Here is a 144179-nt window from a genome sequence, read left to right on the forward strand (position 1 = left end):
ACTGAGACAGCTGGCACAGTATTTAAAGTTGCGTGACGTCAAAGGTGGATGAGCAATAAAAATGCATTTTAATATTGATTTTATCTCCTTAGATTTGCTGTGTGTTCAAAGACAGGTTCAGTGTCAGGCTATGTCTTCTGACAAATTTATCTGTGCCCCCCTCCCACCCCCCAAATGACTGAGGCAGCTGGCACAGTATTTAAAGTTGCATGACTTCAAAGGTGGATGAGCAATAAAAATGTATTTTAATATTGATTTTATCTCCTTAGATTTGCTGTGTGTTCAAAGACAGGTTCAGTGTCAGGCTATGTCTTCTGACAAATTGTGTGGAGATGTTGATTACTTTTCTTTTTTGACTGCAAAGTGAGAGGATCTCGTAATGTGAACCATGTATACAGAAAGCCACTGAACTATGCTACAGGGGAGGCATACATTTTTCGGCAATGTTGACTACATTATACGGGAAGAAAGCACAAATGATGTTGCTTAATGTGGCTGATTATGTGATAGTATCACTTCTTAATTTTACATGTTAGCACTGTCACAGCACGGCAAAGGTTTCACTTCACTAGTACCAGTTCCACATCCAAATATAGATAGCTATAAATAACTTAAAGGTGACTAGTCAACCTTTGCAAAAGACCTTCCACTGTGCGGCAGCACATGTTGCAGCATTTTTTGTAACATTTGATATGTTTGAGCTAGAAGCAAAATTTGTTTATTTGTTAAAGTCTGTCGATTATGCAGCAGATGATGGATTATGTGCTAAATACGAAAAATTCATAATTATGCAAAGAACACTGCAGCCGCAAAATCACATCATTCCAGTGGTTTTACATACAGGGAGAGCAAAAAGAAATACAGCAGGATGTCGATTTGTTTCTAATTCACAAAACATCTAAATACCTGTAAATGAACTGCACAAATATTGCAACATTTACCAGCAGTTACAAAAGAACAAATGAAGCACAATTTGTATTTTTTTAATTCTGAAGTCTAATGGAAAACAAGATTTGAATAGGATCAAAACAAATCTTGGTGATGAACAAATTATAAATATTGTATTGTATTGTATTGCACATTTGTATAGCACTTACTACCCCTTTGTTTGGCACAGAAGCATGGGCAGCAAGCTATGCCAATATAGGGTGATGTGTGGTTGGAAGGGTATTGTCTTTGTCTTGTGATCCTATGTGGGAATTGTTTCCATGTTGTGCATGATGACCACCGATGTGCGGCTATCATGTTACGAGATGCATTGCGTAGCAGCGAGGTGGATGATGAGCTGTGGGAGACACCGATGCGCAGTTTATGGCTTTTCAGTATGTTGGGAGCTTTGAACAGCTCTGCAGATGCCTTCATGGTGTTTCTAATGTTATAGTCTGCTTTGCTGGTTAGTGCACTGGCTTTTCCAATCAGAAATTTGGGGTGAAGGCCTGGGGCAGAGGTGGCATTGTTAGAGGGAGATAGAAGTGGAGAGATCTCCTGGCATGTGTATTGTTACATCTTCTCATATATGAAAGTTATTGTGAGACATTAAGTAGTGGCCATAGTGTATAGCTATTTGGCACCTGCAGTCATGGACTAGATTAAAGCATTCCGATTAACCAGCAGTTTTGACAGAGCTCCTCAGTTATTCAGTGCCTGTATAGTTGGTGATGGCTGGCTTATTGGCTGCACAGTACTTGTGATGGATAACCCTCGTAGCAGGTGTGTCTTATGTGAATGTAAGAGGTGTATGTTACAGTTGGCTGCCGACCCTTAAGTACAATGATATTAGTATTTGTGTGGGCCAGAAATGCTGTTCGTGACCCTACATACTACATAATACCCCAGCGAAGCATATGTCAGCCCTCCTTAACTTAACAGCCTATCGAAAGAAGTTTGCTGGTTGGGTTGTTTCCAATCTGTGGATTGTAAGCTAAAGATTGAGCATGAGGGTGTAACTGTCTTACCAGTTTCTGTTGCCAGGGTGTGTGGTGCTTTAGTTGTCTTGGAAATGTCCATGTTTTCAACATTCTTCTGCCATTTATGTGCTCCTGGATGCTTTGAATGGTGGCTGGTGGGGAATTCCAGAGCTTGGTGGCTTGTACTGAGAAAGCAGTGCCTCCTACGGATTTCTTATGGCAAGGTGGTATGATGATAAGTGGTGCAAGCCTGGAGTGTAGTGTCCTGATTTGTTTGTATTGCTTGAATTTAGCTGGTAAGATTAGCAGTCCTATTCTATAGGCTCTGTGAACAATGCAAAGTGTCTTAAACATTGTTTTTCTTACCATAGGTAGCTTGTGGAGTGATTGCAAGTCTGGAGTCATGTGCTCTGTTGGGCGAATGCCGAGAAGGAGTCTTGCAGCAGCATTTTGGATGAGTTGTATTTTATGTATGATGAATGTGGGTGCACCAAGGTATAGGCTGTTGGCATTGTCAAGCTTGGAGATTATCCAAGGTATGGGAGAATGCAATGTAGTGTAAGCACTCTGTTTTTTTTTCTCAACATGTCGTATCAAATATAAGTCTGAAATCATGGTTACCCCTATGTTTCTAACTTCTCTTGATATTTTTTGAGGGGCCTCATGTTGGCGGTAGGATGGGATTTTTTTCATTTTCCGCAGGTCATAAGATATGTTTTTGTGATATTTAGCTTGTGTTATTCGTCATCCATGTGTTTATGGCCCGAAGGCAGTCAAGTTGTAAATTTTAAAGGTCATCAAGACCATCTATTAAAAAAATTATTTGGGTGTCATCTGCATAGTTGTGACAGGTGGGGTGGAATGATGTAATCAGGTTTGGCAAGCGGGTTAGGTCGATGTTGAATAATAGAGGGGCTATGATTGACCCCCGTATGACGCTACCATGTTGTGTATGAGAAGCTGATATGAAAAGTGGCACCAACACTAGTTCAGTGTTACAGCTGAAAGGCCAAGAATTCAGTGGGCATTAGCTGAACTCCCTTCACGCCTTTTGTTGGAAAATCGGTTACTGGTTGATAGGGATGAGATCCTACTCAAGCAGCAAACCCCAAACTAACCTGGGCTTAATCCTTTGGTAGCTTGGCACAAAGCAGTCAGCTTAACTTAGAGGCAATTTAATGTATAAAGTCTTTATGCAGTACTTCGAAAACCAATAACACAAAGCATGGAAAATCCCAAACCAATTTAGAAAAATAGAGTCAAATTTCATAAATTATTTGAAACCAAAACAACAAAAATAGAATCAGTAGTAGCGGTGATTTGCAATTTTAAAGATTTAAGTAAAACAAGTGCATAAAAACACAAAGAGCAACTGTGGTTACCTGGTTGCGCAGGACCGGGACAAAGTCACAAGTTTAGGCTCACCACAATGGAGCTTGCGCCAGATACAGAGACCCAGTTAGGCCTGTTGAACAAGCTACCTTAAATCCTGGTTTGCGGAGCATTGCGAGATCCCGAATCAAGGATGCGTTGCGCAACAGCGGTTCTGAGGTAGATGCTGAGCTGTGATGTGGAGTCCTTCATTGTTGTCGAGGATGCTGTTGATGAGGTGCTTGCAATTCGAAGGCCTGCATTGAGGGTCGTCGCGCAGCGGCTGTACCCGAGGAGACTGCGCGCTGCAATGTGGAGTCTGGCAAAGGGTGCCAATGTGGCTGTGAGGAAATGTGTTATGCTGCATCGGTTCTGCTTACAGGACCACAGCTGGGCAGGCAGAGCACCTTCAGGCCCACTTCCAATGGCCAGGAGTGAGGTCGCACCTATTGGGGGGCAAGACTTACAGCAAGTAGAGTTTAAGTGCTGCCAGCCCACTAGACCCTGGAGTCACTCTGGTGGTCCTGTGATCAAGATGCAGGTCCAGTCCTTTTCCTAGGCAGCAGGGCAGAGGGTAGCAGGGCATCGGAGTGGCAGTCCTTCTGGCAGAGCAGCACAGAGCAGAGGTCCTTCTGAGTCTTCCAAAGGCCCAGAGGTCTACTGAAGAGTTGGGTCTGAGGGTTATTATATTTATATTATATTATTTATACCTGGTGACAGCTTTGTAGTAGGAGAAGTTTCTGGAAGTTCCACTCCCAGAGGTGTTTGGAATTGTCTGTCTTCCTACCTTGGCCCCAGCTTATCTGGGGTGAAAAAGAATAGTGTCAAACCCTTTGTGAGTGTGCCCAGGCAGGGCCTTTGTGATATGGAAGTGTGGTAGGTGACAGCCCCTCCCCCTCATCAAGTCAGAGGTGACCTATGCTGCCAGATCGAAAAGGCAGTTTTAAACTGCACACACAGGCCACAATGGCAGGCCTGAGAGATGTTTAGAAGGATACTTAAGTGGGTGACACAATAAGTGCTGCAGGCCCACTAGAAGCAATCAACTTACAGGCCTAGGTGCATGTAGTACCGCTTTACTAGGGACCTACAAAAAAATTAATTGGGCCAACTGGGTGCAAGTCAATTTTACCATGTTTAAAAGACAGAGCAAAAGCACTTTAACACTGATTAGCAGTGGTAAAGTGCACAGAGTCCTGAAAGGCAACACAATGGGCTCAGATGACAGAGGGTGAAGGCAAAATGTTTGGGGATGACCCTGCACAAAGGACCAAGACCAACAACTTTTCTATATGGTTTGCCAAACACAAAGTTGCTGTGTGAAAAGATTGTACAACTGTGCAGGTCATTGAGTCATGCTGTTCTTAAACCAGCCACTTTCATGACCTTTGCTATTCAAAATACATATGTGGTTGTCACTGCCTAAACTTACCCGTAATTCAGAAGCAATGTCTAACATTGAAACCCCATATTCCAATATGGCATAGTGCATTGATTAGCCTATTATGCTGGGGCAGAGTCATCACAAGTCAGGTACAACTTACATTTGATTATATTTTGTTTGCAGGAGACATATATATTTTGTTACGTTAATCTGCTTGCTACAGCAGGCTGCAAATACCCCAACCCGCAGTTCTGTGAATCTGAAATGATCCAATATAATCTGCCATATCACAGAGGGCTGCTACAACAGAATATTCCTCTTTCAAAAATGGTTTAATATCTAGATAACCTTGCCAGGGTCAACACGCTGAGAACCCTTCCCCTTGGGCAAAATATCGTGGAAACCATAGTCAGGGCATTTAGTTTCCATCCTTGCCGCAGCCGTAAAATGTTTAAAACACACAGGTTGCCACTAATTTCTCAAAATGTTCTTGATGGATGTGCTCAAAGCTCTCTCTCAAGAAGGGTTGAGGGCCCACCTGCACTGCAGGAGCTGCATGGGCCTGTGTTACACCCCTGGGATGTATGGTTAATAAAAGCAAATATCATAGTTCTACACCAAAGCACTAACCACAGTTTGAACTTAAGTGAAGGTTTGCCTATTTGTAAAGAATATTTCAAACACCTACTTAATCTTCAGCAAGTACTTTACAATATGCTTTTCAAATTACATTGTGATCAGGCCATCCTGTTGATAAACCTTGCATGAAAAATGTGTGGTGTATGCCTCACAGAGAATATAGAGATGGGAGATCTATTGCACACAGTTGTAATTTATCTACACTAATGCAGTGGTAAATATTTCTGGTTTGTAAGTCACATTCTCTCATTAGAGCGGTTGCCAAAGGGAACAGCTGATACCATTGACTTGCACTTTGCTACACCTGACACCGCCCTTTCTCCCTGGTCTCAGTAGTCTTGAAGGCACAGCGAAGAACAGAGGATTCACTAGACTCAACGGATCCTATTATAACCTGTCCCTGCACAAAACTGGGTTCCTGGTGTAGGGAGGGTTAGACCCTTCTCAAGCAGCAACCACAATTCTTCTCAGGGTGAAGTCACAAGTGAACCCTAAAATAACCTGTGCTCAACCCTCGGGTAGCTTGGCACTGAGCAGTCAGGCTTATCTCAGAGTTAATGTGTAAAGTATTTGTGAAACACTTCAAGCAGTAACATAGTGCAAACACACCATAAAAGTATCACACAACAGATTTAAATGAATACAACAAGACCAAAATGAAAAAAATCCAATCAGTAGAACCGGAGATATGCAGTTTTAAAGGTTCAGTGAAAATAGCGCTAAAAAGCACAAAACACCAACTGAGGACATCTGGTCGCACCGTACTGGGATGTCACATGTTTAGGACGACCGCGATAGAGCTCAGGCCAGTTACAGGGACCGACTTAGGCCCAGTGAGCAAAGTACATTAAATCCTTGTTTGTGGAGCGTTGCGAGGGCACGCGTCGAAGATGCGTTGCGCAGCTGAAGCGATGCGTCTGTTCCGAGAGGGTTGCAGCGAGGATGCGGTGCATGGTCCTGCATACCCATCGAGGATCCTGTTGTTGAGGGCTTGCGATGCGAAGTCTAGCGTCGAGGATGCATCAAACAGTCAGGGTGCTGAGTAGGTTTCGAGGAGCTGAGAGGCTACGCTGTGGAGTCTGGTGCTGTTGTTAAAGCTGCCATTGAGGAGGGATGCAAGAAGCCTGTGGCGAATAAGTGCCACACAGGGGATACTCCAATGGGGCAACGGGCTGCGATGCGATGCAGGTCTATGCAACGGAACCAATTTATGCAGCGGTGGTGATGCGTCAGTTCTGCTCAGGGATACGCCACGCAGCAGAGGAGATGTGTTGGTTCTTCTGGATCCACAGAGGCTAGCATTGCATCTTAGGTCCACTTCCAAGGATCCAGGACAGGGGTGGCACCACTTGGCAGGGTAGACTCACAGATGGTGCTGGCTTCAAGTTTGTTGGAGCCTTCTGAGACATGTCTGAAGGGCTACTTACGTGGATCGCATGATCAGTGCTGCACGCCCATAGTAGCATTTATTTTACAGGCCCTATACAAATTAAGTACCACTTTACTAGGGACTTATAAGTAAATTAAAAATGTCAGTTGGGGATAAGCCTATGTTACCATGTTTTTTTAGGAGTGAGCACATGCACTTTAGCACTGGTTAGCAGTGGTAAAGTGCACAGAGTCCTAGGGATAGCAAACACGAGATCAGTAAAAAAAAAGGTAAACCGTTTAGGGGAAGATCACCCTAAGGCTGACATGTGGAACAGTCCTTAATTGTGACTGGTAATGACACATCCATTAATATCAATACAGGAGGGTACTGTATTACTGTAGGATTCTGAATTCTATACCTCAGCATGGAAAATAAGTAGTACTTCGAACCCCATTCACAAAGGTAAATTTGATCATAATCATAATCTTATGGCTGAATTTACTATTAGACAGAACCGAGTTCTCCGCACCCGTAAATCAACTCAAGGGATAGAAACGTGGGCATTCCAAGACCTGGTTAGCCTTAGAAGTTTATGAATGGCTGCAAACTTGGGGGAATATTTACAATGAACCTAGGAAGCACAGGGTAGCTCTAAAATTGCAAATGCCGTGCTTTTTGCCAGTTCAAAAATGCTGGATGTGCCGTATTTACAATGATACGGCACACCCCTGTGTCTTCCCTAGCGCTAAATTAAGCTGCCTAGCGCCAACACAGGGAAACTTGCACCATAGTGCAAGGCTGCCTGCATTGGGGGGATGATTGTTCATGTGCAGGAAGTTGTCCCTTTCTGCACCTAAACAATCCAGATTGGCGATTTGTAACTCCTATATGTGCTCCATTGTGCAGCACACATAGAAGTTGCAAATTGTAAATTTTTTTAATGATTGTTTATGTGCAGGAAGACACACCTTCTCTGGATTCACAAAGTCCTCCCAACCTCCTTTCCAGCCTGGAAAGGATCTTACTTTTACTCCAGCCACGGTAAAACATAAATCCATTTCCAGGCTGAGAAGGGGAATGGATTACCTCCGTATTTGGTGGAAGTATAAAGGAAGAAGTTTCTCCATGAGGAAAAAATTATTTACATGTGGACAAAAAGAAATCTGCATTTGCACAAGGGATCAAATTGCCCCTCTACGAGGTTCTCCGCTAGGGAGAACTCCGCAAGCGGGAATAGGATCCCATTGGGAATGTCGCATGACCGTGGAAGAAGTATCAGCCAGATTCATCAAGGGAAATTGCGCTCACGAAGGGCCAGATTCTCAGAATCTGGCCCTTTGCGAGCGCAATTTTTGCATTTGGGATTCATCATCCCAAATGCAAAATTCGCTATTACAGAATTCGCATTTTAGCGAGGAATAGCATTTAAGGAATCTCTATTTGAGATTCCTTAAATGCAATTCATGAAACTTTTAAAATTTGCGAATTCGCAATTTCCGGCCGCTATTTACCGCGAAGTCTGACTTCGTGGTAAATAGCGAAAACTTTGAAAAATGCACATTAGTGCATTTTTCTAAGTGGTATGTTACACACACACACATGTCCTTTGGACATGTGTGTGCACAACATCAGGCTACATTTCCATTTATGGGGTGCTACAGTGTGTCCTTTGGACCTAGCGCCGCTTTCCAGGTATACTCATGGGAATGTTTGTGAATTCCAGAACGTGGGAAAAGTGTGTGCAGGAAGTGGTCATTCCGCCAGCACTTTTCCTATGTTCTTTGTGAATCAGCTCCACATGTGTTCTTGCCCCATTTGGATGAATTGATGACCTTGCACTCTGCTGGCAGAACATAAGGAACCAGCTTCTGAAATCAAACAAATTTAGAATTAAAGGAGGACTTAATGGGTGGCCAGGCTGTCCCTTCCCCATAGTTTATTTAGCTGGAGGATGGTAATATAAAATACGTAAACTATTCAAGCAATACCACAACGAGACATATCATTCATGTAAGATGTTAATTTCCATCTGCACTCTGCACGCCAAAGTCATGCACATCTGTAATAATACCACATAATTCAACTTAGGGGAACTCCAGCCCGATCTGTTTCAAATAAATAAAAGTTCTTCTCCGCGACCTATGTGGGAGGTCTTCTTTCATTTTATTTGTAGCACTAGTGAGGCTCAGGATGTTTTAGTGCTGGTTTGCACTTCCAGGGATGCTGAGGTGGTCAGGAGACCGTGCAGCCTCACAGGAAGTGACATGGCCGGGTGCACAGCCCAGGCTGAGGCAGTGTAAAAAAGAACTGCTGAGGCATAAAAAAGGCAATGCTCCAGTGACGTCCAACTTAAGGGATTTAAGTGGGCCACAGTTGGCCTTTTGATTCACATAAGTGTGGCTGTGTACTTTTTTTTACTGTTTAACACTTCTGTTCCTATCACACAAAAGAAACCGGACAAATTATGAGAAAGGTAAAACAGAGATTTTTATAAGAAAACACAAAACGGTATCGCCATTCTTGTTATTTCCTTTCTTTCCTGCATAAACCTTGAATCTGCAACTTTTCATGCACTAATATAAAGTTTTGGCCCAATGGCGAGTTCCAACTGAAAGGTACTTGGCCAGAAAGTAGGAATATTTTTCACAGATCATTTTTGAAGACTGATGTAAAGTACCAATAACTGTGGTGGTACATCAACATTGTTTTAAACTCACATTTTAATTATGCCAGTTTTCCAGCAAACGAATCACAGTTTTAGCAAAGATGCAAACAATCAATAACTCTTAAAATACACTAACTTCCGGTAACTTGAAGGAAGGACAAGGCTATGTTTTTTTTGCAGTTTTACACAGCGGAACTGGCACAAATGCATTAGAGCACTAGGTTATTTCTTTATTTTAGGCACGAGGGAATCTGGGGGCATATTATCAGGCGGCAGTGATAATTATCTTAGCGAGAACTTATTTATCGCCGGCTATCGCTGGCAATTATCGCCATGCTATCGCTGTATTACCAACGCATAGCCCAATGGCTATAATTTTCCATCCATAGCGGTGTTTTCCATGGAACATTGCTGGTTTTCCAGCGATGTTCCATGGAAAACGGTGATAACCTTGCTGATACGACCCTGTGGTCGTATCAGCATAATTCCCCCCCATTGTTAGGTATAGGTAAGTCAGCATTTTAGCAGACAGTTTTTGGCGAAAACTGTGGGTTTCGCGAAAACTAACGTCTGCTAAAATGTGTGGGCCACCTTGTAAATATCGCGATGTACATATAGCTATATTTTACAAAGGAGTCCGTCAGGGGTACGCTCAGTGACGCCCACTTTGTATCTCATTAGAGATGCAAAGTGAGGCGTCAGGAAAACGGGTGCTAACATGTGCTAATGCATGTTAGCACCACCTTGTAAATAGGGCGATGAAAATATCGCCGCTTTATCAGCAAAAAGTGCCGCTATAGCTGTGATACTGCTCTTGTTAATATGCACCTAAGTGATTTGACCAGCGGAAGACCTGGGTAAAGTCAGTGGTAGGGTAAAACAAATGTAGACTACAACAGCGTTGGTAAGCAGCAAGGGGACTCAACTCAAGAAGTGATGAGCCTGCATGGAAGTCAAGATTACTGGCCAGGGCCGGACTGACCATAGTGGGCACCGGGCATTTCCCCGGTGGGCCGGAGGGGTGGTGGCCGGTTTTCGAGCAGCCTCAGGATAGGAAATTCAGGATTCATTTGAAGAACATACTAATGGAGGTCCTAATAGACAAGGCTCAGGACTGGAGCATGGAACTGTCTGGGTTAGAATGGATAATGAAAACCAGAAAAAAAGAAGCCTCTATTCTTGGTGGAGAGAGAGTCCATAGCTCCAACACCCTCCGCCCAACACCCACACTCACCTGGGCACCACTACAGCCGTGATCTTCTACCTGTTCAACTACAGCAATAAAGATGCTCTCCATTAGATGGCTTCATCTAATTTGACACTGCTGACAAAGTACTATGTTTGGAGTGCACGTGACTGGTGCAACATGAGAGCTGCAGCTTTCATGTGGTGAAGAAACAGAGGCATATGGGTATCAAATATATGTTGCCACTCATGGTGTGACTCAGGGTGGTGGACGGTTGTTAGATCACTCTTCCTCAACATCCTGGAGCAAGTAGGGTCCCTGGGGCAGAGAAAGGATCAGCAGAGGCAGGGAAGAACCAAGCTCCCATAAGTGGTACTTCCTAACTTGCATCTCAAATGGACTTTGAAGGTGATTCAGAGACAGAATAATGGTGCTGGAAGAGAGTCCTCCAGGCATAGTCTCTGACTAACTTTGGCCCAAAAAACATACTGGGCCCGATTTACAGAACTAACTTAAGACAAAATCTTAAACTTACTACCATTTTGATATTCACAGAAGACACTTACTCATTTTGATATTCACAGAAGGCGCTTACTCATTTTGGTATTCACAGAAGGCACTTACTCATTGATGAGTAAGTGCCTTCTGTGAATACCAAATGAGGAACTTACTCATTTTGAGTAACTTACTCATTTTTGTATTCACAGAAGGCACTTACTCATTGATGAGTAAGTGCCTGCTGTGAATACCAAAATGAGTAAGTGCCTTCTATGAATACCAAAATGGTGGTAAGTTAAGGATTTTGTCTCAAGTTAGTTCTGTGAATCGGGCCCATTGGAATTATGACTGTAACATAGGTACATCGGATATTATGACAGATGATCTGGAAGATCAGGCAGCAAAGTGGGAGACAAGATTGGGGGGTGAACGTTCGAACATCAAAGGATCATCAGAGTTGGGAGAGGACACGCTACTAACTGCTGGACTCAGGAGTCAACATTTTAAATCTCTATTTAAACTATACTATACCCCGGCTAAGCTACACAGATGGGGCAGGAAAAATTATGCTAGCTGGCACTGCCGTGGAAGGGGCTCACAGGGATATAGGGCATATGTGTAGTACATGCCGAAGCCTAAGAGAGCTGATAGCAGGAGCAGGGGACTTAACTAGCATGGTACTGTGGAAGCAGGTTGAGATGTCGCCTCAGATGATGCTGTTCGGAATGGGTGATAAGGCTTGATGCACAAAGGAGCAAATGTATTTTATTTTTATAGTCACAACAGCTATATGTATGTGCATAGCAACAGCATGGTTCAGGGCCAATCCCCTACTCTGTCTGACTGGAGAGCAAGATTTTTAGCAATGTACAGAGCTTAGAAACAAGGTTATATGAGTGTACGGGTTGGAAAGCCAGGAAACACGGAACCTTGACCTGGGCACCACTGGCAGATTGGATACGGTCAACGGGAAGCGGAGAAGGCGGGAAGAGGTGGTCAGAATGAGGCCAATAGCCGCAAAGGCATAAGACAACCACTCTAATTATAAGCTGTCATCTATTTATATCATGACCTCAATATCTAATCAGGAAGGATCTAGGAATAAACTGCGATAAGTGAGCAATCTAAAGCAATGGAGGAGTTATTGATCAAGCTTCAATATGACAATGTGTGTGATGCTCCGGTGGCATAGAGACATTTCCCATATTTACAATGTGGTGCTAAGCCACCAAACATAGCTTAATGCCACCTTGTCAATATGCCCCTTTCCACCGAAGTCCTCTGCGGCAAAGGGGCTTGCAATGGGTATTGTAGTGGGCTTTCCACCGCAACACCCATTCTGCAGCACATACAGAAAGAGCAAATTAACAATATTGATTGTTTATGTGCAGTAAGGTGTCATATAAGCAATCGCCGCTGTGTCGCAGGCAACTTTGAAACACGGTGGCAGGGTGCCTCTACTGGCGCTAGGCAGCTTTTTTTTGCGTTAGCGCGAGGGGAAACACAGGGGTGCGCCGTATTCTTGTGAATATGGTGCATCCCTGCATTATAAAAATGTTGGCGCGCAGCATTGCCAAATCTGGCGTAGCCCCATTCTCCGACATCTATTAGTAAATATGCCCCATTGTTTTCAGCCAAAAGCTAGAATCTGTATGATCTACATAATGTAAACACAGTTCAGTTTCCTAAATAAGATTCTATGACATCTGTGTTGACCCCAACTAGAAATATCTAAAAAAGGTGCAGAATATTTGTATGTTTAAGAAAGGTGTACAGTTGGTGTAAAATGTTCCTGAAAATACTGCAATACACCCCACATCTATCTTAAACAAATGACACCTTTTAAAGAAATCTTAATATCTTTCATGTTTGTACATTCACAGATTTGTGAAATGTATACCCCTTGTTAAATATAAATTGTTCAAATAAGGGTCCACAAAATAGGTTCTTGCCCATGGCTCAATAATTCTAGATGGCACTACTTGCAAACTATCAAAAAAGGGTGTGAGCGAACTAAAATTGGATAATAATTCAGGTTTTTTCTGAACAGGGTCCCCAAAATACATTTGGCCCACGCCCCCAAAGTTCTTAGCTGTCCCAGGCTTTGCTAATGCTTGTTTCTACTTCAAGACTTGGCTCTTCAGCCTCCCTAAGCATATTAGGGTTTGGCTATTTCATCTCGTCCTCATGTTTCGCAGTTTCCGCAATTGCCGGGACACCCCCGTTGGGGGTAGCTGAGCCTATACAAGCCAAAAGAATAGAATAGAATAGAAATTATTTTATTATTATTATTATTAATAAATTTTATAAAGTGCGTAGTCACCCGTGAGTATCCCAGCGCTTTTGAGAATGATGAACATGTATAGCATCGTTTTTTAAGGTTTTGTAGAATAGAATTTGCATCAGAAAATGGGCGCCTGACCTTACACGCTTGATGCAGTGGAAGTGAACAAGAAAACCCCTTCACAGGTTGAATCGTGCTTGCCTTTTTAAGTCGGATGATAAAACTGGGGGGTCTCTCTATAGGGCATAACCGATGTAATTAGGGTGTGGCTTAAAACACATAAACTAAAAATCTGTGCTTAGCATAGTGTGCCATCTGACTGGTAATTTGCTGCTTTTGTCATTGCATCCAGATATATAATACAACAAGTAACATTACACCTACAACAAACCAGGACTATTGGCTTTGCCAATGGTTGTTAATTGCATAAGAAAAATAAGCAACAACTATGGCTTCGTTGTATAACATTGAAAACGCTTCAGTGCTGAAGTGATGAGAACTATAACGAGGCTCTTTGAAGTTACATCAAAGGCAGTGAAGGGTGGTGCTGCTGCAGAGTGAAGATTTTTTTCTTCCTGAGGGTGAGGGCACAAATTGAAAGCCCAATAGGGACCCATCTCAGCGAGCGCCTGCTTTTAAGAACTACCTGTACTGAGCACCAGCAGGACTCGGCACACTTAAAGTCCTGGTAATATGGCCAGGCAGCCTCTGCTTACTACACCATACGCAAAACTCACTGATGTACTTTTTGGCAGGGTCCTATTGAAAAGACTAACTTGCACAGCCAAAGAGAGAGGAAACCCTTTTCTACTAATGAAGACTCATTGGAGTTCCGCCTGGCTGTAGGTTTTCTGTAGGGTTTCATGCGAAGGTTGGAGGACATTTTTTTTAACGAAGCTAGAGGTCCTTTTAGGTCATCTGAATGATTTGCATACACACAAAAATACATGCAGGTAAATCTTTTTACAAATATAAAAAACATCTTTCATGATTTGCAAAATTTGTTTGCACTCGTGAATAGCCTAGTTGTGCGCGTGATCCAAGGTTACATAGGAATGTTTCTGTAATTGTTCAGATTTCAGGTAGGCTTAAAACTGTTATGCTTTTTAGCGGCCACCAGGTGGCAGCAGCAAATAATGATATATTGAGTGTCTGGCAGACCGAGAGCCACTTTTTTTCTTGGGGCGGAGTAAGTGTTTATTCAGCTTCAGAATGAACGTGGGTCTGATGCCAACTCTTCAAAGTTTGTGAATTATGGTACATGTGCTGGTTAGTGGTTGTAACGAACATGCAATACATTGTGTTGGCAAACTTTCGCTTTGTGAAAACTCCCCACAGACAAAATACTTTGGCAGAGTGTTGTGATTTCATAAAAGTTCTGCCTTTAAACTGGAACACTTTGGTGTTGAGTAACTGTCTCTGTGGGTGCAGAAAGAGGCAATTGTCTTTTATAGAGACTGAAAATAGATGTTTTACATTATAATACATGCCAACACTTTAGACGAGGAAAGAGGGAAATAAAAAAATATATATATCAGAAGAATGTATTTCTCCCATTGACTTCTATTGAAGCAGAGTCAATTTCAGGCGGCGCCAGCCAAAATAAAGTCTTTTTTTGCTTGAAAAATCGTGAGTCTCCCGCCATCGGGTTTATTGGCATGGACTGTAAACAGCATGCGCAGATTTGATGCAAACCACGTTCTTTATGGATTTCTATTTATGAAATACCTGCATTTACTGTTTGTAAGCAGCCAGGAAGGTGTCTTTAGATCTGCTCAGCCAATGTTAAGCATTAGACCAGTGGTTCTCAAACTTTTTCGACCTGTGACTTCCTTGACCTAATTGGCCGTTGGCCGCGGCTCCCATCATGTCACTTTTTATTCAGGTGTGTGGATGTAAACCTGACCTCGGGAGTACTTGCATTTTTCTCCCTGAAATTAATTGGGATAAAGCTGATAAAGGTATTATAACCAACTGTGTAACAAAAGAAAAATATAGCAGTCGTTTAATAAAATACTTTAATTGGTCCGGTTACTGTTTGCGACCTGCGTCTGTAGGTTACAAGTTCTTGTCCTAAGGTGTAGATCTCCTGCCTGAAACCTGCGCCTGGAGATTCTGAGTTACCTATAGAGAAGTACAGGAAAGATGCTCAATGTTGACAGTGCCAGCCGAGAAGTCCATGAGTGGATGGGCAGGAAATCTACTGCTGCCTTTCACATTTATAGCTGATTTGGCATGTACTGTATGGCGTCAGGGCTTGGACAGCACTATAGGACATTAATTAAGTGCCTGCACTATTTATGTGGAGCCCTTACGATATCCCCAACTTAAAAACCTTAATTACCCAGAGCTATTGCATTTGCCACAAATACAGATCAAAGAAGCATGCTCACTGCTGGTCAACATTCCATCCCCAAGGTAACTAAAAGGATTTGGAAGCTGTACCCTCCTGTTATTGTCAGTGCTTATAAATTACAGAAGCGCTGCTACACAAAAACAATTTAGGACTCCAATAATATTTATTATTATTGTCCTTAATATTCTTAACAGAGAAGGAGTGGAGACATGGTTAAGAAAAGACTCTTTTGAAGCGTGGCAACTTGGAACACGTCACTGTGACCCAAGACCACCCAACTTCTTCTCTACAATCCTCAAAGTGTCAGTAAATGCCCTTTAGGTGGTGGCCATGCATGCAAGAAAACAGAGGCCACTTACAGGAACGTACGGTTCTCTTTCCTCCGCCATGTTGTGCATGGTTCGGGAAATGGCTTCTGCGAGGGACTTCCAGCTTCAATGTGTCTGCACGCAGCCATCTCATTCTTCGTGGTATGCTCAGTGCAACACAGAATTTGTTACTACCAAGGGAAGAAGGTCCACAGAAGAAGAAGAAGAACCACAACCGGCCCTGTCAAAGTGCTTGGCTATGCTGCAAAAACGGCCCTGTAACAAAAACGGCCCCCAGGGGCCCAAAACCGGACCCCACCCGTGCGGCGCACCGGGGGATTGCCTGGTGCCCGCTATGGCCAGTCCGGCCCTGAAGAAGGTTAGACTGAGAGCTTTGGTTTGCTAATAATGAGAGACCACCTTGGTCACAAATGCCGACCAACTGCCTGAGATTAGAAAGTAAAAGACAGCAAGGGCCTGTCAAAAACGTCACACCCTCCGCTGTGTTTGTTTTTGAGGCGCACCGTCCCTGGTGCTTCTCTGTGAGTATGCATTTCTGGGAATATTTCAGGGGTTACTCGGGGCCACAAAAGATTCATAGTTTTTAAACTCTGCACATTATAAAATTCTTCTTCAGCAGAAATACCTTTCCCACGTTCCAAAGACGTGCACGGCGCCCCTGGCTAGTTGTAAAGGCGCTGCGCACAGTTTGGGAACCACTGCATTAGACAATGGGCAAATAATTCCCGTTATTTGCCCACGTTCTGCTGCTTCTGTGGCTGGCAGTCTTTGCTCATTTGCTGCCAGGTGAATCAGAAATAATGGACCTTGTGGGGCAAGAAGCACAGGGAGGGGAAGGGGCAGATGGCAGTGAGGCGGGGGGAAACGGTAAAGGTGGAAAAGGTAAAATATTAGTGACTAGCACATTTGGAGGAGCATCCCAGGACAAATCCAGAGAAGGGATTGGTAAGAATAGATTGAACTCGAGGGCATGAAGACAGGGAGCCAGGGCAAACTATGACAGCAGCGCTAACCGGGGCTATACCAAAAACCAAACAAAAGCACTGATTGCTCGGAAATTAAAGAGTCACTTAACCCTGCCCTCCTCCTTACAGGTGGTAAGACCAGTTGCCCAGATAAAGGCGCGCAGAAACATCCAAGATGGCAGGCAACACGTATTTACTAGAATGGATCGCTGATGGACCATCAGCCAATCAATCCACAGGACACATCCCGGAGGGAACATCTACACAGTTCTCATACTATGATTTGGTGAAAGGTCTAGCGATTCTTCATGCTCCCAATAAAGAAATAGGGCAGTCCATACACTCTCCAGATAGTGTCACAAGGGCCTCAGCATTCTCCGTCTGCTGCTCTTTGTTGTAATTTCCACTGGGGAAACCCACCAATTCCAGGAGTCCGATCCTCTGCAAGAACCTAAAAGCACCAAAATTCAGCGCTGTACAGAAACACCCAACATAACATGGATGGACATCTAGAAGGGTTCCATAACAGCCTTGGAGGACTCCAGACTCTGCTGCAAAGTAACTTTTTCCTTCACAAACATTGAGCTGTGCAAGTCGCAGGCACTGCGACCGCAGTTCGTAACCGCCTTTGCAAAGTGGAACTATTATAATGGACTTGGCCCTTGTAAGCGTGCGTCTCGGCATTCATGACTGTTGATAGTGAGTTGCAAAATAAATTCTGCTTTATGAATATTAATATTTATTATTATTATTGAGGCAAGATTTCTGGGATCTCTTGAAAGCAGGTGCTGTGCTGGATAAGTATATTAAGCCCCATGCAAAGAATCAGTGCTTAATTTGAGCCGGTGTTTGCAGGTGGAGCCTACTGGCACTTATTTTTGGGGACCGGCACTTGTTTTTCATAATCAAACTTTGACTCGAAGCAAAAGAGAGAAAAACACAAACTGGAGAAAGAAGGAGGAAGAGAAAGATGGAAAAACAGAGACAAAGAAAGAAAGCTGCAATGGAAAAGAACCTGCAAGAGTGAGATAAAGGGGTAAGGATACTGTGGGTGGACGTAAGAGGTGGACTAAAGACTATCATCCGTGGTTTATGGCACATCCCACATTTAATAGTGGCGGACACGGGCTTCTGAGTGAAACTCTGAGCACCAGCAATTATTCTTTTACAAATAAGGCACTGCTGCTGAGAAGCTGGGTAAACATTGTGCCTCACTGCCACCTAGCGTGAGAGAAAATCTAACACTGTATTTCCAATGCAAAAGGATACTCCGTTGTGGGTCCAGATATGAGACCCATCTTCTCCTCCGGTGGAGAAACTAGTCTTGAGGACATGTGTCACATTCCAACCTAATATCTATTAGATGATGATTCTGGTTAATGCATCCATCCGGTTTCTGGGGCACCCCCACATAGAGGCATTTAAAAAATTATATGCTGTTTGATTGGCAGCTGCTATGGCTTTCTCGGCCTGTTGATTCATGTACATAGCTTGACAGGAGAGCATAACATAAGTATTTGTAAGGCACACGTTCACCCAGAAGGGTACCTTTGCACGGAATAACAGATGTTTAATGTTATGCAACCTAATGATACTAATGTTATCAACTTCAGAAGGATGAAAGTCTGAGTGGGCCCACCAAGATTTGAATCTGTGACCATGAGGTCTAACACAAGCCCCTACAGTGGATGCAATAGTCCATTAAGCCACCAGCCCCTGCTTAGCAGACGGTGCAAGGAGCATATGGCTGTGTTGACACTTGAAAGATGTCTCCCAGACAGGCCTGCATGGAGAGCAGTGGTGTAACTAGACTGTGCATTGATTACTGCACCTATGTCGAAACTGGTAGCCCTTGAGAAAGGAAGGGAATCAAGTTTTCTTTATTGGACTGGTTAAGAACTTTTCAGCCGCCAATTCCGCTGTTCTGTACATGTACGGCCAGGGCACAAGTCAGGGGTACACGCGGGTGGACAGCGTCCACCCACTTTTTTCATAGGGTGGACGCTGTCTACCCTGCCAAGAAGTTGGGCCCCACTAAAAAAGATGCTGAATTCGTCCCAGTGTAACTTTAAAACACTGGGACACATTCAGCAGGGCCTGCACGTTATTATCTGCTTTCAATCTGCAACAACGTGAAGGCGGGGAGGGGGTGGGGCTCTTTTATTTCAGACTTCTGCTGGGCCCATAACAAAGGCCGAATCTGAGGGGTCATCAGGCCTCCTTTTGTTCGAGTCTCCTGGCTCGCAGCAGTCAGGAACCTCCCACCTGATGCAAATGCAGCAGAGGGGAAAGAAAGGCTCACACCTTGGTAGCACTTCATACTTACTTAAGAGAGGCAGCTTTTCACTTTGTTCAGGCTCTGTTTAGGAGATTTGCATGCACTGTAAGAACGTCAGATGTGTTGATCTTTCCCAGTATTTGCACAAAATAAATAGCATTTATATTCACTTACTGCCCTTGAGGAGGCGTTGTAATAATTTAAATATCACTATTTTTTCTTTTAAAGCACTATGGGTGGAGGAAGCTTTAGGCTAACAAAAGGCAACATTGGTTTACGTGAAGCTTACAAATGTGTGAATCTTCGGCCTAAATCAGGAGGATTTGCAAGTATACTCGAAATGTGCTCAAATGTACTTATGATAGACCTGCTAAACATATATGTGAGGGCTTAAGATCTGATGTCACTTCTTGTGATGTCACTTTCAGTGATGTCACGCTCCGTGATTTCACTTGCATACTGAATAATTAGGTTTGTCCCCCCACGTCTTTTTTAGGACTTGTGCCCTGAGTACGGCACTAACTAGGTACAAACACAGGGGCGCAGCAAAAGCCCCTGCAGGCCCTGTGGAGCGTGGGGGCCTAGCTCCAGTGGTCCTCTCTGGCAGCAGGGGGGCCCGAGCTCTGGGGTTCCCTCTGGCACTGGCAGGTCCCCGGCCTGAGAGCTCTGGACTAGGTCCGGAGCGTGGACGGGCCCCTGCATATATGTTGCAGGGGGCCTTTTCACGTATTGTCTCCTCACTGAGTACAAACCTATCAACTACTAAAGGGCCAGAGGCTTGCTCTATATGAGAAGGGTCACTCAAAAGATATTGTGAGAAAGAAACGTAGGGAATGCTAACTCAATCAGGTCATACCAGTAAGCAGTAACAAGGGGCTGCCAGAGTGCCCCTAGAAGCAAAATACACACAATTGATGGACATTGTTCAGCATTCTGTCCATCAACTGTTCTTTTTGCATTTGACACCCCGATTGGGACGGGTATGCCCAGACATGGTTCCTGTGCTCTCCATGCCACTGGAGTCAAGCTATCCTGGCTGATGAGGGGTGAAACCACAAAACCGGTCCTTGGATGCTTGTTTCCAGTCCAGGGACGACCTGGCCTGGCAGTTCGTGCTGAACTGTACCCATTGGATGCAGGGTCAAGACTGATTTGCATATGGCTGGGTCCAAACTGGAATGGCGTGGTGAGCAAAAAAACGATGGATTTAGGCCCAGATCTCTGTACTGGGGTGAATGTATGACATTGTTCTGCCTTCTGTCCATCAATTGTTCTTTGTGCAGCGTGCCCCTAGAAGCATCAGATTTGGCCACGATGCTAGCATGGGATAGCAGCAAATGCTCATATTACACAGGGTAGCAAAAGTGTCCACAATAGTCTTTATTTGTGTTTGTGCAGTTACTAACTATACCCGATTGGATGCTAACTTCTTCCAACAAGAGAGCTGCATTACCTTTAATCCACACTTCGAAGTTACTGAAAGCCAACGCGAAGCGCTATAAAAAAAGATACAAAAAACAAATCTACACTCTTCACCTCTGAAAGGGCGGCAGAAAATTATTTCAAGTTACATCTATTTATTCGTGAAATGTTAAGAATATGCAGGCCCAGCTCTCTGTTCGCAACAAGTATTCCTTTTTACCGTGTAATTAAAGTCCTTAATTAGTTCATGAAGAGCATGCTTGCAACTTCCTGTTTGTTCTTCTGTGCTGTCTTATCCACGGCCTCCCACACGTTCACTTCCCGTGACCGGGCTGACTTTGGCAGACATTAAATAAACTGCGACCACGGGCACTTCCGGACTCTGGAACTGCAGCATGGTAAACATTACCCAGCGCCCCCCGCGGGCAATTTACCCATTAAACAACACATAAGGATGTTTTCAGACTGTGCACCCTGACAGTGACAGCGTTTCACTGTGTACTTTGTACTCAGATGACTTCCGTTGACCGTTCAATTAAGAACATTGTTAATTTTTTATAAGAAGACAGATAACTTGTGATCCGCTTCCAAAGGGCGAGTCCTGGGGCATCGTGCCCAGCTACTAGGCCAGAGTTAGTGAGCATGCGCATAACAGACATGTTTTATGCTAATTTTAGACTGTTACATACATGCCAACATTTTAGGACAGGGACGTGGTAGATATAAAATAAAAAATTCGGGAGAATGAGAATTTCCCATTGACTTCTATTGTAAAAAATGCAATTTCAGGCGGGAGACAGCTAAAATAAAGCCATTTTTGCCTTGAAAAATCGGTGTTAATATATTATACTATTTCAGAATACATAGTCCCAGGATACTTGCAAGCATTTTCGCCGGGGCCAAAAGGTATGCTCTGTACCGATGCCGGCAGGGTGGGGCTGGGGAGATTGTAATGTGGGCGTAGGGGAAGCGAAGCTTGACAAGGTGTTAATAGGTGCCAAGGTTTCAGATTGCTATGTGTGACATTTTCATAATTTCAATGCAATTATGAGTGACATTTCAAAGAGCATGAGGACACTTTCTTGCGAGCAAAAAAAATGCAATGAAGACGTGGGAAACATATAAATATCAGAAATTGGACCGAGAAATTCTAAGATCTTAAAACTGGTGCAAACGACGGTGGCGACTGATTTATAATTCCAATGAAATTATGAAAATGTTGCATATAACAATTTGAAACCTGGGCATCTATGGGCAGGCCGGTCTGAACCCTCACCACAGAGAATGTCGGACCTAGGGTCAATGAACGCCTTTGCCACACTTATTAAAGTTTCAGTCCTTCTGAAACAGTCATCAGAATGGCGAATACTGGACTCAGTGTTCCAACCTCACCTGTCCCGAGTGCCATAGTCCAAGATGCTGATTGCAATGTGATGTTGTTGCAATCCCGTATCTGAAGAGGGCCCTGATGTGGGCGTATGAGGTTCCAATAGGTCATTTGTCTGTGTTAATCATCACATGCACATTCCTGTGGAGTGTACACAGGAAGTGACTAAGCATTGAATGCTCATTTAAACATACCCAGGGCTGGTTCCCATACCAGAAGTTAGGCAGTGTCCATCACTAATCCGCGCCACCTGATGGATTTTGACACTGACCTGGCCAGTGAGTGCCAGATTTTGATGATTGGAGTTCCCTTATCGGGCTCCCCTTTAGTGCACACCTTTTGTGCTAACGCTTGCTCTGGGCAGACCAAATACATAGAAATAGACACACACTTGCATGCGCATACTCACAAATTCTCCCACACACAAAACTATAGACAGACATGTACAAACATGGAGGGGGACGTGGACATGAGCGGATGGAGTGAGGAGCAGAAATCAAAGCTTCAAGCCGGCGGGTCCCATCCAGCACCATTCTGACTTAAAAGTGACTGAGGGGGTACCCATAAGTTAGGGATTGCTCCCCTAGGCCCCAGGAGGGAAGAAGTGTCAACAGAGAGGCCTTAGGCATCCTTGCTTGGCACACCCAAGCCCTGAGCCAGTAGTCACTCAACCACATGGCTAAAATGGCGACTGAGTGGAGCCTCTAAAGGGGAAACATCCTTTAATTCGTGGCTAGTACACTGCGATGCAGTTGCAACGCAGCCGTTAGAACACAAGTTGTTACATTGACTTGCACTGGATGGTGCTATTACCTAAGGAATAGTAAGATTTACTAACCAACACCTTCCCTACTGTAAGTAGACTGGTGTTAGAATAGTAAATTGTACTATTCCTAAGTCCAGCGCCCTCCAGTGGAAGTCGATGTAACGACTTACGTTGTAAAAACTGCGATGTAACATACCGCGGTCATTTTGATCGCGTTGTTACATCACATATTCCTCTAAAGACCACTTGCAGGCACAGAGCAGCAGTGAGAGTGGCACCCTTAACCGACACGCTGGGTGGTGCCCCCATTATGTGAGCAGACACAGGCGGGAGGCCACGATCTCTCTCTGGTACACCTGTAAGGATGGTGGTGCTCGCGAATGAGGGTCTGCCCCCACAAACAAAACCTAGATAACTCGGCTGGAGCCCTGCGATACCTTTGGGTTGAGTCAGCGCTATTAAACTTTTCAAGATGTAGTGGGCCCACGATGCGCATCAGGGTATTAACTGTGCTAGGGCAAAACAACTAAAGGCGCCGCCCAGGCCAAGATGCCTACTTGTCTGTAACTGTTAAAAGACCTTAAGGTACACTCACTCACAGAGGCGGGCTCGGCTTGATGTGAGTGATAATTAAGCATTGAGGGCCTGCCACGGCACGTATAATCTGTTCACGGACATGCATGTGAGACCTTTAAATCGTAAGTTCTAATCCAATCAAGACTGACTCAACCCTCCACTGATAGCAGAGTATTGCATTAATGTAACAAGCAGAAGGTAGAGTATTCTCTTTATATTCTGCTGCAGTGCCGGGATACTCTTTTTGAGTCGCCGTGCGCTATATAAAAAATTAAATAACATAACATAACATAACATAACATAACAAAATTAAATAACATAACTTTACTTGTGCGGCTGAATTCAACTTTGTGCAGAGTGACTGCATGTAGAGCTGCTGTCTGTAACTGTAGGCAGGCTCGGCAAGCACTCCTAAAATTATATTGCATTAGGAAGACAAGAAGAAACAGTGCATGACACTTCACTTGCGCTGTGTCAACTGCGAGTGCCATTGACGGTGCGGGCAGGCTGCGATAATTGCCCTGCCACACTCCTGGGCAGTGTCGTGGCCGTAGTCCAGATTGAACACTCCTTTCTGAACCAACTCACGTGGCATTGGCAGAACTGGCTGCACTGGACAGCAGATGGCAGCTAAGACAGTCATGCTGATGCACCACCACAGCCGAATCATTATGCCGGCCGAGCGGCGTGTTTAGAGAGCTGCAGCGGCAGAACCAAAGTGTGCTGGCTGCCAAACCACTGAAACTATGCCGCACAGCCACGCCCGCCAACAGCACCTATGGTGATTGGGCAAATTCAATCATGGGATGGACTCATGACGTCAATGAATGCACGGCACTGTTTGAAATGTTGTAGCTACCCGCAAGCTGAGCCAGCCCCTCAAGACTGTCGTGACAAGCTGAGCCAGTAGCCCCAACGCTAAGAGCTTTGGCAGTGGTTGGAGGTGCTAAATAGCAGGTTCCTGCAGACAGCTGAGGTGCTTTAAATGCATGACAATGTATTTCAGTGCAGTGATGCGGATCACCCCACTAAAATGAGTTAGTCTAACGTCTGATGTGTGGTACTTGGCAAGACTGGGTGTTAATAGTGAATCATAGAGGTATTTTCAGAATTTCGATCCATATTGACCTCTAAATCGGGCACGGTGTCTAGAAGAATCATAATACTTTGTTATGTTGTGTCTGAGCTGTTATCCCTCTCCTCAACCCTGGGGTATGCCTTCTCTGCTTGCCATCTCTACCTTTGGCGAGTCAAGCACACAGAAGAAGTAACTTGATTGTTGAATTGGAATGAAATAGACTCATTGGCTTCACATTCTCCTTATGCCTTCAGTTTCTTATCTGTTAACATCAGGAGTGCTTAGAAACAGGCTCTTTTAAGGCAGAAAGTGCTATAAATAAACACATGACAAAGACCCCCAACAAGGTGTGCAAATCACTGAGTTTGAAAAACTCAAACACCCACCCTCTACCACCAGACATCGGGCACTGGAAAAGTTGTAGCTCTGACACTGGAAGACCTGATGTTTTATATTGCTTTTGCCACTTTGGTAAAATATGCTGGGTGTGAACTCTATGTTTAAATTGTGGGCGGGTTATACAGCAAGGCATTTCTTTGTCGAAAGTAGTCTCAAATTCTCATCATCAAAATCCCTCACACCCCAGTTGTTGTTTAATGAGCAAAATGGAAACTACGGAGCAAGAAGGCATATTTTTATAAATCTCAGCCACCCCTTGTGACACACTATGTGATCTTGGTTAACTTTCTCAACTATTTCTCTGCTTCTTTTTAGAAAAGATGAGAAAGCTTAAATGAGACTTAACTCCTTCGCTGCGGGGTTTAATCCCCCGTTGTGCTGGAGGGGAGGGAGGCGAGCACCGGAGCGCCGTGGCTCATGACGAGCTCAGCTCGTCATGAGCCTCGAAGAGGTTAACACTGGTAGTAAGTATGAGGAAACAAGACTGAAACCCAACAATCATTTGATTTTACCCATGGAGGATAGAACACCCGGTGTCATAGCCTACTCACTAAAATATAGTGTCGGGGGAAAGGTATGAATGATGAAACAAGAAGTCCTTCACTGTGGTGTTGGTACTTCTGCTTCACGAAATTGTTTGATGGTAGTCAAATTCTATTCTTCATATGGCTTTATCGCAATATGTGGCGGTATGTGGTAGAAGGAGCCCAGTTTGAGGCAAATCCCTGGCTATGGCAATTCAATTTCAATTCTATGGCTCAGCTCGAGGTTCTCATATACCCTTGGGCCCAAAAGAAGCCTTAAACTATCTTCTGTCTGCTGCCCACACTCTAAACTCATGCGCCAAAAAATAATGACGATAAGACAAAGCATTACATTTTGATGTAAAAGGGGAGAGGGAAAGTGATACCCATCTATTGGCTGAATTGCACAAGGTGTAACTAGAAAACCTGGACGCAATCCCAGCTTCCCCACTTGACCAAACTGTGTGCTCTTAGGCAACTGTTTTATTTCACTTTTCCTCTTTTTAATTCATTCTCACTTAAGAAAGCACCTTAAAAAAACATGAATTGAAGATGTGCGCTGTACAAAACAGTCTCTTCTGTTTGATTTCCATAACTACAATGTGGTCCATGTATGATAACAACCAGAACACCGAGAGGATTCACAATAGAATTGACTTGCCTCTTGGTTCACCATCGGCGTTGGTATCATGGTGAGAGGGGGCATGAATAATTCTAAGTTCATGTTTGAAAACTATAATTTTTTTAAAATACTGACATAATCTGATGCACAGTGGTGAAACGCATCTGCACGTAATTCTCTCATATCTTTACATTTGGTGCAACATGACTTTAAACATGAAGGTGTTTACAAAGTCAAGTCATGCAGGATATCTTATTTGCTTCTATGATTCAACCTGTAAATACATGCTTGCCTGTTTCTTTAATCTCTTTCTGAATGCTAGCACCTAGTCAAATAAACACTAGCCCAGTGCTGCTGTTCACCAAATCCCTTTGATCTACGTTTATTTATGTAAATGTTTTCAATAATTATGCTGACGTAACTGAAAAAACTGAAGAAACAAATGTAAACTGTAGGCGCAGGCTTCTCATTGCTAAATGCCTCATTGAGTGAGAAAGTGGGTTCATTTGCTCCACAGTGGGTGCCTTGGTTCAGTCGTGGACCAATGCACATGGGTGCTGTAATGAGTACCATTTATTGGCATATAATTGAAAAGATATTCTACCCCTACATCACATGAAATCCCGATCCACAAAAAAATTGCATCCATAATATCGATCTTAATACTTGACGCAAGGTAAGTCGATATGGAGTTAAGAAGAATAAATACAAAGGTATAGTGTTTCAATATTTCTGTGGGTCGATATTTTGACATGTTGATGTAGTGACAAACTTTAAAGAGGATGAAAGCTTATCTTAAGGGCTTCACAGCACCACGTATCACTAAGGGAAAAAAGTCAAGCATGTTCAATGTTAATGTTAATGTTAATGTTAATGTTAGACATGTTCAAGAAAAAAAGTCAAGCATGTTCAATGTTAATGTTAATGTTAATGTTAATGTTAAGAATGTTTTTGTATAGCGCTCGGCTACTCCGAGGAGCGTCCCGGCGCTTTGACCTAACACGAACAAAAACATGTTCAAGACAATGAATTTCACAACTACTAGGCTGTGGAGCGAAGGGGCTCCAGCCATGTGTAGCAACTCCAGGTGCGGTCAGCAACCTACATTAGGGTGGCGATTAATCCTGCCAAGTTGCCATCACTTAAGTGATACTAATGTCCACTTTTCCCATCATCCATCTGCACAGGAAGAGACACCACTGCATTTCCCATCATACACCTGTATAGGAAGTGGCATCAGTGGATTTTCAAAATATGCAAAACAAAAGAAGGAGTATGCTCCGGCGTGTCAGGTGGGGGTCAACACTAGGAAAGGAGAAATGTTCCTTTTCTTTAATAAACCCCTCACTCACCACCTAGTGGTGACATGCTTCATCATCGGGGTCCACCCTGGTGGCCTAGCGTCACCAGGGTGTGCTTCGACACCTGAAATACAGTGGAGCGGGTTTGTGAAGTGTAAGTGCAAAAAAGGTGATGTTAAAAAATGTCCTGGTTTGTCTTTCAAAATTGAGTTTTATTAAAAAGCAACTGGACAATATTAAAACAAAATGCGAGATACTGGAAGGGGGAAGTTACGACCTACGTATCTCTCTATGTGTTGGTGGTGTTTTTAGGTCAACATGTTTCTACCATATGGGAAAGTTCCCGGTATTCTTCAGGACCAAAGGAGATGGACGGTATGAGCCTCCTAAAGGACTGGACTTGTTTTAATATTGTCCAGTTGCTTTTTAATAAAACTCAATTTTGAAAGACAAACCAGGACATTTCTTAACATCACCTTTTTTGCACTTACACTTCACAAACCCGCTCCACTGTATTTCAGGTGTCGAAGCACACCCTGGTGACGCTAGGCCACCAGGGTGGACCCCGATGATGAAGCATGTCACCACTAGGTGGTGAGTGAGGGGTTTATTAAAGAAAAGGAACATTTCTCCTTTCCTAGTGTTGACCCCCACCTGACACGCCGGAGCATACTCCTTCTTTTGTTTTGCATATCCTTGTCCAGGGGAACAGGAGTACCTTCTGCCCACTTGGAGTGGGCACCATCCCTTGCTCTCTCCTTTGTTTTTCCGATCAGTGGATTTTCCACATCCATCTGCACAGGAAGTGACATCACCGCATTTCACATAGTTCGTCTGCATGGGAAGTGATATCACTGGATTTCCAATCATTTATCTGCAGAAGAGGTGACATCACTGTTTCGCGCCAAAACCCTCTGTAAAAGAAGATATCAAGAAAGAGGACTTTGCTGCTCATCATCCATCTGTAGAGGAAGTGACATCACTGCATTTCTCATCCTCATCAATCTGCATAGGAACCAACCTCCCATGATTCATCTGCAGAAAAAGTGACATTCCTGGTTCCCCGCTAAAACCATCTTTAAAAGAAAATGCCAAACAAGTAAACTTTATTTCTTCTCATCCACTGCCAGCCGCGGCTGCTGCAGGTGAGAGCGGTGGGGTGGTGGGACCAAGTGAGGGGGGATTTTGAGAGACGACAACGAGGGAAAATTAAATAATTAATTAATTTCCCCTCGTGGTCATCTCTCGAAATCCCCCCGCACCTGGCCCCCCACCACTCTTACCTGCAGCGGCCACAGCTGTCCATCGTACACAGGAAACAACACCACTGTATTTGGACATCACTACATTTCCCACCATCCTTCTGTATAGAAAGTGACCAGCAGCGGCCAGTGCAGGTAAGTGCGATGGGACGGGGCACTGCGGGGGGATCTCGCCAGATGACGGAATAAGAGTTATGTATTTACTTATCCCTATTCCATTGTCTGTCGACATCCCCCCTGCAGCACCCTCCCCACCACTGCCCCCCCAACGCTTACCTGCACCCGCACTGCTGAAAGTGACATCTTTAATATAAAGGCACATTTCTTTATCTCAACCAGTTGTTCTTCTCACTACATGTCCTATTGTACATCCACTGTTACTACCACTAAGCAACATGTAAGCCTTGTACAATCTTTTCTTCTTTTGCTTAATATTTACAATTTTCAAAGAATCAATTTGCAATTTAAGTTATCCAAATAAGTGCACGTGCATACACCATAAATTATACATCGTTGTGGAAAATCATAGTCCATTGTGACCATTAAAACGGGGGTATTTGCATGTTTCTTTAGTGTCCATAAACACACACTGAGGTACTTCAGTTTAAAAGAATTCGAGCTTCTCTTCAATTTTTAGACCCAAAATGTATTTGATTATTCGAGTCAATCTCTGATCCGTGTGTATAGTTTTAAATGCGCATCTTGAAAGAAAAATCGTTGATTTTTTCGGCCTGTCGCTTTCCAGCCTCATCAGGATATAATTACACTGGACAATGCAAATTAAACCGGTTGTGTGAAAGAGGGGAATTTTTGGCATATATTTATTTTTAGAAAATTGTCTGATTTCACCAAGGATGATTCATTATGAGCAATGGCAGTCCCCTGTCCAATTCGAGTGGCGTGAGAGTTAGGTTAACTGCCTTCTATTTGGTTTAATAGGATAGCTTTCCTCTGGGTCGATGCAATTATTATTTGTTGATGTGCTCTTTGTATCTGCAGTAGGCCTGGGCAGTAATTTCTGTTCCGTTCGCATAATTTGGGTAATTTCGCGTTCCCCGGAGAACGCAGAATTGCCAAAAATTCCGCGATCCGCTGCTTCGCGGAATTTTTTTCAAATGCATGTTTGTGAGATATTTCTCCCCATGCTCGCAGAGATTTTTTACCGTTTCGTGGAGCTTTGCGTAGCGTGACAACGCAAATTCCGCCCACCCCTAAAGTTGCCTGTTCATCCAAAGTCAACTGGATTTTCCATCCCCAGTCCCTACAGAAAGTGACACCATTGCATTTCCCACTTGCACCCATCTGCCCAGAAAGTGACATAACTGTGTGCCTTCTGCCTATTTCACCCAAATCTTCAGGGTATTCCACCTTCCGGGAGTCCCCATCAAAGGGCAGACGCAAGCAAAGGAATTGCCTATTTGGGCTGTCCCACCAGAAAGCGCCTTGGACCAGAAACCCTGTTCCACTGAAACTCACAGGATAAGATAAAATCTTGTGCATTACCCAGCACCCCATACTGCCAATCCCCACAAACACCCAGGTGTAGATGTCCTAGACACTCACATAATATTCGCACAACACATAGATCCAACCTTGTGCACATCCAACTAAATACTAGAGACCCTCAAACTACAGAACACTCTTTAAAACATGCTCCACAGTACTCCACGCACCAAGCATCGCAGACCTGATGACCTATCACAAGGTTGACACCACCTTCATCACAGAAATATGGTTCATGCCCACATCTTCACACATCTTAGATGTCTTTCTCCGCACATAAGAAGAGAGTAGGTCTCACTGTCATCCATAAGTCTTCCTGTTCCTTCACCGAGGGCAAGCAAATAACACTCAACTCCATGGAGCTCCTGACATGCCATTTCACACTCTCTGGAACTCAGACTGCCATCTTCCATCACATTTAAAAGCCATTCGTGCTGAACAAGGATGTCATTGATGAATTCTCAGATCTCCACACCACTTTGTCCATCCAACATGCCCACACCATTCATTTAGGCAAATTCAATCATCCAGACAACAAATGCAGAAAAAAAGAAGACACCCTCTTCAACCTCATCAATACACTCAATGTGGTACAGCATGTCAGACAATCAACACACTCAAGAGACTACAGCCTGGACCTGTCCTCTCAATATCACTAGCAATCCAATGTAAACCACCCATACCCCTAACAAGGCTAACCACTTCACCTTCCCTATCTCCATGCTCTACCAAAAAACTAAGGTCAACACAAAAGAGAAGACCAACCATTCTGTTTGAGGTCATCCCCCACAACATTTACTCAATGTCGGGTGCTAGCATGCTTATAAACAACTTCAATAATGCTTTGGAAAACTATGTGAACTCCCGTGCCTCAATTATGACACGCAAGACAAAGCATTCAGCATCCTGATACTTGAAAGACCTTGCTGACAATAGACAGTGCATCTGCATACAGGAAAGAAAATACAAGAAAAACAGAACTCCAGAGGACCAATTGATACTAAAGTCGTTCCATGCAACCACACAGGCAAATCATCACATCAGTTGAAGTAAATTTCTATATTGACACTATCAATAATGCTACAAACAAAAACCGAACACTGTTCAAGACAATCAAGCATTGCATCAGCCGTCTGCCAGGCCCAACTATTACCCATTCTACAGAAAAGTGCAATGCCATCGACCTCTTCTTCAGTGAAAAAAAAGGAAATTCGACAGCACATTCATGACACCAAGCCTGCTTCAAATCGTACACCTATCCATTCTCATAGGATCCAGCAATGGGCAAACTTTAAAGCCCTATCCCTCCCAGATCTCTCTGACGCACTCAACTCCCTCAAATAACGTCTTATGAAGCTGCTGCCTTATCATTTCCCTACCTCAAAACTCTTTCTCAAGATTCTCCCTTACTACTACCTCCTACTTACCATTGTCAATGCCTCCCTCACTCGAGGCGTCTTTCCCAGAAGCTCACAAGACGGCCCAGATCATCCCACTTCTAAGCAAACTACATTAGACCCTTTTGACTGTACCAACTTCCGGCTCATCATTCACCTGACACGATCATTAAAAAAACAGTCGATGTTCAAATCTCAGATCACATCAACGCTGACCATTGGGTCACGCTACAGCAAAGAGACTGCTACCTTACACATCATAGACACTTCCCTCGACCGCAGATGAGGATGACCCCTTCCTCCTCAAATGGGGGACCTCTTAGCTGCCTTCGACACAGTGAACTATTCCACCCTCATACACACCCTGGAGTCTCAAATGGTATACACCGGCAATGTCCTTCACTGGTTCTCTTCCTCCCTTTCCAACTGGCACCACTGTGTTCACGTGGGTGCCTCCAGGTCACAAAATATCCCTATCATCTGTCCCCCAGGGTTCAATACTCTTTCCTGTTATCTTCAGCCTGTACATGGAATCGCTTTGGGCTCTACTCATGGATGACTTAAGTATACAACAAAGTGATGGATGGAATGAATTAATCTCAGCCTATACTAATCACTCCAGCCACATCCAACTCTATCCTTATTTTGCACACCATGCCACCTCGCCATTTGCAAATAATCCTTGACCCTGCTTCAATAGAAAAAGTCCAGCTGAAACTGCTGGGATGGGTCCTCCCTAAACTGGAACACAAGCAATCCAGGATCGGTTTTGCCCTCGTTAGGGCTCATCAGCCAGTTATAAATTGGTTCCTGTGCCACAGTGTGCATGGGACCCCCCTTCGGGGTGTACCCACCCCACTTAGGGTGACACGTTGAAGTAATCAAAAAAGTGATGGCTGGAATGCTTGAATTAATCTCGGCAACTGGTAATCACTTGGGCTGCGTCCCTATTCACTGTTTTTCTAGACATAATGCCAACTCAGTTTTGGACACTTCCCTATACAAATTTGCCGTAACCCTGCTCCAATGGGAACATTCCATCCTAAACTGCCAACTGAACCCAGGACCGTTCTTATCCTAGTTTGGCCTTAATAGCCAGGTAAAGCTTGATTTCAGTGTGCTCCGGAATCCATACTATACTTGTCCTACCTAGGGCAACACATTATTGAATACACAAAAGTGATGGATGGAATGCTTGAATTAATGTCAGCCACTGGTAACCACTAGGGGCTGCATCATAATCCTTAGTTCTTTTGCACACCATGCCACTTCAGTTTGGACCCAGCAATATGCAAATAAGACTTCACCCTGCTCCAATGGGAACAGTCCAGCCCGAATTGGCAGGCAAGGTGTCTTCTCTGAACTAGACCACAAGCAACCCAGGACCGGTTTCGCCTGACTTAGATCTCATCAACCAGGTATGGCTCGGTTCCATTGACACAGTATCAAATGGACCCCCCTTCTGGGCATACCCGTCCCACTTAGGGTGACACATTAAAGTATACAAAAAAGTGATGGGTGGAATGCTTGACTTAATCTCAGCAACTGGTAATCACTTGGACTGCATTTCAGTCCTTCGTTATTTTACACACCATGTCAGCTCAGTTTGGACCCAGCCATAAGCAAATCATTCTTTACTCTGTTCCAATGGGAGCATTCCAGCTCGATTTGCCAGGGCATGTCCTCCATAAACTAGAACATCAGCAACCCAGGACCGGTTTCACCCTAGTTAGGGCTAATTAGCCAGGTTTAGTTTGGTTCCTGTGACACAGTGTGCATGGAACCCACACCTGGGCATACCTGTTCCACTTAGGGTGACATATTAAAGTATACAAAAAAGTGATGTATGGGATGCTTGAATCACTCTCACTAGTAACCATGTCAGTCCATCGTTATTTTGCACATAATGCCATCTCACTTTGAACCCAGCAATATGCAAATCAGTTTTGACCGTGCAATCCAGGACGAGTTTTGTTCTAGTTGGGGCTCATCAGCCAAGTATAACTTTGTTCCTGTTATACAATGTGCCCAGGACCCATGTCTGGGTACACCTGTCCCACTTACTTACTACTCACAGATAAAGGCATAAGTATTCACCAATATGCCAAAATGGCTCTGCTTCAGTCATCCAATGATTCAAACACTGCTTGCACATCATCCATACCTTATTGTCCATCGTTTACCTGAAGCACATCCCAACCAAAACAGAATTCCTGTTATTTGCCAAGAATAACAAACAAGAAATAGTATAAACCTGGCTCAATGACATGAACCTTGACGGCTTTGAATCCCAACTTCCTCCGAATTCCAAGTCAATTGGATTCATCCTGGGCAGCACCTCATCCTCAAGAAACATGATGTCCAAAACAAAAAGAGAACCCACGTCCTAGCTCTCTCTTCTAAGTAAAGTGAAACCCTTTCTCCCAGACAGCAACTTCACAACTAGTGTCCATGCATCCATACTCTTGCATCTGGATGGTGGTAATGCCTGACTCCATGGCCTCCTAGACTCCACACTGGCACCTCTTAAGGGCATCCTACACCCAGCAACCAGTCTCATCCAGGGCATGAAAAAATATGACATCCTAAATAGCACCCCACTTAACTTGCAAATAAGCTCAACATCTTTGGTGGTTCTCATCACAACTGCAACAAGACATGATCAGACTGCAGACAAAGGAGTGTAAAAAAGAAAAACAAGACAGCAGGGCTTTCCCATCTATGTACCCAGGATCTGGAACAACATCCCTGTATCCATGAGGACCGCCCAAAGCTACTCCAATTTAGGAAAGAGTTGAAGTCTCGCCTCTATAAAGAATGGTAATTACAATGCATTAATCATCCACCACCCTGGTTTCTCTCCTATTACCAGTGACTTTGTGCTTGGGGAAACATCGTCTACAACAAATTTTTAACAACGACTTACTTTAACCACAAAGTCTTAACAATGAACCACGACACTTCCACGATGACCTAAACCACGAAGTACGGAACCACGACTCTTCACTGAGGACCAGAACTGGACCCACGTTGTTTTGAAGGCTGTCGTCTTGCTTTGGAGCAGTAAAGAATGTTATGCACTTCTCTTCTCTCCACCTAACTACACATTTTATGCTGTTTGATTTGCCAGTGTAGGAGCATGACATCACTTTTCTCCGCCCCCTCTCTTCTCTGAACTGAACAATATAGAAACTGATAATGCCTCACATTATTTGGACATGGCACTAATTATAAAATAAAAATTAATTTTCGTAATCCATGCCTTTTGAAAGGCATTCTTTCAAAACCCCAAGGACCTCAAGCACCTCAGGCCCATCTGCCTGCTCCCGTTCCCGGCAAAGGTCATCGAGAAAATCGTCAACATGCAACTGGCCCGCCACCTGGAAGACAACAACATCTTGGACCTGTCCCAGTCCGATTTCTGACGAAACCACAGCACCGAGACAGCCCTCATCACCGCCACAGACAACATCAGGCGCCAACTAGACAACAGCGAAACATCAGCCCTCATCCTCATGGACCTGTCAGCCGCCTTCGACTCGGTCTGCCATCGCACTCTTAAGACACGCCTCCTAGAAGCTGGAATCCAAGAGAAGGCTCTTGACTGGACCACGTCCTTCCTCTCCGACAGAACCCAGAGCGTTCGCCTCCCACCCTTCCGATCCGAAGCCACCGACATCATCTGCGGCGTCCCCCAGGGCTCATCCCTCAGCCCAACGCTGTTCAATGTCTGAGGGTTAACATTGCATTGAGCTGATTTAATGTATCTCGTATGAGCCTTGTTGCGTTTAAAATTTTTTTTTATAGACCATGTAAATTTGTATATTTTAAACATTAGAATGTAAGGAGTGTCAGACCGGGTTTTTCTATCCTCTTTACGGATTAAAATATTGTAGTTTTCACCTAGCACGTCTCACACACTTTTTTTTGTATCTTTATCATTATTTATGTTCGTCTTTCTGTACAGGTTTAATAAGTAGAACAGAGGCAAGATTTAGACTCCCTTGCCCATTCGGTTCAATACAGCCTCTGTTTTCCATATTCATTACGGAGGCGGCTTACTGAGTAGTCCTTTCTCAGTGTTTAGCCCTGAGAATGTATTTCCGCGTCACGTGATCGGCACCAGAAGCCGGTTCGCTTTGTGACGGTGCGCGAGCGAAAGGGAACAACTAAGTAGTTGGACTTCTCCCGGTGTAATCAAGTAAGTTCCCATGCCTTGTCCAGTTACGGGAGGATTAATGGAAAGCTTGTCTGGTTGTATATAATTGCTCGATAGTAGTTTACCGGCTTCCTCTTCTTCCCCTCCCCCTCCCCCCCACCCTTTTTACAGAGTGCTTGTCGAGAACAAGAGCCTCTAAAATATTGAACAGGATCACAGAATTGAGTGGCCTGCACGTGAGGGGTAAGTGCAACCTAAGGCATGGCCCTTCCGCGTGTGTTTATAGTATTGAGGGTGATAGCTTAGTCATCCCTCCTTCCATTTCAGATAGGAGAAGCAGTTATTTATGGATGGACGGTCGCTCATGGAATAGAAGTAGTGACCAGTGCTTGAACATGAGCTCCCCATGGTGAAAAACTAGTATTTTTCCGGAAACTTCAATTTAAGAAGATATATACATTTGTTGATGGCCATTGCCCACGGTAATCAGGTTTTTTGAGATAATTATAGGTTTGTGAAGGTGGCGTTTTTCTTGGTCTTTTCCTTTTAAGGACGATACACGGTGTCTGACGCTTTCACGGAAATAGTATACTTGTAAGGCTCACTTACAGGTAGAAATACACTGCGCACATGTGTTTAGAATAAATTCACTAAGGGTGTGATTTTATATCCAGTATGACCACTTCGAGCTAATTTAGTATTTGGATGTGTATATATGTAAATATTTAATACAGAACCCTGATCTCTGAACCTATTTAGTATCGGACATATATAGTTACATATGATTTTCTTGATTCCATAGACGGATTTTTTACTAGCCCGAGTCCTGATGAGGCCCGTACTCAGAGGGCTGAATTGTCAACATATTGTTTAAAGAAGACCCCAGCCAAAGTGATCCAGACCATTTACACTCCTTGTTTGAGGTCTGGGTGATCTTACTTTAGAGGAATGCTGAGCCTTTACATGTAGTGAGCATCCTTTTGAAAAAATTGGGCTACAATATTTGAAAACAAATACCAATGGATCAATGTATGTATATTTGTTTGTATATATTTGTGTAAAAAGTGATGTGTATATATATATGTTTGTTTTTTCACACCTTTGAGATGGGTTTAAAAATTATATAAACCTAAATATAATTCTGTTTTTTTAATTAAATTGAAAATAAATAAGGAAAATAGTACGGTGTGTACTCTGTTCGGAGGTGGGAAGTTAAAAAAAAACAAATATTTGAATGGATTCTGTTTAAGACAATATATTTATCTTAGGTGGAGACAATTGAGTTATCTCTCCTATTACTAAGATTATGCTAATTGTGTCCTAGGCATCATTTGCTTTATATGTGTTCAATGTCTACATGGCCCCCCTCGCACAAGTGGCCCGCCATCACGACCTCAACATCATCTCCTACGCTGACGACACTCAGCTCATCTTCTCCCTCACTAAGGACCCACACACCGCCAAAACCAACCTCCACGAGGGAATGAAGGCCGTCGCCGACTGGATGAGGAGCAGCCGTCTGAAGCTGAACTCGGACAAGATGGAGGTCCTCATCCTCGGACCCACCCCCTCAGCCTGGGACGACTCCTGGGGGCTGACCACACTGGGAACAGCACCAAACACCCACCGACCATGCACGCAATCTAGGATTCATCCTCGACTCCTCCCTCTCCATGTCTAAGCAGGTCAACGCCATCTCCTCCTCCTGCTACAACACCCTCCGCATGCTCCGCAGGATCTACAAGTGGATCCCGACCGAAACAAGAAGAATGGTGACACAGGCCCTCGTCAGCAGCAGACTGGACTACGGCAACACACTCTACGCAGGAATCCCAGCCAAACACCTACAACGACTACAACGCATCCAAAACGCCTCCGTCCGACTGATCGTCAATGTCCCCCGCCACAGCCACATCACCCCCCACCTGAGAGACCTACACTGGCTCCCCGTCGACAAGAGGATCACCTTCAAGCTCCTCACCCACGCACACAAAGCACTCCACAATGCCGGACCAGCCTACCTGAACAGCAGACTCAGCTTCCACACCCCCACCCGCCAGCTCCGCTCCGCCAGCCTCGCCCTTGCCGCTGTCCGCCGCATCCAGCGAACGACCTCCGGCGGCAGATCCTTCTCCTACCTCGCCACCAAGACCTGGAACACCCTCCCTACCCATATACAGCAGACCCAAGACCTACTCGCCTTCAGAAGACTCCTCAAGACCTGGCTCTTCGAGCAGTAGCAGCACCCCCCTCTCCCCTCAGCACCTTGGGACCCTCACGAGTAAGTAGCGCGCTTTACAAGTACTCTGATTAATTGAAACAATTTAAGTGGAGTTAAAAAGAGTGTTTGGATGAAGTTTGAATTTTTCTTGCTTGCACGACGTGGGAATTGATTATTTTGGAATTTACTTGCAATTTCAGGTAGGTCAATCTTTTTTTAAACATATATTATAACTAGACTTTCTCCGTACTTTTAAGTATGTCTTTAAAATGAAAAACATGTTTATTTACGCAATCCTCACTTTTAAATACAAAGATTTCATTGAGCTTCACTCTGCTTTATTGTGCTCCCCAAAGAACACAGCTGATTACGTGTTTATTGAAAAAAACATAATGGCATTAATTGGTAATGTACCAACAAAAGGAGAGGTAGGGAGAGGTATGCAACACTCTTATTCCCCGGTTATGTATATTTAAACAAGAAAAGAGTGTCATACGGTTTTACAAGACCCCACGAAGGAGCGAAAAGAAAATAAAACCGGTCTCACTCAGCTCAGTTAGGAAAGCCCTCACTCACCACCTGGTGATGACATGCTTCATCATCGGGCCCCACTAAAGAGGCCGAGTGCCTCTTTAGTGTGCTTCAACAAAAGGGGGTGGTAATGGACGGAGCATCTGAACCAATCAAACACTCACACCCAGTCAAAAGATCTGGGTTAAATCCATCACCGTTCTTTAGCCCACTCTGCCACCCCAGTTCAGACATGGCTATATGCAAATCAGTCTGACCCTGTGCCTCATGGGAACAGTCCAGCCCGAACTGCCAAGCCATGTCTTCCCTGGACCGGAAACAAGATTCCGAGGACCAGTTTCTGGCATTCCAGCCGTCTTCAGCCCGGCTTGCTTGAATCCAGTGGCAAAGTGAGCAAGGGACTCACGTCTGAGCATACCCTGCCACACTTATGGCGGCCAAAAGCGGTACAAAAAGGGGTGGTGATGGACGGAGCATCTGAACCAATCAAACACTCACACCCAGTCAAAAGATCTGGGTTAATCCATCACCGTTCTTTAGCCCACTCTGCCACCCCAGTTCAGACATGGCTATATGCAAATCAGTCTGACCCTGTGCCTCATGGGAACAGTCCAGTCCGAACTACCAAGCCATGTCTTCCCTGGACCGGAAACAAGATTCCGAGGACCAGTTTCTGGCATTCCAGCCGTCTTCAGCCCGGCTTGCTTGAATCCAGTGGCAAAGTGAGCAAGGGACTCACGTCTGAGCATACCCTGCCACACTTATGGCGGACAAAAGCGGAACAAAAAGGGGTGGTGATGAACGGAGCATCTGTATCAATCAAACACTCACACCCAGTCAAAAGATCTGGGTTTAATCCATCACCGTTCTTTAGCCCACTCTGCCACCCCAGTTCAGACATGGCTATATGCAAATCAGTCTGACCCTGTGCCTCATGAGAACAGTCCAGCCCGAACTGCCAAGCCATGCCTTCCCTGGACCGGAAACAATCTTCCGAGGACTGGTTTCTGGCATTACAGCCGTCTTCAGCCCGGCTTGCTTGAATCCAGTGGCAAAGTGAGCAAGGGACTCACGTCTGACCATACCCTACCACACTTATGGTGGCCAAAAGCGGTACAAAAGGGGGTGGTAATGGACGGAGCATCTGAACCAATCAAACACTCACACCCAGTCAAAAGATCTGGGTTAAATCCATCACCGTTCTTTAGCCCACTCTGCCACCCCAGTTCAGACATGGCTATATGCAAATCTGTCTGACCCTGTGCCTCATGAGAACAGTCCAGCCCGAACTGCCAAGCAATGCCTTCCCTGGACCGGAAACAAGCTTCCGAGGAATGGTTTCTGGCATTACAGCCGTCTTCAGCCCGGCTTGCTTGAATCCAGTGGCAAAGTGAGCAAGGGACTCACGTCTGAGCATACCCTGCCACACTTATGGTGGCCAAAAGTGGTACAAAAGGGGGTGGTAATGGACGGAGCATCTGAACCAATCAAACACTAAACAATCCTACCTTCTATGCACGTCCCTAAAAGACCTAATCTGCAATGGAGATGAAGACTCCTGCGGAACTGGCTTTCAGGAGCCTACCTGTAAAGACATCAGCAGTGCTCAATTTCTGCTGGTGGCTGCATGTGGGCCCACCAGCACTCGTGTTTGGTACCAGGAGTTTTGTCGGTAGTCTTTGACCAACAGCAAGAAAGAATCTAAGTTACTGAATCAAAATTCAGGGCTTCTGCCCTTGTTTTGTGCTCCTTTACATTTAGCAAGGTTCATGCTCTATGCATGCCTCTAAATACATAAATGCACTCAGAGATAGGAAAACAGTGACAAAGGTGAGAGCAGGTATGAAGACGACACTGGAAAGATAAAGAGAACTTGTAAGAGTAAGATCAACAGAAAGAAGTGGAAGGTGATGAAAGAAAGAAGCATGAAGTGCTATCATAACTAGGTGGGCTTTGTATTCAGTATTGGAATTCAGCACCACCAGAAGTGGACGTCTAAGAAAAACGTTTTTGCCAATGCACGTATTTTCTTTTTTGTATAAATTCAGCACTAAACATTGGACTACCTGGCTTAGGATGTCAGAAGGAAATGTAGAATTCTGTAGAAGTGGGTAGAATGTTTCATTCCACCGGCGGAACAGGTGGGTTTGGCAACTCTGCATTACTCTTGTAACATGTAGTTGCAACCAAATTCCACCAATTGCTGCGTGGTGGAATTTTTTCTCATGCACGCTCGCCAAAATGGTAAGTTGGTGAGCGAGATTTGGCATAGGCAAGCACGATTTATGGTCGCTAGGAGGACACCTGGCAAGATTTTTCCAATGCGGGCACTCTCGACCATTCGCAGTCAGAAGTTTGCGGCTCTACTGGAATATCTACTCGAGCGGCAGCAAAATCAACACGAGTAGCTGCACCCTCTGACACTCCATGTGGTGCCATTTGGGCTGATTTTGCTCTGAGGAACACACTCCAGTTGATAAATCACAGCGTGACGTGCCTATTTTCACCCATTGGCGGAAATCTGCGGAATCATGCAGAGTTTTTTTGTAACTGAAGGTGCTCAAATGGCTACCGTACGAGGCAAGAATTCAGCTAAAGATGGCATGTATTACACACAAAGCTCCTCACTATAAAACTCCACTTTGCCTTGCCCAGAAAATTATGATCTCAGAAGGGCTTAGATCTTCGAGGAGGGCCGCTGATTTCCTACTGAAACCTGCAATTTTCCGTAAGAAGAGAACTTACGACAGAGCATTCTCGGGAGCCGCTCCAAGAATTTGGAATGTGTTGCTACCGAAGATCAGAGGAATAACCTTGGTCTCGCGGTTCAAAAAAGAGGCCAAGTCCTTTCTCATGAGTAACTTACTCCCTTAACTAACTAGGGCCCTCTTGTGGCTTCTCTGAGACCTTTAGTCATTCCTGAAGTTTCTTTTTTCCTCAGATGTGCTAATAGGTGAAGATACAGGTTGATTATAATGCTATTATCAGAGTAACGACTCAGAGGATTGCACAAATCTGGGGGCTTTCATCGAGTCTCTCATATGTTCCTCAGTCAGACCTGTTGGGATACCCTAGTCCATATGCAAGATTCTCGGACGTTGGCTAATGAAGGTACCTCTACCAAGCCACATTGATAGTGATGTGGTCCTGCAACTGTCAGCCAGTTCTGACTCCACGTTTTCTTTAAAAATTATTTTTTTGCAAATATGTCATGTCATGTAGTACTATAACCCGAGAGGTCGCCTAGAAGAAGCAATATGTTTATTATTTGTAATTTGCAAACTATGAACAAAACTAATTGCTGTTGAGTTGTAAAGCGCTCTGACACCCAGGATTGGGTCATGTTCGCGCAATAGAAAACACTAAATCTATACTACTATTATAAAGAGAGAACTCTCACCTTTGAGCCAGGTAAACTCGGGAACCACAGCGCCAATCTACACACCCGATACATCCTTGAAAATGTCAGGGTGTGTAGATGGACATAGGCTACATAAAATAAAATAAAACGTAAATTTAAAAAATTAACTTTAAAAACAAAGTAGTCCCATGAAAGAAGCGCCGGCCGCGACGTAACGCTGGCCGCGACGCGCTGCCCGCGACGTGCGTGATGACGGGACATGGAGCGGCGGTGAAGTGAGGAGCAGCGGATCAGGCAAGGCATTTACAAACACCGAAAATGTTGGGGCGGGAGGGGGGCGGGAGGTGGTCCGTGTCCGTGTTCTGACGGCAATAAGGAGAAGGAGGAGTCCCGTCAGCTGCAGCACTTCGAGCGTAGGGGAGCGGAGCAGAGCTGACCGGCTGAGGGCTGAGGGCGGCGAGAACGGAGCGGAGCAGGGTGGAGGAGCAATCTGCCAGCGCAGGGGGTCGGGGCTGCGGGGGTCGTGAGGTACATCACACCTACCTCTGCTCGCTCCACCACATGCTGCCCCCAGCCCCCTTCTGCCCCAGGAAACGCTGGGGCGGGCTGCTAGTAAATCAATAAAACTCAGTGGAATTACGCTGAGTAAAATTCCGCGAGTTCTACCCATGCCTAGAATCCTGACAAAGCTGAAGTACTTGTACTGGGGAAAGGGGGAATCTTTGCCCCTCATGAGTGACTAGCTGGCAAGAGGTGCTGCTGCTCAATTTTTACTTTGCTTCACCAGCCTGTCTCTCACAGAAAGGTATCTCTGGAGTACTGTTTCCTATGGAGTTACAGCGGTATGGGATTAAATCGGATTGGCGGCCCTCCATCAAATTTAAAATGGGACCCAAAGTAGGATCTTCAGCTACTCCCAGGCGGAAGGACCTTCTAGAAGAGTTGGGTGGTCTTCTTCTGACTTTACTTTGTGCATAGTTAACTGTTTATGTCTTTGGCAGCCATATATTTTGCATTGCAACACAAAGTGTTTGAAAGTTGGCTCAGTTTCAACCCAGGCATATTTACATCATCTCTCACTTCCTGGATAAGGCCTACTTTTTCCATCTGGCTTTCTTCAGTTCTGTTGCAATTCAGGTGCTTCGCATGAACTCTGTTGAGTGCATTACATTTCACTTTCAAGGGAAGAAAGTTCAAAGTAAAAACTAATGACAATTAAGTTCTGCCATCTTTATAAGTGAACTATTTCTGAAGTTTAGTACTCTTAGCAGTACCAACTGGAATAAGTCACTTATAAACAAGTACAAACTAGCAGCAACTCTTTTGCACAATAAGAAACATGTAGACGCTGAAATAGATCTTGTTCCACCAGCAAAGTGGATGTAAACGTCAATGAAGAGACAGCATGTTCCTTATTTCAGATTAAACAAAAAAACTGGCTCTGCACCAAGTCGTTTCTTGGCTCTGAAAGAGTTCTTAGACAGCTGCAGTGAACATGTGCTGTCTGATATTTCTGAATACAAAATATCACGTCTATTATGAGGATCTGCATATTTTCATTGAGGGCTATGATTACGTTTCTAAAATCACCAACAACATGTATTTATATAAATAGTGATCAGAAGGTGGCAGAAGAAAAGTGCATTCCACAAATACCCTTACAAAGAGTGACTAATGCTGTCCTTATTAGTCCGAAAGTCAGAAACAAAAGATTGTTGTGGATGGATTAAAGGCCCATTAGTGTGTTCATTTCACAATATTGTTTCCATTCCTATAGATTCATAAAGCTTAGTCAGTCACTTTGGGGACAAATCATTTAGTCCTGTGATACAAGTATTCACTTGGGTTTCACTCTTTTTTGGAGTTATTCTTGCCTTGGTCTTTTCTAGGCTGGGTAATATTTGGGTAAAAATCAAAAACAGACACTCCCTGATGAACCAAATAAGGGTGCGGACCAGTGGAACAAAACTACTGTGAAAATTAACTGTACTCTGCTGACCGAGAAGATAAAATCAATTGCTCATAGGTCACTCGTCACTTTACCTGATTTAACATTGTTGAGCCACAAACAATACTTTATCAAATAAAAATCACCTTTCTCTGTACAGTAACGTATTTTATACAACATAATTAGAAACAACAAAATCAAAGTCAAAACATACTTTCGAGATCCCCTTCTTCCCTCCATCATACCTTCACCCATTTCCATAAAAGCATTTAGATAAATCAATTCACTAGCACAAACATTCATAGCAAATTCAACCACAGTTATTCGAAGTCTCTCATCCTGATGCATTCCAACCACAAGCAAATCAGGGGCATATTTACAAGGGCTTATCGCCATTAGAACGTCACTTTATTGACGTTCTGGTCACAATAAGACCATTGCCTTATTTACAAGGTGGCGTTACATTAAGCCATTTAAGGTGGCTTAACGCCGCCTTGTATATAATGGCCCTGCCACCCAGCACTTAGCTTGAAAGGGGTGGGCAATGGGTGTTGCAGTTGGCGTTCCACTGCAACACTCATTGCTTTTTGACGCTGCCCCTATTTACAAGGCTCTCATAAATACAGAGTAGCGCCAAAAATAAGACACCTTCCTGCACAGGAACAATTGATCCCTGCAAACCAGACAAACTTGCACTATGGTGCAAGGGTGTCTGCGTTGGAGCTAGGCTGCTAAATGTAGGTAAAGTTTGAGGGCGCAAAAGGTTTCTTAAAAATGGGGGTATTCTTTTCGTTGTTGTCTGCCTGGGGAAGCAATCAATGTAGTAACTTACTGATGAAGGAGCCTATTTACAAAGTTGTCACACAGCGCGGCAAGTCACCTTGCTGTACTGCACTGTGTGACAGGGAAAGGACAGGAATACACCGTCTTTAAGGCAATACAGCAAATTTCTGCCATTTGCCCAGCGCTATTAATTATAATGGGGTAACCCAGTAACTCTCAGAACCTGGGTATTGATGCTAAACAAAAACAATGGTTCTGTTGGGATTCACAAATACTTAGTTTCACTGTACCTAATATGTTTCACGAATATTACTTCAAACATCAAATGAAAGGCATAAAGAAACACACAAAACATAGATTAAAGTTCTGTCAATGAGCTGTTTTTGTATATATATATACGTTTTTCAAAAAGATCTCGGGCTGTCTGACACAAAAAACGAGGACTGTGAAACAATTAGTGACTGGTCGTCATTAGTGATATAGTGCTGTAGACAAATAACGGAAAAAACATATATTCATACATCTGGACAAAATTTAACACGAGTGTCCACTCTTAAATGCATAAGCCACAACAGGATACAATATTTCCTTATTCTAGTTGAGGAGTTGCGTGGACAAGTTGAGCTGACAACGTTGACGTTTCGACCCTAAGGAGTAGTGCAGATTCATGTGCATCTGTGTCGGGTCTTCATCAGGACTGGGAGGGGTAGGACTGCCTGTGAATTCAAAAATTGAATTAGAGCTGTGTGTGTGTAAAAGGGAATAAATAACCGTGATGTGGCCATTGATCGCTCACCTAAAAACACACGAGAAGTGTAATGATTGGCTTCCGTGAGTCCTGTTTGCAGGGATGTCAGCCGATACCCTTCAAATACTTTTGGAGAGGTCTGTTCTGTAGCAGAATTAAAAGGAACAAGGGACGAGTCATGCCACTAAACTAGAAAATATGTGCTATAATTAGGAGTGGAGAGAGGTCCTATTATACACATACCGTAACAAATACTAGGATTAGTCTTCACCAGCCGGTGGAATGATTATTTGGGGCGCCGCCGTAGCGATCACCAAGAACTGTAAAAGGAAAAGGGGGTTTTGGGGGGCAGACGAGCCTCGAGGTCTGCCCCCCGGGCAGATTGGGAGGCAGAGGGGGGCAAGGTGGCGGCAGACATCTTGCCGTTTTTGGGCTGCTTGGGGATAGCCCAAAAGCAGCCCAAATCTAAAAGGTAGCCCAAGGGATATAGGAGTTAACAGCGCCTGCCCAGCCACCATTTTAGGGTTTGGTAACCTGGTGGCTGGGAGCGCTGCAGGATAGGTTTTTGTCTGGCATTTTGGCTGGTTTTGTGGCGGTTTTCGGCTTACCTCATTGTTTGTTGCATCATGGCTGCAAGGATTTCCGTGTTCTGGAGGCCATCCGCCTTCTCAGTGAGGCAGAGGGGGTGTAGGGGGGGCGTTGGGGGACGGGGTAAAAGGGGAAGGGGCGACTGGGCCCGCTGGTGGGACGGGGCCAGCAGGTGCGGGAGCGGCGGGGGAGGACGTCGCGAAGCCGGAGAGTAAGGAGCTAAAGATTAAGAAGCTTCCGTACATGGGGGTCACAAAACCGCTGGGGGCGCACTTGATGCGTGCTACGAAGGAACGGATTTGGAAGGGGGAGTACGTTGAAATCCTTAAGTTACTCCATCGGGAAGTGCGGGCGGAGGAAGGCTCAAAGGAGGAGGAGTATGAGCTCCAGAAGAGGCCGATAGTGCCCCTCACAATAGAGAACTGGATGGCGGCATTCCTAATTTTTGCGAGCGTTGATTGCGAAAAGTTTCCGGAGCGGTCGGTGTCCTTGTTTAAATACATGGACGTCATTAGGAAGGCCCAGATCATGGGGGCGGCTTTGCCTGGGCTCAGTATGATGAGGAGTTTAGGGCCAGGATGGCCTGGGATTCAGAGACAAAATGGGGAGAGCTAGATACCGACCTTTGGCAACATACGATGGGGTTGGCAGGTTCAGGGAAGACCATTTTTACGGCAAATGGGCTTCCCGTCATCTATCAGCCCTTTCAAGGCCGCCCCACCCGAGGAGGGGTAGGGGCAGGGGCCAAGAACCAGTCCGGCACTGTGGGTCCCTATTGGGATTACAACAAGGGTTTGTGTACGCGAGAGCATTGCCGTTTCCGGCATGAATGTTCCGGCTGCTGGAAATATGGACACCCTCCGGTCAGTTGCTGGGACGCGGCGGGCACATCCAAAGGAGGTCAGCGAGGGGCAACAGGTGGTCAGCGGGCCAACTCCAATCAGGCAGCCGGGGCTGGCAGAGGTGATAAGGGTCCTGGGCCCAAGGGCTCATACGCCGGTTAAAGTGGACCGGCTAGTGGCTGCGCTGTGTTATTACCCGGACGCGGGGGCCGCTGAACGTCTGCGGGGGGTTCCAGGACGGGTTCAGACTAGGGTACGAAGGGCCCAGGCGGCGGAGGTGGGCCAACAATTTGAAGTCCGCCAAGGAGCACCCGGAGGTGGTGCGGAGCAAGCTGGAGAAGGAGGTGTGCGAGGGCCGCATGGCGGGTCCTTTTGAGGATTGGCCGTTGGAGGAGTTGATTGTCTCCCCGTTCGGGGTCGTGCCAAAGAAGGAGAAGGGCAGTTTCGGTTGATACAACACCTGTCTTGGCCCGAAGAGGGCTCGGTGAATGATTTCATTGATGAGCGGGAGACTACGGTCTCATATTCCTCCATTGATGCGGCAGTGGTCTTGGTAGTGTCGGCGGGCGCAACGGCAAGGATGGCAAAGTGTGACATCAAGTCAGGTTTCCGGCTGCTCCCAATCCATCCAGACGACTGGAGCCTACTGGGAATTCAGTTTGACGGCCGCTGGTACGTGGACAAAGCATTGCTGATGGTCTGCTCGATGTCATGCGCACTTTTTGAGTGCTTCAGCACGTTCCTGCAGTGGCTGTTTACGGAGCAGATGGGTCACCAAGGTGTCACACACTACCTGGATGACTTCTTTTTTGTCGGCTCCCCCGGTTCTGCGGACTGCCAGGAGGCACTGGACAGGTTCCAAGAGCTCATGGGGGAGTTGGGGGTGCCACTGGCGCCAGAAAGACAGTGGGGTCAGGCACGGCGCTGTCCTTTTTGGGTATTGAACTGAACTCGGAGGCTATGGAGGCCCGTTTACCAGTGGAGAAAAAGCAGCACATGCTGGAGCTGTTGGAAAGAATGTTGGCCCGACCCAAGGTTACAGTTTTGGAGATTCAGGTGTTGCTGCTGGGCCACCTTAATTTCGCATGTAGAGTGGTGCGCGTGGGGAGGACTTTTTGTAGAAGATTGGCCAGGGCTCTGGCGGGGAGGCACCCGCCGCATCACCACGTCCGGATCCCCGCGGGAGTCAAGGAGGATTTACGGATGTCGTGTTTTTTCTTACAGCATTTCAATTGAATCCCCATGCAGCGGGGGGAGGCTCTGGTCTGGGACGTGCAGATTTTCTCGGACGCGGCGGGAAGCGACGGGTTCGGTTTGTACTGGCAAGGCAAAGGGTGCACGGAAAAATGGCCTCGGGAGTGGGCGGGGGAGGCAGGAGTATCGCATTCCTCGAGTTTTTCCCTTTGGTGCTGGAACACAGGAGGGTAACTTTTCATGTAGACAACATGGCGGTGGTGGAGGTGGTCAATCGGCAGTCGGCCAGGGATGTGCAGGTGTTGAAGCTGTTGCGTGTGTTTGTGCTTGGCTGCTTGCGTTTTGACATTGCTTTTCGCGCGTTGCATGTGCCCGGGGTCGACAATGATGCTTTGTCTCATTCGCAGTGGGGGAGATTCCGTGGCTTGGCCAAGGATGTAGACCGGGTATCCGACCAGCATCCCCCCTCAGATGTGGTACGTAGGCAACACAGGATGTTGCAGCTGGTTCTAAGGTCCTTTGCGGTGTCTACAAAGGTGACGTACTTGACTGCGTGGGAGGATTTCTTGGAGTCTGGGGTGAAGTGGCGGTCCTCAGGGAGGGACAGGCAGGAGGATGTGGTTCATTCATTCTCGATTTAGTTGACAGGGGTCTCACGCGGGTCACGATTGCGGGCAAACTAGCGGGGCTCGCCTTCATTGATAAGCTGTTGTGGGGGTATGCGCCTTCGGAGGGGGAGCTGGGTTCTCGCATGTTAGAGGGGTGGACCCGAGAATGCGGGAGGGGGTGCACGGTCCGCCAGCCATTGTCGACGGGTTTGTTGGAGCAGGTAATTGAAGCATTGCCGGGTGTGTGTTTTGACGTGGAGGAGGCCTGTGTGTTCTTCACACTGATGGTATGGATGTTTGCGGGGGCCTTTAGGGTGTCCGAGTTGCTGGGCGTACGGACGGATGCGGGGTTGCAGTGGTCGGAGGTGTCATTCGGGGAAGAGAAAGTGAGTGTGTGGTTGCGGAGAGCGAAAACGGATCAGAGGGGGGGTAGGTCGTTGAGTGTCGTTGCCGGCGGTTGCGTAGGGGGGTAGGTGCCCGGTGAGATGGGGATTGCGACTGAAAGCAGCGGGGTGTCTAGAGGGGGCTGTGTTTCGACATGCGGACAGCCGGCGAGTGTCGGGTGCGCAACTGCTGGCGGTCCTGCGCAAGGCATTAAGGGGGCTGGGGCTGAACGGGCAGCAATTTGGGACCCACTCTTTCAGGATCAGTGCGGCGTCGGAGGCGCACCGGCAAGGGGACATTACGCGGCTGGGCAGGTGGTCGTCGGACTGTTATCGGCGATACATACGGGCCGCGCCCAGCGTTTGAAGCGCGCGGTGGATATGGTGGCTGGGGTACTTTCTATTGTTTCTTTTCTAGGTTCGGTGGCGGGTCCCCTTGCCAGAGAAATGGCAGTCTGGATCGTGGGGCATTCGTTTGTTAGGATGGCCCAGGTGCAGGCGCGATTCAGTTACTTTGGAGAAAACTTGGGTTTCAACCCTACTGTGTTTAGCATACATTGGAAGGGAAAAGGGGGCATGTTGTGGAAGGAATTGATACCCACGCTAAACTCCATGGTGGGAGCGGGCAGGTGTCCTGACGTCTTAGTGCTGCACTTGGGTGAAAATGATATGGTGAGGGAGACTGGTTTGGTGCTTATGAGGGCCATGAAGAGGGATCTGGGGCAGATAAAGAGAAGGTGGTCAGGGTGTGTGGTGGTCTGGACAGAGTTTGTGCCGCGTCGGGTGTGGAGGGGCGCGGTGCATCCTCAAGCAATTGACAAGGCAAGAAGGAAGGTGACTGTGGAGATGGTGAGGTTCTGTAGGCACCTGGATTTCTCTAGGATTTGGCACGAGGATGTCAGGTATGATGCCCCGGAATTGTTTAGAGGTGATGGGGTCCATTTGTCCCATATGGGCATGGATCTTTACCTGTTGGAGCTTCGCGAGGTATTGTCCCGGTTGATGGGGGTGTGTTAGAGGTCGGAAGGGCTTCTGCTGGTTGGAGGGTGTGGCGAGGGGAGTGAGGGGGGGCAGGGAAAGTAGGGAGGCAGTGTAGCCACCTACCCTCCCGACTTTTCCTGGGTGGCGGTGTTGGTTTTGGAAGTTGGCCAAGTTTGGCTGGAGTTTTTGGTAGTAAGGTTAAGTGGGGGAGTTGGTGTCAGGAAAGGGGAAAGGTTAAACAGGTTGGAGGTGTTACATTGGCGCTCATTAGTTACAGTTGCAAGAAGACGGATAGGAGGTTAGGTTTTGGGGGTTATGAAGGTCAAAGGTTATGTGATAAGATTGTGTATTATGGTGTATTTATGTAAAGTATTTGCATTTCATGTATTGTGTTTTTGTAGGGTGGGGGATGTTTTTATCATGTGGGGATCGTAGGGGCGGGGGATAAAGACCGAGGGGTTAGGTAACTCGATGTTTAGAGAGGTTTTAGTTTTGTAAGGTGGGGAGCCAGTTTAATAAAGTTTGTGATGTGCACCTGTTTCAATAAAGCGGCCTTTTCCACACACAATACGGTTGTCGGTCTGGCTTGCCCCCCCTTTCTCCCTCCCAAAGAGGGGGCAACCATTTAGCCAGTCGGAGTTGCTGGATGCTGTACAGTTAAAACGGGGTGAAAGTTACTTTGTACAAACGGGATTAACTGACATATAAACTAAGTAATTTAAACTAAGTGATTCCCAAATGATGGCAGGCAAGGCGGGTATAATCGCTGAAGCACCCGGTTTACATGGCCTGGGAAATGGATTAAATAAACCCGGGGTGTGTACGGAAACTGCCACCCAGCTGGGGGGCCGAAGGTGCCACTCTTCATGCTGTAGATAGCCTGGGGGTCATGTGAGTCACGGGGAGGGGTGGGGGACTGAAGAGGCAACGCGCTCAGTCGCATGACATGAGAGGTTTGTATTATTAAAAGTAAGCGGGCAACGTTCAGTTGAACAAACACGCATCATAGCCTAGCGAATTACATACTGGGATAAGGATTGCGCGTTTTCAAGGAAGCTCCGGAAGTTAAACTTTGACAAAGCAGCGCACTCAGTCGCATGAAATGGAAGATTTGCATTAATAAAAAGTGTCCGGGCAACGTGCAGTTAACCAAACACGGGGCTATATTATCAAGAACAGGCGATAAAATTATCGCCGCTTTATCGGCAGGAAACTGCCGCTAAAGCGGCGATAATGGGCTTGATAATATGTCCTTGTGAATTCCCATAGCAGCCCAGGTTCTGGTGTTAACCTGGGCTGCTATGGGAATTCACAAGGGCATATTATCAAACCCATTATCGCCGCTTTAGCGGCAGTTTCCTGCCAATAAAACGGCGATAATTTTATCGCCTGTTCTAGATAATATGCCCCATGCATCGTAGCCTAGCGAATTACATACTGGGATAAGGATCGGGCAGTGTCAAGGAGGCTCGGGAAGTTGAATTTACTTAATTATTTCATGGAGACGTCTTCGTCCCTCTGAGTTAAACATCGAATGACAGCGGATGCCGGAGCGACGTCCGTATATGATGTCTAAGGGTGTGAACAAGCGCATACCGGCTAGTGCAGCAGCTAAAGTAGGTAGTGTCCTACCCAGCTGCAAAACACAGTTGCGTCTCCGTGTATTGGACTGGACAGAACTCAGGAGTGAATGAGTGTAGTTAGTTAGATATGTCCGGGGTGCTTATGGTGAAATGCCTATCACTTATATGATGTTCTCAAAGGCATATAATGGAAACATTTGTCACAATATGGCATCCTAGGGAAAAACAATTATTCTTGCATGCGGATGGACAAGCGTTTATACTCACGGGTACATATTTGGAATTGTCACATTTTGGGATAGTATACTATGTACACTGGTAAATGTTGGTGGTTAATGCTGCTATGCATATATATTCCTGGGCATCTATATATGTGGTGGTAAAGTATTTGCAATGACACAACGTTATTGTGAGCACCTAAGCCTTCGTTCGTATATAATCGGGGCTTGCCAAAATTACTCATATATGACGTGACAGGATATATACAGTGATAGATGATTCTTGCATATATGTATCTATAGAACAAAATGGGTATCTTGCGTATTATACATAAAAAAACATGCTAATTTTTACAGGTGCACTGGTATAAAATTTAACAATGGTGATTAAATGTTAATCAAGGTAGACAAATTGCAGCATATCATCGCTCTGCTCATATCAAGTGAACCTCCCAATCTGTATATTAGTAGCAGCCCTTTATGCCTTTCATTTGATGTTTGAAGTAATATTCGTGAAACGTATTAGGTACAGTGAAACTAAGTATTCAAAAATCCCAACAGAACCATTGTTTTTGTTTTGCCCAGAGCTGGCACCCTTTTGGCTGCCTAGCACCAACACAGGCACCATTGCATCAGGGTGAAAGGGTGCCTGTGTTTCAGGCAGAATTGTTTTTGTGCAGGAAGGGACACATTCCTGTTAAAAACAATACTGAGAGGCATTTTCCTCTTTCTATGTGTAGGAAGAGAAAATAACGAGGAGAAAAAAAGATATTTCTCCTCATTACGCCGCTCCTGGTAAGGCATATCTTTTTGGCTCATTCCCTGGTCTACCAGTTCTGATAAATCTGGGAATAATCAAAATCCATGGGAGTTGCATGGGAACACCTATGTAATGCCCATTGCACGCCTTCCCAGGGCACAGTAAAGCAACGCAGCGATTTGCACTGTGTTGCCTTGATCAAGATTATGGAACCACTTAGGGCCATGCAAAGTGGCCTTGCATGCCTTCATGAATCTTACTTTGCTTCGCACATGTACCACATTGCGTGGTGCAAACGAGATGCAACCCATCTCGTAAATAGGCCCTGAAGTGTTTCTCTACACTGGGGTTATTCAAATAGGGCCTGAAATTGAAGTGAGAAGTTATTTGTCGGATCTTCCACATTTTGGGTGCATAGAAAGAGGCCATTCATTTGCATTTTGTGTTCTTTTGTGACAAGGGTTTCATTGTCCTACACAGATGTTTATCTTGTCTGTTGGGGAATACATATTTTGTTAATGTGATACTCTTGATTATGACGCAGCAGATCCTGAAGGACCATTAGACTTGCAGGGGCAGCAAATGCACTTCCTGCAATGTACTGCTAATCCATCTAACATTTCTCAGGCCCTTGAGGAATCTTTCTAATACACAGAGGATGTTCTCATGTGATTCCAGATGTAGGGTCTAGGACAGTGCTTAATTTAAGCCGGGGGTGTCCGGTGCTCTGGCCACTATGCCACATCCTCACCCCACTTACATGGTTAGTAGTAGGTGATTCTGTTTTAGGTGGTGCTAACAGGAAAAATGGGCTTGTGCAAGCTGCCTCCTAACAAGATCTACGGCACCTTTTGTTTTTTTTTTACAAATTAACCACTGGTCTAGGAGTGCCAGTTACAACTAGCTCATTGTTGGAACCTGAATCTCAGCCTACCTTTAAAGAGATTATACTGCTGTTTTCTGAATAAATTGGCACCGAAATACCGTAGACTAATTGGAGCATTCATTTGGATGGTTTCTCTATTTCAAGGCTTGATTGTCGGTGTTTCAAAGGTGTTACTGAGACCCATGGTGTTGCCTGAGACTGGGAAACTGTAGAAAACCTACACCTCAGATTCTTCACTTACAACAGCTCCAGGGTCCCATTACAAGTTATGATAAATTCTCTGCGGAGATTCTAGGTGAACGAAATTTCAGATGCTGGCCAGAATATTGGCAATTACGAGTTACACCTCGCTGAACAAGGAACAACTGTGTCGACCCAGAATTACCACGTGGAATTCTCCACAATTCCCAATTTCAGGGGCTTTAATGCAGACATTTACCGCCGGCTTCACTCAGGGAGAGGACGTGGCCTAACGGTTAGGGCGGTCGACTTCAAATCTGGGAAACCAGATTCCACTTTCGGCAACAACGCTCAACATCCTGTGATTCTGGGCAAATCACTTAGCGGCCAGATGTAGGACCCTTTTTGCATGCGCAAACAGGTTTGCGACCCATTTGCGCATGGAAAAAACAAATGGGCCATGTTCTAACCCTATTTAGCGACTCACAAATGATTTGCGACTCGCTAAATGGGATTAGGTGATAAGGTGTTTTTGCGTAGTTATATATATATATATATATATAAATCGGTGATAAGGCACTATATAAGAACCTTTGACATTTGACATTAGCGACTCGCTATTAGGAAGGGGAATTCCAAGGGCATCCCTTCTTAATAGCTAGTCTGAGCCCTATGTAGGACTGTTTTGTGACCGCTATTGTGGTCGCAAAACTGTTGCAGTTTACCACCCTTCTCAGAAGGGTGGTAAAGCACCACTTCCCCTTTGTGAATGCAGGGGAATTTATTTTTTAGGGGCAGGCAGTGGTCCCAGGGATCACTACCTGCCCTTAAAAAATTAAACAAAAGTGTTTCATGTGTCTTTTTTGAAATGCATCCCATTTTTCTTTAAGGAAAATCAGCTGCATTTAAAAAAAAATTTTTTAATTTAAAAGCAGTCCCAGACATGGAGGTCTGCTGAGCCCGGCAGGCCACCATACCTGGGAGAACCAGCCATTCCTAATGGGGTCACAAATTGCAAGTGCCTCATTAATATGCATAAGGCATGCAATTTGCGATCCCATTAGGAATCTCTAACAGTGTCTCTGAAACTGTTGTACATTGATGTTTGCGACTTGCAAATTGCGGCTTGCAATTTATTACAATTTGCGAGTCGCAAACAACAATGGTCGTACATCTGGCCCTTAATCTCCCAGTGCCTAACAAAAATTAATGTGTCTTTATGTATTTGGAAAGAGGGCGGAGAGACTTGGAGAGTGTGGGGGCAAAAGGGAGAGGTTATTTAGAAGCATTTAATGATACCCCTTCGCTGAGGTTTGGGTGAGGGCTGAATAACAGGTCCGGGCTGCAAATCAACCCTTTCCCAAGTTGATTTTACTGCCCAATTTTTCCAGTCTCTGAAATCGGTCCAGCTGTTCTCGCATGTGGAAAATCCTGGCGCAGGAACACAAGCAGTTATGCGGAGGGGATTTGCAGTGTGCACAAATTGTAAGCAGAGCTACAATCATCTCATCTTCAGTAGCTTCACAATGCATTCTACTTGTTTAAGCTTTAGTATGTTTGAATTTGCAGAATATACATGTACTTTAAACCCAATGTTTGCAGAGCGCAAAATATTCTCCTGTTCTCTGAGTAATCCCTAGACTCATCTTCGTTTTCTTTCATGTCCTTAAAATGGGAAACATCCTTTACAACGCAACTTTTACCACGCAGTGCCTTTACGACGTAACTTTTACAACGCAAACCATTACAACGCATTGCGCTGGGGGGCGATCTAGGATAGGGAATGTGTTTAATGTACTATCCAACACCTTCCCTACTATCCACGGGGACTGGAGTTGGAATAGTTAATTAAACAATTCACTATCCAGCGCCTAAAAGCACTATGCGTTGTAATGGTATGCGTTGTAAAAACAGCGTTGTAAAAACAGCATTGTAAAAGCATGCGATGTAAAAGCATGCGTTGTAATGTCATACATCCCCTTAAAATTACTTTTATGATGACATGGTGAAACAGAGGTCAGCCAATACTGACATGATAGAAAAATATCTCCTATTAACTTCTAAGAAGGCAAAATAACAGGTTTCTCAGAAGTGCTACGACAGAAACCAGGTGCTCTCCATGAATGCCCTTCCTTTGGAGAACTTCCTACTATAAAAGAATCTGACTGCAATGTGACAGGTATTACAAATTGGAATCAATGTGAAGGTCAAGTCAATGTCACACAGGATTGCCATGCACGTATATTAATTAAGACATGGATCCATATATAGTCGTTTAATACATCATGGATGAGAACGACAGCACACTCCATAAAGTGCTTGAAGAAACATGACCACATCAAACCTGCCCTGACTAAACCCCATTGTCTGCCCTTGCCAACCCAAACCACTATCAAAACCAGCTACATCATCTGCAAAGCCATCTCGTCTGGCAACCCCCCTATCCAGCTGAAAAGCCGACCACCTTCCGTGGCTCTGGGCGCACCCGAAGCAAGTACATCATCAGAAAGCAGTTGAAGTATTGGATAAAAAATAAGAACAAGGGGATAGGCAACTTCATTTATGCTCTCAGGATCTGGAACAACATCATCTATCAGCGATGCTCTAATCCTGGTCCATTGTCGGAAAGATCTGAAGACATCGCTCGCTAAAGAACACAACATCACGACAAAGCAGCAGTCCAACTCCAAGCTCAGGAGCCAGCTTCCCCTCCGTACTTGAGCTATAAGGAAACCACATGCATAAAATGTTAGAGCTTTAATAGCAGGTACTTGTCTTCAATGCATTTGCAGTAGTATGTGGTGCCTGAGGTTCCAGGGACAACTGAAAATAATTGTTATAAGGCTGGGCAGTGGCTTGTGGGTCCCCAAAAGCCCTGTAGGACTGCCCCACAAGCAGAAGGTGCCATTTTCTGAGAACAGGACATGGGAGAATCAGAAACCAACAAGTGCTAAGAAGCAAAGATGAAGCAAGGAAACTTCAATGAAATCCATGTGAATGAATAGGCTTAACTTCAATGGAACATGAAAATCACCTGCTTTTTGTCAACAGTTTAATATGAAAAGCACCTTCCTTCTTCTGAAAAACCACTTCTATTATTTTACAGGCACTGGAAAACAAAATAGTATTTAAGATCAGATAAGGTGTGCCCGAAGAAGTGATTCCTCTATCCAAGGGACTTATTCATTACAGAAACAATAATGCAAGAAATTACCGTAAATGTATGAATCTTCAAAGCCTTCTCTCACAGGGATAGATTTGAAATTGAAAGCTTCTTCAAAGGCAATCCAAGAGTGTTGAACAATGTCAAGCAAGAGCCAAGAGAAGATTTTCCTAAAGTGCTCAAGATTGTTTAGCTCAAACAAATGCCAGAGCTTGTCCAAAGCTCCAAAGCTGTATTGCACAATGGAAGGTGCTGTCTGTAAAGCATGAGCTGATCTGAGCTGGCGTTTATCCATTTGCTTCTCAGAAACACTAAGCAGAAGGCTATATAAAGGTATAAATATCGTGAATTAAATTATACGAGAATCAGTACATATCAATGAAGTGCTTTGGAAATGAGCCATATTCTAAAAACCAAAAAGTCATATATTCACTAAAACCTTGCCTTTTTCTCTGAATTGCACTCAACTACCTTTGGCTAGGTTTGTGTCGCACAAATACCACATACATACATACATTCATTTCATTTCAGGGTTTTTGTAAAGCGCTACACACAGCATGGATGCTGCCTCATAGTGCTGCGGGATAAAAGGCGCAAAACAAATGCCACAAGGAAGGGTCAACATGGTCTGCTGACCTGTAGGCAGTCAATGATGACGGTGTAGGGCAGGGGTATCAACCCTTTCCTATAATGAGAGCTATTTCTGATCAATGAAAATAGTCCCTAGCTAGAATTGATTATTGTTGCAGTCACAACCCAGCAAGATATGACCACAATAGTGACCACACATTGAAGGACTATAGTAATCAATATAAATATATCTTCAAAATAACTAGATGTCTAGTTAAAAAATGTATTATATTAAACTTATCTATATACTCACCTTCATGAAGTTGTGGTTTTCGATATTCTAAATATAATATTTTGGCAGGATGATAATTAAAGCTAGATATTGTGATTGAACACTGACCATCCCAAAGTCTAAGACAGCGTTACAACAGCAATGTTGGGAAGAACAGGATAAATGTAAAATACCTTCACATTATTGGGGCAGAGTTTTATATAGCGCGAACTAGACCCGAACTGAATCGGGTATCAGAGCACTGTACATAGCACCAGTTACGTTACATTAAGACACACATTCATTTTTGATAGGCACGGGGAGATTAAGTGATTTGCCCAGAATCACAGGAAGTTTGGCGTCGTTACCGAGACTCGAACCCAGTTCCTCCAGGTCCGAGGTCGAGCACCTTAGCCGTTAAGCCAACTCCTCTCCCCAGGGGCGTAACAAAGGCCCCCTCAGCCCACGCGGTGCGGGGGCCCCATGCTTACCCGTCCTAGAGGGGGGACCCCCTCAGCCCCTACTGATGTGCTGGCCCCCTTCCGCACATCTTGCATTTTCCTCCAGTGTTTCTTAGTGATTGTAATATCACCCTAGTAGGAAAATGTTCACCCTCATTTCAGAGGTGCCCATTGCTTTGTATGTGCAGGCAGTGATTGAGAATAAAAAGTGCCAGTCTCAAGAATGCTTTTTATCTGAGCAGCGTTCGGGCCAATAGCTGTCTCAAAGGCTGCGCTGCCTGAAGAAATCCCAGGCTATGAATCCTGTTAAAGGATACTTCACTCCACCAATGATCCAAACCCTTCCTTCCACCCAGCAGAAGAGCGTCTGTGGAGGCATGTGTGCGCGCGTGAGCGCTCGGAGAGATGCGACTATGAATGCAGTGTGAGAGGCCAGGCTGTGAAAGCTGTGTGAGAGGCCAGGCTGGGAATGCAGTGTGAGAGGACTGGCCGTGAATGCAGTGTGAGGCGCCTGGCTGTGAATGCAGTGTGAGGGCTCTGGCTGTGAATGCAGTGCGAGATGCCTGGCTGTGAATGCAGTGCGAGATGCCTGGCTGTGAATACAGTGCGAGGGGCTGGCTGTGAATGCAGTGCGAGGGGCCTGGCTGTGAATGCAGTGCAAGAGGCCTGGCTGTGAATGCAGTGCTAGGGGTCTGGCTGTGAATGCAGTGCGAGAGGCTTGGCTGTGAATGCAGTGTGAGAGGTCTGGCTGTGAATGCAGTGTGAGGGGCCTGGCTGTGAATGCAGTGCGAGGGGTCTGGCTGTAAATGCAGTGCGAGACAGTGCAAGGGGTCTGGATGTAAATGCAGTGTGAGGGCTCTGGCTGTGAATGCAGTGCGAGAGGCCTGGCTGTGAATGCAGTGCGAGAGGTCTGGCTGTGAATGCAGTGCGAGAGGCCTGGCTGTGAATGCAGTGCGAGGGGCCTGGCTGTGAATGCAGTGTGAGAGGTCTGGCTGTGAATGCAGTCCGAGAGGCCTGGCTATGAATGCAGTGCGAGAGGCCTGGCTGTGAATGCAGTGCGAGGGGCCTGGCTGTGAATGCAGCGGGAGAGGCCTGGCTGTGAATGCAGTGCCAGGGTCCTGGCTGTGAATGCAGTGCGAGGGCCCTGGCTGTGAATGCAGTGCGAGACAATGCAAGGGGTCTGGCTGTGAATGCAATGTGAGGGGTCTGGCTGTGAATGCAGTGCGAGACAGTGCAAGGGGTCTGGCTGTGAATGCAGTGTGAGGGGTCTGGCTGTGAATGCAGTGCGAGAGGTCTGGCTGTGAATGCAGTGCGAGAGGTCTGGCTGTGAATGTAGTGCGAGAGGCCTGGCTGTGAATGCAGTGCGAGGGGCCTGGCTGTGAATGCAGTGTGAGGGGTCTGGCTGTGAATGCAGTCCGAGAGGCCTGGCTATGAATGCAGTGCGAGAGGCCTGGCTATGAATGCAGTGCGAGGGGCCTGGCTGTGAATGCAGTGCGAGAGGCCTGGCTGTAAATGCAGTGCGAGGGCCCTGGCTGTAAATGCAGTGCGAGGGCCCTGGCTGTAAATGCAGTGCGAGACAGTGCAAGGGGTCTGGCTGTGAATGCAATGTGAGGGGTCTGACTGTGAATGCAGTGCGAGGGTCCTGGCTGTGAATGCAGTGTGAGGGGTCTGACTGTGAATGCAGTGTGAGGGGTCTGACTGTGAATTCAGTGTGAGGGGCCTGGTTGTGAACGCAGTGTGAGATGTCTGGCTGTGAATGTAGTGTGAGAGGTCTGGCTGTGAATGCAGTGTGAGGGGTCTGACTGTGAATGCACTGTGAGAGGTCTGGCTGTAAATGCAGTATGAGAATTGTGACTGTGAATACAGTGTGAGAGGTGTGACTGAGAGTGCAGATTGAGATATGTGGCGCTGTAAGTGTACAGTGAGAGCTGAAGTTGTGACTCCAGCCTGAGAGGTGAGCCAGTCTGAGCGGAGGGTGAATGATGCACCTGTTCGAGAGCCGAGTGAAGTTTGAGCCCATGTGAGTGCAGAGTGACAGCTGAGCCATGTAAATGCAGTGTGAAAGGGGGGCCTCTGTGAATGCACTTCAGACCTTGTGAATGCAGGGTGTGCCTCTGTGAGTGCCGGTTGAGACATGAGCTGATGTCATGCAGGGTGAGTGGTATGCCTATGTGAGAGAGGAGTCTGTGTGGATGAAGGATAAGAGGCGTACCTATGTTAGTGCTTGGCGAAAGGTGAGTGTGCGACAGTGCATGGTGAGTGCTGAGCCTATGTGAGTGCATGGTGTGATCTGAGCTCTTGTAAATGCATGGGAGCCAAGAAGAATACAGGGGGATATTTGAGCCCTTGTAAATGCACAATGAGAGATAAACCGTGGTCAGTGCATGGGGGAGGACGTTCCCATGTGAGTGCAAAGGAGGGGTGTACCTCTGTGAGTGAGTAGCGGTCTACCCATGTGAGTGCAGGGTGAGAGGGGTGCCTATGTGAGCAGAGAGTGAGTGATATCAGTGGGTGTATGCAGGGTAAGTGGTGTGCCTGTGTGAGTACTGGGTGAGTGGTGTGCCCACATGAGTGCAAAATGGGAGGCATGCCCGCTTAAGTAGAGGGTGAGTGTTAGACGGACCGGGAGGGTCGGCCGAGGATAAGGGGAGAGGTCTCCGGGGAGATCCGTCTCCAGCAATCGTACAGACAAATAACTTCCCCCCCACTGACGTACACCACACAAGGATAAGGTTCAACGTTACTTTATAAGCAATTCTTTAAGTACGGTGAGGTGGTACAAGAAGGTCTGGACTCCGGGGTCCCCTCTATTCTAGTCTCTTGGTTGGGTAAGGGGGTAGCGGGACAGTCTCGTTACCACTCTGGGGGATGTGGTTGTAGATGAATTAGCTCACAATCCTCGAGCTCGGCGTTCTAGATGATCGGGCCGCGGCGGAGCCAGCAGGTCCCGGGATGGTTGAAGGTAGTGACGGTCCGCGGCCGAGCCAGCAGGTCCCGATGAAGATGGGTGCAGAGAGCCGCGGCAGCGCCAGCAGGCAGGTCGGTAGTTCGCAAGGCAGGGCTACGGCAGCGCCAGTAGTCCGTCAAGGATGAGTTCTTCACTGCGTCTCTCGACTCCAGGATACAACTGCCTTCCTGCTCTGGAGCTGCGCCAGTTATAGGTCTGGCGCCCTTTGATGTCCGGACCCTCGCACTGGGAGGTCGGGAGGTCCGGGATGAGGGAGTCCAGACACCCAGCAGGGGGGTGGAGCCAGCGCCTGGGGGAGCTGGGGGCGATCGGCACCTGGCGGGGGAGAGCCATCGACACCTCTTTCTCCCATTGACCTGCCAAGTAGTCCGCTCACCTCCTGGGTGGATGGTGGTGCCGGGATGTCGGGGCCTGGCCAGGCCCAGGGTTAGGGTTGATCGGAGGCCACGCGGCCTCGTGGTGCCGTGTCCAAGATGGCGCCCAGGCCGGGCGAGAGGGCCGGTAGGGAATCGGGCCCACGATGTGGAGATGTTCAGGGGCAGGGGCCCTATAGGAGACGGGAAACGGGTTGTTGTTGCGTGTAACGCCTGAGGAGCGGGGCTCGGGCCTGGTCGTGCGGGGAGGGAGCAAGCCTTACACGTGGCCTGTCCAACATGCGTCCCCCCCAGCTGAAGGCGGGGAGAGTCACCCATCCTCTTGGGGACTCTCCTCGTCGAGGCGGAAAAAGCGTGACAGGCCATCTGCGTTGGCGTGGTCTTGCCCGGGTCGATGTTCCACAGTGAAGTCCATCCCCTGCAGGGAGATGGACCAACGTAGTAGTTTCGGGTTTTCCCCCCGCATCTGCATTAGCCATTGCAGGGGTCGATGATCGGTCTGGACCCTGAAGTGGGTGCCGAAGAGATAAGGCCGGAGCTTTTTGAGGGCCCACACCACGGCGAAGGCCTCCCTCTCGATGGTGCTCCAGCGTTGTTCTCGGGCCAGGAGCCGTCTGCTGGTCAAGTCCTTCGGGGTTCAGCTGGGAAAGGACTGCCCCAACGCCATGGTCGGAGGCATCTGTTTGGACGATAAATTCCCGACTGTAGTCGGGGGGCCTGGAGCACCGGGGCGGAGCACATGGCGGCCTTCAGCTTCTCGAAGGCCGCTTGACAGTCTGGGGTCCAGTTGACCTTCTTGGGTTGGTTTTTGGATGTGAGTTCCGTGAGGGGCCCTACAATGCTGCCATAGTCCCTCACGAACCGCCGGTAGTAGCCTGTGAGTCCCAAGAAGGCGCGGACCTCGGTCTGGGTGATGGGGGGCTGCCACGACTGGATGGCAGCGATCTTGAGTTGCAAAGGGGCCACCAGACCGCTTCCCACCTGGTGCCCGAGATAGGTCACGGACCCCTGGCCAATTTGGCATTTGCTGGCCTTGATCGTGAGGCCAGCTCGTTGGAGGGCCTGTAGCACCTCTCGGAGGTGGTGGAGGTGGTCGGACCAGTGGCGGCTGTACACAGCGATATCGTCCAGGTAGGCGGCGCTGAATTCTTCGAGTCCTGCCAGGACCTGGTTCACTAGCCGCTGAAATGTTGCTGGGGCATTCTTCATGCCGAATGGCATGACCTTGAAGTGATAGTGGCCATCAGGAGTGGAGAATGCAGATCGTTCTTGGGCCCGGGGTGTGAGACCGATCTGCCAGTAGCCCGCTGTCAGGTCGAAGATGCTGAGGTAGCGGGCAGCTCCCATGCGGTCGATTAGTTCATCTGCTCGGGGGATGGGGTGTGCGTCTGTTCTGGTGACCGCATTCAAGCCTCGGTAGTCGACGCAGAACCGAAGCTCCGGCGTGGCGCCGGGGGCGGCCGCTTTGGGGACCAGTACCACTGGGCTGGCCCAGGGGCTGTCTGAGGGCTCGATGACCCAGAGCGTGAGCATCTTGGCCACCTCCTCTTGGATGCAGGCCCGTACCCGATCTGGTACGCGGTAGGCCCGATGGCGGACAGGGGGACTGTCTCCAGTGTCCACGTCGTGTAAGCACCAGGGGGTGACCCCTGGGGTGAGGGAGAACAGGGTGGCGAACTGCAGCAGGAGGTCTCGGCAGCCTTGGCGCTGTTCCAGGGTGAGGGCCTCCGAGAGTCGGACCCCGTCCACGGAGCCGTCCTTCTCCCGAGACCGTAGGAGGTCAGGGAGGGGTTCGGAGTCCTCCTCGGTTCCATTGTCGGTTGCCATCAAGAGGCTGAGCTCTGAGCGTACAAAGTGGGGTTTAAGTCTATTAGCGTGGAGGACCCGGAGAGGGTTTCGTGAAGATTCCATATCGATGAGATAGGTGACAGGGCTCTTGCGCTCGATTACTTTGAAGGGCCCCGTCCATTTGTCTTGCAGGGCGCATGGTTCGGTGGGAGACATTACCCACACTTGTTGGCCGGGTTCAAATTCGATGGAGGATGCATTCTGATCGTACCACCTTTTCATGTCCTCCTGACTGGCCTCCAGGTTTGCTTTTGCCATCTCTCTGAACAGTCTGGTCTGGTTGCGGAGGGTTAGGAGGTACTTGAAAACATCTGGAGGGTTCTTTAGAGGGGGCATTTCCCAGCCCTCTTTGACTAGGCTGAGCGGCCCCCGCACCGGGTGCCCATACAAGAGTTCGAACGGGCTGAAGCCGAGGGACTTCTGGGGGACTTCTCGGTAGGCAAAGAGAAGGCACGGTAGTAGCACATCCCACTGGCGACGGAGGGGCTCTTCCAACCCCCCAATCATCCCTTTGAGCATGCGGTTGAACCGCTCAACCAGTCCGTTTCCTTGAGGGTGATAGGGGGTCGTGAATCGGTAGGTGACCCCACACTGTTGCCAGAGGGACTTCATGTATTTTGAAATAAAGTTTGTGCCCCGGTCGCTGACGACTTCTCGGGGGAAGCCCACCCGGGAGAAGATCCCCATCAAGGCCCGGCCGACTACCGGGGCTGTCACAGTTCGCAGGGGAACAGCCTCGGGGTAGCGGGTGGCGTGGTCCACCAGTACTAGGATGAACCGATGTCCTTGTGCTGTACGGGGGTCCAGGGGTCCCACAATGTCTATCCCCACCCTCTCGAACGGGGTGGTGACCACTGGAAAAGGTTGCAGAGGTGCTTTAAGCTTGCGGCCGCTCTTCCCGCTGGCCTGGCACGTTGGGCAAGATCGGCAGTGTTGGAGTACGTCGTTCCTCATCTTGGGCCAGAAAAAGTGGGTCACCAGGCGACTGTAGGTTTTATCCTGACCCAGGTGGCCAGCCAGGGGGACATCGTGGGCCAGGTTTAGCAAGAAGTCTCTAAAGCGGAGGGGCACCACTAGTACTCGACTGGCCCCTAACTCTGCGATTCTCTGTTCGCTGTACAACAGGTCATTGTCCCAATAGACCCAATGGGTTCCGGAGGTATCCCCTGCACTCTGGGCGAGGGCTTGTTGGCGGAGTCCCTCGAGGGAGGGACAGGTCTTCTGCTCGTGGCGAAACTGTTCTTGGGTGGGCCCCCCCTCCTGACGCCACTGATCCAGGCCGGGAAGGTCCTGAGGCTGAACGAGCCCCTCGGGAGTTTGTTCTGGGGTGACGGCACGGTCGGTGTCTGGAGCGACCGGGGGAGGAGGTGCCGGCCATTCAGGTTCTTCGGGTCGGGGGATGGCACGGGCAGCCATGGACCGGGTGGTTACGCACGCCCAATCCGGGATGCCCAACATCCCTAGGTGCTCTCTCCTCTCTACGGCGGCCCACGGGGAACTCTCAAGATCATTTCCCAGGAGACAGTCTACGGGGGCATCATCTCGGACCGTCACTTCCAACATGCCGGAGACTCCTCCCCACTCGAAGGGGACGCAAGCCATCCGACATAGACTCTCCGAATTGTCGGCTGAACGGACCGGGCAGAGGACGTTCGGCAGAATCTGTTCTGGGGTCACCAGGTGACATCGGACGGCCGTTACACTGGCCCCGGTGTCACGTAGGGCTTCGGCCCGGCGTCCATTAATGTTCACCCATTGACTGTACTTCCGGGTGTTGGCGGGTAGGGGGACCCGCGGGACCATGTCTCTTCCCCCTAGGCACGCTAGAACCATGGCGGCTGGTTCCCATTCCTGGCGTTCTTGCTCACATTCCTCATGTTCTTCGTAGGTTTGTTCTTCCCCCAGGGCGGCGGCAGCCATCTGGCGGGGTCTCGGAGTCTGGCTCTGTGGACAATTCGGGTCGTTGGCGTAGTGGCCGACTCGCTGGCATCGGTGACACGTGACATTGGCTCTGTATCCCGGCCGCGCCGGGGTGTTGCCCCGGTTGGCCGGGGGTGGGGTGCTGGTAGCGGGAGCGGCCGGGGCGTTGTCTCTCCCTCGTCCCTGGCCCCCTCCTCCTCCTCGGGGACGGTGCTGACCGTGGTGGTTCCGGTTCTGTTCATGGGGCCCAGTTCGGCCCACTCGGGTAATTTCCCACCGGTCAGCCTCGGCGGCAAGCTGTCGTGGATCAGTTAATTTACTGTCGAGGAGGTGCTGCCTGAGCTCGACGAAGCAGTTGTTCGATAGATGCTCCCATACCATGAGATTGAAGAGTTGCTCGTAAGTCGTTACGTTGCTTCCCTTGATCCACCCCTCGAAGGCCCGGCTGAAATAGTTCACGTATTCCACCCAAGTTGTGCCCGGGATCCGAGTGCAGTTTCGGAACCTCTGGCGGTACATTTCGGGTGTGAGCCCATAGCGGGTGAGGAGGGTAGCTTTCATGTGGTCATAGGAGGTCATCAGATGGTCTGGGAGCTGTAGCAGGGCATCGCGGCCCTCATTGACGAACCTCCCCCATAGACCGGCTCCCCAGTCGCTTCGATCGATCCGGTGGGAGGTCATAGCGATCTCGTAGGCCTTGAACCATTGCTGTATGTCGTCCTCTCGGAAATATTCTCGAACGACATCCTTGGGGATGTGTACCTTCCTTTCTGTCACCCCCGGGGGGCGCGGTTGCTCGGGCACTCCTAATTCTTTGTTCTGCTTGCGTAAGTCTATCTCAGCTAGTTTGCGTTCGTGTTCGTACGCCAGTCTCTTCTCTTCAAGCTCTCTTTGTCTCTGTTTCTCTTCCCGTTCTTCTCGGAGCCGCAGATGTTCCAGATTTAGTTTTTGTTCGGCTAATTTGAGTTCGCCATCCATTTTGAGCCGGGCCATCTCTAGCTCATGTAGTCGGTTTCTTTCTCGTTCTTGGATCTCATCTTGCGAGAGACCCGTTCTTCGCTCCTCGGGAGCCGTGGTGTCTTTCTCTGCTGTTGCGAGATTTTGGTCCGGGGGTCTGACGGCCCCGGTTTCTGCCCATGACTCAATGGTGTGCTTGAAATCGTCTTTAGTATTCAGACCGGTGGTAGCGATACCTAGTTCAATGCAGAATTGTTTCAACTCACGATGGCTGTATTCTTCCAATTTCTCCATCTGGAATTTTTCGGTGGATCCGCTTTCTTTGGTTGACATTGTGGTTTTGTCGTGGGGTGAGCTACTCTCTGTACGATTACGCGTTGATTCGGATCCCGTCGCTGGCCACCAATGTTAGACGGACCGGGAGGGTCGGCCGAGGATAAGGGGAGAGGTCTCCGGGGAGATCCGTCTCCAGCAATCGTACAGACAAATAACTTCCCCCCCACTGACGTACACCACACAAGGATAAGGTTCAACGTTACTTTATAAGCAATTCTTTAAGTACGGTGAGGTGGTACAAGGAGGTCTGGACTCCGGGGTCCCCTCTATTCTAGTCTCTTGGTTGGGTAAGGGGGTAGCGGGACAGTCTCGTTACCACTCTGGGGGATGTGGTTGTAGATGAATTAGCTCACAATCCTCGAGCTCGGCGTTCTAGATGATCGGGCCGCGGCGGAGCCAGCAGGTCCCGGGATGGTTGAAGGTAGTGACGGTCCGCGGCGGAGCCAGCAGGTCCCGATGAAGATGGGTGCAGAGAGCCGCGGCAGCGCCAGCAGGCAGGTCGGTAGTTCGCAAGGCAGGGCTACGGCAGCGCCAGTAGTCCGTCAAGGATGAGTTCTTCACTGCGTCTCTCGACTCCAGGATACAACTGCCTTCCTGCTCTGGAGCTGCGCCAGTTATAGGTCTGGCGCCCTTTGATGTCCGGACCCTCGCACGGGGAGGTCGGGAGGTCCGGGATGAGGGAGTCCAGACACCCAGCAGGGGGGTGGAGCCAGCGCCTGGGGGAGCTGGGGGCGATCGGCACCTGGCGGGGGAGAGCCATCGACACCTCTTTCTCCCATTGACCTGCCAAGTAGTCCGCTCACCTCCTGGGTGGATGGTGGTGCCGGGATGTCGGGGCCTGGCCAGGCCCAGGGTTAGGGTTGATCGGAGGCCACGCGGCCTCGTGGTGCCGTGTCCAAGATGGCGCCCAGGCCGGGCGAGAGGGCCGGTAGGGAATCGGGCCCACGATGTGGAGATGTTCAGGGGCAGGGGCCCTATAGGAGACGGGAAACGGGTTGTTGTTGCGTGTAACGCCTGAGGAGCGGGGCTCGGGCCTGGTCGTGCGGGGAGGGAGCAAGCCTTACACGTGGCCTGTCCAACAGTGAGTCATATGAGTTCAGGGGGAGTGTATGACTGTGTGAATGCAGGGTGAGAGGCACGTCTGTCTGAATGCATGGGAAGAGGAGGGGCTGGGTGAATGCAAAGTGAGAGACATACCTGTGTGTAACGGAGTAGCCAGAAAATTAGAATATCCCACTGTAGTGTCTTGCTGAGTACATATACACGCAGACACAGGAGGATAGGTCACAGCTTCTTTATTCATGTCCTTTCTCGTCGTGGTCTAACGGCTAACTGCCGTCCCTAGCCCCAGCTCCTCCCTTTTCGCCCGCCCTCGTCCACCCTCGGGCTGCTCCTAGTGCCCTATAGCTGTGGTCACTTGTGGACATCATTACATCTCCCCCCTCTGTAAACAAATGAAAAATTAAAACAAAATAACACAGCAAATAGTTTGCACCCCTTCTTTCCAGTCGTTGCTGTCTCTACTTGTAGTCCTTCAATCAGGCGGGGCAGTTTTGTGATGACCCGTCTAGGGCGCGATTGGAGATCAGCGCTGTCACGCTTGCGCTCGTCGGTGGTTTCTATCAGTGTCTGACTGTGGAATGGTAGCGTCTCTTGTTCTCTTTTCTCTACTCTTGGTTCAGTCAGTCGTTCCTTGACATTGGGGCGGCACTTCTTAAAGTACGTCACGTTACCGGTAATTCGTCTCCCGTAAGCCTCCGCAGTGATCATAGTTCCGTTCTGTTGTATCACTCGGTATGGTGCTGGATGCTTTCGTGGATGTGCAAAGTTGTGCGAAGGGGAATCGGGAGTATTCGTCCATGATGACTAGGACATATTGGCCCGACTTGACTGGCCCAAAGAAGTCAATAACAATGTGTTGCCAAAAGAAGTCAATAACAATGTGTTGCCAGATACCCTCCGGTAGTGGAGACATTTTGTAGTGGTGCAGGGGGATCTGGACTGCTCACTGGTTGATATTGCGGGCTATCTTACTCATCTTCGTTTTCTGAGGTGACTGTGAAAAGCTCAGCTTGATGTTGGCAGTCTGTCTTCCTTTGTATGCCAGACAGTAAGGCGCTATCTAGAGAGACCATCTTAGCTTGGTTCGGGGACTCATTCGCTGCCTCTTGTTGTCTCACCCACTCGCGTTTGGGACTGGTGAATCCTTTTGACCGTCTGGGCATGTGCGTGTTTCTCTCTCATCTGATGATGATCTGTCTCTGTTGACGCGTCTGGCTTTCCTTGCAGAGTGACTGGATATTCCTTTCCCATCCGGTGGGTAATGTCCACTATAGCTCTTTTTCTTCTGTGGGCTCTCTTGGTCAGCCTCGCTGACCCCATCAGTGGTGAAGGTATATTATTTATGTCTTGAAGTACCTGCGACTGACATGACAGGTTGTCTTGTGGAGTGATTGGGTATTTAGAGACATTAGTGTGAGATCTGTTACTCTTGATGGGAAGAATGTCCTTTTGTTCTGTGGTGTGTTCGGGTTGTTGACGCCATGGCCGTCGTCGGGAGCATGACTCGGTCAACTCGAGGGATCGAACAGACGTGCTTTCTAAATCGGAGGAGTCTTTTGTCGATTTCCTTTGATAACGTTCCTTTGAGTGTGTCTTGAATGGAGGATTTCTGAAACAAGTAGGTCGTGACGAGCTGCTCCTAGAGTCGGAGCTCTCTTTGGGATATTTCTCCGGGTATCTTTCTCGAAGTGACTTATGTGTCATCCTACTGGAGAGGTTATTTGATAACCACATGTTTATTTCTTGTGTTTGATCCCTAGGTATTTTGTCTCTGCCTCTCTCGTGTGATGATAATGGCCTCCTCTCAGTTTCTTCATTGTCTCGGATGTCGTGGATGCGTTTGTCTTCGTCTTTTCGGTGTCCGAGTGGATCAGTCCGGCTTACGCAGTTTGCTTCTTCTTCCCGCTTGTTCTGTGCACTGACATCTGTTTTGCGGGTGTGATCGTGTACCGATTTCCAGTGTTGACGTGACTGGTCGAGTCTGTTACAGTTTGCCTTTCTTGCACATTTGTTGGGCAGGCTGTCATCTGGTCCATTGGTGCGATCTGTCCCACTTGACACGTCATCTGCTTCACGGTCGGTGGCACCATATGTTGAATGACTCCTTGAGGTTAAATAACTCCTTGAGGTTGAATAACTCCTTGAGGTTGTATCAGTGGAGCTGTCGCAATCCTGGATCATCTTAGTCTTTTGTGTTGTTGACTCAGAGTATTTCATGTCACTTTGTCTCTCCCATTGTCTTGACTCTGATCTGCCTTCACCCTCTCTGTTTCTGGTTTTGTTTGTTTCTTGGGCTTTATTCGCAGACATGAGAGATGTCTCTTTCCTGGTATCTTTGTGTCTTGTACTTAGGTGCACTTCTTTTGATATTTCTCTTGCTTTGACCCGCTCTCCAGCTTCGGCCTTCCTGATGATTTCCTTTAACGACCAATGTCCTCGAAGGATCTTGTGCTTTGTAGTAGAACTTGAACAGCCTTCGATTACCCGGAGTCGAACTGCGTCCTCATTTGTAAATGTGTTGAAGGGGCAGCATTGTACCAGACTTTGCAACCGGGTGATGAAGTTTGGCAATGATTCTCTTGGTTCCTGCCGTGCTGTGTTGAAGGCAATGCGTTCATGATCCACATCTTCCTTTGCGTTGAAATGGGCGCGTAGCGTCTCTTGGAGTCTTTCATAGGTCTCTGTGTCCTTTTCAGAAAATGTTCTGATTAAGCGTCGGCCCTCATGACCCACCAGCTGGAGCAGTAGTATCAGACATTTTTTATCTCTTCGCTCACCGGTGGCGTCAAGAAAATTGTCCAGTGATTCCAGCCACCGGTTCCATTTAGGACCCAAACTCTGAATGTCAGTCTGTGTCACTGGGGGTGGCACTTCAATGTAGGGATTGGATCGTTGTGTTGCTTTTTCCACCGCCATGAGGGAGTAAGATTTTGATCTGCTACGGTCACAGGGCTGTTTCCTTTGCTTCCCGTCTTCTTTGCTGACCCTCTTCGGCCGCGATCCTTGGTCTAGTCGTTTCCTTTCAGGTTGGTAAGATCCGCAGCTACCTTGGTATGCTTCTGGATCATTTATTTTCTCACCTTCTTTATTTTAATTATTTCTCTTCGCGTAGCGTTGAAGGTTTACTTTGGTACTTGCCTTTGCTCGTGCTTGTTGTGTTCCAAACCTGCATTTGCTTGTGTTTTTTGCATTCGAGATTTTTGATATCTGGTAACCATGATAGATAAAATCTCAATATGTATTTACCTTAAAGATTGAACATTGTTTCAAGGTAAGGAAGATGAAAAAGCGATGATGATTGAAAAGATCTTTAGCTGTCTAAAAACAAACCAAACATATAGCGTAGTGATACCTACCGCTTTGCCTTCAACAATTTGTATAGTTTCAAGTCTATTGATGATGCACTGTTTCTAATATGTTTTTAACTGAATGTTGAAAAAAAGTCAACACTATTTTCATATCTACCAAAAAAAAGAAGAAAAAATATAAATATTTGTATCTCTAAAGAAATACTGAATACATATATCAAATACTAATAAAATAAAATCTATAAGTAGTTATCGTTTGATGTTCTTCAATACAGTTGGACTTTATATTTCTATGATGGTCACTTTTGGCTGTATCTAATCACATAAATGCTTGTTAATTTTGTCACTTGGCTATAGACCTTTTCTAAACCCACTTCCGTTGTATCGCCAGTGCTTGTTTGTTGGTCCTGCTACATTCGCCAATGCTTGTTTGTTGGTCCTGTTACATTTGCCAATGCTTGTTTGTCACTCGCCAATGCTTTTTTGCTGTTTCAGGCTCTTTGCATGACTTCAAAATGGCCGCCGATGATTCCCTCGCAGGGGATTGGCCAATGCTGCCTGACTCTAAGATGGCCGCCGGGAATCTCGTTTTCGACGGGATTTCGGCCGTACTTCTTAGTTTCTTTCTTCTTTTTTCTCTTCTTTATTGCTCGACGCTTCACTCACCGCTTGCTGGTTTTAGCCACGATCCACCGCTGGAGTCACCGCTGCAGGTAGGCAGCTTTCCTTGACTTTTGCCGCCGGGGTGGGCTCCCGGTGGGCACTTTGGGTAGCACGCTCAAGCCCCCACACGCGAGGCGAGCTCCGCTTCTTCCGCAAGCCGGGTTGAGCTCCCGGTGGGCACTTTGGGCAGCACGCTCAAGCCCCCACACCCGGGGCGAGCTCCGCTTCTTCCGCCGCCGGGGTGAGCTACCAGTGGGCACTTTGGGCAGCACACTCAAGCCCCCACACGCGGGGCGAGCTCCGCTTCTTCCGCCGCCGGGGTGAGCTCCCGGTGGGCACTTTGGGCAGCACGCTCATGCCCCCACACGCGGGGCGAGCTCCGCTTCTTCCACCACCGGGGTGAGCTCCCGGTGGGCGCTTATGTGCAGCACGCTCAAACCCTCTACACATGGGGCGAGCTCCGGGCGACCTGCACCGAGTTAGCCGTCCTCACTGCGCACAGGTGGCAGTTCGAACACCCTCGTCGCCAGATGTAGTGTCTTGCTGAGTACATATACACGCAGACACAGGAGGATAGGTCACAGCTTCTTTATTCATGTCCTTTCTCGTCGTGGTCTAACGGCTAACTGCCGTCCCTAGCCCCAGCTCCTCCCTTTTCGCCCGCCCTCGTACACCCTCGGGCTGGTCCTAGTGCCCTACAGCTGTGGTCACTTGTGGACATCATTACACCTACCACTTCGAACCAAAGCTCTGATGACACCAAGCAAGCACAGCAAGTGAGTCCAAAACACCCTAGAAGTGGTCCTCTGTCTCTTCCATCCAAGCATCTATTCATTCATCCTTTCAACCTCCTATCCACTTTCTGCTATAAATCATTTCACGTTTACATTCTGTTATCCATTCATTCTTTCATACGATTTTCAATCGTTCACCATTCCATCGGCCATTTTATCCATCCATCCATCCATCCTCTAATATTTTCTTTTACTCTACCATCCTTTCACACTTCCTCAGATTTCCATTTACTCTGCCATCCTTTCACCCTTTCTCAGATTTCCATTTACTCTGCCATCCATCCATCCTCTGAAATTTCACTTTACTCTGTCATCCTTTCATCCACCCATGTATCTATCCTCTCACTTACTTATCCTCTCACATAGCATAACATGTGTATTTGTAAAGTACACATATCTTGGCGTTCAATAACAGATGTTTATTGTTGCCCAACTCAACGGTATTCATTTTATCGACCCCAGAAGTATGAAAGGCTGAGTGGACCCGCCAGGATTTGAATCTGAGACTATGAGGTCAAACACAAGCCTCAACAGTTGACACATTAGTCCAATGAGCCACCAGACCCACTCATTCAACTATCCTTTCACCAGTGACATAACAATAGCCCTTGCACGCCCAGCAATGCAGGGAGGCCCAAGCTCCAGAGGGCCACTTCCAGGACGGTGCATTAGTGGCTGGCCCCTGCCCTGAGAGCTCCTGAATGGGTTCAGAGCACAGGGGCCCCTCCATGTACTTTGCAGGGGGGCCCTTTCCAGTTTCGTTACGCCACTGCCTCTCCCCAATGTAATAGCAAGAGAGCTGCAAGTGCCCACAGAGCAAAGGAAATACTAATAGCTATAATTCTGGCAAACACTATGAATTATCATTCAATGAGCAGCTTTCACTATGTTTTGGATTTTCAATCATTTTGTTTTCAAACATTAGCAAATCATTCTCTCACAGAGACACTTTCCTTGTAAATATGCCCTTTTCATTTTGAGTGATCACACTCATTGAACATATTGGGCCAGATGTAGGTGACTCATTACCGGTCAGTAACGGCCGAAATTAACTAATTTCGGCCGTTACCGACCGGTAATGGGCTTTTCTTATGTAGGGGTCCGAAATTAAGGATTCGGTAATTTACCGAATCGGTAATTTAAGGAATCGGTAAATTACCGATTTCTTAAATACCGATTCGGTAAATGACCGAATTCCTAATGTAGGGAGCACTTAAATGAGTGCTTATCCTATGTTAGTATTCGTTATTTACCACCAACTACAAGTTGGTGGTAAATAACGAAAAAAAGCAGAAAGCAATTTAATGCAAATTGCTTCAGTGCCATGTTGCAGACATACATGCCCTTAGGGCATGTATGTCTGCAACATGTGCACCCATAAACAATTGAGGGGTGCAACAGGGTGTCAAAGTGACACCCTGCCACCCTTCAATGTTTTCCCCCTTTTACCGAATCGGTATTTACCGATTCGGTAATTGACATTTATTCCTATTGGCCTCCAGGCCCTTAGGAATGAATGGCAATTACCGAATCGGTAAATACCGATTTGGTAAATACCGAATCTTAACGATTCGGCAATTTTTACCGATTTTTAAGCTACATAGCATTTACCGATTCATAAATACCGAATCGGTAAAATTCGGTATTTACGAAACGGTAAATACTATTTACCTACATGAGGCCCATTGTCTTTTTCACACATGTATGACTCATCAATCAATCAATCAATCATATCATTTGTAAAGCGCACTACTCACCCGTGAGGGTCTCAAGGCGCTGGGGTGGGGAATGCTGCTACTGCTCGATAAGCTAGGTCTTGAGGAGTTTTCTGAAGGTCAGCAGGTCTTGGGTCTGCCGTAGGTGGATGGGGAGGGTGTTCCAGGTCTTGGCGGCGAGGTGGGAGAACGATCTGCCGCCTGAGGTCGCTCTTTGGAAGCGGGGGACTGTAGCGAGGGTGAGGTCGGCGGAGCGGAGCTGGCGGGTGGGGGTGTAGAAGCTGAGTCGTCTGTTGAGGTACGTTGGTCCGTATTGTGGAGTGCTTTGTGTGCGTGGGTGAGGAGCTTGAAGGTTATCCTCTTGTTGACCGGGAGCCAGTGCAGGTCTCTCAGGTGGGGTGTGATGTGGCTGCGGCGAGGGATGTGGAGGATCAGGCGTGCAGAGGCGTTTTGGATGCGTTGGAGTCATCTCAGGAGTTTGGCCGAGGCTCCTGCGTAGAGGGTGTTTCCATAGTCCAGCCTGCTGCTGACAAGGGTCTGGGTGACTGTTCTTCTCGTTTCAGTGGGGATCCACTTGTAGATCCGACGGAGCATGCAGAGGGTGTTGAAGCAGGAGGAGGAGACGGCGTTGACCTGTTTAGCCATGGAGAGGGTGAAGTCGAGGATGACCCCTAGGTTGCGTGCGTGATCGGTGGGTGTTGGAGCGGTTCCCAGTGCGGTCGGCCACCAGGAGTCGTGCCAAGCCGAAGGGTTGGATCCGAGGATGAGGACCTCCGTCTTGTCCAAGTTTAGCTTCAGTCGGCTGTTCCTCATCCATTCAGCAACGGCCTTCATTCCTTCGTGAAGGTTGGTTTTGGCGGTGTGGGGGTCCTTGGTGAGGGAGAGTATCAGCTGGGTGTCATTGGAGTAGGAGAGGATGTTGAGGGCGTGCCGACGGGCGACTTGGGCGAGCGGGGCCATGTAGATGTTAAACAGAGTTGGGCTGAGGGATGAGCCCTGGGGTACGCCGCAGATGATCTCGGTAGCTTTGGAGCGAAAGGGGGTAAGGCAGACGCTCTGTGTTCTGCCAGAGAAGAAGGAGGTGGTCCAGTCCAGGGCCTTCTCTTGGATCCCAGCGTTGTGGAGGCGTGTTCATAGTGTGTGGTGACAGACCGTGTCGAAGGCGGCTGACAGGTCCAGGAGGATGAGGGCCGCCGTTTCTCCGTTGTCCAGCAGGGACTTGATGTCATCGGTGGCGGTGATGAGGGCAGCCTCGGTGCTGTGGTTGCTCCGGAACCCGGACTGGGAAGGGTCCAGGATGTTGTTCTCCTCGAGGTAGCGGGTCAGTTGTTCGTTGACGGTCTTCTTGATGACTTTTGCTGGGAACGGGAGCAGGGAGATGGGCCGGAAGTTCTTGAGGCCCTTGGGGTCCTCCTTGGGGTTCTTGAGTAAGGCGTTGATCTCGGCGTGCTTCCAGCTCTCCGGGAAGGTTGTGTAGAAAAGTCAGCCCATAACACACCTGATGCCCAGGCTGCTGGCGCAGGACGCCTCTTAGTTCCCATCTTGAACAATTACCAAATAAAGAGACGGGCGCTGGAAGCAGGGAAACAAGAACAGAGTTTATTTCTCATGAGGAGAGCCTGTCATTTCGGACACTCTCATAGTGTCTTCAGGAGGTGCTCTAACAAGTTTCTCTGAGGCTTCGTCTTTTATACACAGGTTTATGGCACACAGACATCCTTCATTACAATCAAGACATTGTGAAGTATGAAGATATTCCAACACGTGGCTACAGTAGGGGCCCTTATCCTCCATACAATAGGAGGGGGCTGTCACGCAGCTGAGTGTTCTGCTGATTCCTTTAGAATGTGTGCACCTGATCGAATCTCAGGGGGTGGGGAGGTCATGATCAATAGTAGCCCCCTTTGAAGAGGGGCGAGTGCATACAGTAGTGGGCAATAAACTGTATCCTCAGGCTGAGGGATGACCAGTGGTCCGTGCAGACAATCAGGCTCAGAGGAAGGGGTCATAAAAGGAGGGGTATTCATGGAAGAAAAGGAGGTGTTGGTCAGGCGCGGGGTGTGATTCCCAGAGACAGAGTCATGCGGGAGGGGAGGGTTCACGACTTGTGCATGTGAGAGCGGGGCGGTCAGGGTGCATGGGGGATGCTTGCAGGGTCAGGGAAGGGGCTGATGATCAATCGCAAATAGAGAGACCATGGTACCTAAAATGGCTGTTGTATATATGTGTGCATGGGTCTATGCTGGCGGGATAACACAGTCAGTGTTTTGCAATATCCATTCTGCTTACGACAAGAGGTACAGCGAACACAAATGAACGCCGCTTATGTGCATATACATTGCTATTTTCAACAGTCGCCGCTTTTTAACGTAAGCTAGTTCTTTTGTGTTTACCCTAACTGACGGAGTGTACATATAGCCATGTGTGGCCAATGAAATAACGTTCGTAAATGCTAGCAGATTGAGTATAACCATATGTAGTCACAACGATTGGCGAAATGTGGTACGTATGAATTTACATTTGTTGGGTTATTCATGCAAGTCTAGAGATCGGCATAATACTTTAGTCGGGGTCAGTCAAGGAAAAATGTTCCGACACATTATAAAATCAAGTTCTCATTTTCTCTCCAGTGACATCAACATACAGTAAAAAGTGCTATATGAGATTTTTGGACTTGAGTGACCGATGAAACATTTTTGAAAGCAATAAAAAATTAGTTTGAGGGAGGAATTCAGTTCGATGTAAGCAACTAGTCAAGGGGTGGGTAGAAAGTTCAGGAAGGGGGGGGGGGGTCTTAGTGAAAATGTCTTTTAAACGACGAGCCACCACTGGTAGACTCTGGTAGTCCGTTTTCTTTTCGTTGGCGCTTTTGAGCACCGGCGGTGGAGCTATAAGTCCAGCTCGGAATCATCCTTACGCGTTGCAGGGTGTGATCAGTCCTCTGCTGTTAGATCACAGTCCTGTTTCCTAACTGATCTTCTTAGGGGTGCCTTATGCTGGGCACCTGCGTGTCTTTTCTTCTTCCGTGGCAAAACCTAATTCTATAGTCAAAACTTATGCGAAAAAGGGTGAGTTTGTTGAATAATCGAGGGAAGAGAGGGCGGAGTGGGGCCAGATCTTTGAACACACCAAGGGACCAAGGGAGCAAAGGACAACGAGCAGGCAGGCCCATCAGTCGGACTCAAAAGGGGACGGGGACTTCAGGCACGAGTGGGTCAGCAAGTCGAGGGCTTCAAGGCAGCCCTTCATTCCTTCATCTGCCGAGTTTGAGAGTTGTGCCTCGTCCCGCGTCTCGTTGCTCTGTGGCTCCACCTTTGGTTGCGGTCACATGTGCTTCATGATCTGTGGCCAGGCTGTGCGTCACGTCCAGCTCCTCTCCTCCGGTGATTGTATCTTTGAATGGGTACAAAACAAGTTTTTAGAAAAACTGGCAGGAGAAGACATTTATACATCTCAATTCCGTCCCCAACCCTAAGTAGGTAGGGAATAAGTTCATCGGTTACAGTCAGTAGTCACCACTTATGGAGTATGTAGGAGGACATTTCCACTGAATTCGTACTTTCTATCTGGCGTTCATACATGACGTACGCGGAGAGAAATCGGACTAGGTACTGACAATCTTACATTTCCCTTCGGGGTCGGCTAAATCTTGCAAGCAGGGGGTTATCATCATGAGGGGGGGGACAGAGGTGAAACATGCTTTACTTGGGGAGCGATAGTTAACCAAGGTCATCAATTATACTTCGGGGATAGCTGATATGGAGCTGGGGTCAATCGGGAGAAGCGGGGACGCTTTGGACATTCGCACTTAAGTGCAGAGGGGTGGGGCAATCTGGGCGTTGGGGATTGCATTTCTAACGAACTGAAAAACAGAAGACCATTGACGTTATAGTCCCCCTACAAAAAGGCCAGATTAGGGGACATCAGTCGTCTTACCTGTCCTTTCTTTCATTACCAACTTGGGTTCTATCGTTTTGCAGAAAGGAGAGGTAGTAATATGGCAAGTTACGATCGTTTTAGTTCCTGTCAATTTTGCCGAACACCTCTGTGTTCGAAGAGACCCAATTAGGTTTGTGCCGGTGGGGCACAACTTTACCACAAGGGAGGAGGGAACAGGGGGACCCTCAGAGAGAGAGAGAGTCGCCCGCACTCTAAACAAACCATTTAGTACACGTATGACGTGGAGAGAGAGAGAGAGAGAGAGAGAGAGGGAGAGAGAGAGAGAGAGAGAGAAGCGTGTACAATAATGGTCCATTCAGTGCGCACACAACACAGAACAGCGGGGGTTAAGCAATACGGAAACACAGGCAGAGGGATGACGTAGATCTATACATCACGTACACAAACTCAGACGGGGGAAACAGTGCATGCATTATATACAAAAATCCAAGACAAAACATAGAACAGTTATTGGCCAAAATGATCTCTTCCTGTACGCTGCGCATTCTCAGCATCCTAAGCTCTCTTTACTTTTTTTTTTCTTTTTATTGTCGGCTGCCTTCACTGGAGGTTGGGGTTGCACACACTTACGCCTCTGCCAATTGGTCATGAACTAACCTGGTCGGGCTAATGCTCACGGTGGTATTTTCGAGTCATTTTAGCAAATGTGTTTCCAGGCTGAGACAACAGTTGGTGTCAGATGGAGAACGATGGGGCAGCTTGGAGTTACATGTCTATGAGGATGCGAAAAAGGAGGTAGTAGGTTTTTAAATATTGGCAATATTCCTAGTCCTCCCGGCGGAGGATACTTGTGTAAACCTTACCTCGGAATATTCCTTAAACTTTCCCTATTTAGTTAAACGTAGGAATGTATTCATTATTGTACGTCATTTTTGGTTGCATTATTCGGGGTTTGTCGCGGTTAGGTACCGTAATCAAACCCTCTTTCCCGTCTCTTCGTCCGCTAGATCACCATTTTCGTACATTAATCGACATTCCGATGTGACCTGCAGAGAGAGGAAAAAAGAAGGGGGCAGAGGCTACATTGATAGACACATTAGCGCGCATAAACCCAGAAAGGCTTTTACTTACTGCATACTCGGCCTATCTCCACGGGATGCAGTCCCTGCCAACTGGGCGTTCAAGCCCAGGTGGACCGATAGTGTGACTTTTCTTATACAGGTAGCATATAAAGTATAGGCTAAATACCAGGCTCTTTAGCGGTTGCTTTTGGCTGTACAAAAATTGCAAAACACATACAACAAAAACCTGGGCCGTTCATATTTGCAATATTTCTGAGCACTATACTTTTTAACTCTTAACTAATCGAGCTGAGCCATTCCACCTGTAATTTAGTTACATCGGAAACAGTAGTCATTTATTTGAAACTTACCAATTTACGCGTGACAACTGCGTTTGCTTTTTCCCAAAAAAAATCTTTAATAAGAATGTCGGTGCACACATACGGACCTACAACCCCGTGGGCCGGCCACGGAGCAGGCTGGAACTGTACATGTGGGGACACTTATTAGTGGAAAACCTAATAGAGTCGGTGGTCATTAATTTCATAATAAAAAGTGCGACAAGTGCAATATAATCATATCGAAACTTCAGTGTGAGCGAGTATCATAAGTGTTGAAATTCGAACTTTCAATAATCATGATGCGTCAAAACTTAACAACAATTCATTGTCCGACTGTTCAATCGGTACCCATCTCATGTCAATTCATTGTCCTTCATTGTCCGAACACATAATCAGTACCCATCCCATATCAATTCATTGTCCGAACTGACAGTATACATCCTATATCAATCCATTGTCCGAACATATATTCATTCAGTACACATCCTATATCAATCCATATGTTTAAAAACTACATACATATCCCATGACACCAAGGCTGAGCAATCGGGGAACAACAAGGAGTTGAAAGTTTATTTTGTACCGGCGCCATTTTGGGTGCAACCAGGCAGATCCAGGCATAGTCTAAATCTCCACTAACTCGTGGTTGGCCCAGAGCCTCTTTCGGCAGTCCAAAAGTTCAGTTAAAGGGCAAAAGAAAGGATCGGTGGTCTGAACCATCAGTCAAAGGGGGAGGGAGGCAACAATTTTCCTACCGGGTCATACTGGGTTTTCACCGGAACTGATCCGAACTGTAGTCTGCAGGATTCTAGTCATTCAAACTGAGGCTGGTGCCGGCATGGGAGCACCGACGTCTCGCGGCTACATTTTCATCGTTCCGTGGGCAATCATGGCAGTCATTCCCCATCGGGGGTGTCTGCGGGGGTCGGGGACTCCCGCGGCTCCTATAGAATCTTCAAGGTCGAGGAGAACTTTTATGATGGTGGGACTCGTTTCTTAATCAACTAGCAGCCGGGCCATCTCTTCACCCCGGGCCCGCTCCAGCAGGATCGTCCGCCATTTTACGAGTGGGCGAACCCATGTCGGGTGAGTGGAGCGTTGGGGGTGCCCCTGGGGACCTCCACCTGGGGAGGTGGGAGAGACTCGTTCGTGCCGTCTCTCCCTCCCAGCGCACCCCACGCCGTTTTCCTCGGCGCTGATATACATGATGGCCGGACCAGGCGATGAGAGAGGGGGGGGTCGGAGGCATAGGCAAGACATCCCCCCCAGTGTTGTCGCAGCCATTATAGAAGAAGTGGCGCCTAGTACGTTTCGGGCCGGGCCTCCGATTGATGGTGGCCGGACGCTCTTCGCCACGGCCCCAGGAACGGGTCCCTTGGTTCATCCTGGGGACAGACCTTGGCGCGTGGTGCCGTCTTCGGGCTATTCGCGTAGTGGCCTCTCCACCCCCAGGCCTCTTATGGAAGCTGGTCCAGACTGTCTGAGAGAGGGGGGGGTCGGGGCATGGACATTCCCCCCTACAACTCTCCAGTGTTGTCGCGGCCGGATCCCGTCGGCCCCGGCCTCTCCTCAGGCCCACCTCATGCGATGACCTCCGGCCGACGGCTGGCAGCAGGACCCGCCCTACATGTGTTGAAGATCTCGTCTTCCGGCTGGGCGTAGCCGCAAACCTGTTGCACTTTGGGAGTTTCCAGAATGGGGGCGGATGTCTGCTGACTTGTATCTTTCCCAGGTTGCCGTTATTGGGGCGTGGCAGGCGGTGGGACAGACATGTTTGGAGCAGTGAGGGGCGATGAAGCCTCGTTGCCTCGTGGCCGTCGCAATGTCAAGCCTGGCTTCTCTTATCATTTTCATGTTTCTTATTACGGGCTTATTTCTAACGTTTCTTGTTTCTAGGACAATCATATGTTTTATCATTAAGTATTGTTATCGTTTCCTTATTCGTTATTTAATAAAAATTTCATCAGTGGCCTACTGATTTCGTTTTCCTATTCCTTTCTTTCTAGTTTGTTTCGTGCTAAAGTTTCTGTTAACAGGATACAGTGATCACTTCGTTATTATTGCATATGTCCTTTTCACTAGGGGTGCTCTCTGGTCGGGCCAGATGACCTACCTCTAGTAAATGGTCCGGGTGGAACTGGTTTATCAATCAGTGGGGAGTAGATAGGCATGACAGATTACAACGGGGGACAAAGGTCCGCATTACCTACCCTTCACTACTTGCAAAGACTAGACAGAGTATTTCTTTTCTATGTTATTTGCAAACAGAGAATACCTCCAAAAAGAACAAATTCCAAACAGTCAATGTTCGGACAACCAATCAAATCAATGAGGAACGAAATAGGCACGACGGGTTACAATGGGGGCAAAAGCCTGCGTTACCTACCCTTCACTATCTGCAAAGGGAGAGAGAATATTCCTATTCTTCCCCGTTTGTAGGCAGAGAAGATCCTTAAGAGAGCCAACTTCGAACAATTCAATGCTCGATCAAACAATCAATCTGTGGGGAGAAAAATAGGCATGACGGATTACAATAGGGGACAAAAGTCTGCATTACCCATCCTTCACTATCTGCAAAGGGGGGACAGAATATTCCTATTCTTCCCTGTTTGTAGACAGGGAATATCTCAAAGAGCAATAATCGATAAAGATCGATAACAAACAATCAATGGGGAGAAAAATAGGTATGACGGATTACAATGGGGGACAAAAGTCCGCATTACCTATCCTTCACTATTTGCAAAGAGAGAGAGACGTTCCTATCTGTCGCTGTTTGCAAACAGAGAATGTCTCCAAGAGAACCAATACTTCAAGTAGCACCCAAGGCTAAATGAACCAATCAATGAACAATACCAGTATCTAAATACCGTTTCCAATATCAACAATCAATCAATCAATCAGATGGATAAAGCCATCCTACCAATCAGACGTAAAGACTTCCTACTTAACCTTACCCGGACCGGACCGTGTGGACAGTTCTTCGCCTTCCTTTTTCCAGCGCCCGATCGTTCTCTTTCTCCATGTTTTTACCGCAGCATTCCTGTGGGATTCCAGTCAGGACAATAGGTCACTTGAGAGAGATCCGTTCGGAATCGGTGAAGTTCATTCAATCGGCAGCCGGATGAGGGCCCTCTCAAGGCAGGTATACTCCAATCGTTTAGATGTTCACCCCATCGTCTGGACCTCTCTTACCGGACCTTATGTCGCTGATGGACCCCGCGTTGGAGCGCCAATTGTGGAAAAGTCAGCCCATAACACACCTGATGCCCAGGCTGCTGGCGCAGGACGCCTCTTAGTTCCCATCTTGAACAATTACCAAATAAAGAGACGGGCGCTGGAAGCAGGGAAACAAGAACAGAGTTTATTTCTCATGAGGAGAGCCTGTCATTTCGGACACTCTCATAGTGTCTTCAGGAGGTGCTCTAACAAGTTTCTCTGAGGCTTCGTCTTTTATACACAGGTTTATGGCACACAGACATCCTTCATTACAATCAAGACATTGTGAAGTATGAAGATATTCCAACACGTGGCTACAGTAGGGGCCCTTATCCTCCATACAATAGGAGGGGGCTGTCACGCAGCTGAGTGTTCTGCTGATTCCTTTAGAATGTGTGCGCCTGATCGAATCTCAGGGGATGGGGAGGTCATGATCAATAGTAGCCCCCTTTGAAGAGGGGCGAGTGCATACAGTAGTGGGCAATAAACTGTATCCTCAGGCTGAGGGATGACCAGCGGTCCGTGCAGACAATCAGGCTCAGAGGAAGGGGTCATAAAAGGAGGGGTATTCATGGAAGAAAAGGAGGTGTTGGTCAGGCGCGGGGTGTGATTCCCAGAGACAGAGTCATGCGGGAGGGGAGGGTTCAAGACTTGTGCATGTGAGAGCTTGGGCGGTCAGGGTGCATGGGGGATGCTTGCAGGGTCAGGGAAGGGGCTGATGATCAATCCCAAACAGAGAGACCATGGGCCAGATGTAGGTAGGGTTTTACCGGTCGGTAACGGCCGAATTCGGCCGTTACCGACCGGTAAAAGGGATTTGAGATGTAGGGGGCAGAATCGGTAAATTTACCGTTCGGTAAATTTATCGATCGGTAATTTTACCGAATCTGTAAATATACCGGTCGGTAAATTTACCGACCGGTATATTTACAGAATATGTAAAATCGATATGTAGGTGGGACTCTTATGAGTCCCACAAGGCCTAAGAAATCGGTATTTTACCATCAAATTCAATTTGATGGTGAAATACCGATTCAGGTGTGCATGCACATGTGTGCATGCACACCTGTGCCATATGACAGGCAGACCTGCCCTTAGGGCAGGTCTGCCTGCCATATGGCCCCCGAACCTTTTTTGGGGGTGCTAGAGGGTGTCAAAGTGACACCCCCTGCACCCTTGCCAAAAATCGGTATTTACCGATCGGTAAATACCGACCGGTAATGCCCCATTCATTCCTATGGGCTTCAAAGCCCATAGGAATGAATGGAGCATTACCGGTCGGTATTTACCGAATCGGTAAATACCGACTTTTGAAGAATCGGTAAATCCACATCTGGATTTACCTACATCTCGGTACTTCATATTTACCGACTCTTAAATACCGAATCGGTAAAATTCGGTATTTAAGAGTCGGTAAATATGATTTACCTACATCTGGCCTCATGGTACCTAAAATGGCTGTTGTATATATGTGTGCATGGGTCTATGCTGGCGGGATAACATAGTCAGTGTTTTGCAATATCCATTCTGCTTACGACAAGAGGTACAGCGAACACAAATGAATGCCGCTTATGTGCATATACATTGCTATTTTCAACAGTTGCTGTCTCGAAGGAGGTGTTGATGACTTTCCGGACATGGTGTGTGATGGATGTGCTGGCTTTGTTGAAGATGTGGTGTGGGCATGGATCTGACGGAGATCCGGAGTGGATGGTGTTCATGATCTTGATGGTGTCATCGTCTTTGATGTTGGTCTAGTAAAACAGGTGGTTGGTGCGGATGGTGGTAGTGGAGGTCTTAGTGGTTGTCGGGGCGGTCGTGGCGTTGAAACGGTCATGGATGTCTGTGATCTCCATAAGAGTGGAGCTTGAAAACTCCCAACTCTCCATGTGACTTTTTCTAAATGGAGAGCGGAGACAGGTGTCTTGTTGTGAGTCCCACAGGCTGTCCCAGGGTGTGTTTGTTTGTAATCACATTGGTTTGGCTAGCTGCTAATTTAAGGGGTTGGAGATGTGTAGTGCTTATTTAATGTAGCTAGACTTCTGAATGACATGCTGTGTTGGACTCCACTTTGGGGAGCTACATCCAGGGAACTGGTGAGCTACCAGTAGCTCACAAACTACCCTTTGGAGACCCCTGTTGTAGGATAAATGGGCATAGGGGACTCTCCATCGCATAGTCCTTCGGGTAGAATGCAATCTTGCAAATTTAGGTTAGGATGCACAAGTGCCCACTGAATCACTGAGATCATTGAATCATTAGCATTTTGGAACTTCACGTAAACTTCTAGATTTTTTTTTTTAATAGCTTGCCTGTATAAGAATACTGAAGGCTTTCACATTCAATCTGATGGTGCATGACAGCTCCGAGATGATTGCAGGAGTGGTGTTGGCTTGAACCATTACCTTCTACTTCTGCTTTCAGAGGATCATGAGCTTCCGGAGTGTGCAGAACACCAAGGGCAGATTTATCAAGGTATTGCATTGCCTTTGCATCAGGTATGGTTTGGCAAGGACAACACCGTACCTAAGTTAGCTTTACCAAGTAACACAAGGCCACCTTGTGTGGCCCTGCTTTGCTTGGTATATATGGAGTAACACAAGGCAGTGCAAGTCACTGCTTTGCTTTGCTCAGCCGTGGGAAGGTGTTTCATGGTTAGAGCGAAGGTGTTCCAAGGCATCCACCCACGGATTGCCTCAGAGGATTGTTCTTGTGCCTGTAACGCAGACACTCTTACACTACGGCACAAGGGTGTATGCAATGGCGCTAGGCAGCAGATTGTGTGCCAGCACAGGCAGAGAGCCGGAATGTGCCATATCTTGCTAGATAAGGCACATTCCTGCCCACTTCCTTTCATGCAGTGCAGCACAGCGGGTTGGGTCTGACTCTTTAAAAAAAAAACTTTATTTACAAACTATGTGTTAATAGTGAGTTTACGACTGCGGAAACTCCACAGCAGAAACTCCACAGTTGGGGCAGAGGACTCTGCCCATAAGAAGATAGGCATGTCCTTTCTTTTTGTGTGGAGTTCTCTGCCCCAACTCCAGACTCTCTTCAGATGTAAAATTACTATTAACTGATTTGTGAATAGCACAAAAATGCAAACTTATTCAAAGGTGTAAGTGTACCTTTGTGAATCATGCCCATTGTGTAAATCAGAGGCCGGTGGGGTCCATACATATGTAGGGCGCTCACAAATGGGGCACTGTAGGTTCTTTAATGGGGTTTCCCTATGGAGCTTGACTTCGCCCCTCACTCTCCAATGGACAGCGAGCTTAACACTGGAGTCTGACACTGGCTAACAGTTCCAATGAAGTCGCGAAATGTGACACTGGCCATTTCTTTGCAGTCTTTCAGATTTATTTTGTATGTGCTCTAAATTATATCTTTTTTTACGTATTTGTTTTATTATGGATCTATTTGAGAACAATATGGGCTTGATTACCAAGTTATTTTTTGCTGTTCTGTTGCAATCACTGCAATTCACAAAACCATTGGGTTTGCAACCCAAAAATGGCTTTCTGGTAGATATTAAACCCATGTAAGATAGGGTTACAGGCCCATACCAATTCAAAATTATGAATGGGTGTAAATGGGATGCCTCCTCCTGGTTGTGATTAATTATTGCGTATATTAATGATTTCCAAATGCAATTTTCGTAGTAAATCATTGATCAGTTACTGACTCCTCAAAGAAGGTGGTAACAGAATATCAAAAAGCAAGCTTTACCAGTTGGATTGCTTTACATTTTGGTATTATGTCTGGTGACCACCGAGCACCGACAATGTGTACCCAAACAGATATTTCTTTATTCAAGCAACACTGGTACCACTAAGGAACATAGGCAGCTTTAAAAAGAAAATACCTCATGAGAACCAAACACTGGGATGGTGGTCTACTGTTCCTTGGATCCATCCATCCCACTTGCCAAATTAATATTCATTTGGCAGGTTGTTCTGCAAACCCCAATGACTGGTTTACTTTCTTGTGTGCCTTCATCAGGGCACTTATATGATCTCAGTTGCTTTTATAATCCTAGCCTCTTTGTCATTGCTCTCGGCCCTTGAGTTATTTTCTGTTCCAGTCCTTGTCTCGTGCACCTTGCCACATCTTGTCCTCCTTTTGCTTTCTGCTCTGTGGCCTATATTTCATTTCCTGGCTTTACTCCCCCTATTACCTGGACATTCACTTCACTATTGAATTTCTGACACCTGCACCTTACTCTTTTGTTTTTTACATTTTGCATGATGCTGGAGGTACATGATCACTGCTTCTTTATGTCATCTTTCTGTTCAGATTTTAGTGGATCAAGCCTGCAAGTCAGCGCAGGTGGACCCTTAAAAAATGTGCAAAGTATGGGCAAATAAAAGTAGTACTGGCTAGACCAATAGGTCTGGCTTTTATCAGTGAATGTGCTTGGAAATTGAATTGCGTGTTTGTGTGTCAATTTACATTGGAATATATGGATAGGTAACTCAGTGTATGTTGGGTTGATGTGTGTAAATTTTGATCATTGTGGTTGGATGAATGGATGAGTGTACAGTGAGTGAGAAGCAGCCATGGGGAGTGGAGTACAGCATTCTGCCACCAACTGATTCATCAGCTTATCCCTTCACTCACTCATCCATCCATCAATGCGTTCATCTATTCACCCAACCATTGTCCTATGTATTCACTCACCAGTTCATTTATCTATGCACTCACTCATCAATGCCCTGACTATTCAGCTGTCCATCCATTCAGCTATTCCTCCAATCACTCATTGATCCATGCAATCACTCATCCACATATTCCTCTACTTCATTTATCACATCCCCATGTGCCTTCCTGCTGGCGTGACTGTGGCGATAAAACCTCCACACCTGAGATGGCAGATTGAAAGGGATATAAGGCAGGAACTCACTTTTTCTCACTTTCACACTTCCTTTTCCGCCACGGACCCAATCTTCCAAGTCCTTCTGCTGCTGCTGCTGCTTGATGACAAAGAAAATCAACAACGTCGTGGACAGAATCGACGTTAAGCTGCAGTTTAACCTGATACCTTGTGACTTGTCTGTTTACATTTGCACTGGGCTCGTGTATTTTCAAATCTCTCTTACAAACAATAGCATACCAATGTGCAATGTATATGTCTATAAGGTTTTTAAGACATTTAAAGAAACACACCTGTATGGTCACATTGTGTGCAGAAATTTGGTACATAAAAAAGGATATCAATTCAGAAATTAAAAAGTCACCATACAGGTGTATTTAAATACTTTTGAAAAGTATCAAATTAAAAACATATGCATTACACATCATTGGGATAAGTGCAATGTAACATGATGCACTTAAGGAGTGCAAACTATTCCTCTCCCTGCTCTGGTCAGCCCCTCCCCGCCCGAGAGCCACTGACTTCAACAGGAAAAATAAAATGATAAAAACAATAGTTATTATCATTTTATTTTTCCTTTTGAGACGTGGGGTGACGCTCCTCCGCCTTAGCGGAGCAGCTGCCACTGGTGTCAACCATCTGGATCCACTCTTGGATTGTCTAAACAACCCCGGCTGATTTGCAGGATGAGGATAATTGTTTACCCGTTTAGGGCGGCCCATCAGAAATCTTCACATAAAGCCAATTAGACCAGTTACCCCAGGGGCCAGGTGGTTCAATTTCTCCTGTAGGAAGGCCTCCTCCAATATACATTGGGCTTTGAATAAGATCCTTAGAGATAGCCAGAAGATCCAAGTGCTTATAGCTGAGTAAAAAACTTACCTGACTAGGAGGAAAAACAAGATCAAAATGGAGTATTGGGGAGGCTGGTACAGTGCTAAAGGTTGAAGGACGACATAACTTTTTGGAAGGTGGTTAAGGACATTAGCTCCCTGGGCTCAAGTGTTGACTCTGTTATTACCATCATTAGCTCAGAAGCTGGGGTAACTCATTTTAGTACCTTATATCGCTTGGACGTGTCCCAAATAGGTCAGGAGGAAGCGGTTGAATTGGCAATTAACATAAGTTTCACACTGGAGATCTGGGATGCCATCATGAAGTCCTAATCTAATAAGGCCCCAGAGTCAGTCGAGGTCACTATGGACATGTACAAATCAGTCCTGGAACTATGGGCCCCATTATTGTGCAACTCTTTCAATGCCTTTACTATCACTGGAATCCTCGACTCGTGGCACACTGCTTCCACTGTGCCTATCTAGATAAATGGTGACTTGCAGTCCCCTAGATATTATCGCACAATCTCCCTGTTGGACTAAGAAATTGCAGGAAGGGTGGTACTGGACCATCTGTTGTCCTGGGTCAGGGAGAGAAACATGCTGTCAGAGGTGCGATATGGGTTCCAGCATGGGCTGGGCACTGTGAAGCGATGCTTAAATTTGCATTTGTTTATTTTGCAAATATACCATCACAAAGCAGGGTTCCCTTTGCCTAGCCTTCATGGACATTTTTAGCACCTTCAACAGTGTGGTAAGATCTAAACTGTGGGCCTTGCTGTAGAGTAGGGGGTGGACTTAGGGCTTGTTCAATTTTTGTGGGAACTTCATTTTGATCTTTCAGCTTCCGTAAGATTTTGCACAGCTGGGGTGGGGGGGGTCACTATCAGTTTCCCACTGAGGAAGGGTGTACGCCATTGGTGTGTATTGGCTCCTATACTATTCCTATTGTACATCAATGTCCTTGAGGATGCGTTATCTACCTTCGCAGCAGATGTACCATATGTGGGTAAGAAAAAAGTTTGGGCGTTACTCTATGCGGATGATGCCGTTTTGCTTGGGAGAACACAAAAGAACCTCAATACCTATTTTCAGGCGTTTGTTAACTTCATGGAGTCCTTGGGATTAGCCACAAATCGCTCTAAAACCTTCACCATGTTTTGTGGCCCCAGATCCATGAAGATGAAAAGTGTGTTTCTGCAGAGTGATTGGTTTGCTACTACACAGGACTTTTCCTACTTGGGTGTGGTTTTTGATGCAAGGGGTCGCTGGGGTCTCAGCAGATATAAAACCTCACAAAGGTTTTCCAATGCTGCAGGCTATATCTACAACTTATCCTCATGCATTGGTAAAAAAACAGTGGCTCTCCTCTTGGAGACCAGAACATTTTTCTTTCCCCTCTGCTATTGTGAAAGCAGATATTACCTGGGTACAAAAAAAGCATTTCCTACCAGGATAATGTGGCTTAGAGAGGTGGATGAACTTGCCAAAGCGGGCGGTGCTGCTAACAGCACCGCCCGCCGCAATGCATAATATGCAGGATGAGACCGCCAGGGTGGCGGGTGCATCCTAATTGGCCTAGCAGGACCGCCGCACCTCTGGCGGTCGGTCCCGTTTACCGTTACGATGGCGGGCGGACAAAGTTGCCCACCATCGTAATGGGTCCCTATGTATTTACCTATGCTGTTGAAGAAAGTTAGACATATCATTATTGTGTATTGACGATGACTCCAGTAGCATAAGTAAATACTCAGGGCTTGATACATTTCTAGTCCACTTTAGTACAGAGCAACTACTCGTTCACATTTGACTCCAAATTATATCAAATCATTTCAAGGTTGTCTCATCATTGTGAGGTTGTTGAACAGGATATGGTGGCTTTTACCTTAGGCAAAAAGTAGTACCACATCACTGTAAATATGACATACGCTTATTCTCACATGAAAACAGATCGCACCTTGATGCATTTCACTATTTTCCAAATAAGTCATGAGTTGGGTTTATTTTGAGTCTTCAAGATGGGATACTCCAACATATATGCAATCTGCCAAAATCCCTTCAAGTATCCAACTTTCTCTATCATTGAGTTCTCATCTGCACATAACAAAGGACATTGAAAAATGGTTTGGGGTATGTGTTACTCTATTGCAATTGTCTGCATTTTCCTGTCTGTGTTTTTACAAAAATTGTATGACTAGCATCAGTATTTGCACAAAGACACACTGGCATACATACGCATTTGTGAAGGAGTAAGACATTATGAAAATCTGTCGTGTTTAGCATGTATGAAACAGTATATTTGATGCAAAACACAATTTGTATATGTGTAGACTCCAAAATGTAACCATTAATTCTGACGTGACTAGTGATTTTGGCTCACATGCTCACTCTTGTTTGTGTAAAATCCCAACCTACCAATGTGACATTTGGAACATCCATTGTATCATAAGTGAATAGTATGCGGTGCCACATGTAATTGGTCTACCATTACATCATCCACAATAGTGAAGGAGCATCACAACTGACACAACAAAGACTTGTAGCCTGTTTGGTACAACTGTCCCTTATGACAGCAAACAAACTGATGTATATGTTTAATTCGGGAAGCCATTTGTCTGCACAGAACAGGCCTTTGGTTGTGAACATGAATCAGGTGGGATCCTTTCCAACAAATTAATTGGCAATATACATCATCATACACATTATGCAAAACTTACACCTTCAAGAACTCATCTTGTGCATTGGACATGATTCACCCTCAATGTTGATGGGAAAAAAGCCTGGCTGTAACAAAAAAATGAGTTATGTAACATGATAGTCAAATAAGAACGTACTCCCTTGCTGCTGATGTTAGACTCAACTTCCCATCAAGCTGGGGATAGGCTACCACAAGTATGTGGGCCGTTGGGGGGAGGGGGGGTCAGGGTTCAGTACACGCACTTCCTATATTGGGAGGACCACCCAAGCTGAACTTTGGCTGACTTTCTGGTCCAGCGTTATAGGTCCTCCCACCTCTTCCTGGAATGGACACCCAGGGTCCACACCTTTCTGGTAATGACCTTCTAGATATCCCACTTCTGAAGGGCGTTGCCCTGTATGGATACAAGAAATGAAAGAAAAAAGATTGTTTTTTGTGGCTTTTTTTTGTTTGTAATGATGTTAGAACATTTTACTACATCTATCACAAGCATGCCCCATAAATTACCATATAACATGTATTTTCACATGCAGACCACAACAAATATATTAATACACACTTTTGTAGTGATCTGTTGACTACCCCCATCTCTCGTCATGTCCTAAATCCACTAATCCAGGGCAATGACATCATCTAGCCCAAGGAGCTCTTACATTTTCTGTGATGCGAGCTACTTCAGATCAGTGCAAAACATTGTGAACTACTGAAGGCTAAACACTGTGTGCATTGTTACCTGACACCATCACAACCAGCTTCATTGACTTGATGCCTAAAGTCCATAGAGCCAGATACTATGGTTTGAACTACATACTATGACTGAGGGCACAAGGAAAGAGCTGCCACGTGTGTCAGTGAAAGTGTGCTCTTTGGGGATGTATAAACATGTGTACATATGAATGGGATATAATTGTATGGGTGACAGAGTCTGTGTGGTATGTACTTGTAGCACAGGACACACCTTTTGCTACATGTGGCACCGTTACATGGATGACACAAAACTACAATTGTATGTCTTTTTGAATAGGGGGAATTTAAAAGTGCAGATAAATATTCTACCAAACACTTCATATCATGGAACATAGAACATGAAAAAATGGTCTGTACCTTGCATAATTACATGTGGCACAGTGAACACTGGCTACGGGGAGTAAGGGGCCTATAGTTTGGACATGAAACATTTTGAAATAGGAGTAAATTGGAATGAAGTGTTACTCCAAGAAATTAGGTAACTCTTCATTTCAATTGTCCATTAAAACCATCCAGGGGCATAATTTTGCTGACACCTCCAAATTTGAGTTGACATGAAACTATTTGTATGAGAGATATACCTCAGTACTTTAGTTGTTTGCCGCTGTGACTCAGCCGCAGCCTGGCTCATGATTCTGACTAAGCACTGCTCTTTGTCAGGCCTGCTATCTGAAGCCTGATGATCATGATGTCAACTGAACACAGCTGTCCCTTAATTTTTATATGAAATAATGACCTTGTGCCCATCTAATAACTGACCTCAAGGCTGTTTGCTACTCCGAAGGAGTCTGGGAGCTACTGGGAGCTCACAAATAATTGTTTGGAAACCCCTGATCTAGCCCGAGTGATTTGTGGGACGATACACATAGCAAACATCATTTTCATTTGGTTTGTACAGAAAATATATTTATGTACAATTGTAAAGCCAATATAATGTGTTTTCTAATTTACATGATGTAAGATTTCTACATTTCACATTGTTGGACCTAACACACATATAATTCTATTTTATTTTTTTTGCTTTTTTTTTTAATTCATTTTTTTTTTTTTTTTTTTTTTTTGAAGTGGAGTTTCTGTGGGGGGTTGAGGACCATAAATTTCGTTTTGATGGCATTAATTTCTAGTCCGTGTGCCTCACAGAAGTCCACAAATCCATCGAGGATGCGCTGAATGCCTTTTGCCGACTTTGATAATAACAGTGTGTCGTCGGCAAACATGATGGCTGGCACCCTTTCAGCGGCCAGTTTTGGGGCGTCTGAGTTGGGTACGCCCGCCAAGTGGTTGATTACCCCGTTGACGTAGAGGCAAAACAGGGTTGGTGCAAGCACACAACCCTGCCTCACCCCCCTGCCAACGGGGAACCTCCCGGACAATCCACCCAACCTGCCACATCTGACCTGGGCATAGTTAGTGCTGTGGAGGCGTATTAGCATATTCAGAAGCCCTTCGGGGACCCCCAGTTTAGCGAGGACCTCCCACAGCTTGGTCCTTGGGACCAGGTCGAACGCTGCCCTCAGGTCCACGAATACAGTGTAGAGACTGCCACCCTCCAACTGCACCGTTTTCCAAAATATGAGGACAAAGCGAAAGACCTGGTCCACAGTGGAGACCTTCTCCCTAAAGCCTGCTTGAAAGGGACTAAGAATATTAAAATCCCTGATCCACTCATGTAAGCGATTTAACAACAGCTTAGAAAATAGTTTTTGGGATACATCAATTAAGCTTATTGGCCTATAGTTTGACGGGAGGAGAGGGGAACCCTTTTTAAAAATTGGCACTATTTCGGCCCCTGGCCAGGTGGAAGGAATTGGCAGGCCTTTCAAAATTGAATTAAATAGCACCCCGAGATAGGGAGCCCATATTTTAGGTTCGTGCTTGTAAAGATCGCCTGGGAGCCTATCTAAGCCCGGCGCCTTACCTACTGGTAGGGACGAGATTGCCAGGCTGATTTCCTCTAAGCTAAAGGGATCCATGACAATTGCACTATTGTTAAGAAGGAGGCACGCTTCTGGGGGTTTACTCGTCCCCTGGCCACTGCTATGTGGCTGGTATAGATTATTAAAATGTTCCTCCCAGACAGATGGTGCTATGTTGGCCTCAACTGCTACCAGGGGTTCCGCTGAAACGTGCCTAACAATCTGCCAAAATGTTCGTGAGTCTCGGCGTGCGAGGGCAGCTGTTAGTTTTGTCCAGTTCCCCTCATCCCAGTCTATTTTTGCGGTACGTAAGGCTAGTTTATAGGCTAATCGGTTCTCCCTAATGGTGTTTGAAATGTCTCGTGCTTTAAGTGAGTTTAATAAGGTGGTTTTTGCTTCCCTGCAAGAGGCATTGAACCAGGTCGCTCTTCTCTGTTTAGGCTTGTGTGGCCTGGCCACTGGGTTGAGTACCTCTGCGAGGTTGGTACATAGCTCAGAGTGGATGATACCAAGATTGAATAATTGTGCCTGCGTTCCTGAGCTGCCTGTGATATTGATATCGGTTTCACTGGCTGGGTGGTTCATACAGTGCTCCACTTTTTCCAGGGTAGGGACGAGTAATGCATATAGTCTCTCGATGTTGGTGTGCTTTTCCAGGTGAAAGTTCTGTGCGCTCTGTGCACCAGGGAATCCTCAGAGGTCGCGTCCAAATATGGCCCATAACACGCCATATATATTATTAATATAATTCAAATATATACTTAGATATATGTCTTAGATATATGTCTACATACACACCAAATATAATCTAGGGCTTTAAATGCATAGCACATACTAATAGTGTTTTTTTAAATTGCAAAGTGTGTACAAATCCCCAACATCATTGTCCTATGTAAGGAAAAACATGTATAACACTTCACAGCAATCACTACACTTTACTCAGGAACTGAATTGGACATTGCAGCCTGTGTTAATGGGAAAAAACAGATTGATTCACATACGCATTTCAAAAATATACCTGTTCCTCTGGTGACCCATAGAGCTGGCTACACAGTGGCAAGACCTCCTTTGCCAGCAACTTCAGCTCCTCTGGTGAGAGGGCAGGGGCCCTGTCACCTGCTCGACCTGGTGGCATTGGTGCTCCCAGAGGTCACAAACAGCAGCAAAAGTGGAGGAGGTCTTGATGGCTGCAGTGTTAGAAGGCAAGTGAGTTTTTTTCAAACCCCAGCGTACATGCACATGACATACACAATCGTCAGCAAAGACGGACACAGCCATTGGCCTTCGTACGTTGCTTTGACACACGTTAGCCTATGGCTGTGTCTGTTGTGGAGTTGAACACCCACTACGTGGTCAACTTCTGCAGCAGACGTCTGATTACAAATGTCCTAACGGCAAGGTCAGGTGCCTGCAATTTTCGAAGGTCAAATAGAGTGTTTGTGACTGTTAAGTGCATCACCACTACTTGAAATGGTGGCTAATTTATTTACGTATTAAAACTTCAAAAGACACTCATCTATCTAAAAAAAAACAAAATTATATGTAGTCCATTACTGTTTTTAAATGCAATAGTTGGATGGTGTTTACACCTCCATTAGCGGTATTTTGGATGAAATGAGGTAGAGGCCTTGCTCCTGCTGGTAGTTCAGATGGACGTCCCCTCCTGAGGAGGGGTGGGAGGGATCCACAGTTGTAAGGACTGGGGTCAGGGCCAGTGTTTCTTCTTGTGGCAGGCCCTCCTTTTCAGTGGCTGCGGCATATGTACTTGGGCCAGATGTTGTAGGACCATAGAAAGGGGTTGGAATTGTGCTGCGAAAGCCCTGCGCATATGTTTGTGAATGTTGTGCAGCACCCTACTCAGGGAGCCCAAACTGGAGTTGAGATTCTTCAGCTGCACATTGTGCTCCGTCTGCAACTGCTTCATCTCCCACAGCTCTGGAAGGACCTGGCCCATCATGTCTTGGGTTTGATGGAGGGATCCCATGAATTGGTCGATAGTGGCCTGGGTGACTGTTAACCCAGCTGCCTCACTTTGCTGGCCCACCCAATCCCTCCCACGACCACTACCTCCACTACCTTGTGACCTTGACCCAATGTGCCCCATCCCACTGGTTCATGGCTGAACTTGAGGTGGTGGTGGAGGTATGGCCTGACCAGCAGCCAGGACTAGGGGGCACAACATTGGGGTGATGTTGCTTTGGACACAGACAGTGGTGGTATCCATAGCCTGAGATGTGGTAACAGCTGGGTGGGTGATGTAGGTGTGGGCTGAGTGAGTCTCACTGGAGCCGTTGTAGTGTAGTTCCTATTATCCCAATAGGCTCTGCGCATTGGAATAATACTTTCAATAGTATAGGCCTAGACCAGACGTTAACTAGGTCTTCTATTGTCGATATTAGACTTAAAGTTTTGGGTTTGCCAGCTAGCTCAGAGTTCACTAGAAACTTTCTCGAATAGGCAAGGAGGAGTTGAACCTCCCTGGATAGACAAGAAGGGATTTAGTTTCTGACAACCATAGAACATGACAACTTTGCTCTCCCCTAATCAAGAGTGTATCTCTAGAGTCGTGTGAAAACAAAAGACAACTTATTTTACTCAGTCAGTACGTGCATTCTTAGTCTCACCAGATTGTAGAGAAAAGGAAGAGACGGGCGTGTTCAATAAAAGATGGTATTTATTGATCAGTCTCTTTTCTCATACAAGAGAAATGGATCGATATTATCGCAATACTTATGGTTAAGTAAAGTGCATACAATAAAAGCAGAAGTATAAAATAATACTGTAAAAACATTTATATGGTTTCTAAGCCATAAGGTGGTTTAAAATGGATAAAATAGATACATACACATATACATTTGACTAATCGTACTCAACTGGTGTTTCTAACTACGCCTACCCCAGTGTACCTGACCTAAGCCTAATACGTGGGCGGGAATAGAAAGTAGCAGTTTAAGTTAAGTTTGTTTTGCCAAGTGACTGACTCAAGAATTCTCTGCGAGGGGTTATTCAGTTCTGTACCTGGAATTTAGGATGAATGAGGGATGGTATCTCTCGTCTCTGGTCTCTATATTCCAAGCTGCCTGCGAGGGCTGCTCGTAAGCGCCGGAGCTGGATTTCTCGGCAGGAGAAAGCAGCGTCTCGTTCTCAGCGCGTCAGGAAGGCGGAGCTGAGCCAGCGGGGTCTGCTCTGCTCTGGGCTTCGGCAAGTCTGGCTGCTCCGATCTCGTCACCACCGCGTGTGTTTGCTTAAGGCAATACCGGTAATATTTATACCTATAAGGTGCCGAGATTGACGTAAGGATGGACATAGATACGTCAATAAGGATGTCATACGACTTGGTCGTTAGCACATTCTTTTGCTGAAGTTCTCGGTGAAATCAAAACAATGGCCGCAGGGTCTTTCCCAGGTTGTCATAGGTTTGATTTGTTTTGAGAACTCCGTATGCCTTATCAGGGGCTGGAGGAATATCGTATCGTATCGTATCGTAAGGGGAGCTTATATAGCGCACTGACACCATGGGTTTCCTGGCGCTGGTTGGAAATAGAGGAGACAGAGAGATTAGCCAGATTGGGGAAAAAGCCAAGTTTTTAAAGATTTACGAAAAAGTGTCAGAGAGTTGGAAATTTTAAGGGAGAGAGGGAAAGAGTTCCAGAGCTTGGGGGCCAGGTATGCAAATCTCCGGCCTCCAGATCTGCAGAGCTTATAAGAGGGAACAGTCAGGAAGTGAAGATGGGAAGATCTCAAATTGCGGGACGGGCAATAGGGTCGGATGAGAGATTTTACAAAGGTGGGACAGCAACCAGCCAAAGATTTGAAAGTGAGGCAGCCGATCTTGAAGGCTGCCCTAGAAGCAACAGGAAGCCAGTGGAGTTTAACGAGAAGGGGCCTGGCAGATTGCCACTTCGGGATCCCTAAGGCCAATCTCGCCGCCTGATTTTGGACCACCTGTAGTCTGCCCATCGATGTTTTAGGCAGACCATGGTAGATCGAGTTGGAAAAATCTAGGCGGGAGAGGACGAGGGCCATGATGACCTGCAGGAGGGCATCAGGTGTCAGAAGATATGCCACTTTCCTGATCCTGCGCAGTTGGTAGATGCAGGACGAGACCACGGTCGCCACCTGCGGCCCTAGGGATAGGGCGGAGTCAATAGTGACCCCTAGGCTCTTCACCGAGGCCACAGGGGTGGGAGAAGGGCCCAATTCCACCGGCCAGAATTGGGGCCCCCAGAAAGTGGAGCTCCTACCAGGAAGGAGGAGCTCCGTCTTACCGGGGTTCAACTTTAGCTGGTTATGGCCCATCCACTGGAGAATATGGGACATAGCTGACTGAAAGTTAGAAATAGCAGAGGGGGAGTTAAGAGAAAAGATAAGCTGCAGGTCGTCCGCGTAATTAAACACGGTAACGTCCCACAGCCTTAGGGAGAAAAGAAGGGGACGAAGATAAAGATTGAAAAGGAGAGGGGACAGAGAAGAACCCTGGGGGACCCCACAGGGCGAATGCTCTCTAGGAGCCCTAAAAGCACCCAGGCTTAGGGTCTGAGACCTGCCCGTCAGGAAGGATCTGACCCAGGCCAGAGCCAGGCCCTGGATACCAGCCTGCTCGACACGGCGGAGAAGGATGTTATGATCCACCGTGTCGAAGGCGGCTGACAGATCTAACAATACCAGGGCCTGGGGGGTACCCCTGTCAACACCGTCCCTCAGGGCATCCAGCACGGCCAAGATCACTGTCTCCGTAGAGTGGCCGGGTCTGAAGCCAGCTTGATTGACCTCGAGGAAGTTGGAGCTCTCGATAAACTGTGAGAGACAGGTGGTGACGTGGGCTTCCAGGATTTTTGAGAAGAAAGGTAAAAGAGAAATGGGGCGGTAGTTTGCCGGAGCAGCGGGGTCAGCCCCCGGCTTCTTCAAAAGAGGCACCAACACGGCCTCCTTGAAGGAGCCCGGCACCGTCCCAGAAGAAAGGGAAGAATTTAGCAGGGGGAGGATACAGTCAGGTAGAGTATGACAGATGTCCCTAAGAATGGAGGGAGGGCAGCAGTCATCCGGGGATCCCGACTTGATACGAGTGGCGAGAGTGGCCAAAGAAGTGGGGTCTAGAAGAGGGAATTGTGTAAAAGAAAAGGTGTTGTGGGGGGGGGGAACAGATCCAGCGCCAGGAACCGTAACAGGGATGGTGTCCTTGATCAGTGCGATTTTTTCAACGAAAAAAGTGCTGAGGGCATTACATGCTTCCTGTGTAGGGGCCTGAGTGGGAAGCGTCCTGGGGTCGGAAGTAAATTCGTTAAGGATTTTAAAGATTTCCTTAGACTGGCCAGGGGCAGATAAAATTTTACCCGAGGCATAGGTTTTTTTGGCAGCCAGAATAGCAAGTTTGTACCCATTGCGGGCAGCCACGTAGGCGTCTCTGCTCACAGGGCTGTAGTCTCTCCTCCACTTGCGCTCAAACTGGCGAAGTTCCAGATGGAGGGCTTTTGGGTGGGGGGTAAACCATTTGTGGGAGTTACTGTGCCGGGATTGGGGGAACTTAGTGAGGGGAGCAAAGATGTCACTGGCTGTAGTAAGCCAGTCTGCCACGAGGCCGTGGAGCTCGTCGGTACCAGTGTCATTAGGGGGCAGAGTGTAGGCTTGGGACAGGTGAACCAGTAATTTGGAGGAATCGACAGCCTTCCACTTGCGAGCCCTGCCATTCTCCCGTGGGGGGACCTTGATCTGGCCGACCGCTGAAAAGGTGGTGTCAATCAGGCAGTGGTCCGACCACACACAAGGTGTTATTAGTGGGCAAGAGGACGTGACTCCATGGGTCCAAACATGGTCGAGGATGTGGCCACCCTTATGGGTGGCAGACCTGACTAGTTGGATAAAGTTCAGGTTTGAGAGACCCTCGAATAGATCGGAAGCATGTGGGCCAGCGTCCTCATGTTGAAACCAGTAGTTAAAGTCCCCAATGATGATGATACGGGGGGAGCAGGTAGCAATACTGGTTAGCTGATCGATAAAGGATGAGGGGAAGGACGGCATGGAGTGGGGAGGACGGTATAGTAGCACAAGAGTAACTGCACCTACCTCGGTCCCCAGGCTAAGAACCAGGGTGTCTACATCCGGTAGAGTCATGGCCGCAGAAGCAATAATCTTAAGATCCTTGCGTATTACCGCTGCCACCCCTCCCCAGTGCGGCCCCCTGATCGGTTGTTGTTCAGTAAAAAGTAGTCAGGGGGTAGCGCAGCCAAGATGTCTGGGAGAGAGTCGTCGGTAAGCCAAGTCTCAGATAGCAGTAAGACGTCGGGGCTTTCAGACATGAGAAGATGCAGGATGTCGGTTTGGTGCTTAACCATTGAGCGGGTGTTCAAGTATAGGACCCGGATGGCCGACTCGGGAGGAGCCGGAACGGTAAATGATGGTTTTGGAGCAAGCTTAGGGGTTGAAATGCCTGCAATGCCAAGTGAGGTAATGCGGGCCCAGGTGTCGGAGGAGAGAGGGGAGGCCGAGGCGTGTAGGCGCCTAAGGGCGGAGGACGAGTAAGGATGGGAAGTGACAGCACTACTGGCCCCTGGGCCTGTCCGGCCGCGGACGGGCGCAGACGGGCTTAACTCTGGCACGACTCCGGCGCGAAGCCGGCGCGCCCGCTGCGCTCGTCCGCTGCGCTGACGCATGTAGGCGTTAAGTAGGCGGATGCGAGGGGGTGGGCGGGGTCAACAGGACGGGTTGGGAGGTGGGTTAAAATGCAAAGGCAGCCGCTCGTAGTCAGCGGGATGAGGGACAGGGGACTGCTTGCCTTCAGCAGTAGATCAGGAAGCAAGGTGAGCAATTAAAAAGAATGCGCTCGCAGCCTCGCGCTAGCCCTCTGCCACCGGGCTAGTTCACATCGCTTGTCTAATTAGATGGCAAGCGTTATGACCTAATCAGATAACACGTTCCTGTGCCGTGGTGTGGCTTCATCAGATAACGGTTTCTGCATCATGGGATGGCTGCTAGTTAACTTGTTAACCAGAACAGGGTCAGGAATAGGGGGATCGATACAGAACCTATAGGAATACATCACACCCACTCCACGCTAACTATGGCCATGTTTACAAATCTAGGCATAGTAAAACATACTGTAGAGTATCGTGTATACCTTACCACCCCAAAATACATAAAATGCATTTTGAAATTATCTAATATACGGAAATAACAGTCACATGTATTATATGCACTCAAGCTGCAGAATAATGCTAAAGTAATCACGCATATGTATACATTATTGCTAATTGGTATATGAGAATTTACACATGAAATGGCTCTTAATACAGAAGAAAAAAGTTCGAGACCATTCCATCACAGAATAAAATAATTATGAACATACCAGCGGGCAGCTAATGTCTATAAAGTTTCTAAAAAATAGAAATTTTAGTTCTCTAAGAATAGTTCTTACTTTAAGCAGAAGATAAGTGTCCCGAAAAAATCGTAAAAATATTTTGGGGCTGCTGAAAAAATTGCTGTCCGTGAACTGGAGGGGAAATTGTTCATGTTATTTTGCTATTCTAGTTGAAGGCCAAATTCAGGGAACGCCGTGTGCTAGCTTGCTCAAAAGTCTCTATTTCTGCTCTGGTGAGAACATCATATCATTTAGACTGTCGAAAAAGCTGTCAACAGCTTCCTGGGAGAGTTCCACTAACTCGGAAAAAGGTGTAACCATGCATACGTGCGCATGATTGCCTCCATTGACGTTTTGATTAGTATTGCTGACAGAAGGTTGTACCTGATCGATGCTGCTTTCATCTTGAACTTCACTACCCCTCAATCGTAGTGGTGAAGTTTCCACGAATGCCGTCATCAGGATTGGTAGCCGTTGAGGGCAGCACAAAGCATGAGCCTTTATTGGACTCAACAATGTTTCTGCATCCATTGGCGCATCTGATTGTAGCGTCAGACAGGTGTCCAACACGCATTCTTCTCCGCACAGCAAGCACCTTAATACAGGTAAAACACATCGATGCCACATTGGTCGAAATGAAAGAAACCAAGTCATGTTCAGGTCTCTAAGCCGGGATAGTCCCAGGATTTTTGATATCCGGTCCCGGTATCCAATGGCTCGGATTGTTTCTTCCCTTGTCGCAGGTGTTTTGTCTGTGACACGGTTTGCCATAACGAAATATAAGGACTAGGAATAGGATTCCTGCAATTAGTCCCAAAATGAGGGGAAGTCCGCCAAAAATCGAATGGACGAAATCTGGAAAAATATCCAGTATGGCTTTGAATGGTGTTAATGCCATCGAAAATACTGTCTTAAATACTTTTGAGACTCCACTGGTATCAGAAATATTTAAGATTTCATTCAGGATTTCTGCGAAATGTATGGGGGAATTAGTTGATAACAATGAGTGAATCTCTGCAGTCGTCCTTGCGACTAGGAGATCATACGTTTCTTTTGATGACGTGAGCCTGGTCGGCGTCTGAAGAAGCACTGTTTTCATTCTGCTTAAAGTATCTATTCGAATAGAAGTAATTTTCAAGTTAGGCCATGCCCTTGCCTCCCTGTCTGGAAAGGAGCTGGGGAACAATGAGTGTCCACAGCACATGACCTTCGCAGTCGTAGTTACGAGATAAGGAGTCCCGGGCATAAGACTACAACATCTGCGATCCACAATTAGAATGTAACTCCCATTATAGAGTCTTTGAAAAAATGGTTCTATCTCTGTTGCAGGTGTGCCTAGCTGGTGACATGAAAGGTTATTTGAGTTCTCTTCACAGGCTCCATGCAAACTAATTCCGTTACACAGAAGTGTACCGCTTAGTGACATCGCACAATTATTGCCACTAAGAAACACTTTCTGTCCTTTATTACTGACACATGCATGTGAATAGGGCAAGTTCCATGTTGTCTTAATGTACCCTTTTCCCAATTTTTCGTACATGCCAGCCTGTATATATTTTTGGCAGTATTGAAACCTGAAGGTTGATATTGGAATATTAATTATCCCATGTATTATCCATTCACTGACAGGTCGTTCTGACATTGTCACTAGTAATCTCTCGAGTTTCTCAATGCTCAGGATTGTATAATCAGCACCCTTTTGTGCCATACTGATTTGTTTATCAGTAAGGTTAAAGATATTGAATAGTGACGTTGTGTTGATTAAACGCCAAGGCACATAGCCTGAACGCAGATTTTGTAACGTCCAGCCAAGCTGTACAATAGAACGCAATTGAGACTGACCGTGTTGTAACAACAGTAAGTCTTGCGATATTATGTCGATTGCTGAAGACACAATGCTGTCCAAAGAAAAAATTCTGGAGGACAGAGTCATTAACCCATTGTCCACTACAGAAAGTGATTTTTCCAAATTAATACGGTCAATTTCCCGTATACTTTCTGCTGTCTCAATTTGAGTCACCTTCCAGGCCTCGTTGTAAGCTGCATATACAGAGGCTGCTATGAAACGTTTTTGACGCTGTTTGCGCGGTCCCATAATGAAATCACGCAAGTCAGCACCATCAGTAAGTAAAGTTAGGTGTTGCTTAATTTCTGCCAGTGTGGAAGTTTGTAGCCATTGAAGGCAGAGTTTGCCCACACTGTAGGTGGTTATTATCCCTGGGTGTTGTCTTTGGGAATATCTAGGGTCTGGCCTGGTCAATGTGAACCCCTGTGTTTTGTTCAGGAATCTATCTTGACAGTTATTAGTATCTGTGGGCCAGATCAACCATTGTTTCCAATCAGGATTTGTTCTGTTTTGGTTTAATACATAGTTTACGTCTATCTCTTCATCTGTAGAGCTATTGCTGTTCATTGTTGGCTTTGGAATAGACGGTTTATTTAAGTCTTTGATTTTGGCTAGGCCAAGACAGGTGGTTTGTTGAACAGTGTCATTCAAAAATATAATTTGTTCTGGGATCATGCAGGCTCTAAACAGTGATTCTATACCTTGTACTTGCCAGTCTTTTGTACCCCAAACACTTTTTACTTCAACATTTTTGTCCCAATAATCAAAACCAAAAGTATTCATTTGTTCAAAAAATGAGTCTGAATATATCAATTTCGTGTTTGTTATCATGATCTTTGTCCCTGTCTTATTTGACAATTTGAAATAAAATGTTTCAGCATTACTTGTGTTGAACCCTGAAAAGTATGAATATTTGTCATAAAAGGTTCTTGAGCTTCCTTTTGGAGGGGTTGCACAATGTTCCCATTGATTATAATTTAAAACATTTCTAGGTTGTGCTGATTTATGTAAAAAATGGTTACCATAGTGGTTGTAACAGTACATACTATCATAATTTGTCGAACCCTGCAAATAATCATGTTTGGTAAATTTAGCAGACAACACTAGGTCAGACATCATATTATTTATACTTTCAAAGTCCCAATCATCAGCAAATGAGCTTGGTTTTATACGTCACTCAACGAGATCTTGATTTGGTGTGGGTATTTCAGGATTTCGACCGGACCATAAATTTCGTAGTCGGTATTGTCCCATGCTACCCCACCCGGTATATGATTGGCTGTGAAGTTGACTGAAGAAAGTTCTCTTTTCTCGACGTGTGAAGATGTGTGTGGTTTGAGGATCAAGTTGATTTTCTGACTTGCTGTGTCCATTTTAGTATATTTTCCCTCAATGAAGCGTCCCAAAGTTAGTACCATGATGAGCCAAAGTATGAGTATAAATGCACCAAAGCCCACCCAAAATTCAATCCATGGAGAAATCAGATATGTTTCTTTCAGTTGTTTCAAAAGTTCTTTAGCTTTATCTTTAAAGGTTTTTGTTGATGGCTGTATCTTTGATTCACTGAGGTCTTCAGAGGAATCATCGAAGTTTATGAAGTAGCCGGATGCAGATCTGTCAATTGTTCCAATAGCTTCAGGATTACTGTTTCTTGCATATTCGTTTGTTACTTGATTGTAGGTTGGTGTGTCTCTACTAAATGTTTTTATTTGGGTTTTCAGAGGTTTAAGTTCCATTGCATTGTTGCATAGTCCTTGTTGTTGTTCTGTAGGCGTTTCGAATGTGATTAGCCTCTTAGTTAGGACCTCTGTATTGGTAGCAAACCTTGGTGTTCTACTACTTATCGGGAGTCCACTTGGCCTACTATTTGTTATCGGCCACATGATTGTGGTTTTACCAGGTCGATGGATACAACTCGGTTCTCCTTTTTACCAGCAAGCGGCGGTAGTACAACTGATCTTGTCCCGTTGATAGACAAGACAGGAACTGCTTTTCTGTAAGAAGGCCCAAATTCCTTCTTTACCGCGATCTTTTCTCTGACTAGATCCCCGACTTTTGGAATCCAGACAGGTTTTGCTGGGACAGGTGGTGGTTCTTCAGTGGTTGTTGGCTGCTGTTTCAACTTTATATTGCTCAGGTCTTTTCTTGTTTCGTTTAAGTCCTGCAAAATAGCCAAACGATCTTTGATATCAAAGCTTTTTTCTTTTACCACTGAAGTCTGACTGTCGAGATCTAAGACTAACATCCTAGTTCCAAACAATAATTCGTACGGACTGAATCCCTTCAGAGAATTTCTTGGCAGGTTATTTAGACTACGTTGGACACTTATTAGATGTTTGACCCACCCAGCTCCTGAACCTAATATCCTTTCCGTTATAGATAGCTTTATGCCTTGGTTTTTTCTTTACACCATCCCGTATCCCTCAGGAAGGAAGTGAGAAGAGTCCCGCTGTGCTATGCTCATTTGGCCATGTTTCCCCTCAGGCTGGAGGGCTAGAGTGAAAACAATGGTCAAACGTAGCATGCTCCTAGCGTATATGCCATTTAGACTCGCAAATCTTTTTATAACAGTCCAGACGTCAGCCGAGTGCTGGTGATCTACATTATAAGTGGAAACTAGCCTGTATATGTTAATCGGACGCTTTGCTTTTTACTGTTGATCTTTTCTGGAGTGAAACGCCACGGTAGTATACCGTTTCTCTCGCCACTGCGATCTCTGTTGCAGTCCGGGCATTTTTTTACAAAGATGTGATGCTGCAGGCTCATGCCTGGCCACCAGTACCTTGATTGTAATTCTTCCAGAGAATCTTTTAGTTTGAGGTGTCCGAGACCCTCACCCATATGTGCGTCTGCAATTAACAAAGTTCTCCTGTCCATGTTTGGAATTACTCTATCCCCCACTCCAGGGATTCGAGCAAAAGGGACGGAGTTTGCATCGATTATGTATGTATAATTGAGTGGATAGTTGATCGGTAGCGCTGAGCAGTCGCCTTTTGATGACGTTTTCACCGCCAGCACTGTTTCACCGTCAATGTACTTCATTGTACGCTTTTTTCTAGCTACGGAAGCCGATTTAGTTGCTACCGCTGTGGCTGTCTCAGCCAATGAATTCCCTGCAACGTGAACGCCATCACGCTGATGACTCAGTGAGTGTGTCACGTGAGTCTTTGGTAGTTCTTTTTGTAACAGAACTATTTGTTCCCAAAGCAGTTTTTGCTTTATTGTTGCACCTGTGTCATCTTTGTAACCGTTTTGAATCCATGTCTGCAAATCCTTGTTATATGATTTGACGCAGTAATATGAATCGGACACTATAAGTGTCGGGAATTCGCGATCCGCATTATCTAGCGCCATTTTCAATGCTATTATTTCAGTCTGTTGTTCTGAATTAGTTTCTACTGAGTGTGTTTTTGTTAATAGAGGTCTTAGTTTACCTCCGCGCCACACTTCTTTTGTAATCCCACATGTCGGGTTGTATGCTTGTTCTCCCCAAACGGAGGGTTGAGCATGTCCGCCTGTATAGATTACACAAGCGTATTGTCGTAAGGGCAGAATGTCGATTGGCAGAGGGAATGTTCTTTCATATTCTAGATTTTTTAGTTCCTCTAGTTCTGGATCAAAGTAGTAGTATACTTTGTCCGTTGTAATTGAATTCACCCATTGTGTCCATTCCGGATTCAATGTTGTTGTTGGTAAATTACACGGTGTTGTTAATGCCTCAAAGGCTGATTCTGCTGTTCTGACTATGATACGTCTACCGTCAGCTTTATCTTTTTCTCTAGCTATTGCGGTTTGAACTGCATGAACAATGTTTTCTTTAATGCTGAACTTCTTTTCAGCTTCTGTGTACAAGTGTGATTTGAATGCAATTGGTACCTTTTCTCCCTCATTAGAGGTCAGGTATGTGAATCCGCATCTTCCTGGGATGACTCGAATCACAAGATTGCGTGTGTTATCACGTGTTTCTAATTTTGTTTTAATTAACATGTCTGTTTGTAAGGATCTCAGAATTTCTGTGTGTATTTGAGTCCAATTGGTTCTTTTAAAATCTGGTTTTATTAGATCATAAAGGGGTTTGACCCTTTCTGCGTAATTTGCAATGTATGTTCTTCCGAAATTTAGGAAGCCTAGAATTGACTGTAGGTTTTTTAGTGTTCTAGGTGCTTGGAGTACGGCACATTTCTCTAGGAAATTGTCTGCCAGGCTTTTGCCTTCACTTGATAATTCATATCCTAAGAACAGGACTGTTAGATGGGCAATTCTGGATTTTTTAAAGTTGAATTTGTAACCCTCTGCTGCGAACCCAAGTATTATGGTGTTCACTCTCTTCAAGTGAGTATCCAAGTCATCATCTGTTAGGTATATGTCGTCGACATAAGATAATGCTTCGTCATCATATGTTTGTAGTAATTCTGTTACTCTCGCTGAGAATACTCCTGGGCTGTTCTTGTACCCTTGGGCTAACCGACAGAATTGTTTTTGAGTGCCATTTATTGAGAACGCAGACAAATATCTGCTCTCTGGTGCTATATTTTGACAAAAGAATCCATTAGAAATGTCTAATGTTGTTTTGTATTTTTTGCGCACTATGTTATTCATTAGTGCAGCACTATGCGAGTTTTGTACTGCAAAAGTTTTGCAACATGAGTTAAGGTGTCTGTAATCCAAAACTAGACGATATGAATTGTCTGGTTTGGAGACCAGAAACAAAGGGTTGTTCATTTGTGAGGTGCAAGTTTCAATCACCCCCTGGTATTCTAGTTGATCTAGGATTTCTTTTACCTGTTTTTTAGCTTCTTGCTTAATTGGGTACTGTCTTTGTGCAGTAGGTTGTGATTTTAACTGGATTTTGTGAGGAGGAGAGTCCTCATCCCATCCTACGTGATTTTTATATAAAGCAGGAGCTTGAGCTACTGCCCACTTTCTAGCAAGTGTGTATTTTTTATGAATTGGGATATGATTTGAGAAGGCAGGCATAATTATTTCTTCGCCATGAGGGCAGTCCCTGACAAACTCTGGTGGCCAGTCTTTTTCAGCTAGAAGGATGTCATAGCCCTTGGAGAGATTATCCCAAAATAGTCCCCTTATTTTTCTAGTCTTATCCCCTTCTATACGTAAAGTTATTTCATATATTTTGTGAGGTTTGCTAACTCTGGTGTCTGCAGTTTCCACTTGAAGATATTCATTCGTGTCCACTGTCTCCAGAAGATTCATAAGGACTTTGCGAGCTATGCTCACTTCTGCTGCGCTGTCTAGCATTGTCTGAGCCCATTCTCCGTTTTTCAGTTGTGTCCTCAGTATTCTCGGCATTGTTAACTACTTTAATACTGGCTACCTTCTTTTTTGGAAATTGTAATTTCTTTTTTAGATGAGCAGGTTCCTTGTCTTTGGACTTGGCGTGCTCTTCTCTTTGTTCTGATCGTCCTCTTCTTTCCGATTTCTGCGAGGAAGTCTGAAAAGATTGAGAGGGGCGTGTATCAAAATCTTGATATCTATCAGGTTTCTTAATATTATCCCTATTTCTAAGGTTATATCTTTTCCCAGAGGGGTCACTTTGGGGAGACCTATGTCTTTGGTTTGGAGATTTTTCTCTTCGCCGAGGAGACCTTCCTCTGGACTGTAATTTCTTTTCTTTAGGATTGGATTGTTTGTTTCCATCCCAGCTCTTTTTTTGTGATGTTAAGTTATTATTAAAAAATACTTTTTCAGGACTTTCAATCAGTTGTGGTTTTACTGGTATTCCACCTAAACTATCTCTGCCTAGTTCCTCATAGGATTTTTCTATGATTCTGGCAATTTCAGCTGGTTGGTCTGCTATATCTGTTTCTTTTAACCTCTGGCCGATCGCCACGTTTGCTGCTTCTCCCTTTATATTGGCTAGTAATATAGCCGAGACCTGCTTGAAGTCTTTTAGTAATTTCATACCAAGAGTTAAAGCGGGTTCTGGACCGTATTCATCTTGAATTTGTTTTAGCACATCTGGTATTACCAAGATGGATGGAACGCCATGAGTTTTTGTGTAAATGGAAGCAAAGACTGTACCCCAAGTGTCACAGTCCTCCACGTGTGGTGCGATTCCCATTGGAAGACAGATAGTCAGAATCCTGTGTTTTTCCAACGGGGTGGTGTCTGGAAACACCGCCTCTATTTGGGTGATTTTTTGTGCTAACCAGAATGGTATTTGTTCCCTTTTAGCTGGTACTTTACCCAGGCAGGATTGTATGTTCTGTGGTGTAATTTTATTTGTGTTCCCCTGATGAGGGGTCAGCTGTGGAATTTTAATTGCTGGTTGGATTGTTGAAGTCCGCATTACATATTGGACTAATTGTCTATGCAATTTTATTAATTGTTTTAGTTGTATTAAAAGATTTGCTGCAGACATCCCGTCGATGTCTGGATGTGGTGTGTATCCGGCTAGGACCGGCCACGTTGCTCCTGGTCTACCTAACGGACCGAGCCTGGTGTGGTGATTATTATGTTTTAGGGCGCCATTAAATAAGAGCAGGTGCTCTTGAAATTTAAGTGGTACTTCCACCTCCTCGAAAGGAGTGTACTCTTCAGGAGGTTCCTCTGTTTTGTAATAGTGGAAGACCTTTGTTACAGCATTAGCTGCTGGAAAGTTTATCCATGTATAGAATACCTCTGTCTGCCGATATTCGTGTGCCTCGATTACGAATATGACTGTGCCACCTCTAGGTGTCAGTCCATTTTCTATAAGTTTTAAAGTTATAGATTTCCTTGTGTTGACCGGGATGATTATTATACCCGGGTCTGCTTCTTGCAGTGCATTATCAGCTGCTACTAGTTCAGCAGTTATTCTAGCTGCCTCTCTATCTCCTTCACTGTCTGACATTGTACTGTCCAGAAGGTTATTCCGTTTGTTTGCAGATCAGGTTTCTTGTGGAAACAAAGATCAGATGCACAGTATTTTGGAACAGTGTATCCTTCAACGTTGACTAAACCAAGAACCATACATAGGAGTTTCCTCCTGCGAGGTTTGGCGGATATGACCTTTCACCCACTCCAGACGTCTTTGGAGTATTATGGGAAAAAAAGGGGTCTGAGTGAAAAAGCACGACTGAGTTACTCTAATGTCTTACGTTAGTTTTATCGCCTTTGCCAAACGCGTTGGGCGCCATGTAGTGTAGTTCCTATTATCCCAATAGGCTCTGCGCATTGGAATAATACCTTCAATAGTATAGGCCTAGACCAGACGTTAACTAGGTCTTCTATTGTCGATATTAGACTTAAAGTTTTGGGTTTGCCAGCTAGCTCAGAGTTCACTAGAAACTTTCTCGAATAGGCAAGGAGGAGTTGAACCTCCCTGGATAGACAAGAAGGGATTTAGTTTCTGACAACCATAGAACATGACAACTTTGCTCTCCCCTAATCAAGAGTGTATCTCTAGAGTCGTGTGAAAACAAAAGACAACTTATTTTACTCAGTCAGTACGTGCATTCTTAGTCTCACCAGATTGTAGAGAAAAGGAAGAGACGGGCGTGTTCAATAAAAGATGGTATTTATTGATCAGTCTCTTTTCTCATACAAGAGAAATGGATCGATATTATTGCAATACTTATGGTTAAGTAAAGTGCATACAATAAAAGCAGAAGTATAAAATAATACTGTAAAAACATTTATATGGTTTCTAAGCCATAAGGTGGTTTAAAATGGATAAAATAGATACATACACATATACATTTGACTAATCGTACTCAACTGGTGTTTCTAACTACGCCTACCCCAGTGTACCTGACCTAAGCCTAATACGTGGGCGGGAATAGAAAGTAGCAGTTTAAGTTAAGTTTGTTTTGCCAAGTGACTGACTCAAGAATTCTCTGCGAGGGGTTATTCAGTTCTGTACCTGGAATTTAGGATGAATGAGGGATGGTATCTCTCGTCTCTGGTCTCGATATTCCAAGCTGCCTGCGAGGGCTGCTCGGAAGCGCCGGAGCTGGATTTCTCGGCAGGAGAAAGCAGCGTCTCGTTCTCAGCGCGTCAGGAAGGCGGGGCTGCGCCAGCGGGGTCTGCTCTGCTCTGGGCTTCGGCAAGTCTGGCTGCTCCGATCTCGTCACCACCGCGTGTGTTTGCTTAAGGCAATACCGGTAATATTTATACCTATAAGGTGCCGAGATTGACGTAAGGATGGACATAGATACGTCAATAAGGATGTCATACGACTTGGTCGTTAGCACATTCTTTTGCTGAAGTTCTCCGTGAAATCAAAACAATGGCCGCAGGGTCTTTCCCAGGTTGTCATAGGTTTGATTTGTTTTGAGAACTCCGTATGCCTTATCAGGGGCTGGAGGAATATCGCTTGTCTAATTAGATGGCAAGCGTTATGACCTAATCAGATAACACGTTCCTGTGCCGTGGTGTGGCTTCATCAGATAACGGTTTCTGCATCATGGGATGGCTGCTAGTTAACTTGTTAACCAGAACAGGGTCAGGAATAGGGGGATCGATACAGAACCTATAGGAATACATCACACCGTCTGCCTAGGTTGCCCAGATGAGTCGGCCAGCTCCTCATCAACCAGACTTGCAAGAGAGTGGAGTTCTCACCAAAGGCTTGTTCCTTGTGTGTAGTGGAGGTCTCCTCAGTGGCAGGTGTTTGCCCATGTACTACTGGGGGTCTATTAAGATGGCGGGCAGATCACCCTACCGGCGGTCTCGATCTGCCTGCCAAATCACCCCGCCGGATCGCCTTTTAGCCCCGCCACATTAGCTTTTTGGTGGTACCGCGGCAAACGGAAAGACCCTCTGCCACTTTTCCACCGGTGGGCAATCAGGCGGAAGAGGCCCATAACAGGGTGGCGGTGCCTTACAGGCACCACCATCCATATTATGATGTGGCATTTTTAATGCCTTTCCTTGGCGGAGACTCCCCCATGGAAAGGCATGCAGAGTTTTCTTTGGGGGCCCATGCATGCCAGTGGACAACATGCATATATTGCATTGTGGTAGGTGCTGCTTACAGCATCGCCCGCCACTGTGTAATATATGCGAGATGTCACCGCCATTGTGGCAGTGGCATCCTAATTGGCGGTGTGGGACCGCCGCTCCACTGGCGGCCTGTCCCAGCACCGCTAGGGTGGAGGGCGCACTGGAGTCTGCCCGCCATCCTAATAGACCTCTTGGTGTTGGACCCATTATGAATGAAAAAAATGCAACTATTAAAAGTTTGGATTATACATCAAATGTGATTGAAGATAAGTAAGTAGCGTCCTACTGGGAAAAATATATTTAACATAATGATTGTACATTTCAGTGATGTTATAATCAATAACAAAGGCAGTTTAAATGACACATGGAAGTTAATCCGAAAAGCAGTTGAAAAGATGCCCTGAAATGACAAAAAAGAATTAATTAGAAAGTATACATTAAATATACCAAACATTCCAAAGAAAATAGTAGAGGGAAGAAATGTGCAATCAACCATTCCAAGGCCTAGCTTGCAAAACATCTGCCAATTACACAACCTAGAATGATATATAGCATTAGTCATCATATAAATATTGCAAAGTCACTTTTAGAAAAAAACACCACTTAGATTCAGCATACAAATATACATACCGTATAATTTTGAAGTCAACAAACTTTGCTTTGTGACACATGACATCAATTCTACAGCATAACAAGAATAGGACAAGATAGAAGTTTAAACGTTTCAACATTTCTAAACTTAGTATTGACTATTGACCGATAAATACATTCCATCTTAACATATGTGGAAATGTTCTGGGGAAAAAAGAGAAGGAGCAAGATAACATAGCAACCTATATTTTCACAAAACCAAAACAAGGCTTCATGGTAGTTGTAGTCATTTCAATTACAAAATGAACAACACTTGCAATATTTAAGGTTAAACATACCCAGTGAAATAGCAGTTAAAAAGACAGACAATTACTGTACAAGACACATAAATGGAGTATGTTCTTTGGGGTAAAAGCCCTTAAATGTAATGGTAAAAAAGAGATAATACACTGGAACATACAGCCAAGACACAAAATTGATTGATACACATATAAGCAGGTTTCTATATTTCCAAAAAGGTGCAAAACAGATTAGCAGCAGAAACGTAATAAGGACATTTAGGTTTAGTGGCCCATTCAACAGTCTAACTTACCAGTCGCTACTCCACCAGGGATTCCTGTCAAGCCTTTAGGATGTAGGATCTGCAAGACCTTCTCCTCCAAGACAAAGAGTTGTAAGGGGGCCTTGGGAGAACCTCCACCTGTCCTCTGGGCCTCTAGGAGATGCTTTCAGGCCAGGGAACACACACTCCCCCGCAGGTCATTCCAGCTCTTCCTTATTCCCTCCTGTGTGTGAAAATTGTTTACTTCAGCATTCACTTTGTCAACTATTCTGGCCCACATTTGTCTTTTCTGTGCTATAGTTGTCATTTGTACTTGGGCTCCAAACAATTGTGACTCTACTCTAATGATTTCATCTACCAAGACTGACAATACACCCTCAGTAAAACAGGGATTTTTCTTCCCTTCCATTCTGAGATTATGAACTTAAATACATTAAATAACCCGCAAAATGGTAAAGAAAAAAGGGCAAATTAACAAAAAACAGAGAGTAAAAAATGAAAAAACCTGAATTCACTGGTAAAGTGCTCTGCTACAAAGTCTAGCATTTATCCTACCGCCACAGGAATAGTCCAATAGTGACTGCGTTCCGCAACTGATTCACTCTGTCTGCAAATCGCCACTAGAAGACTGCCAGCACAACTGGGGATTCTAAATATGCTTGGTGCAACTCGACGGCGACGGAGTACTATTCGCCAGCTTTGGAGTCTGCCGCATTGGCAGTAATGAGCCGTGTATGCAGTAGTAAACACTCCGTCAACGTGGACAGAGAGTCAGCCAGCAGACATCTAAATTGGGCGGGCAGACTGCCGTCAGCTTGATGGAGTACTTGAAACTACTACCGTGGTTGAAGTAGAGTGAAGATCTAAATCAGGTCCAAAATCTCTAATCAAAGAGGACGCGCTTTCTCTGTTAAGAAAAGCTAAACCAATAACCTTAGTTATTCCTAGCGACAAATGTCACATTCTCCACCTTTAGGGCTGGCAAACAAGTCTGTTTCTAACTGGCAAATGATCCCACACTGACAGGACATCTCAACAGATGGAAAGTTCAATCTTTAGGCATATGCAAATTAATTTTATTACTGGCAGTGGGTCTGGCTTCATATGTTGCCAGCGTAGCAGGGGATTTTTGAAATGCACTGTCAGATAATACTGCTGCAGGTAGACCTCCACCATGCCTGAAGGGTTGTATAAATAATTATTGAGAGCAAAAATATCACAATACGTACATATTGTGAAAAAATATTGGGAACCAAAGTTTTGTGTTTAAATACTTTGCATGTAAACAACCAAAAACTGAAATAAACAATATCAGCAAAAACAGGTAAGTATATTGAATTTCCTCCATACAGCAATGTATTTAAATTAATTTAAATATTACAGTTTAAAATAATAATGTAATAAAAAATATTTCGAACTATTATTTAAAAATATAAAATACAATTTAAAAGATAAAGATATGTACTTTAAAAAATACAAATAATGTTGAAACAATTAGTAAAAATAATTACAGTAGAATTACTATTAATAATAACGATAAAAAATAACCATAACATTAAGCACATTTTATTAACAAGCACAAATAAAAAAAGCATATTAGAAGAAAATACAATTTTAAATAAAACACAAATTATTTAATTTGATAAATAATTTTAAAATATTGGAAAAAATTTAAATAAAAATGAACGATCCTTACTAAGCAATAGTAGCAGATAAATCTTTTAAGATGGCACATTTCTAAGAAATGGATACATATACATGTTGATATTAAACAAGAACACATAAACAGCTAATTGGGTTATACTAAAGGGTAAATTGCGTTTGATTATTGAAGACATTACAAAGAGTTAATTAAGGAAGTTTGCGATATTTATTAGAGAATGAAATAAGCCTGAGGAAAATCATGATGAATTTTGACTACAGTAGATGACTGGGCCAGGAGTCAGGATCCAGAGTGGGAAATGGGGAGGAGGCATTGCCGTGTGTGACTGCGCCGCAAGACTTAAGCACTGCCCCTTCGACTGACTTCAAAAATGCTTTTGGGAGTTTGACTGGAGCCATGGCAGTGCAGAGGAGAACAGAGCGATAGTTGAGACCCCGAACACCAATCCCCCGCTGCATGAATGGAAAGATGGTAAAGACTAAAAGTGTGATGCCAATGACCTGCTCAAATCCCAGTTGTCCTCATTATGCTTCAACATTTCTGCCTTCAGAATCATGTAAGAGAGGGATAGGAGGGACAGGAGACATTAGGATCACACCTCATCACCATCCCTTCTCCACAAATGAGAGGTAAGGGGGCAGGACCAATGGAGAGACTACACAGAACAGAGTCATACAGAGACAAAGGTGAAACTAAGGGAAGGGTCAAAAGAGGGTGTTCTCCTGTTTAAAAGAAAGGATCCCGTCAGTGTTTGGGAAGATGTAGAACCGACAGGATGGATAATCTCTAAGACATTCTCTCTGACTGTGCCAACCTTCCTAAAATGGGGACACTAATATATGAAGGGACAAAGTCAATCCTATAAAATATAGGACTGCGGAGTTAACAGTCCCATTCAGAGATGTGAACTTTGTTACTTTGATAGAGAATAAAAATGTAACTTGTTCAAGAGTGTTCCAACTGTGTGTAATTCTCTCCAAAAAGCATGACAGATGGTGTCAGAAGTGGCATCATGGGCAACATTATGCCGTGGAGAATCGAATCTAGCAGCTGACAGAAAAACAAAAACAGCTTAGCCAAGCTATCCAAATTCAACAACAATAAGACCAGAACACCAGTCAGGGCTTCCAACAACTGATTCAACTATAAGGAACAAGGCTGGTGGTTGCTCACAAGAAGCACTTAGAAGAACCAGTGCTAATGACTGATGCCATTGCTGCAGTCCAGGTTCATCCAAGCATACCATCTTCAGTGCAAATGTATTGCCAGGGTAAACTGGCCCACTCTTAAATCTTGACTTTGTATGGATCACAGTAGACAATATATTTTGATCCACTTCACCTCCGTGTACCCTACAGTTGCCATCCTCAGAAGCTCCTGAGTGGCAGAGACACAAACACAGGCAAGATGTTTGCAGTCTCAGCAGTTTTGTTTTTATAGATCCTGCGAGCTTTATATATTTGAGTATGCACACATTCTTCAACTCCTTCTTGAATAGGAAATTCTAAAAACGTTTGTGAGTCATATTTGCCTAAATCAATTCTAATGTGGTGTCTAACACAGGAATGTGGGAATGAGTCCCATCTCAACATGTTTGGTTGAGAGAGGACTGAGGTCCCTGATAAGTATCAATCGGGGATTTATGAAGCACAGCAAATCACCCGTGAGGGTCCCAAGGTGCTGGAATATGTATGGGCCACACTGATGTGTTTCAGGCGTGCTCTGTATGCCATATCTATAGCATAATTCTCTGCTAGGTTAGGCTGATTCCTGTGTTTCTGGCTGTTGCACGGCTGATATTGTGCCAGATTGTCCACAAATCGTGGTGTAAACACTAAGGGCCAGATGCATCAAAGGGTTTTTCCCATTCTGTGTCTATGTGAAAATGTGGTGATGCATATATAAAGTACCAGCAGTTAAATCCTAATTTAAGCAAGTTATGACTTGTCGGTGCCTATTTGTGTGACACTCTATCCGTTTATTGTTCCTATGTCCCATGGAAACATGTATTAATTTTGAGGATATGGTAACAAATGGCCTGATTTAGAGTTTGGCGGAGGGGATACTTCATCAAAACGATGCCAGAATACCCTCTCAACCAAACTTATGGTCCACTCGCCTGATTTATAGCCGGGCAAACGTTGAGTATGTCAGTGACGTAGTCTACTCCACCTCTGTGGCTAACATCCTGCTCTGATTGGCCGGGCCATTGGAGGTTTGGCCATGAGATGCCTGCCTGATAGCCAGTTTTTACTCTCACTTACTGCAGTGAAAAACATGGTGGTAAATTACAGTATAAACGATTATATGTTTTGCATTTGTACTTGTGGGGACTATTGGAAAAAACAGAAAAATGCAAATGAAAAGAACATCCACCGTGGAGATATGTAAACTGGGCCCAGCATGTATTCATAAGGTAGCGTGGTGTAAAAACACAAAAAGGCGCAATGTAAATTATACGAGACAAACAGTGAAAATCGTGGAGGTTTGTTTACATTTGCCTATCTAAATAGAGGAGCCTGCCTGATCTAGGTTTCAAATGCTTAAAAACTGGGTGTTTAGTATGTGTTATAAATTAACCTGTATTTCTCAATCACGATAGTGACAAACTAACATTATTATTTTGCAGACTGAAAAATTAATGTCTGGGAAAATAATTTCTATAATTAAGAAAAATGCTTTCCAGTAAATTTGAACAAGGGAAAAATACAAAAGTTATGGGAAACGTTCAACATGAATGATACATTGCTTGAACTTCCTATGCTTGAAATGTATGTACTGTGTGGAGCCTATAAACGTAGTCATCATGAGCCAGAACAGGGATGCACTGAAAGTAAGATGGATGGCCCATGGCATGGGTTCAGCCCACTGCTGCTGAGGCATGGAGAGGAATACTCAACCCATGATAATGCAGGATTAAGCAGTCAGATGTTAGTGAGGTTAACCTGACTCTGTAGATAAACACAAAGGGGCCTATTAGTATGTCGGGCGGATCTCCACTGCCCGCATAGCGGTGGCGATCCGCCCGACATTTCCTGCCACCCGCATTCCAATTCCCCCTGCCATATTACTATGGCAGGGGGACCCCAGCAGACGGAAAGACCATTCACCACTTTTCTGCCCGGTCGATGAGTGGACCGGGTGGAAAAGCTGGTATTATGACAGAGACAGTAACCAGTCTTGTGCAGTCTAATGTGCCAGAGGTACATGCAGAGGCCATGACCAGTAGGTGGAGCCTTGAGTGAGTCATGGTGTCCCTTCCCTCTCTCAGCAATGGTGAATAAATTGCCTATTGCACTCTGCATATATGGTTTATGCCAGGGCACTTTTCAGGTGTATTTAAAAAAAAGATATTTAACCAAACCAGGATTTAGGAGTGTTGTTTCGTTGTGTGAAATAATTGTAACATGGAATCTGTGAGACGATTCATATAAACAAATGCTGAGGATCATGATTTTAAGTATTTATAATGTTTTTGCACTGTGCTCTTTTATAGTTCGTTGAGCCGAAATAAAGTTGATTGAATGAATGAATGAATGAATCGCAGTACATACTTTGCTGGACCTATTTGGCTGCTCTGCTCCCACTTTAGATAATGGCATCACCATTTTAGTTGCTGCATTCATTTGCATGGTCCAAAACAATTCCAACAGAACAATTTATAACATAGTAAAATAAATATCCCATGTATGCTATATTATTTCACAGTATGATAGCTGAATGATATAAGTGTTCACTGTTGAGTTCTTAGTATGACCTGCAGGTCACAGGTTTCCATCCGAGATGGACCAGCTCTACCATTCAGCATAAGTGCTGAAAAATTGTGTGCAATTATATTGAATAAGATTAATTCGAATTGCCTACAGAGTTAACACACAGCTAAACTGTAGTTGTCAGTGCTATTTTAAAAGCAAGTTGCTGGTCTTGGCCCTCTCTGTAGGGTCTCCCCCAATGTTTTTGCCTTCTTCCCTCCTGTTCACTTGAATTCATTTTTGTTGGCCTTAGGACACTTTGCCACTGCTAACTAGTGCTACGGTGCTTGTGCTCACTCCTTTAAATATGGCAACAATGGCTTACACCCAATTGGCACATTTAATTTAATTATAGGTCCCTAGTAAAGTGGCACTACAGCTACCCAGTGCCTGTGATTTAAATGCTACTGGTGGGCCTGCAGCACTTATTGTGCCACCCACTCAAGTAGCCCATTAACCCCTTCAGCGCGGCGCGAATTTTCGCGCTGTGCTGAAGGTTCTAATGAGCCTATGGGCTCATGACGGAACGGTTCCGTCATGAGCACAGCTCAACCGACGCTCATGACGGAACCGTTCCGTCATGAGCATGAAAGGGGTTAAAACATGCATGCCCAATTCCTGCCATTCCAGCCTCTGTGCTGTATTAAACTGACAATTTGACTTGGCAAAATAAGTCTTTTGCCAAGCCTAAACTTTCCTTTTTATAAGTCACTCCTCGGGTGGGCCCTCAACAGCCATAGGGCAGGGTGCACTGTATTTAAAATGTTGGTCATGCACATTTAAGTTTTACTTGTCCTGGTAGTGAAAAATTATTAAAATCATTTCTCACTACATCAAGGCCTACCTCTCCCATAGAATAACATTGGGCTACCTTATTACATGTAAGACGTGCTAACTTTGATTGGGAACAGTCATGTTTGGTCTCAAATCAATTGTAATTTAAAATCCACTTTAATGGTTAAGTTGGATTTTAAGTCCCAATTCTGAATGTTCCACTTTTACAAAGTAGGCATTTTCTTGTCCTAACCATGCGTTGCCTGTAGCCTGTTTTCTGGGCCACATCACTGTGATTAGAGTGGCAGTTAACCTTTGTGTAACCTTCCCTGACAGTGAGACAAAAGGGGACTAGGTGTTGGAAGGATTGGCAGGGCAGAGCTGTTCCCTGATCCATTTATATTTCAAATGGACTCCCTCCAGTACACTAACAAAGAACCTGTCAACAGCCTATTGTCACCCTAGACCTCTTGGAGCCTGGGCTGAGGCGGAAGGAAATTTCCAGAACCAGATTTGAAGCGAAAGGGCGCCACCAGGTATAAATATTGGACACAACAAGCTCCAACACCCTTGAACCCGAACCTGGACTCTTCATGAAGTGAGTCCTGCCTTCCAAGTGGTGCACTACCAGTCCTGAACCCTTGGACGTGGTGCTAGAGGTGCCCAAACAATCAGAAACCGAAACTTTGGACTGAGAAATGTTTCCACCAGAAAGTGGCCTGAGAACTTACAGGAGATGATCCACCCATGGTGCTTCACCGGACGGCATTGCCTCCAGTAACTCCAGCAAGTCCTGTTCAGTGGTTTCTTTCAGAAGAGGTATCCACCTTAATGGAGTCCTCGTCAGCTACAGTTTGCAGCATTGTATCACTGAAGATTTTCAACTTACGGAAAAGTCCAAACGCATAAATCTTCACTGCAACTCCATCCAGTGGCTCCCCAATGACAATGTCACCTCCTCGTACACCGCTGGCTGCCTTGCCCCACTGACCTTTACTTTCTCAGACATTTTCTTCAAAATTTCTTCTACGTCCGAAGGTAAGCTGAGACAGTGCCTAATGTGTATCCGAACCACACTCCATCATGGTCCGCCTTAACTTTTGACATTGTCCTGGTCTTGTGCCAGTAGATGCCCGCGGTTGGCACTTTAATCTTTTAGCTGCTAGATTTTAATAAAAACGTTATAAATTCTTAACTCCAGTTCTACTGATTGTACTTTTGTTGCTCTAGGGTTAAATTATTTATACATTTATCTCTATTACTGTTTGCATTCTTCATACATGCTTCACACATCGCCTCTAAGTTAAGCCTGACTGCTTTTGTGCCAAGCTAACAGAGGCTTAAGCACAGGTTAATTTAGTGACTGTGGTTGTTCACCCTGACAAGGATTGTGGTTGTTTCCAACACATGTTATTTTTGCTTATATCAGATCAGTGATGGCGTTATATTAGGATTATGGTTCATTTCAGGGAGTAATGTATGCTGAGTAACTTGAATAAGCTCGCACTGCCGGTTAACACTTGCTAGGGAAACTAGTTGTACAAGTGTTTTTGATAGCTTCTCTGTTATAAGTTACCATAAGGCCACATGGAGAGAACAATGCTGCATGGTAGATTAGCTTCCCATGGAACTCCCAGTATTGTTTTGAGAGGGATCTTTCCCCTCACCTGTGAGCACCCCTTTCCTCACCACCCTACTGAGGGCCACTGGAGAGGCTATTGAAACATTTGTGCTGAAGCATGTAATGGGTAATGGGGAATGTCCCCAACCAAATGAAGGCATGCCTCGCTGGGAATGTACGATTTCTCCCTTGGGACTAGTGGTGTCCATGTGTACGAGATGGGCATTGACTCTTGTGCTTTTCATACTTTTTAAGGGGACATTGATCCTACTGGATTTCATAGTGCAGAAGGGGACTTTGGTGCCACTTAATTCAAATGCACAGAAAGGGATCCTGGTTCCACTGGGGTCCACATTTAAAAAGTGGACATTTGTGTCTTAGGATTTCTTAGTGCAGAAGAGGACATTGGTGCCACTGGCTTTCATTGGTCTGAAGGGGTGTTTAGTTACCCTGGATTCTAAAGTGCAGAAGGAGGCATTGTGGCAGCTGGATTTCATAGTGCAGAAGCGGACATTGTTTTTTAAATGTATTTATTTATAAAGTTTTATATAGCAAGAACTTGACCCTAAAAGGGCATCATAATGCCTTACAGATTAGTTCAATAAGTAGAAAATAGATAACCAAGAAACATAAACGCGGACGATGTCCGTTGCAAATCAGGAGTGGGACGTGCAAGCCCTGGTTAGAGAACAGCATCAGATCAGTATCCAGAGAATGGCTTTGTGGGTTCAGGGTATAGATGTGTTCACTAAAAGCAGTTTGAGTTCTTTTTTTAAAGAAGTGATTGAATGGATCAGTCTGATTTCAGGGGGCAGGGAGTTCCAGATTCTAGGGGCCAATTCGCTTGGTTGTAGGTTATCTTTTTTCAAAATGTTTGAGGTTTCAACAGTAAGGTGCTGGTGCTTCCAGATTATCTGCAGCCGCTGGACAGTTTCAGTTTGTCAGCCAGATACTTTGGTGTATTGAAGTGTAGGGCTTTGTGGGTCATGCAAGCAATTTTCATCTGAATCCTTGTCTCATAAGGGAGCTAGTTTAGTGCCTTTCGATTCGGAGTGATGTGGCTGTACGTTTTTGATCCAGTGATAAGCCTTGCAGCAGAGTTAAGGGATGCCCTTAGTGGAGCCAACTTGGATCTCGGCAGACCAAATAGGGTTGCACTCCCTTAGTCTAATCTGGTGATAACTAGCGCTTGCACTGCTGATTTAAGGTCGTTGAAGGGGAGGAGGGGTTTTATTTTTCTTAGAATGCTCATTTAAAAGTTTGCTCCTCTGGGGGCTGAGCTGATGTGTTCTTGCATGATGAGATTCTTATCAAGTGTCATTCCTAGTCATCTTGTGGAATCTATCATGTGTGGAAGGCAGTTGAAAACTGTTCAGAATTTTATCCAATCTTCGATGTCGAGGGATCTTTTTGGTGGGGCAATTAAGAGGAATTCGGTTTTGAGCGAACGAATTTAGGAAAACCCTTGATAATCCTATTCTGTGTACAAGTAATTCAAGGAGGCTGTCATGTTTGCCCGTGTCGAAGGCTGAGGATAGGTCTAGGAGGATTCGTTGCCAAGATTTGTTCTCATCTAGCATTTTAAGTGAGTCATCAACTATGTGGGTAAGGACTGTTTCCATGCTGTTACCCTGACGGAAACCAGATTGGAATTGGTCAATAAGGTGGAACCGATCAATGTGATTGCATTGCTGGATATGTACGCATTTCTCAATGAGCTTTGCCAGAGAGGGAATGATGAAGATGGGATGGAAGTTATCGGGGTTCGAATGATCCGCTGTGTTTTATTTTAGATTGGGGGTTACCTGCCCTGATTTTAGGCAGTCTGGTAAAGCCCCTTGGAGTAGTGAAGCATTCACTATCTTAGTCCAGAGAGGGAGTAAAGAGGTTTTAATCTCATTGAAGATGTTAGCTGGTAGAGGGTCCCAGAAGTGGTTTGACGGTTTAAGTGTTGTTAAGAAATCAAGAATGGCATTTTCATCAAAGGTTTTGAAAATGTCCCTCAACATGTTGTTTTTGATAGGGAGTCCATGTAGGTCTGGGTGCTGAACGATCATATGCTCGCCTGGGCTATTCGGGGGTATCATCTGGAGGAGCTCAATTGCTGTTTGGAGATCACTTTCAATCTTTTTAGACTTTTCAAGAAAGAAGGAGGCAAATATGTTGCAGTTTTAGCAGCGGAAAGGATCCCATTGTGCAGGAGTTGGGTTTTTGGGTAGATTGATGTTTGATAATTTTGAACAGTTCTCTTGGATGATTTTTGGCTTTGTCTAGTTGAACTCTGAAGACATTTGCTTTGGAGTTTCTGATGTGATTATTGTAGGTGTTCCGCAGTGACGGCAGGTGCTTGAGGTGTTCTGGGGACAGCGAGGATCTCCACACTTGTTCGTCGAGTCTCAAATTGCGTCTTTCTTCATTTAGGCTCCCATTGTTAATGGTTTGGAGACTCTAGTGCACAGTCATTTTAGCTGTAAGGGCGCAACTGTATCAAGAATGGTCGTTATGGAGTTGTTGTAGTGGTTTGTAAGGTCATTGACATCAGACATGTATGCTGGAGGAGGCACAACTTTATTGCTAAGGGATGTCAAGTCATTATGGTCAATGTTGTGAGTGATCCTTTTCCATTGTCTGGGTTTCTTAAGTTATGGTTTATGCGTCCTCACTGAGTCGGTGATGAGAAAGGTGATCTGTCCAGTCACATGGGATGATGGATTTGAGTTGAATGGAGTTTGCTTTAGCAATAATTAGGTCCAGGGTCGCACCCAGGTGGCACGTAGGGCTGTCACAGATTTGGTTCAGGTTAAGGTCCACTATAAAGGATTTTAGGCTGTTAATGGAGGGGGCATTAGGATCGTTCCAATGAAGGTTGAAATCTCTGAGGTAGATCTGGGAGCTGTGTTGTCCTACGTTGGTTGTGATGATTTCCATGATTTATTCAATGAACGAGAGGTTGTTGTGTGGAGGGTGGTAAATCATGTGTAGTGTAAATAATGATTTGTTGTTACTCACAATGTTTATGCAAAGGTATTCACAAGCGGATAACTCGACGGTTTGCAACTGATTCACCGCGCGGTCACTGTGGTGTATGCAGGCAATGCCTCCACCCAGTCCATTCGGTCTGTCTGATCTTATAATGTCATAGCTAGATGGGACAAATATGTCTAGGTTTGGTGCAGAGGAGTCATTTAGCCATGTTTAAGCTAGGAATAAGAGGTCAAGCTTGTGGGCAAGGATGAGGTCAGCAATGTCCACTGCATGTTTCATGGCCAATCTGTAATTTAGAAGCATGCCTTTCAGGTGTGGTTTGGTGTCTACTGAGGTTGTCGGTACAATGGGGACCTGCTTAACCCTTTAGGTGCTGCCGTCGGCCAACGGTCGTCACGGGCACTACCTCCCCAGTGCTGCGTGCGACCGCTGGACGTCCAGTTCAGCACTGGATAATGGACAGCGCAGCACTGGGGAGGTTTGTTTACTAGCTCCTAAGGTGTTAAGGTTAGACTTATTTACTTCTCTGCAGCTAAGCCTAGGTTCTCTGTGTGGGTTCGAGGCAATTGTTAGTATGGGAGTCAGGATGTCTGGGTTTTCATGGTGTGCAGGATTATATGTGAGGAGAAGGGAGTGTATGTCATTGTCCAATAGCGGATCTTTAAGCCTGACACGGCCTCGTGGGGGCGTTGTGGTAGGGTATAGATTGCCATCTTGTTAGAGGAGGTGGTGAGATGGTTGCCAACCTGTTGTAAGGAGTGCCTGCTTGTGGTAGCCGTGACTGGGTTGGGTTGGGTTGTGGATGGATGTGCCTATTACCCTTTGGAGGCCTTTTTGGCCATCCATTATAGGCCTGCTCCGACGTGATATTTATTAGTCTCTGTAGGTCAGACTTGAGTTGGTATAGGCCTAGTGTAATTTTGTCAAGTCTAGATTCTATTGAGGCATGGGAGCATGTGGTCGTGGTTTCGGGGAAGAGGGCCGGGAGGTAGGTGCGTGCTCTGGATTATGTAGTTGGGTTGGTGCTGGTCTGAGAGTGATGGTGAGGGGGAGGTCTGTCTGGAGATAGTTTTAGGCTTGTATTCTGAAATCAGGGGTGGGGTAGGGGTGGAGGAGATTTTTTCATTGCTGTGTGACTCGGTGGCCCTTGTTGTCGCAGTGATTTGTGGGCGCCTATTGGTTTGGTGATTCAATGAGAAAGAGTCTGGTCCATCAGGGGGTATGGAGGAGTTGGTATTGTGTGGGCTGATTGCTACAGTGAGATGAGGATTATCGCATTGTATTGTTATAAATGGAGATGGCTTCTGCATTTCATTCTGCAGATGAGTAAATTGGTGTCCACTGAATTTCATTGTGCAGAAGAGTACATTGAAACCAATGGATTCCCTAATCCATAATTGGACATTGGTGCCTCAGCATTCCATGGTGCTGAAAGGGAAATTGGAGTAAGCAAAAAAATCTCATCTACTGGTAATTACTGAGGGCCACCTTCAAGTCCCTCCTTTTCTTTCCAACTAGGCCACCATGGATTAGACTCAGACATAGTGCAGAAGGGATATGGTGTTACTGGATTCCAATGTGATTAGTGGTCTTTGGTGCCAGCTGCATCAAATAGAATGTCCAAAATCAACACAGATGGAGTTCAAGTTCCCAGTATTCCTATGAATGTCCCATGAATTAGTAAAAGTAGCACTACTTCGGGCCGCCCTTGGACAGAGCTCAGGGACAAAAGAAGAATCAGCAGATCTGATCAGGAGGTCAAGCATGTATCCGTCTAGTGGATTAAACAGACCTTCCTGATGAAGAGGATTAAGTACAAACACGCTGATAAACTTTAGTTATCCCATCAGTGATGCGCAGCGCTGTGAGTATTTCTAGAACTGATCCTCTTTTGCAATGTACTTGTGTGTGTGGCAAAGGCAGACATCTAAGGAGGCATTGTTACAACTGGATTCCATACTTCATAAGGGACATTGGTACGTCTGAAGTACACAATGCAGAGGAGGTCATTGTGGGTGTTGGATTTCAGTGTGCAGAAGAGGAATTGGTGCTGCAGTGTTCAATATTTCATAAGTGGACATTGGAATAGCTGGATTACATAGTGCAGAAGGATGCATAGGTACATCAGGATTTCATAGCACAGAAGGGTGCATAGGTACCTCGGGATTTCATATCGCAGAAGGGGACATAGGTAGCACTGGCTATCATAGTGCAGAAAGGGACATAGGTGGCACTGGATGTCATGGTGCAGAATGGGACATAGGTGGCACTGGATTTCATGGTGCAGAAGGGGACATAGGTGGTACTGGATTTCATGGTGTAGAAGGGGACATAGGTGGCACTGGATGTCATGGTGTAGAAGGGGACATAGGTGGCACTGGATGTCATGGTGCAGAAGGGGACATAGGTGGCACTGGATGTCATGGTGTAGAAGGGGACATAGGTGGCACTGAATGTCATGGTGTAGAAGGGGACATAGCTGGCACTGGATTTCATAGCACAGAAGGGTGCATAGGTATCTCAGGATTTCATAGTGCAGAAGGGGACTTAGGTGTCACTGGATGTCAAGGTGCAGAAGGGGACATAGGTGGCACTGAATTTCATGGTGCAAAATGGGACATAGGTGGCACTGGATGTCATGGTGTAGAAGGGGACATAGGCGGCACTGGATTTCATGGTGCACAAGGGGACATAGGTGGCCCTGGATTTCATGGTGTAGAAGGGACATAGTGGAACTGAATTTCATGGTGCAAAAGGTGACATTGATTCCAACTTTACATATGTCAAATGGTATCTCCATATTTAAAAGTGCACTGAAGAACATTGTTGTCACTGGATGGGGACATTGATGCTGTTGGATTTCATATGCAGAGGGGGATATTGGCGCAACTGGATTCCTGCTAGATTACATACTTTATATGTGGACATTGGTGCCACTGGATTTCATAGTTCATAAGGGGACATTCGTGCCTCTCGATTTCATAGTGCGGAATCAGACATTGGTGACTCTGAATTTCATATGGCAGAAGGGAAATTGGCTGCCTTTGGTTCCACAATGTTGCAGGGAACATTGGTGCTGCTGGGTTCCATAGTGCAGAAGGGGACATTGGAGGCTTGTGGATTCAATAGTGCAGGAGGGGACATTGGTGCTTCTGGATTTCACGATGAAGAAAGGGACATTAGTACTGCTAGATTCCATACTGCAGAAGGGGACACTGGTGCCACTGGATTTCACGATGTGAAAGGGACATTGGTGCCTCTGGATTCCATAATGAAGAAGGGGACATTGGTGCTAGTGGATTTCACAATGCAGAAAGGAACATTAGTGCTGCTAGATTCTATAGTGCAGAAGAGGACATTGGTGCTACTGGATATCAGGATGCTGAAGGGGACATTAGTGCCTCTGGACTTTATAGTGCAGAATGGGACATTGGTGCTGCTGGATTTCCTAGTGCAGAAAGAGACACTGGTGTCACTGCATTTCATGATACAGAAGAGGACATGGGTGCCACTGCATTTCCCAATGCAGTAGGGGACGACAGTGCCTCTGGATTCCATGGTGCAAAAAGGGACATTGGTGCTGCTGGATTCCATAGTGCATATGGGGACATTTGTGCCTCTGGACTTCATAGTGCAGAAGAAGACATTGGTAACACTGGATTTCATGGGGCAGAAGGGGAATTTCCTCCAGATGCACAGTGCAGAAGGGGATATTGGTGCTCAATCAATCAATCAGGGGTTTGTTAAAGCGCGACTACTCACCCGTAAGGGTCTCAAGGCGCTAGGGGTGGGGGGGGGTGCAGGTTCCATTCCATCAAGGAGGGGGTCTGTCGAAGAGCCAGGTTTTGAGGTTTCTTGCGAAGATGGGGAGCGATGTTGTCTGTCTGAGGTGGAGCGGAAGGGCGTTCCATGCTTTGGCCGCGAGGAAGGAGAAGGAGCGGCCTCCCGATCTGGTCTTTCTGGTGCGGGGGACCACGGCGTAGGAGAGCTGGGCTGATCGTAGGGTCCTTTGGGGTGCGTGGAATTTGAGTCGGCTGTTCAGGTATGCTGGTCCGATGCCGTGGAGGGCCTTATGTGCGTGGGTGAGCATCTTAAAGGTGATTCTCGCCTCGACGGGGAGCCAGTGAAGTGCGCGCAGGTGCTGGGAGATGTGGCAGTGTTTTGGCAGGTTGAGGACCAGTCTTGCGGCGGCGTTCTGGATGTTCTGTAGCTTGCGGATGAGGTTTTTGTTTATTCCGGCATAGAGTGCGTTGCCGTAGTCGAGTCTGCTGGTGACCAGGGCGTGAGTGACTGTCTTTCGGTGTTCGAGGGGGATCCATTTGAAGGTCTTACGAAGGAGGCGGAAGGTGTGGAAGCAGGAAGATGAGACAAAGTTGATCTGGCGGTCCATTTTGAGCTCGGAGTCCAGGATGATTCCCAGGTTGCGTGCGTGGTCTGTGCTGGTTGGCGGGTTTCCGAGGGCGGTGGGCCACCAGGTGTCGCTCCAGGCGTCGGGGTTTGGGCCCAAGATGAGTACTTCTGTTTTGTTGGTGTTTAGTTGTAGGCAGCTGTTTTTCATCCATTTGGCGACGGCTTCCATGCCTTCTCGAAAGTTGCGTCTGGCGGTGTTGGGCTCATTGGATAGGGAGAGGATAGCTGGGTGTCGTCTGCGTATGACACGATGTTGAGTCCGTAGGTTCTGACGATGGGGGCAAGTGGAGCCATGTAGACGTTCCTGCGTCGTAGAGTCTGCGTATTAGGGTGCGGTGGGAGACTGTGTCGAACGCCGCTGATAGGTTGAGGAGGATGAGGGCTACTGTTTCTCCTTTGTCCAGTAGGATGCGGATGTCGTCTGTTGCGGCAAGGAGGGCGGTTTCCGTACTGTGGTTTTTTCTGAAGCCGGATTGGGAGGAGTCGAGGATGTTGTGTTCTTCAATGAATGTGGCAAGTTGGCTGTTGATGGCTTTCTCGATGACTTTCGCTGGGAACGGGAGCAGGGAGATGGGTCTGTATTTTTTGAGGTCGGTGGGGTCCGCTGAGGGTTTCTTTAGGAGGGGGTTCACCTCGGCGTGTTTCCAGTCGTCGGGGAACGAGGCGGTCGCCAGGGAGCGGTTGATGGTGTGGCGGAGCATGGGTGCGATGGTGTCGGCGGCTCTGTTGAAGATGTGGTGGGGGCAGGGGTCCGTGGGGGCCCCTGAGTGGATTGACTTCATTGTCTTCAGTGTGTCTTCGGTGGTGAGGGCTGTCCAGTCATCAATCGCTGGTTTCCGGGTGTCGGGGGTGGTTGGTGAGGGTTCAGTGTGTTGGTTGTCTTCGTCGAAGTTGTCGTAGATTCTCTTGATTTTGTGGTGGAAAAAGGTGCTGAGTTTGTCGCAGAGGTCTTGTGAGGGAGGGATGTCAGTAGACTCGCTGGTGGGTTGGGCAAACTCCTTGATGATGCTGAAGAGTTCCTTGCTGTTGTGTGCGTGGGTGGAGATTCTGTCTTCAATCGCTTTTTTTCCTCGTTTCTCTGAAGGGAACATTGGTGCTTCTGGATTTGACGACACAGAATGGGACATGGGGCCTCTGGATTCCATAGTGCAGAAGGGGACATTGGTACCTCTGGATTTGACACTGTAGAAAGGGACATGGGTGCCTCTGGATTCCATAGTGCAGAAGGGGACATTGTTACCTCTGGATTCCATAGTGCAGAAGGGAACATTGGTGCCTCAGGATTTGACTGTACAGAATGGGACATGGGTGCCTCTGGATTCCATAGTGCAGAAAGGAACATTGGTGCCTCTGGATTTGACGATGCAGAATGGGACATGGGTGCCTCTGGATTCCATAGCGCAGAAGGGAACATTGGTGCCTCTGGATTTGATGATGCAGAATGGGACACGGGTGCCTCTGTATTCCATAGTGCAGAAGGGAACATTGGTGCCTCTGGATTTGACAGTGCAGAAGGGGACACAGGTGCCTCTGGATTCCATAGTGCAGAAGGGGACATCGGTGCGTCTGGATTCCATGGTGCAGTAGGGAACATTGGTGACTCTGGATTTCACGATGCATAATGGGACACAGGTGCCTCTGTATTCCATAGTGCAGAAGGGAACATTGGTGCCTCAGGATTTGACTGTACAGAATGGGACATGGGTGCCTCTGGATTCCATAGTGCAGAAAGGAACATTGGTGCCTCTGGATTTGACGATGCAGAATGGGACATGGGTGCCTCTGGATTCCATAGTGCAGAAGGGAACATTGGTGCCTCTGGATTTGACAATGCAGAAGGGGACACGGGTGGCTCTGGATTCCATAGTGCAGAAGGGAACATTGGTGTCTCTACATATGATGATGCAGAATGGGACATAGATGCCTCTGGATTGCATAGTGCAGAAGGCAACATTGGTGCCTCTGGATTTGACAATGCAGAAGGGGACACAGGTGCCTCTGGAATCCATAGTGCAGAAGGGGACACTGATGCCACTAGATTTCACAGTGCAGAAGGGGACACTGGTGCCACTAGATTTCACAGTGCAGAAGGGGACATTGGTGCCTCTAGATTTGACAGTGCCGAATGGGATATGGATGCCTCTGGATTCCATAGTGCAGAAGGGGACATGGGTGCCTCTGGGTTTGACGATGCAGAAGGGGACATGGGTGCACTTGGATTCCATAGTGCTGAGGGGACACTGTTGCCACAAGATTTCCCAGTGCAGAAGGGAACATTGGTGTCTCTAAATATGACGATGCAGAATGGGACATGGATGCCTCTGGATTCCATAGTGCAGAAGGCACCATTGGTGCCTCTGGATTTGACAATGCAGAAGGGGACACAGGTGCCTCTGGGTTCCATAGTGCGGAAGGGGACACTGGTGCCACTAGATTTCACAGTGCAGAATGGGACATTGGTGCCTCTAGATTTGACAGTGCAGAAGGGGATATGGGTGCCTCTGGATTCCATAGTGAAGAAGGGGACATGGGTGCCTCTGGGTTTGACGATGCAGAGGGGGACATGGGTGCCCTTGGATTCCATAGTGCAGAGGACACTGGTGTCACAAGATTTCACGATGCAGAAGGGGACATTGGGGACACTGGAGCCTGTACATGTCATTTAACAGATGGGGCTAGTGGGACTTGGGGATTGCATCTGTCATAAGGGGTCGTTATGCCGGTTGATTGCATAGTACAGAAGAGGCATAACTGAGCATGAATTCCATTGATCAGGGGCAGTAGGTGTCGATAGATTCCCTACTAGACAAAAGTCCTATTGTTGGTGGCTTTCGCATTACAAAGGGAGCCTTCTTGATGGTGGTTTGCATATTACAAAAGGGGTCGGTTGTGCAGATGGTTTGCGTATTACAGAGGGAGAATGCTGTCTCTTACTTTTAAAACAATATTGCGCTGGAAGTGAAAAATTGGGTGTTTGGCAATTTTATAATTCAGCATTTGCACCACCAGCGCAATTCATTTGACGCAGGTCCAGTTCTTGACTCCTATAATTACGCATAAAAGTGCAAGCATTCATCATTTTCTGCTGCGAGTTATTTTGAAACAAGATAGTGTATCCTGTGGGGTCTGAACAAAGAGGCTCTGTGGTCGTTCCTCCTAAAACACCCTAATGTCAGCACTCAGCACGAGCCACTGTCTAAACAAAGCACGCCCGCTCGCGCCCCCTCCCCTTAGATCCTGGTTGCGGCCTCTTGGGGCCAAAAAGCAAACTCTGGTAATAGCTTTCTTTCACAGATGAGCAGCGCGCCAAGGGCTCGCGCAGGAGATGAAAAGAGCCCGCGTGGCTTTGATGTGAGGGCGGCAAGGCCAATAAAGTGCAATGTCTGTCCTACTGCAACTGCTGCTATAGAAAATATAAATCTTCTCAAAACGATGCTTGAGACACATACCGCATCAACCTGTAACATGAAGCAATCTAAAAGGGCTCAAAAAATGGACCATGCGAGAGGATGCCGCCTTACGTTTAGAGCTGCCGTCTTTGGAGTTCTGGAACCGGGTTCGAGCCTCGGTTTCGGCTCAGCATCCTGCGATTCTGCCCAAATCCCATTTTAATCTCCCGGTGCCTACCAAAAATGAATGAATTGTGTAACGTAAATGTTACTCATGTAAAGCGCTCAATATGTTCGGATCGAGTTGGCGCTATATATAAATCTTCAAAAAAATAAAAAATGTCAATAGGACTACTTAACAGGAGTGCACAACCGCCCGAAAAACCAAGTCAGTGCTAAAATGTACAGAAAGGTGATACCGCTGGATGTATGACGTTACAACGCATACTTTTACAACGCATACCTTTAAAACGCATACTTTTACAACACAACATCCATTACAACGCATTCCATTGCAACGCATGCCATTACAACTAATTTTTAAAAACTACCTTTACAACGCGTTCCATTACAATGCATGTATGGTAAGTATTGGATAGTGTAGGGGTAAAAATGACTATTCTAACACCAGGGGGTGCAACAGTAGGGTAAGTGTTGGATAGTGTAGGGGTAAAAATTACTATTCTAACTCCAGGAGGTGCAACAGTAGGGTAAGTGTTGGATAGTGTAAGGGTACTATGAGTTGTGATGGTATGCGTTGTAATGGTATGCGTTGTAATGACATGGGTTGTAGTGTCATGCGTTGTAATGGTTGCGTTGTAATGGCATGCGATGTATTGGATGTTGCATTGTAAAAGTTGCGTTGTAAAGGTTGTTTACCGATCCCGCCAAACGGAAGTTACTGCGACTCTCGTCGCCAGACTGTAAGACATCATTTTAATGATTCAAAGCTGTGACCTAATTTGTGACTGAAAATAACCTTAGTTTCCTTATTTGTGCTAAGGATTTGGAGAACATATGCCAGAGTTATCTTTGCAAATCTTATTTTTGCTCAACAGCTGTGCTCCTATTTCAAAAGAAACCGGGAGTAACGAACTGCTTAGTGAAATGGCGTCTGTCAGACGAGGACAGACGTGGGATGGAAGCTGTTCTCGTCGGAGTGACACAAACAGGGCCCTGGCCTGCATTTAATCGCGTGGGCTTCAGTTTCTCTCTGCAAACTAAATATTTTGGGTGGTGGTTAACCAGAGCCATTCCTTCTAGCATGCCTTTGGAAGTACAGACGACTATTTTTTCATGTAAGAAATTGATTTCTTTCCCTTATATGTGTTCTGTTTCGGTCTTTATTTATGGCTTACTTACAAGTTGCCAGGCGCAACTCAAGAGTAACTTCAGGTCTGGACGTCAGCGAGGACAAAGTGCAGTGAGTATTAGGTGCTCCTAGGCAAAGTACTGTCCATGCCTCTCTAGCCAGGCTCAATGAACACCTAGATTGTTGTGTTACTCTGTAGCACAACAATCTAGACCGGTTCCGGTCAGCCGGTCGAGCAGCAGCACTGCTCGCGAGCTCCGACCTGCTTGCCACCTTCTGGCTCCGTCCTGTTTTCCATCGGGCAAATCATTACCCCTGTGAGTATTCTCCATCCGATCTGGACCCACAGGACTTGCCGAAGCCAGCGAAAAGGTGGATTGGGAGACGAGGGAATGGCGCTAGAGTAGCTGAGCCCCCGATCCGACCAGTCTCCCAAGATGGTGGCGCCCAGCAGCAGAGCCAACTGATCACGGAACGGAGTAAACCTCCAAGGTTTGGGGTGCTGTTACAATGTAGCTGACATCACCGAAGAAGAGCCGCTGCTACCGCAACCCCGTGAGGCACCCTGCAGGGAGAAAGTGGCTCCGGCAAGGTGGCGCATCTAAGGCTAACCAGCGGCACCTAGTGCAATTAGGTTGAGCAGCGGAGACTTCACTGCTCTGAAATGGCCGCCCAGAGACAGAGAGAGGCGGTGAGGTGGTGAGCGACTACTGGCCCCTGTGAGCTCATAAACGGGCGGTACACAGAGGGAGACGTGCAACCAGGAAGCCCGCTTGAATTCCCCACTCATTCCTGAGAAAAGTTAAGGTATTTGGAGTATGCGAGTGATTCAGCGGGAGGCAGATATGCTCATCCGAGTTACTCCTGACTGGTGTTTGACTCCGCTTCACCCTGTTGGCTTCTTAATTAGTTCTGATTGCGGAGTTCAGTTTCCCTTGCCTCGGCACGACCGGGAGGTGAGTGAAGCTCAGGGGCACACCATACTGGCCAGCTGGGGTAATCCTGGGGTTCAACACGAGCAGTGTCTTTGCCCATGGAGGGAAAATGGGGCAGAGTTAACACCCAGCATTTGGCTGTGCTAGATAGGAGCTACCAAGATGGCCGGGGCCTCACTGCGGGTGCTTGAGCCAGGCAGGAGATCTGACTTTGTGGCACAGTTCCGCCTGCCCTTGAGCGCCCTCCTCTTTCCACAAGATGAAGGTCAGCATGACCTCAAGATCAGCCGGGGATCCAGCATGCCGCTTCCCCCACCACCACCCGGCCTTCTACCCCTATGGACATCTCCAACTCGGGGATCCCTCCAGACCTAAGACCACCACCCTTGAGTGCAACACCACCTGAATATCTGTTTGAACGATGGCAAGAATTTCCTGCTCTGTAAATATGTAATATATAATTGTCCAAGCCTAATCGCTGTTAAAATGTAATCCTGAGTGAATTTGCAATTTTTATATATATTTATCTCTAACCACTAGTATATGTAGTAGACCTTTGTACTTACTACCATTCCTATGTGATTTTAGAGTTCATCTGTTTGTATCTCTTCTTTGAGTGACTTTACAACTTGTACATTTACAAATTTTCCCTCCTTTCACTCCACTTGTATATATATCTCCAACCACTAGTATATGTAGTAGACCTTTGTACTTACTACCATTCCTATGTGATTTTAAAGTTTATCTGTTTGTATCTCTTCCTTGAGTGACTTTACAACTTGTACATGTGCAATTTTACCCTCCTTACGCTCCACTTGTATATTTGCAAATTTGTTTTCTTATTTATAGCTCTTATGTAACTCATGTAATCCAAAGTCCTTATGTGACACAACTGGTTCTTTTATAAAATGCTCTGACACCTTCAGGAAATGTTTGCGCTATATAAAATCACATTAAATAAATAAATAAATCCTTTGTGGTGACTATGGATATGATTTGCCTAGCGTTTACATACCTTAAATGCAATTACGTGCCTATAAGTTGCAGATGTCAGGTTCTAATTTACAAAACCTGGTATTATATGCATCCACAGATGGAATGTAGGGCCAGATGTATGACCGTTTTTAGAGGTCGCAAATGGAAAATCGGGTTGTTTACGACTGTGAAAAAGGGTTGTAGCAGGTACAAACCATATTTTGTGAGTCGGTCACCTATTACCGACTCGCAAAATAGGGTTTGTGAGTCCCTATTAGGAAGGGGCGTGCCAAGGGCGTCCCTTCCTAAAAGCGAGTAGCACAAGTATGCACAATTATTTTGTGACCGCAAATGAAGTCGGAAAATAATCGCAGTTACCTCCTACTTCAAGTAGGTGGTAAGGCAGTCGCAAATGGGAAGGGGTCCACAAGGAACCCCTTCCCCTTAGTGAATGTATGCAGAAATATTTTGTAAGAGGAGGCAGTGGTCCCACAAACTGCTGTCTGCCCTTAAAAAATTAAAAGAAAACTTTTTTTTTTAAACTTATCCAGTTTTCCTTTAAGGAATACATGCTGTATTTTTAAAATAAGTTGCTTTATTTGAAAAGCAAACACAGACATGGTGGTCTGCTGTCCCCAGCAGGCCACCATCCCTGTGATTGTAGCCCATTCCTAGTGGGTCTCATCTTGCAACCTGCCTCATAATATAGAGAGGAGGCAGGTCATTTGCGACCCCAGTGGGAATCGCTAAATGTGTCTGAGACACATTAGTACATTCCGTTTTGTGAGTCGCAAATTGCGAGTCACAAAGAATAGCAATTTGCAACCCACAAAACGGAATGGTCGTACATCTGGCAGGTAGTGCATGATTTAAAATTTGTCGGACTGGGTACTCCATCGCAAACACAATGAAGTACCCTGTCTCATTTAGAGACAGGTAGACCTCAAGGTTTCTGTAGACTGAGCCCCAATTGGCTCTGTCAATGGAAAGCTCCCTCTGATGGCCATCAAAGGAAGGCCATTACATCACCCATCTGAATTAGGTTGAAGGTGTAATGTCTGTTTTTTTCCTCTGTCACTGCCTGGAAAAACCTGGTGGTATGGGGCAGAAAAAAACAACTAATGACTCCCAGTGTGATTCGTTTTTATTTTTCAGAAATAAACTCCCATTTTGGAAGTTTGTTTCCGTAGAACCAAAACTTTTTGTACATTGAAAGGAATCCCCCTTACAATGATTAGAGATGACATCAGGGCCGACAGCCATCTCTAAGTTTGGTGGATGGAAGTCCATCTGGTGGTTGAGGTAATGTCCTCCCCACCCTGACAAACGCAATACCATCCACAAAACCTTAAATCAGGCCCTGAGTACTGCAAAATATCCCCAGATATGGCAAATACGTTAGATTTTTTTTTAAAGTTATACACTTCATATTGCTGTGGAAACATGGAGACTGCCAGGGTCAGGGATGTGTCAATAGGGAATGTGGTGGACATGCACACTGATTCACATAAATGCCTGAGATGGTTGGGTAGTGAAAATCCCAGAAAATAAACAGTGTTCATAGATTTCTGCTCCTAATGCTGCCTTTGTGCCTCTGAATAACAACAGCTGTGTCAGGGGTACCAGAGAACAAGCCATGGGTAGTGGCTGCTACCTCTGGCTATTCAAATTCACATTCACATAACATTTCCCGACTTTCTGGTGACGTTAATTCCTTCACTTTATTTACAAGGCGGCGTTAAGCCACTTAACTTGTAAATAATGCCCTTATTAATGCAGCACTTAGTGTGAAAGGGGCGTGCAATGGGTGTTGCACTGACCATTCCCCCGCAACACCCATTGCTTTTTGACGCTGTCCTATATTTACAAGGTATGGGGCAGCGTCAAAAATATCGCTAGGGAATACCTGGTCTAAAGCAGGTGATACGAGGAGAAATGTTTCATTTTTCCTCGTATTTTGGTCTGTCCATGTATGCTGCATTTTGCAGCACACATAGAAACAGCAAATCACCAGTAAAGATTGTCTATGTGCAGGAAAGTGTCCCTTCCTACACATAAACAATTACCCGTGCAGCGCAGGCACCCTTGCAACATGGTGCAAGGGTGCATGCGCTGACACTAGGCAGGTTCTTTAGCGCTAGGGGTAATGCAAGGGTGTGATGCATTTTTGTAAATACGGTGCATCCCTGCGTTTTGAAACTGACGGAGCGCAGCGTTACCAATTTTGGAGGAACACAGCGCTCCCCCAGTTTCTAGTAAATATGCCCTCTTATTCACCTCATAGTTCCCTATGGTGGTGTGCTCTGACCGACTGTTTAATGATATATATTGCTTGGTACAGCTCAGTACTCTCGCCCCTGCTGAATGTTGCCTTCACTACAGTATCACGCAAGCTTATATGGCCTGGTACTACCTAAGTCCCCTTTTATTTTGGACCCACCAAACCTATGGGATGGATGCCACCTCCCTCCCCTTAGTCAATCATTAAAACTACACCAATTTTGGATTAGGGGGTGTGACCCCTCGGCCTATTTAGTACAAAATTTAAAAAAACATTAGTTATTAACATTTATGTACAAAATTACGCAGAAAGTACAGATACATTGGTAGACAAATGCTGTAACGTGGCTAACCTTAACAAAAATGAATACACAAAACACTCCTACCGTAAATCTAACAATGCATATATTCCCTTTCTGCGTGTCCCCTCTAGAGCCTACAGCAAGATCAATAACTGGCAGGGGGTACAGCTTATCGGATGGATTCTTTCCCCTATGCCCTGAGCCTTAAACTCCATCACGGGGCTGCAGACTTCTGCATACTGGCGCCCTGATGAGCATGCGTGTGTGAGTGTGGCCACAGGCCCACTGGGAAGAATGACTCCCCCAGCCCCCACACCCCGATAGCCTACTTACCAGCTGTCACTGCCCCTGGAGTTACATGGTGCTGACCGCTAAGGACCGAAGACTATGCTTACCAATCATGACCTTACCGCCTGACTAGAGACAAACGACTAAATACGACAATATTACCTGCAACAAAATACCAAATACTGACACTTTTTATTACATTCTAATTTCAACCGTATAATTGCATTAATTATATTTCTTGAGATACCTGCAATGAAAATTAATAGAGTAAAACAATTACATTAGTGACATGCACATTAAACAAATCCTGCCTTAGGGGAGGGTGGGTGGGGAAAAACAAGTTAGAGGCCACTGGGGGCCCGGCCGCCTTTCCTGTGGGGAGGGGGAGCAAAAGAACAAGAGACTGTTCTGCTCTCCACAACCCCTTTTTAAAGGGGAGCACAGGGCAGGCCTGTCTAGACCGGCCTGGCCCGACGTCAGAGTGTTTGAACCGGAAGCACTAAAGTGCTTCCAGTTCATGCTCCGGCGATGTCCTCTATAGGTCATTTGAGGGGGTGGGAGTGCTGCGTCATAGACTGGTACGGCGACCCCTGTCCCTGGGGACTGGGCGACCGCCATAATGGCGGCGCGCGTTATTCTAGCGCTCGGCCTTGCCCATTGCTGTTCGTTTAAACAGGACATGTACAATAGAAACTTTCAACGTGTATACAAAAAAATCCACAACCATTTCTGCTGCTTGCAAACGGTATCCGCTCACGTGCAAACATAGCCCAGAATGTTTAAGTACACGTCAAGATGCCGAGGAAACACATTTTCTTCAAATTTTCAGAAGTTTAAGATGGAATCATTTCAGTCACAAACATGTTTTTCCTTTTTTATTATAAAAGCTGCAAAAATAATGTAAAATTCGTTTCCTCGTGTTTTTAAAATAAATAGTTGTTCTTAGATTATTTGTAAAATGTCTATGACACAAGTGGATTGGTTTATCAGCATAAGGCGTGTATAATTTGTGTTTAGCAATAGTTTTGGATTACTTTTTCGCATTTAGCTCTAGTTCAAAACCCTTACTATAAGGTAGGCTGCTGCAAAATGTTTTACAGAAGTAACAAAATCATGCAAACTGCCTGGGTTTGCACTACCATTTGTATCACTGCAAGCTTCTGAAATATCACACCAGGACTGGCTGAAAGAACCCCCGACCCACCCAGCAAGGAATGGGGACAACTGACGTCACAAAGACAGTCCTTGCCACTAAAGGTTCAAAGTGCACTTCAAGGCAGCAGGTTTGACTGACAATGTACACGGATCTATATTTTTCCTCCTTAAACCACAGCCACGGGAGATTGAATAAATGTTGTGTCAGCTTGTCCGCCCACTCTCATCCCGGTGGGGGCGCAGTGCCAGGCAGAGAGGTTCAAAGTCCATTGGCTCAGCAGTAAAGCCCTTCCACTGAAACATGCTGCGAGCTTTGCGGTTCGCCCTCCGCCGCGCAAGAATGCCAAGCTTTGCAAAGATAACCCGTCCGTGGGAGTCGGGGACGGGAAGCGAATCCGCTGCATCAGAAATTCTTGTGCATTTACTTTTGCATATTTTCCTTTGCAAATGTGAGCAGCTGAAAACACAGCCATGGGCATGAGCAGCATCTGCCCCTATTGCAATACAAGCGTGGACTCCACAGGGCGACCGACCACATTAACTGGGTGCATGCAAAACACAGGAAAATAGGACAGAGCGTATCCTGCCCTGCAGCTGTGTAATCAGGTCCATGCCCTTTCTGCCTGCAATGTGATGTGGTCCTTTTAGAAGAATTGGACCTATAAATGTGACAAAGTGGGTACACTAGTCCATTGGGATCCAGGTAATTGTATTTATTTAGCCCTTACTTCCCCTGACGAGGCGTCGTGGCGCTTTTCGGTGAGTAGCACATGACTCCGGAACCCAAAAACGTTTAGTGGTGAATTAGTATTAGGAAATACGAAACTAAATTTGAGCGGTGGACATGTGAGTCTGTTCTTTGGCTTGAAAAGGATAGTGGAAGGGTTAGAAGAGGGAGGGGTTTGCATTTATATAGCGCTTGGTACCCCCGATGAGGCATCAAAGCGCTTTTCGAGGAGTAGCAGACTACTCCAGAACCCAAACAGGATTAGAGGTGAATTAGTATGGGGAAATATGAAATTAATTTGAGCGGACATTTGAGTCTGAATATGAAATATTTTAATATTAAATAGAATGCGATTTAGTATGATATATTGTGATAACTGGGAGCACCTCATTGCAAATTGACAGACACAGTGACCTTGGTAGAGGAAGACACAGATGAAAAGATTGAGGCGGGGAGACATGGACACTGGAGAAACGAAAAACAGAGTCTGGCGCAGGAAAACATGGCCTCATTCTTCCTCACTCCGGGTGTAAACCATTTTGGGTGTATTCCAATTGGCGTCTATTCCCGGTGCACTCCTTCACCCCTCATCAGCCAGTATAGCTTGACTCCAGTGGCATGGAGAGCATGGGATCCAATTGTGGGCATGCCCGTCCCACTCGGGGTGACAAATGCAAAAAGAACAATTGATGGACAGAATGCAGAACAATGTCATACATTCACCCCAGTACACAGATCTGGGCCTAAACCTATAGTTGTTTTGCTCCCCATGCCATTCCATTTTTAACCCAGCCATATGCAAATCAGTCTTGATCCTGCACCCAATGGGAATAGTCCAGCCCGAATTGCCAGGCCAGGTCCTCCCTGGACTGAAAACAAGCATTCTAGGACACGTGTCGGGGTTTCAGCCAGGATAGCTTGACTCCATTGGCATGGAGAGCACAGGACCCACATCTGGGCACACCCATCCCACTTGGGTTGACAAATGCAAAAAGAACAATTGATGGACAGAATGCAGACAATTGTCATACATTCACCCCAGTACAGAGATCATCCATTGTTTTTTTCTCCCCATGCCATTCCAGTTTGAACCCAGCCATATGCAAATTAGTCTTGACCCTGCGCCCAATGGGAACAGTCCAGCCCAAACTGCCAGTCAAGGTCCTCCCTGGACTGGAAACAAGCATCCTAAGACGGTTTCAGGGTTTCACCCCTCTTCAGCCAGAATAACTTGACTCCAGTGGCATGGAGAGTACATAAACCACATCTGGGCATCTGTAATATCAGCCTGAGGAACAAATGCAGCAGTGCTGGGTGCCCGTTTTTTTAAGAACCAGTGCTTCATGCATGCGCCCCCTGTGGGTGGGGACGGTCCAAAAAAATTGCCAGGGCTGCTTTCTGTTCTCGGTCTGGCCCTGATTGGGATGCTCACCGGGGGGCAGCTTATGAAGGTAGTAGTCCATCAGGCAGTCCTGAGTGCAGTTGGGAACCATGCTGTGTCCGTCTTGGGGCACCACCTAGTAAAGGTTAAATGGTGTAGATCAATCCACCAGCAGTGACTCAGCATTGGGGGGCACCATACCTAAAACCAAAGAGATGAGCATAGAAGAATCATACAGTGTCCCTCGAGGAGCCCCATTCTTCCTCACTCCGGGAGTAAATCATTTCGGATGTATTCCAATTGACGTCTTTTACCGGTGCACTCCTTGAGACATCTGCACCGGCCTCTGATATTGAGCGCTTCACAAAAGGGACAGAGCTGCTCTGGTCCTGAAATATGTGTGTAGCTTGTTGCGATGCATGATTTTCTGCCCCACTGATAGAGCACGACATAAGAAATGCTGGCTTGCTGCAGTTTGCGCTTCACTGGGAGATACTCTTGTCTCGCCATCTGGGCTGCCAAGGGAAGTCAGGAAAGATGGACAGAGCATTGCCCTCATGTAAAAGTCTTCATCACTCCCTCACCAGTCGGAGGATAGTATCTCGATCCCTGAAGTTCAGGAGCTTTACCATTATGGGTCTCGGTGGTGCTCCTGGAGGGGGCCTCTGGCCTAGAGAGCGGTGCGCTCTTTCCACATTAAATAGAGGGGGAAACTGATCCACACCAAAGAGAGTGGAGGAGAGACTCGACATATCCCACAATTTTCCTGATGTTGGTAGACTCAGGGAGGCCAACAAGTTGGAGGTTATTTCATTGAGACCTGGCCTCCAGGTCTTCTTTGTTGGCATGTGTGACTTTCAGGATTTTTACCATGTCCTGAAGTTAGCGCCATGTCCCGATGGTTCATCCTGCAGGTCCGAGATCTGGGCCCCCACATCAGTAATGCGTTGTTCATGTTTGTCGAGGTACACAGAGATCTTCTCAACCCTAGCTTTGAGCATATCAATCTTACTATCAATGGAGATGAGGCTCTTCTGCATTTGCAGTAGGAGCATTTTTATCTTCAGGTAATCGTCCCCAGCTTCTACCACTCTTGGCACCACTGAGTCAGCAGCTGCAGAACTCTTCGTGGTCCTAATGTCAAAGTGCAGCCTGGTCTGTTTGTGGTCGGTTTTGCACACTGTCTGCCTCCGATTTCCATCGCTTACTGTCGCACCAGTTGTTCACTCCACTCAGCCACAGCAGACAGACAGCTGGGGCAGTGGTGCAGCACACACAAACACCACAGTAAGGAAAGTGCCAAAGTGTAGGGGCAGGCTAAACCCTCCATCCAGGTGTTCCTTCAAAGTGTGAGACACCTCAAGCCACCAAAAGGCATGGCACAAGTTTAATTAAGGTGTGAGCTGCCCTGCAGCCACCGTCTGGTGTTATCCTGGAGCACTGCCACGCTCCGGCTTGTCGGTGCGAGTGCCACATGTACCACACATAGGCCCCCTCCAATGTCCTCTGGCACACAGTCTGCCATATATTCCCAGGTTGACTCCTCTCTCCGCACACAGACCCGCGTGCGTGCTAGGCAGGATAGGCGTGATTAATGTGCATCAGCATATTCAGGTACTCAAACCGCCCCATAGGTGAAGAATAGCACCATCACATTTTGCTCGAGTCCTGCTTTGCATTGGAAATTTCAGCTCCTTTGCCGACACTGTCTGCACCAAAGTCAGGAAAGCCAGCAGCAAACCGCCCCCAGTTTGCACACAGGACTACGTTGTCGTGCTCCGACCAGTCATCTTAGTACTTTAGCCGGGGTCGCACAATTTACCAGTAGCGCAATCACCCCAGGCGGGACACCATCTTGCCTTATACGACCCGCAGCATAGGTAAACACGGCATTGGCCAAAATTCAGCTCGCAGATGCCCATATCCATGTATATGAGTCCTTTTTGACAGTTAGGGGACTTCAGTCTGCATTTCTGCCTATATTATCACTGTTTCCACTAGGATAAAGCAGTATAATTACCACCAGCACTTAGGAGCCTCACAAGGGAGTGGCCATCTTGGGACCAGGCTCTCTAGTTCCCCCTCAACAAACAGCTATAAAGCATGTTTCACTGGCATGTGCAGCAGAAGGGCAAGCATCACACACTAACATACAGGCAAGCCAGCAGCACTGCACATGTCGCTCACACAGTCGATATATTGTGGTGATTAACATATACTCGCAGTCACAGAAATGGTGCTGAATGTACAACATGAGTGCAAGCTTCCCTCTCACACACAGAATAAGTAGGACACCAATTACTGCTGTTTAAGCCAACATTTACAGTCAATGGTACAGCAAGGCTGCTATTGGTCAAGGCCCAAGCAAAGTAAATTGCCCTCCTGACTGCTATTTGAGTGGCTAAAATCAACAAAAATCAGGGTTTGGTGGGTTCTTCAGGACCCCGGGCCCAATGCCACTGCATCTGCTGCACCATTGATAGCTCAGCCACTGTTTCCAATGTACAATCAGAATAACATGTGCCAATAATTTAGAATGGCTATTGATGATTTCACACCATAGTCAGTCCTTAATGTTTGTATTAGCGTTCCACCAAACAGCACCCAGTGGTTAATGACACCACTGCAACAAGTGAAGAACATGCTGAGGACATTGAGCTGGAGCTCACCCAGTTTGTCGTAAAAGATGCAGACACAGTAGTCCTCCTATATTTCCACAAAATGTCTTTATATATGATTTCACTTCTTAAAAACAGTCATTGGATTTCATTCCAAAGGAACGTCTTCAGTGATGTGGAAAGTTTAAAATTACAAAAATACTATTATTTGTTTAATTAAAGAAAATCCAATGTCTATATACAATTTATTTCAAAAAGAAAAAAAGGTTGTTACTGATACTCAACATAGGGCTCTCAATTAAGATAACCAGAATACGGGCCTGATGTAGAGTTTGGAGGACAGGCTATTCCGTCACAAACGTGACAGATATCCCGTCCGCCATATTACAATGGTATTATATCAAATGGCACTTGTAATATGGTGAACCGGATAACCATCATGCCACTGCATCTGCTGCACCATTGATAGCTCAGCCACTGTTTCCAATGTACAATCAGAATAACATGTGCCAATAATTTAGAATGGCTATTGATGATTTCACTTCTTAAAAACAGTCATTGGATTTCATTCCAAAGGAACGTCTTCAGTGATGTGGAAAGTTTAAAATTACAAAAATACTATTATTTGTTTAATTAAAGAAAATCCAATGTCTATATACAATTTATTTCAAAAAGAAAAAAAGGTTGTTACTGATACTCAACATAGGGCTCTCAATTAAGATAACCAGAATACGGGCCTGATGTAGAGTTTGGAGGACAGGCTATTCCGTCACAAACGTGACAGATATCCCGTCCGCCATATTACAATGGTATTATATCAAATGGCACTTGTAATATGGTGAACCGGATAACCATCATGTTTGTGACAGCGTA

This window comes from Lissotriton helveticus, chromosome 10 (genome assembly GCF_964261635.1).
Source record: "Lissotriton helveticus chromosome 10, aLisHel1.1, whole genome shotgun sequence".
Taxonomy (NCBI): Eukaryota; Metazoa; Chordata; class Amphibia; order Caudata; family Salamandridae; genus Lissotriton; species Lissotriton helveticus.